This window comes from Cupressus sempervirens, chromosome 6 (genome assembly GCF_028749045.1).
Source record: "Cupressus sempervirens isolate cs-2001-9-10 chromosome 6, ASM2874904v1, whole genome shotgun sequence".
Taxonomy (NCBI): domain Eukaryota; kingdom Viridiplantae; phylum Streptophyta; class Pinopsida; order Cupressales; family Cupressaceae; genus Cupressus; species Cupressus sempervirens.
Window position 1 is genome coordinate 50581399 of NC_143123.1, and position 144179 is coordinate 50725577.

General features: G+C 35.7%; 2 protein-coding genes across 2 annotated transcripts; both read right to left on the bottom strand.

Annotated features, from left to right (window-relative positions):
* Positions 1-22891: 22891 nt before the first annotated feature.
* On the bottom strand, positions 22892-93287 carry LOC149551081 (deSI-like protein At4g17486). The gene is made up of 4 exons (XM_089786668.1): positions 92728-93287; positions 59665-59952; positions 23710-23805; positions 22892-23610 (listed from the first exon to the last, which is right to left on the bottom strand). Exons 1-4 carry the CDS (start codon positions 92870-92872, stop codon positions 23456-23458), a joined length of 684 nt encoding a protein of 227 aa, XP_089642794.1. The 5' UTR covers positions 92873-93287; the 3' UTR covers positions 22892-23455.
* Positions 93288-125873: 32586 nt separating this feature from the next.
* LOC149551082 (uncharacterized) lies at positions 125874-130355 on the bottom strand. Its single transcript, XM_089790048.1, has 2 exons — positions 126782-130355; positions 125874-126013 (listed from the first exon to the last, which is right to left on the bottom strand). The coding sequence occupies exons 1-2, from the start codon at positions 130353-130355 to the stop codon at positions 125874-125876; spliced, it is 3714 nt and encodes a 1237-aa protein (XP_089646174.1).
* Positions 130356-144179: the final 13824 nt, after the last annotated feature.

Sequence of the window (144179 nt, forward strand, 5' to 3'; positions counted from 1 at the left end):
TCTGCCTATCAGAAATTCTCCTTTGATGAATATTATAAATTGTTGGATGATGAAGAAAAGAAGTTGAAATCAATGGGGATTCTCAAATCACCTCAGTTTAAAGCATTGGTGGCCAACAATGAGGGTTCTCAAAATTCAGCTGGATAGTCTTTAAATAAAGGAAAGGGTAGGAAGAAGAAATGGAAGAACAAATCAAAGGATGCAGAAAAGACAACACCACAATCCAATAAACAAGGCAAGTCTTCCTCAAATTCCAAGAAGAAGGGGGACAATAATAAGGAAAATAAAAAGTATGCTTATTGCAAGAAATCAGGTCATGAAGAGCATGAGTGCTATCTCAAAAAGATTGATGAGTTGACCAACATCATGAAGAAACATAATGTTCCATTTCCCAATGCTTATACGGATAAAGGTTCTTCTTCATATTCAAAGGGCAAAGGGCAAGCACTCATGGAAAATTCAAATTCTTCAAAAGAATGGATATTTGACTCAGGTGCCTCTTATCACATGGGTTCTTCAAAAGAGGATTTTTCTTTGATGAAGCAGTCAAAGGTACTGCACATCTTCATGGGAAATGATAGAAAAATGGAAGTTGAAGGGAAAGGAAATGTGGAAATGGAAAATGGAGAGTTTCAAAATGTTCTCTATGTTCCAAACCTAAGTTCAAATCTCCTATCAATCTACCAAATCACTCACCTTGGAGATGGACATAGAGTTGAGTTCCTTCCAGTGTAAAGGTGCACAGTCTTAAAGATGACACATTGGTTGCAGTGGGAAAAGTGAATCATAACAAAAGGTTGTACTCTTTCTCCCATTTTGTACCCAAGTCTCCTTCAAAGGCCTTGTTATCACAATCAAATTCAAACATGAAATTATGGCATCAGCGGTATGGTCATCTTGACTTCCGCTACCTTCAGCAACTTTGCACAAACCGAATGGTCAAAGGTCTACCTCAAATCAAATTTTCTAAGGGTGAATGTTCAACAGATTCAGTGGATATGCATTCAGAGGGGAAGTTATAGAGAGGGAAGTCTTCAAGAGCACCAGGTGTTCTATAGATGGTTCACATGGTATTAGTAGGTCCTTTTGCAGTCAGCTAGGGTCGATACATACTTACCTTCATTGATGACTTTTCAAGGTTCACTTGGGTCTACTTTCTTCATAAGAAGAATGAAGTGTTGGACAAGTTTCTAGCCTTCAAGACTCATGTAGAACAAAAATCTAGGAAAGTCATCAAAGTTCTTTGAATGGACAATGGAAGCATGTATGTGAACAGAAGACTTCAAGACTTTTGTAGACTCGAGGGCATTGATCTTTAGACTCCGTCAGCATTTAGTCCGCATAAGATAGATGTTGAAGCTTTGAGGATTTGAACTCTCAAATCTATGGCAAGTTGCATGATACAAGCCAAGTCTTTAGATCCATCATTAGAAGTCGAAGCAATCTCTAGTGCCACTCACATTCTTAATTGATCTCCTCATCCAGCCTTAGATGGAAAAACTCCTTTTGAGGCATGGTGTGGTAAAAAACCAATTGTGACACACTTCATGGTCTTTGATTTTCCTGCATGGGTAAAGATATCTTCCAGGGATTGCAAGGCACATTCACCTCATCCTTGTACTTTCATTGGTTATGAAGAAAGTGTGAAGGCATACAGACTTCTAGATCCTGAGACACATCAGACTTTTTTGGAGAAGGATGTATACTTTGAGGAGAGTTCACCCAACTTGTCCTCTACTCTTCTCCGCACATCACATTGTGTGGAAACTGATAGTGATACCAGCGATAATGCTTCAACAAATTTAGACATGTGGAGTTCTATCGACAGTTGCAGCGAGAGGTCAGTACATCAGTTCAGTCCGTATGCATACATAGCCACAGTGATAGAGCCAACATAGTAGGGTACATCCAGTCTTCCAAGTACAGGTTCAGTGACAGATTTGGGGGATAGTATTGATGATCTGCCTCTTCTTCAATTGTCACGAGGGTTCCATCCAACTCTCTTGTTCATTCTCTACATGATCGAACCTTATAGGTTGAAGTGATTGTGGATGCTTATGATCAGCAGTTGCAGTAGGGTTCTTCATTAGTTGTAGAGATAGATCATTCTTTGAGATAGGTTCTTCAGCCAGTTGAGAAATTTTTAGAGACATCACTCGTCTTTGAGATTCTTTCCATGCACAACGGAAGTGTCTCATTTGTACCCTTGGCATTATTTCTTTCTAAGGGGTGGAACACCATTCTGCAGTCTTGGATCAACTTCTTCATCAAAGCAGTCACTACTCGACATTCTTCTTTTGGGGGGGGGGAACCTATCCTGTCTCTCTTCCTCTTCTCATATTTCTCTTATGTATATACTAGATGTATGTCGTAATGGGGGGGGTCTTGATTACTCCATTAATCCATGCATCCCTATATATCTCTCTTTTTGGGGGAGGGTTTTTCCCATAAGGTTTTCCCTCTTTCTCTGCTTTATGAGAGATTGCATATCATTATGTATATGGGTACCTAACATGGCCTAATAGTCGGGACCCATCATGCATTCCATCCTAGATTTCGTAAGCTTAAGGGCATTCCCCTAAGTTGCACTTAAGGGGGGGTGTTGGTGTAAATAAGTATTTACTATTTACACTTACTTAAGTTTACTTAGGTTAATGCATTATTTAATTATTTTGCATTATTTTATTATTTATTTAGGTCAGACACTTAAGAATTTGTGTACTCTTACAAAAGTGCGCAACTCTAATTATGCACATGGTGTCTACAACACTGGAGTTTGCATCATTTACTAAGTTTTCATGTTGACAACACAGTTATTTGCACTCCTAATTTAGCACATGTTGTCTACACCATTGATTTGTGTGCTACACCATTGTAGGCTTATCCTCACATCATCGCACTTACTTCCATGCTTAGTGGAGGATAACCCATATCTGGTGGACATGTGTCTGGTTGTATGACTTATCATGATGTTGACTTCTATGCATTCTAGAAGCTCTCTTAAGGCCTTTATATATAGGCACTCCTAGTGTACTTTCATATGGCAGATATGGCATATTGAACGAATATATCGTCATTCTGATCATACTCTCTATTTTGGTCTACTATTGTGCTTGTGTCTGAGTTCCTTGATCTTGGGTGAATTTTGGCCTAAGCCAAATTTTTACAATTTACTTGCCCTGAAACAATCCATTTTCTAGTATTATTGAAGAACAACTCTCAATTGTTTTGTTACATTTTCTATACCCTTTATCCTTGATGGAAAGGGGGGAGAGTAGTATAGAAATGGCTTAGGGGGGAAGTAGTACAAATGAAGAAGAAACATGGAAAAGGAAGAAAATAGTAAGAGTGTTATCATATCTTTGTTGAAAAATATTTTTTTTCAAAAGTATTTTGAAGAGAGTAACACTCTAGAAAATTTCCATCGTGACAAAGGGGAAGATTGTTGGAAGCTTGTCATTGATGATTTTGTCAAAGGAGAATATTGTGCATATTCAATATTGATAGTTATTGATGTCAACATACTTCTTTTGACTTATGTTATTATTTCTCAAAAAAATCTATGTATATGATCAACATTTTTTCGTTCACATTGTTTCCAAAATATAAATATGGGTTTGCAATTTGCAGTATGTTTGTATTCAAGTTTGTATGTGCTATGGATCTTTAAAGAAAAAGGTATTGTTTGGAAATTTTGTCCATTAGTTGCATTGCTTCTCCAAAATAAAATAATTTTATTGGAGTATCTACATCTTATTAGTTGGATATTTTTGGTTCTATGGTTTTGGGATAAGACTAAACATTGTGTGTAATATGTGGATTCCAATTGACACTCACTTGTATTACACCCTAGTCGACCTATGTAGTTGAAATGTATAAACATTTTCAATGGAAGTGCATAAATTATTTTGGAAGTTGACTATTATCTAAAGCATGTTTGGCTAGCTTGAAATATGAGTGTGCGTTGAAGTTGATAAAATATTGACCCCATAGCTCCCAAGAATCATTGCATCCAAACACTTGTCAGAGAAACAGAGAAGCAAAGTTATGGAGGCTCGAATTTAGAAATCCACAAAAGATGAGACATTCTTGATGTGCGAAAAAGAATCGCAAATTGTATTAAATGAATAATATTATAAAGAGAGATCACTTCTTATAAAAGGAGATCAAAACCCTAAAAGGTAAAACCTAGGTTGCATTAATAAAAGAATTAATTATTATATGCCAGAAGTTTAGCTTAAGTAAAATAGAGTTAATTAGAAAATATCCAATTACTCTAACACCCCCCTTAAGATAAACTTAGGGAGTAACTAAAAACCTAAAAATTGCTTCAGAAAGTAGATTTTAGTCTCGACAACAAAGTCTAATGAGGTACCCAAGCACAACCAAATCTCTATAAAGAGGAGAAATAGAGAAATCCTTGTGGGAAAAACCCCACTCCAAGAAGAGATGGAAAAAATGGTGAAAGAACTAGTGAAGGACTGAAGAAGCCTCCAAACTAGAGAATGTTAGAGTAATAAGATATTGCCTTATTAATTAAATCATTTTGATTTAATTATTAAGTCACTTATTATCTCTAGTTTACTTAAGCTAAACTTTGGGCATATAATAACTAATTCTTTTATTAATTATTATCATGCAACCTAGGTTTTACCAGTTAAGGTTTTGATCTCCTTTTATAAGGATTGATCTCTTTGTAATTTATTCATTCACTTTTGATTATAGTAATTTCTCTTTTTGTTCATCAAGAATGTCTCATCTGTGGATTTGGGAATTTTAGCCTCCATAGTTTTTGCTTCTCTCTTTCTGTGACAGGAGTTTGCACGTAGATGATGCTTGGGAGTTGTGGGGTTGATTTTTCATCAACTTCAACATGGTATCGGAGCTCTAGATCTTCATGCCCATGTTTTATTTATGAGAGAGTTGGCTTGACTTTCAAATCTGTGTTTTTTTCTTCAGAGGGTTTCAGTTTTCAGAAAAAAAAATTATTGGATCTAGGGGTCACCATTTTTGGTGCACTTTGAGCCCAAATGAACCTCACTGTTGAGCTCAAAGCACCCAAAAACCCCTATTTTCATATAAAATTTGTCCAATTTGGACATAGTTAGAATTTGAGGCAAACAAATATTGCTCCAAGATTGGGCATGTTTCTTGAGGCAACGATTTAAAGATTTCTCAGTTCATAAATCGATACTTTTGGAACACAAATCAAGATTTTTAGGCACAAAAATTAAGAATTTTGACACATAAATCAAGATTTTTGGCAAGAAAATTGATATTTTTGGTTCATACCTAGATTTTTTTGGCACATAAATCAAGATTTTTTGGTGTGAAATCAGCATTCTTGGCACGTAAATCAAGGCATTTTGATATATAAATTAATGGAGTTCGGCACAAATCTCAAGGTAATTTTTGGTGCTTGTTGGCATGCTTCTCGATGCATTCTGACATGAATCCCAAGGCGTTGATTTTTTTTTCCCTTCCAACACTTTTTTGACCTACCTATGGTTTTTGTCCATAACTTGCTCATTCAGACTCTTTGTTTCACAAATGAGATATCACCAGAAAGCTAGTTTCAAGCCCATTCTAGTAGTGTAGGTTATTTTCAATTTTGGTGCTCTTTTGATGGTTTTTTTGGTTGTCAAAGTCAAGAATTCTATTTTTTACTTTGGGAGACATATCTTGAGATATTCTATTTTCCAGATTCAGTTCCAGGCACATCTCATTTAAGTTTTTTTTTTTTTAATGCATTATGGTGGATATCTTGGTTGTTTTAAGTCTAGAGATCGATTTGGTTGTTTTAGATGATTTTTCATGGTTTGTACTATCTCTTGTATCGGCTTTATGTTTGTTTTGATCTTTGTTGACATCCTTTTGTAGTATTTTTGCAAACGTGCTGAGATAAAGTAACACTCCATTTCATTTTGGGATCCTACACACCTTTGTGTTATGTTTTACTCACACTACATTATAAAGTGCCTTAGGGAGTTTCATGTTGGCCATATTCACCATCTTCCTTTGTCAAGTGAGTGTTCATTTTATGACATTAGCCTCATGATGTATCGATGACATGTGCCATTATAGGTTTTTGTACTTCTTTTGCACTCTCAATGTTCTTGGTTCTTCTTTCTGCAAGGGACATTACATTTAGTTTCAGTGTTCATGTCTTACCTCTCAGCATTATAGGGGGGTTATGTTGGTTCTATTTCTTTCTTGGTTCGATGGAGTGAGCTATGTATTCAGTATTTGATCCTATGTACTAGGCGATTGCATTGGCTTGATACATATGCATTTCGATAAGATTGATCATTTACCATATAAACATTTTTTCATTCCTATTTTTAGAGGCCATGAAGATGCCTTCCATATTCAATTGATCAGCTCTTCAAACTTATTCTTCTCTACCTGATCATGTTCCATATAGTGGAGGTTCTTCAGATCAACAATTAGGCAATGTTTGCAGCTTCATGCTTCAGTGGTATTCTTCATGGTTATCTTTTGTTCCTATCTTTTGGGACATTCCCTAGTTTGGAGGCTTCTTTAGTCCTTCACTAGTTCTTTCGTCATTCTTTTCATCTCTTTTTGGAGTAGGTTTTTTCCCATTTGGTTTTCTCTATTTCTCCTATTTTCAAAGATTTGGTTTTGCTTGGGTATCTCATCAAGCTTTGTTTGTCGAGATCCAAATCTACTTTGAGTAGTAGTTTCTAGGTTTTTAGCTACTCCCTAAGTTTATCTTAAGGGGCGATGTTAGAGTAATAATATATTTCCTTATTAATTAAATCATTTTGATTTAATTATTAAGAAACTTATTATCTCTAGTTTACTTAAGCTAAACTTTGGGCATATAATAAGTAATTCTTTTATTAATTATTATCATGCAACCTAGGTTTTAACAATTAGTGTTTTGATCTCCTTTTATAAGGATTGATCTCTTTGTAATTTATTCATTCACTTTTGATAATAGCAATTTCTCTTTTTTTTCATCAAGAATGTCTCATCTATGGATTTGGAAATTCCAACCACCATAGTTTTTGCATCTCTCTTTTTGTGATAGGTGTTTGCGTGGAGATGATTCTTGGGAGCTGTGGGGTTGATCTTTCATCAACTTCAACAAAGAATGTCCCAAAAGATAAGAACACAAGGATGATCATGAAGAACCTCCCCAAAGCAAGTAGAAGCTACAAAGCTTTGTCGAAAAGTAACTGTTGATCTAAAGAACCTCCACTGGAATAGAATCTGATGAAGTAGAGAAGACTATAATCTAAATGAGTGCTCTCAGAAGACACTACTTGAATAAGGAGGCACAGAAAGGAAAACAAATGAAATCGAAGATACATATGGAATGAAACACCAAAGCTTGAAGAGTTGATCAATCGAACATGGAAGGTTGCACCAAGAGTAGGAATACAAAGAAAAGTGCATATACGGTAGATGACTCATCTCACCAAAATGCGTAGGTACCCAACCACTGCATCCACCTAGTACATAGGAATAAATATTAAATACATAACTCAATCCATCGAACCAAAGAAGCATATAAAGTAAAAAAGGAACCCCCTAATGCAGACAAGGGTGAGGTGACAAGCAACTGGAAAAGTGAGCCAATAGAACTACATTTAAAGGAACCATGATCAAGTTGCACAAAAGAATACATATGTGTGTACTGAGCTAATCAATCTCATACACATCATGAGACTAATTTCACATAAGAGAAACTTACTAGACAAAGGAAGATGACAAAGAAAGGTAAAACATAAACCCCCATGGCACTTTAATCAAAGTAGTGCATGTATAATAAGACACAAGATATAATGAATCCCAATAATACAATAATATCTATGAGTGGCCTCAAATGACACTATTTGAATCATAAGGGCAAAAAAAAAGGCAAAACAACTTAAATGAAAATACATATGTAATATTGCACTTTATCTTGGTGTGTTTGCAAAAAAGCATACAAATTATATCTACAAAGACCAAAAGGAAAGCAAGGCTTATACAACAGATAGTACAAGCCATGAAAAATTATCTAAACAAATGAAATCAATCTTTGGGCATGAAACAACCAAGATATCCACTAGAATGAAAAATGCAATAAATTGAATAGAATATGCTTGGAGAAGAATATGGAAAAATAACCAGCATCACCAAAAAGAGCTCTAAAAGACCTTTCCAACAATATAAATAATTCCCAAATGAGAGATCAGATGTTCAAGATATGTCTCTTGGAGTGTGAAATGGAACCCTTGGCTTTGACTACATAAACAAGAGACCCAACAACATCAAAAGTCCAAATAAATGTACCATCACAACAGGCTCGGAAAAAGCTCTCATGAAGAGAATAGGGGTATGAAATTCTAAAGCTCTAATACCATGTTGAATTTGATGAAATATCAACCCCACAACTCGCAAGAATCAATGCATGCAAGCACCTCTCAAAGAAGGAGAGAAACAAAGCTATGGAGGCTTAAATTCAGAGATCCACAGAAGATGAGACATTCTTAATGTGCGAAAAAGAATTGCACATTATATTAAATGAATAATATTACAAAGAGATATCAATTCTTATAAAATGAGATCAAAACCCTAAAAAGTAAAACCTAGGTTGCATTATAACAATTAATAAAAGAATTAATTATTATATGTCTAAAGTTTAGCTTATGTAAAATAGAGTTAATTAGAAAATGTCTAATTACTCTAACAATGTGTGTGTATGTGTGTGTGTGTAGCAATTGGATATGCAATGATATATGATTGATTAATATGAAAATTTAAAAAGAGCTAATGGTGTGTGTGAAATTTGTCTACAAAGCCTCAAAGGAACTGAATTCATGTATATGTTAGATGTAATTGTAAAATATCATTATTGTCCACTTATTCTCTTTTAGGTGGTGAAACTTCATCTTCGGACATTGAGCCCTTTGAAAATAAGCTTTGGAGTGAGCATTTTGCAACATATTTTAACTAGTTATAATATATTGAGAGTTTACCCTCTTTGTGATTTTTTCCTTAACAAGATTTCCATGATAAAAACATGGAGTTCTCTTGTGTATGTTGCTTAAAATGGTATCTATACTCTAGTTATTTATTTATTAGATGTTTCTTTCTACTGCATGCATATTAAGTGAATATGTGAAGTGTTAGGTGAATTATTTTTCAAATATTTAATGGAGTATTGATTTACACATCCCTCTCTTAGTATTTTGGTTGTTCAACATCTTTTGATCCAAAATGAATCAATAAAAATTAGATTTCCATTTCTTAATCATAAATGCATATTTGGCTCCATTGTCAATTATATTTTTCTAAGAAGATACATGCATGACCATTAATGATGTATTGTCTTTCAACAAAACTAGATGTATTATTGGACATCCCCTTGAAAGGACAAACCAAAAACCACACCCTCGTGCTCATCTGAATGAGTTACCTCATGTAATTCAATTGAAATCATAGTTGCATTGCTTACTTCAATATGCTATTCACAAACTTCATATTCAGAAGAGATGTCATTAAGACTTGAGAAAAACTCCTTGGTTATGTTTGTGAAAATATTTTCATCAAGTCCATTGGTGATTCCCTCATGCAAAATATGTTCAAGTTCATGTCCTCGAAACATAGAAGCATTATTTCCATATTGAGTAATAACTTGTTGCATTTCAATTTTTTCGATAGCTCAAGACATGATTATCCTCATTCCCAACAACTTGGCAAAGTAGCTTTCATAAACCTCTTGTTGTTTATTCTCTTTGGTATCTTACAATCTCAATTTTATGTTCAAATTCTTCTTGTTAATGCATTGATCAGACATGAGAGTCTCCGGTTATGTTGAATTCCTTCGCCTAAAATAGATTAGCATTGCTCAAATTCATCTTGCTCCACTACCATATTTGTTCATGGTGCCTCGAGAGAAAGCATCTTTGGTGGTGAGAGGATCTTGATTTGATTCCTTATAGGATAATCACACCATCATTTATGTATATTCTACTTGGGATGTCTTTGTGAGGATTAGAGAAGGAACCAAAGGCATCTTCTTCTTAAGAGCTAACAATTCATTAGTCATCCTTATCACCATAGGATCTATTTTGTTTGTTGAAGATGACATTAAATATGGACTTCTTATTTCCCTAGCAAGAATCAAATCATCCCCAATCTCAATTGCCAAAGATTGTGTAGCTACAAGATTAATTGGTGTTGCTATTCTTAAATAAAAACTTGCCTTAGGTTATTGAGCATTGTTGAAAAAAACTTCAAATTCTCATTTGTATGTTGAGAAATAGTTGGAATCTGATTGAACTTTTTAAATTTAACAATCCTCCCACATGGGCTCATACAAATTCTTTTTCATTTGAGTGAGTTGAGGCAATAGGGCATAAGCATATTTAGTAGGCTTGAAACTTTCTTCAAACTTAGCTTTGACATTGTTCTAATTTGTCATAGTTCATAGTGCCAAATTGTAAAATGAATTAGACATAATTCCTTGTAAAGTATCTATGAATAATTTCATGGAGATGTCTTTTTTCTCAACTTCTAGAACTCCTACTTGTATGTAGAAAAACTTGGTGCATTCATTGGTATGTTACTTTTCATTATCATAGAACTTGGGAAAGTTGTTTTATAGGTCATGACAAAGAACCTATATGGATGATGTAAAATTTAGAGGACCAAAACAATTTCCCCATGGACCTTGGGTAGTCATTCACACATCCTTATTGAAATCTTGGAAAACTAAAAGAAACAAATCAATGAAAAGGATAGCGGTATAATTCAAATAAAAGTGTGAAGCTTTTGAATGTGTATTGTATCCCTAGTAGAGTTGCCAAAAAGTGTTGGGCAAATAGTTTGCGACATAATTGATTCAACTAAAATATTACAAATAATAGTTTCAAATACATTTTGTGAGACATAATTTCTCCTATTTGTAAGGAGAGGCTCCCCTTATTTATTACTACCGAAAACAACTAACACTGGATAGGATCTAAGGTTATGTATACCTAGCTAATCTATAAGGCATTAATTTTTTCATATTATCCTCTTTCAAAATATGTGTTCCATCCCTCATCATATTCTCTTTCTGCAAACTGGAAGGTAGTGAAATTCAAATACTTTCCCTGCCTCCTTAAAAAGTTTCAAAAACAAAGATGATATATATTGGTAACTCAAAGACTCCAATGTATACTACACCTTAACCACATAAACATGGAAGATAAAAGAAATACAAAGACTGCAATTTATCTGTTAGTTTGAACATATAGTACTATTTCCAAACTCAATAAACATATCAAAGACTACAAGATTAAGTTTGAAAACATAAAATAATCTCTAAACAAAATAAGTATCTCAAAGACTGCAAGATTGAATCTAAATCCCTTTTAGATAACACCACAATACTTAAGATTTAACTATTTTACTTAGAAGAAATGTTATGTGCCTTTATGATCCAAAATATTTAATTGATTTCTTTAAAGTCAAGTGCAAGTGACTTCTTTCTAAAAAATACTCTACTCATAGCACAATTTCCTTCGTAAACTTATATGGATGACAGTCAATGTCACTCATTATAAAAACAATAACTTGTGCTTTATCATTGATTATCCCTAAAATCTACAATTGACATCACTTGTATTATCTTAACCTTAATCACCATATAATAAAGTATTTATAAGATGTGTTGAATATATTAGAGATTATGCTTGATAAGATACGGTTGAGTATCTTGTTGTATGTAATATGTCAATGGGATCTTTATAAGATGCATTGAATATATTAGAGATTCTCCTTAATAAGATAAGATCAAGTATCTTGTTGTCCGTAATATGTCAATGGGATCTTTATAAGATGCATTGAATATATTAGAGATTTTGCTTGATAAGATAAGATTGAGTATCTTGTTGTTTGTAATATGCCAATGGGATTTATATGCAGTATTTTTCTCTAATTATGGAGTTAGCTCTATTGTTCCTAATATGACAATGTAGATTGTGTTGTAGTTTCCTCTTAATCCCTTATATTTTCTTCTGATATGGCAATATGAAATGTGTTGCAAGTCTTCTTTATATTGTTTATAGCGATAATGTAACTATTGTTTCAAATTTACTTTACAAGTATGCTATTGGGACAGCGATGATCTTGATCACTAACTTTAATTATGTGCCCCCAATTATTTGCCAATAAAGTGATTGATCAAAGACCTGATCCTATATTGGATATGTTTATATAAAAGGAATGTCCAAAATGATGCTTTTGAGAATGGAAATTGTTCTCAATATAAAACTTGCAAACCCAACGGTGGCATCCCTTTGATTAAGAGATAAATGTCTTTATTATTATGTCTTCCATTGGTCACCGTATCCTTCTATGAAAAACCTCTAATTAATCCCTTTCATTATGAACATTGGTTGGGGTTCCTAACCAAGTAATCTTCATACTCATTTATTTTTAACAATAGATTGTAAACATTGTCTAGCTACTATATGTTTCCAAGGATATGTGATTTTCTCTCTTTCAAATGATAATATTATAATTTAAAAAACTTAGCACTATTTGTGGCTATTGATAGATGAAGATTAGGCATTTTTAGCAAGTATTTCCCTCTACAACTCATGTTCAAAATATATGATGGCTCCCACGTTGTAGAAATTCCCAGATCATCCCATAATACATGTTGGTCATTATCTGCACTCACTAACTATCAAATGACCAATCATATGATGAATAACAATTTTATAACCAAATATTATATGTTTTCATTCATATGTGTGTGTGTGTGTGTGTATACATATACATATATACATATACATACATACATATATATACATATATATACATATACATATATACATATATATATACATACATATACATATACATATACATGTATACATACATACATATATATACACATGTATACATACATACATACATACATATATATATATATATACACATATATACATATATATATATATATATATGTATGTATGTATACATATATATGTATATGTATACATATACATACATACATATACATATATATGTATACATGCATACATATACATATATATATATATATATATATATATATATGTATATATATATATATGTATATATGTATATATATATATGTATATATATATATATGTGTGTGTGTGTGTGTGTATTATGTATATATACATACATAGATATATATATATATATATATATATATATATATGTATATATACATACATATATACATATATATATATATGTATGTATATGTATGTATATATACATATATATATGTATGTATATATACATATATATATATGTATGTATATACATATATACATGTATATACATATACATATACATATATATATTGTTAATATGTTTTGTAATTGTTGGTAGCTTTAGATTATAAGCTTAAATTTTTAACATCATTTATTGGTTCTAGTTGCATTACGATGAAAGTGTAGATTTTGATGAAATATCTTGTTGGGGTTCCTCTTGAGGTTAGAGTAGATATGATGAGTCTAATTACTACTACCAATGAGCCTCACCCTACAACTAATTCTAGTGCTTAACCTCTCATTTCTACAAATCATATTCATCCATTTTCTCATAAGGCATTTGATCAATGGTTAGCATCTTCTACCAAAAGATCCTCTACTGGTATTACAACAATGATGGACCTTCTAAAGAGGGCATTCCAACAATCCTCACCCCCTCTCTTACATTCAAGGAATTTAAAGATAACACCTTCTAGACACTAGTTTAAAGGCTTTAAAAAAGGAATTTTTTATACCAAATATATCTCCCAATTATGCACCAAAGTAGACGGTGTAAGATTGAGTGAGTTTGAGTTCAACATTATTGAGATTGGATGCTCCCTCCACTGTCAGTTTTTGGCACTTCCTCTGCACACACAAGTTGTCAGGCAAGTGTTTGACAAAATGCCTTTGTAAATTACAATAACCTCAGCATTATCATCATGTTAATTTTTTATTGCAGGTCCACCTTTCTTAGATGTGGGATTTGTAATTGGTGGTCCCTTGTGTATCATGGACCCCCCCTAATTGATTTGGTCACACTCCAGCAACTTGTTGACGGCTTGTCTTTAGTGGAGACCAATAATGCAATCATGCAAGATGCAGCTCTTTCATCATCTGCATTCTCTCTTAAACTCTTTGATCGGTTGAGCAAGGTCAAAGGTAAGAATCAAACTCTCTAGGATACTATGTAGTCCCTAGTCACCATAACTACAAGCCTCAGATCGGATCTAGACTTTGTTATCAGGCAACTCAATGAACTAGAAACTATCAAAGAGAAACAATCGAAGATTGTAGAGAGGCATTCCTCCCTATTGACTGAAACTAGAGACAAGGTGAATACTTGGGCCTCCTTCTGCAACTCGATTGTTTTTGCACCCCTTCTTGGTGTTGAGATGATGGTTCAAGGGAAGATGGATGACGAGCATGCAAGGCGGACTCGTGAATTTAACCTAAGAGTCTATGGTCTCCCCCCCATTGTAGACCCATCAATAGCTAGGTACTCCTTTCTCAGATACCATCTTGGTATCTCAGACATCACACTTAACAGGTCCCTAATGACACTCTCTTTATTTAGTTTATCTCCCTCTCAGATAGGTTGCGGGCTCTTAGGGTTAAGAGGAAGTTATTCCCTCTTTCCACCAAGATCTACTTGATTGACCTCATGAAATCCTAGATGGTTGAGCTGAAGCATTCTAGGGGCCTTGTGGCTGAGGCTAGGTGCAATTGTAAGTGGAAAGTTATTTATACCCTCAAAGCAATTATTCACGATTCTCCTCCTAGTAGCTAGGTTTCGAGACAGGCCCCCAAGTTGCATGAAATTCTCGCTAGTAGTTGGTCAAGCGTGGATCCTACTCTAACTCTCTTCTTGTCAACTATTGGAATAGTAATGGTTCTTTGTGGTCCCTTCTGGGTCTCCTCCGTGATGATGTTGTTTTTGTAGATATCCTAGTCATCATTGAGATGCATGAGAGTCTCATTTGTCCTCTTCCAGATTTTTGTTGGGTATTAGTGGCTATCTACTTGTAGGGAGGAGGTGTGGGCCTCTAGTGGTGTTCAGAGCTCTGGTGGTGTGGTATGTTTGGTTAGAGATTATCACTTCAGTGCTACCTCTTTGGTCCATAGTAAAATTCATGTCAGATTCATGTGGATTTGTATTAGTCCTTCCTATTTATCTTTGTTTGCTACTTCCTGCCTATTTCTTCCCCATATGTCATTCACAGTACGAAGGACGGGGGACCATTCCTTGACTTGTACAAGTGCATCTCCAAGTTTGGGGCTTGGGCGACATCATTTTACTAGGGGATTTAAATGCCCAAATCAGAGATTTACAGACTCCTATGTACAATCGCCACTCTGATTGGACTTGTACTAATGAGACAGATCATGCTAGCCTGGGTCTTCAACGCACGTCAAAGGATTGTCAGGGGCCACTCTATTTACGATCATCACCTCCTCCAACTTGGTGATTCTGAATGGCTTCCCTTGCTTTCACAATTTTGAGTTGTTCACTTGCAAGCCCCACGGTGGGGGTGCTAGTGTTGTGGATTATGCCCTCCCTAGTGCTCCCTTCATCCCCTTCATTCATTGCTTCACCGTCACCCACCTTCCCCTAGCGGACCATGCTCTTCTCAATCTTGCGCTTTTCTTCTCCCTACGTCTTTCGCCTCCTCTCCTCGTCTACCCCCCTCATGTGCCTAACAGGTGCTTATTTGCAACCCTATTTGCTTCCACTTCCTTGAGAGTGATGTAGACATTTTCCTCTTCCATCTTAGATAGCTCCTTCCCCTAGTTGGTTCTCTCTTGTCTTGCGAGGTCTCCTCCATGTTTGACATTTTGGCCATTTCGATCTGGAGTTTGCTCTCCTCTCCATCCCACACTGCCCTCGTTGTCATTCTTTCCATCATAGCACTTGCCCCATGAATTGTTGGTTCGATGATGATTATAAGTCCTTCCATCGTCACGTGCCTTCTTGTCTCACTCTGATGATTTCATTAGTGTTTGTTTCTCATATAGTCGTTTCCTTGGCTATAAGAAGCGTTAGTTCATTTCTTCCCAGTGTTGTTCCCTTTGTGACACTTTATCCCACAAGTCGAAGCTCTACTTGCACACTTCTCTCCCTCGTTGCTCCTCCCCGCCCGCCACCCTCGACCTTTATTCCCTCACTGGCCATGCCTCCACTCTCTATGATATCCCTGATCAGCCTCTTCTCCTCTTTACCTCGCCTTCCAACTGCCACCTCTTTACCTTGTCCATCATTTGTAAGGCCATCAAATTCATGATCTAGTAGAGCTGCGGATGAGGAGGGTTTTCAAGCCAAGCTCCTCAAGCTCAATGTCCCTATGATACTTTTCTTTCTTTCTAGGCTATTCAATAGTGTTGTTTGCACTGGTTTCTCTGACTCATGGTTGAGGCACATCATCTATCCAATTCTCAAGACCATCTTGACTTCGGATCCAAGTGACTACAAAACCATCATGATTGGGCACGCTTTTGCTAAGCTCTACACTGCAACTTTAAACATTATTCTTTCTAGCGAGCTTGACAGGAGAGTGTGCAGAGCTAGGGATTAGGTTGGTCGTTGGGTTGATTACCAGACCATGGACCCTATTTTGACATTGTAGACCATCATCGAGGAGGCTCATCATTGCTTGGAGAAATTCTACTATTTCTTTGTGGACTTTCGTAAGGCCTTTGATATCGTCCCACAGGTTTCCCTTTTCCAAAGATTGAGAGATGTTGGTATTTTAGAGATTATGTTGACTATCATTATGAGATTATATGAGAGTGTTACTGATAGATTCAAGACGTCGCAAGGTTTCTTAGCCCCTATTCAGAGCACTATTGGGGTAAAACAGGGTTGTCCTCTTTCCCCCACCTTATTTGGTATTTATATTGATGAGTTGGAGACCTTCCTCAAAGACTGGACTCACCCCTGGTGGACAGTTGCTACATGCATTAGATCTTGATGTCCATTCTCTTGTTTGTTGATGATGTGATCCTTCTGGCCTCCTCTTTAGTGAGTCTTCAATGACTTCTAAATGGCCTAGCCTCCTTTTGTGACCTTTGTCAGCTCTCAGTGAACCTAAGCAAGACTTGGGTTATGGTCTTCAACTGCCTAAAGACCTCTCATTTGCATGTCTACTTCCAAGGTCATGAGATCAAGATCACCACATCATATGTGTACTTTAGGGTCAAGTTCTTTGGACCTTGCTTCAATTTGAGACCTATCATCCAGCCTAGGGTTAGTAAGGGTATGGGCTCCCTTGCCATGCTCGAGAGATAGTGCTTCAGACATCACTTCCAGGACACTTCATCTAAGTTGTCCCTCTTGGACTCCTTGGTCAAATTGATGATTCTATATGGCTCGGTGGTTTGGGGGCCCTCTCTCCTTAATACTGATTGGGCTTCCATCGAGCGTGTCCAGACTATTTCTCGGCGTATTATCACATGTCGTCGGCTCACCCCCATAGTATTGTTCTGGTCGAGTTTGGGGCCCATCCCTTTATGTTGGGTGTCATTTTCGACCTGATTTGGTTTCTTCATCTTCTTCATGGTTTTGTTGACCCTACGAGCGACTGGTCTAGATACTCTTACTTGACTTATTGCTCCTCTATCATTGTGGTTGATTTCGATCTGACCCCCCAGGCCCGTTGTTGGTTCACACAAGCTTTGTCTTCGTTAAGCTTGATTGGAATTGATATTGGCTACCTCCTTCCCTTCTAGTTCTCTCTCGATGCTCCCCCTCAACTCCTCCCCTCATAGTAGGAGTTGAACCAGCATGTCAAACTTGACATTTATAGATAGTATATCACCACGACTCGATGAAACCCTATAGGCAAGTTACGCCCAAAGATGGCCTTTTATGCCAAGCACTTTTTGGTTATCAAAGATAGTATTGTTGTGCCCCCTAGCTACTTATCTTGGCATTGGTGTCATGCCTTATGTATGTCTCTAGGCCCCTTTAGGTTGGCTCCCACCGGCTTCAAATTTAAATAGATCACACATGGACAAAGAGAACCAAACTTGTCACTTGTGTACCTTGGGCACAACCGAGATGGAAATCCATTTCATTTTTCATTGTCCCGCATACTACAAGATTCATGGGAGATTATATTGCTTATTTAGGGAGTGTAGCTCCCTCACAGCCTTTTTCAGCTACATGGACTAGAGATGCTTTGCACTATACCTCAAAGAGACTATACAGCTCTGTGACCACACTTTACAACTCTTATTCCCATAGAGAGTGACCCCAATTCAGCTTATCACTGCTTTTTTCTCTCCCTCGTCTCCTGCGCGGGGAACAAAGTGGCCTTCCAATGCCACCATTGCCAACCACTCTAGATCTGTGAGACCTCGTAGTTGTTATACTCATCAGTGTCAGTGACATCCTCCTAGCTCTTCTTGGCAGTGGTTTAGGGCATCTGCTTGCCCTAGTTTGTACCCTTCGGTGCTTGGTTTCTCTTTACCAAGGAAGGACCCTTAGTCCTTGCCTCATCTTGTGCTCCTTGCTTCTTCTTGTATCTCTTTTTTTTTCCTCTTTGCTTTCTTTCCTTGGCATTGTTTGGTGCTCTTGCTGCTAGAGGTCTTGTATCTTGTATGCTTTTCAGTCCCATAGACCCTTGTGGTCTCTTGTTGGACATTAATAAATGTATCTTATCTTATCTTCTTATTTTTGTTATTTTATGTTCAACAAATTGGTTGCATTTACATTTGTTATCGTATGGCAACTTAATTGTATTTAAATTGTACTTGTTCTATCTAGAAACTTCTTGTGTGGATTTCATATTGTTCTATCTTTTGTATCTATTTTTTTCCTTCCATTTAGAAACTTTGTATGTTCATTTCGAATAGTTCTATCTTTGTAACCAAGATTTATTGTCCCATTGAAACCAACTGGCCTTAATACAAACAAGGTTGGGGAATCATACGATAAAGGTTTAATCAATTTGGCTTCAAAGAACCAACCTACCTTAAAAAAATCAAGGTTGGAGAATTATAGAATAAATGTTTTAATCAGTTTAGCTCCAAAGAAACAAGTTTTAATATCTCAATTTCAAGGTAACAAAAATAAATATAATTTTTTATTTTTTTGTCTTAATTATAAACAATTTAAATATGCAACCAACCATATTTTTATATAATTGATTTTTTATCTAATTCATCATCCATCACATGTATAAAGTGCTCTACAAAAATAGAGACATAAAATAAAATAAAAATGTTTTCATCTTTCGTAAGTTGAACTACAAAAAATAATTATTAATTAGAAAGCTTGTATAATGATCAATAAAATTGTTAGCAGAGCTTCAAAAGAAAATCCATATTTAAATGTTTTAATTTCATGGCCTATCAGCAAAACACTTCATCGATCATAACAATATATCGCCTTTTTAGGATATATTGAACAACACCCAAGATAATAAGGTAAAGATTGAAAATAGCATCATCAACCTTCTTGTTAAAGTTCACGAGGATCATTTTGGATTTTCTGTCAAACCATTTGTTGTGCTATTTGTAAGATTTTCTAGTCCCAGCCTCCTATTATTTGACTCCATGTATGTATGTCTTCATTTGCTTCTTTTTTCTTGTTGGCATGCTCATGTCCTCTAGTTGTAATCTCTAACTTCATATGTCCCTTGTGGGGTTTCACTACCAACGCTCAGGGAATCATAATTGCAAATATCTATATCCATTGGCTAAATATCTACATGCTTATTAATTAGCATTCAAGATCTTGTATCCAAATTATTCGCTAAGTTGCTTGTGTTTACTTATTGTTGCTCAATTTATAGCTTACACTTTGTGTATGTTTTCCCTTGTATATATAGCTAATATGCTTGGTAATTTTGGTAGCTTTAAATAACTAACAATCACACCTTAGTGTGCAATGGGTACGTCGTACAGATATGGGAGCTCAATTAAGCAAGATTTTGGTCTTACTTTTGCATGCATCTATGCAATACCTTTAGATTTGTAAATCATTGTATTTCTTCCCCCATCTCTCCCTCTATCTCATATCTCTACATCACTCTATATCCTTGTATATCTCATCATCTCTACCTCCTTCAATATCACTTTCTATCTCTATCTTTATCTTTGTATCTCTCCCTCTCTCAATCTTTCTTATTTATATATTTATATCTTCCATCCTCCTTTTCTCTATCTTGTCCTCCCTTTCCTATCATCTCCATACCCCTCCTCTTCTCAATATCCATCTCTAATCCCATGCCTCTCCGCCTCTCAATCATCAACATGCTAGTTTTTGTCAACACCAACTCAATTTTAGCCAAATGTTTCATTTCATGCTGAGGTAGACAGGTTGGTTTTTTTTCTTTTTTCTTTTTTTGTTGCGAGTCTTCAATGATATGTTTCAATTGAATTATGCATGAACTTTGCAATCTAGTTTTCTTATGACATGAACTAAATGGATGGCAATTTGATAAACAGATGGAAGCTATTTTTTCAAATTTACTTACCACGATGTTTGATTATAGATTAAGTTTTGGTGGTTCATTGAGACATGTTCCTTTTAATTGAATGTAAACAATAGCAAATGTAATTTGAGCATACATTGTCCTTTATTCATGTTTGGATTGGATGTGAAATTATACTTACAAATATTGTTGATTGATATTGTACCATAATTGGTGTTTGACTTATATACATTTTATAAACTAAATGATTGTAGTGATGTCGAGGGTAGTAGGGGTGTCTAACTTAAGCCTGCATTTTTTAAACTTTCAAGCAAATGTGATTGGCATGGAAAGCCAAATTATGCCATTTGTGGTCACATCCGGCCTATCTCTAACTACGAATTGCCTAACTAAAATTGAGTCTCATGGGAAATGCACCAATGGATTTGTTGAAAAAGCTTTTCAAAGTTTCTAGAAAATAAAATGAGTAGATGTAAAGCTCAATTCCATGATCTCACCTGCCTGCGCTAGAATTCCAAACCAAGAAAGGTGATTTCCTCTTTCATTTTGAGAATGGTTGGTTTTGTTATTCTTGCATTGGAAAACTTAAAGCATTTAGCTTTTATTTCACAAATCTAATGGGCGTAGTCTTAGGATTTCACGAGAATAACACCAAAAGCCAATTTTGTTTGTGCCCTGTTCTTGGGTGTTTCGGGCTACTAGCAATGCTACATCTTAAAGGGATGTCTTCCCTACCATGCAAGACGGTGTGCACACTAATAATCATGTGGTGTATGCAATAGATACCATACCGAGGGGATTTTCAACACTAGCACATGGTAATGCATGAATGAATGAAAGATTTTAATAAAGTCCAAAGGAAATTTTCAACACCAGTGCATGGTAATGCATGAATGAAATATTTTAATTGTCTGTAAGCCTAAGCACCATGTGTGACCATCTAGAAAAAGCAAACACCCCATACTAGGGTGTCAAAACTATAGGCCTTTTGGAATTGCTTCTCTAAGTTTACTCTTCGACAAAGAATTTTTATCACTAAGTTTGTAGTCTTGTCTAGTTGTGTTACCTCAAAAAAAGTACCTAAATTGGTTGCTTCTAGAATATCACCATAGCTAGAGTAGGGATGTCATTGTATGTTGGGCACTCCATGACAAAATGTTGTTTTTATCTCTACCACTCCCATGTTACAAAATAAACATATCCTCTCCTCCCACTCTCCCTTTGGTATCATCCATCTCCCCGTTTCACAACTCAAGTGATGAGAACTAGTCCTATGCTGCACTATGAGCATTTTAGCTCTTTGTTTAGTATTTGCTCCTATGTATGCTTTCTCCTCATGGTCTCCCATGGGGTTAAATTTCATGACAACCATATAGTAACGAGTTGACCACAAACAATGGGCATTTTGATATTGTTGCACATTGTGTTTGAAAGATGACTTCCTCACACGATACCGAGTAGCATACATGAGACTTAATTTTACTGAGTTGGTTGCTACACAAGATTTCAAGGTCAATACATGAATTCCACAGCTAGATGAATTGCTCACCCCAGGTTTCAGTGCCCTCCCCAACAGGCCCAAGGCGTTGGGAGGGTCTAAACAAAGGTTTGTGGTGGAGAATGGTGGTTTGATTGTTTTGTGTTTGTAGTGTCACTTTCCTCTTACCGTGTTAGGGAAAAGTCCATTTCTGGTGATAGAATTGAGTCCCCTCAATGTATAGCCAGTGAAACATGGCTCATTACTCTAATAAGGCATGTAAGATAAGGCACCATTGGCTTTGCTCACCAATAAATGGAAATATATCAGTCATCCATTCGAGAAATACGACACCCTCAATAAAGTCACCAAAAGTCCCATCGTTGTTGGAAATTTATGGACACATAAGATTCTCCCAGTGGTACTCATTGTATGTTCCATCAGCTGTAATTGTTGGATTCATTAAAATAGGTTGGGGCTTTTCAAATAGAAAATGCCTATGGCATAAAAAGATTAAATTTTTAATTAAAACTTAGTCATTTGTCAGTAGTAATGGTCTTCAAGTCTAGAATGGGGGAATCACAAGAAGTATAGATTTTGATAAAAATATTTTCTCCTCTCCAGGCTGCCCTTGGGGTTAGAGTGGATATGATGAACTCAGTTACTAGTGCAACCCATTTGCTTCCTACCAATGAGTCCCACTTAGGCTTTATATATTCAAAAAGTATTACCCACCTAGTAAAACTGAAAAATAGTATTTTTACACAAGATGAAAGGGAAGAGTAGGGTTCACACACAAATGAAATAGGAAGAAAAATAAAAATACATATAACGTTGGATGAAAAATTTAAGTAATAGTAGTGGTGGATAAAATCATTTACTAGGGCAACAATAATTGGAAAAAAGTTAAAAGAGAACATCTGCAAAAGCGAATGAATCATTGTGAATGAAAGGCCAAAAAATAGATTTTTTTAATTCTAAAAATTGATACTACTCATCCACTCACTCCACAATATGGAAACAAAATTAGCAGACATACTGCAGGCAAATTCTGCCACACAATAAGCAAGCACATCTGTAAATGTAAGGAATGGATAAGATTCACTTCAACAATATGATATGATACCTACACCATTCTGTAGGTACACTTTGTTTTGAGTTTTGACTCCCATATGGCAAATTTCAAATTAACTTTTCAAGTCAGTTGCCATGAGACAAATGTAACAAACTTGGCTATCCATCTATTGGAACTCAGGGTACACCCACAAAGAAGCTCAACTGCTTAAAAAATCCTTAGTACAAATAATCACTTCCTCAAAAATATGTAAGAAGATAAATCACTGTTGATCTTGACCCCAATTAAAAAGCTCCAATGTAAATAGGGCTCCATAGTTCATTAATTTACACTCTTTGGTGTCAACGTGGAACAAATCAAGCAGGCTTCATAGAGAAATATTATCAAACAATGAAATTTACAGTCTTCCATAGTGAATCACAAAGCCACAAATAATTTACAAGACTTCCTTGATATGATTCATGGCTGTTCCCCGTAAACTATCCTTTGTGAACGAGAGGCTCTCTGCAGTGGTAGAAATTAACAGTTGATGATCTTGCTCTCCATCACTCCCTCCAAAACCCTGAGTAGAAGGGCTGTCTGACTCGTCTTCTGCGTAGGCAAGTTTGATGTGGGGAATTACAAATTTGCCATATAAGCCAAAACAGCTGAATGTTTTTCTTTATTGAAGATATCAATTTTAAATCTCACCTGATATGCCTTGATCCGAAAGCTCTTGATACTCTGGCGTATGCTGTACAGCTGTAACCTGAATGCTTTCTGGAAGCAAACAGTTGCAGAACGAACCTGAAATTAATACAATTAAGCCAAGACATGAATTAGAATAAAATCCTGAAGTCAGCAACCAAGGAAATAATTGGTACATAAATAAGCAAGCATTCCTCAACAAGAAGCAGGCAACTTAGTTCTGCTGAAGTGAATGTTATTAAATTTTAACAAAAAAATATCATTTCCCTTAGTGGAAATCTTTGGCAACCTGCATATTTAACATTAGCCAACTACCAAAATTTTCATCTTGCCTGTACTAGCTCAAGCGCAACTAAATGGATATACAATCTTCTTTAGTCATTCTCGTGTATGGTACCAGAAACTGCATGATTTACCCTACCACAATGAATGTAAAATATATCAGAACTGTTTGTTTTCAGGACCAGTCATGCATAAACAAATTATGGAAAGTAAACTTTTAATGGAAGGTATTACAATGTGATACAGAGGATAAAAATATTTGATCCATACAAGATTTGTGGAAGCTCGGATTCAGAAGCAAATCACTAAAGACTAGACAAAATTTAGTACCAGTCTAGACCAGGCTTATTAATAGCACCATGCATATCCATTGTTACAATCAGATAGTAGTCCAAGATAGTGGACTCATCGTCACCAAGTAACATATACTAAATAAAAGTCTTCACAATATGATCACTCATTTGCTTTGATAGTATATACTAGAAAAGAAGACATGTATACACACACACAGAGGTGTGTGCATACACATATATACATATACATACAAGATATTGGATTCACTGTTGCCAAGTACCAAATACTAAATTAAGTCTTCACAAAAATGCAAGACCTCATTATTGGAGTTCATAATGATCACTTGTTAGCTTTGATGGTATATACTAGAAAAGAATATATATGTGTGTGTGTGTGTGTGTCAACTAACCAAGGTAAGTTTAATGGAACTCAAAATTACTATGAGTTAAAATAGAAAATAACTAGGCTAAGAAGGCCCTAGACCTTGATATCAATTATACACAAAAACTGAAAGTGAATTAACAAAGGAAGAGAGGGTAGACCAAAAATAGTTAAAACCCACACCTATGCACAGTCAACCAAGTGAGGTAAGGACCAAGCAAGAGAGCATGAAAAATGTATTCATTGGGACAACAATGCTCAAGTGGCGTTCTCCTGGTTTTTGGATATTTTTGCTTTTCAAGGATAGTTCATAGTTAAAATATATCTAACAAATGACATGAATTTCTCATAGTTAAAAACATTTTTTATTTGGAAAGAAAGAATCAGTCCAAAGAATGTAGAAAAAGGTATCTACCATGTTTGCCATTTCTTTGAAGAGGACAAAACAAGTGAAATACCAAATTCAAAACTGATCCATATTGGAAAGAATAGGCACTACAAGAACTAATTCTAATTGGCAATAATCTTTACTTGCAGTAACACAAAATGGGGGAATAGGAAAAATCATGTGCAAATATGCCTTGATTAGTAAGTAGGAAAATGTTTATAGAAGCTGAGGATTCTGGTAATGAACCAATAAGTAAAATATATAAATTTTCCAAAAAATTCTCTTGTCTACTTATATCTTCTTAAACATTAAATTCTTGGGTGGATGAGTTCATGGAACATCTCTGGATTTCCCAAATATCCATAAAATCTACTTGGAGTAGTATTGTCAAGGTACAGGGAATAAACAAGATACTAGTGCACTAACATAAAGGTAAATAAATTTAACGAAGGTGTCAATTCCTATAGGTTATTGCAGAAGATTAAGCAAGGACATGGGAATAACTAAGTGAAGACAAACCAGACCACGGAAAAATACCGTAACCCAGTTACATTTTGAAGTTTGAATGACTAGCTGAAGACACAGAATTTGCCAAACATAGATACTCAGCAATGCAGTCACAGGTAAAGTAGTTGCCAAAAGGCTTAGCATGATCAGGGCACTCTAGGGCCCACAAGCAGCTGAAGAATCAGTCATACATTACAGGCTTGGTTACAGAAGAACTAATCATCATTCTGTACAAAGCTGAACAGATGTCAATAGAAACATAATTATGCAGGCCGCTTCACAACCAACTGAACCTGTCCCGTGCATAACAAAATAGGCGACTCATACAGCTCCAATGAAAATAAAATATTTCTTGCACTCTTTTCAAGCTCTGGGATCTCTGTTCAAATCACTTGCTCTTGCATTTGTTGAAGTGTCCTTGTGATCACATATGAGAACTATTGGAGTCAGAGAGATGTAGCTTGTATGTACAGCTGATTAGAGTGCTGACATGAGTTGTATGAGAAAGTCTCAGAGCAAAACTAACCATATGAGATCAGTCCCCCCAGTTTTCTTGGAGGACTCATGGAACCAAAGCTTGTAAGTTTTGTATCACAATAGTGGAGACGAGAACGCGGAGAACCAAACTTCTGCCCAACGTTGGATTTCTCCAAGTGAATTTCTTGAGTTTATTTTTAGCTTCGTGTATATCCAATCTTGCTGACTCTTCATATCACACAGTCGTTAGTTCAATTTCAGCACTTCTGCATCACAATTTTAAGGCTAAAAACTGATTTGCTAAGCAAAGTAATTAGAGGACAGTAAAGAAAGTTCATAGGTATTGAAGTTTCTGTTGTTGAGCTGGTAGTAGAACAGCAGTTCTGCTTAAGATCAAAGACCTAATATAAAGATTGTCCATGACGATTACAGTACAGTCAGATTTCTCCAAGTTCTGTAAGATGTTAATATTTGAACACAGTCCGTAGAAAATCTGTGTGGAATCCAAGGCACGAGCTGTGAGTAAGAAACATCGAATAGTTTGTGTAGTTAATTCCAACCACCTACATTTTGTTTAACTTATTATAGTAATATTTTAAGAACTGAAAAAATCAGATTAAGAAAGAAGTTTTTTCTGTGACAGAAACTACCTTTCTCACAGTTTAATCAAGGCAAGAAAATCTTTTGCATGTCAGAACTCTTCATCAATATGAAAATATGAAGTACATCAGCAATCCATCCACAGGGAACATGAAAAAGAATATCCAGAAAACTAACTACTAACAATTTTAGATCTTAATGACACTTTAAGCACATTACTAATGAAATTCTTTGCTCCTTGCATCTCACTCTTTTACAAAATTTTGTAAGCATCAAATGCATTGCTTCACGCTGAAGTCCTTAAATGCAGAGTCTGCAATCCATGAAGGTACCAAGACTAGCAACAAGTCACTGCATGGACATTGAATTTATGCAACCTCGTGGCAAAGTGAAAAAAACCAAAAAAAAAAAAAAAAAATTACACTGCCAGCTAATGGTTCAAAGACACAATAATTTCCTGCATAATAAGCAGATCACTGGCCACGTTAGAGATCTATCCTCAGCTTCCAAATCCTCCCAAAATCAATGCTGCTATATAAAGAACTAAATTTACATTTTGACTAAAATCACCTCTGCCACTTTTGTTACTTCACATGCTATTTAGTATTAATCTGCAATTCCTGCAAACTGCTGATTTATAAGGATCACAAATATTCAAAATTCCTCATAACTTAATCAGAATCAGTTAGCAAGATGGGTAAAAATTGAGTATTTCCGATTTCTTGTATGGTGGCAAACCCACAAGATAATAGTATGCAGCGGATTTGAAACCATTAATTTTCACAAAAAAGGTTGCAAATCACTTGATCAGGCAATGGCATAATTGTTGGTGACAAAACTGACACTTACCAAAGGCAGTGATTGCAAAAATACAGGGATGGGAGCCCAATCATAGATCTACATAAAGCAGCATTTTAGCCTAAGAATTTAAATGGACAAGTAACAAATGATAACCATGGCACTTCATTTCTAGATCATCTGAGAATCCTTATATGCACAAAAAGGCACTCCTAAGCATTTATAAGAGGACACATTGACAATTGAAGGCATGACTGTACATCAGAATACCAAATGACTGGAATGTGGGATTGATCATAAAAGGAATCAAAAAGCAGCGAATGATTGCAGAAGCAAACAACAGTAGATGTGTTATATTCATTCTCTTTGTATCTAATCTTCAATAGTAAGGAAACTAAGGAATCTGTGTAATTGGCCCTTTCAGCTGGCTTTCAAGCCTCAAGGTATCCAGGAGAAAAATTTGAGTGCGCCAAGATTTGTTCTTGTTTCACATTGTTGTTTAATGTTGAAAGTATTGAACATGTTTTCTTTTTACAACAGAGTACTAATCTTATCCTTTGTGCATTCAAACATAAATACTAAATGTTAGCATAAGAATCAAACGACTCACAATAAACTTTGGCTAATCACAACCCGCCATATTTACGATGCCATTTCCCCAGGTTTTCCCTAGTTTTTCAAAAACAATCCAATAATATTTTCTATGCACCATATTTGTTCACAGTTAGAAGCAGAAAAATACAAATAATAGCTAGACTGGACAAATGTTTTTAGCGAAAGAACATTTAGATGCAACTTAAAATTTAAACCGTAATGAGGATGTTTCTTTTAGAATATATCCTACCAAGGAATTCATTTAGAAAGAACAGGACTACCTCTAAAATGGTAGGCGATAATCCAGATCAAAATGTTCTATTTTAAGACGAATAGGTTTTTAATGTCAACTCTCTACAGTGAAAAGGATTGTTCTTATACTCCTAGAAAACAAATTATGGTTAGCATTTTTATAAGGCTTTTACTATTATGTCAAATATTATCTTTACATATTATATTTGACATGAAATAGTAAAATTGTTATTGCTGACTTGTACATGAGAATTTGCTATTTTAGCTCCCAAGTTTTTACAGACTTCTTGCTTTATTAAACCTGGGTAATTTAGTTCCATTTACTCTTTTGGCATGTCATATCTATTGAATGCCACTCTGATTTGAAATAGAACAGAAGCAATGTAATTTTGAGTTTACAGATCATATTCATACCACAGCTTATTTCAACATAACTTAAATGAGTGTTCTAGAGTTATGGTTTGGTTCGTATGGCAGTAAAAGGATCTATCAATGAAAGATAACTGCTACCTTGTAATCCAAGGATTTCAACGAGAAAATGGACTCAACTGGTGAAAAAGATGTCAAAGGACAACAAAAACAGCCCTGCCAAGAGAGTTACTGCATCAAAAAGCAAAAAAGAAATGCAGATTCCATTCTGAGAAACCATTTCCCAACACAAGAGTTCATGCATCCATGGATAAAGTCGCTTATGCACTCACAGAAATCAGTAAGAGAAGAAAAATGTAGCAACTGCCACAGTTGCTACTAGTTTTCTTTTACTTAACATCAACCATTAACTTAATCACGCAACCATATTATGTTTAAATTAGATGTGATTTTAAAACTTCTTCATACACAAAGGTGGTGACAACTCAATATCAAACTATATGCTTACACTTGATAGTGTTTAACTTCCATAGTTAGGGTCATTCCTATACCCAGACATAACCCTCAAGGATTCACTCCTGATGACCCTACCTACGTAATCTCTCGTGGGAAGTTTGAGGCTACGTAGTTCGTACTCAAAAGGAGTTTAATCTCTCCTCTTGATGAGATCTCTGATCTCTCTTTAATCTTGACTATAAATTAAGGAATTCCATGAACTTGGACCCATCACAATTAAAGATATCAAATGCAATCAAGGGTTGGTTCCATACCCATCATCAACCATTGATTGTACCAACTTTAACATATGCATAGGGGTCATATCAAAATCACACCTATGATTCTTCAAGCTAATGTCTCATATACACAAAGGACTAGCTCATACACATCACAAGTACACCAGATGTATAACTTTATTATACATCACATACAAAGTGAGTAGCTCCAACATACATTACAAAGACAATAGTAACCAACTCATAAATATATCACGTAGGCAATAGTTACTGGGTCATGCAAGCATCACAAATAATATAATGACTAGCTCATATAAAATGACTAACAAATCCCCTATCCATAATGCATCCACAAAGAAGAAATGTCAATGCATTCACACTACATCATAGATCTCATTCCTTCCCCTTGTCTCTTGCACCAATAGATAACTAAGAAGAAAATTCGGTGCATCCCATACTACAATGAGTGTTTGCCTTCATCCTAGCAAGGTGAAATATAACACTTCCCATAGTTGAACCGCCCTAGGGGACGAGGTGACAAAGGGGCCTTAGTTTGGGAACAGTAGGGAGACGACGGTGAGGACAAGAGGGGGGGTAAATATATATGCATATGGTACTTAAAATGCTAGTTATGAAAATATTATTGTAATATAAGATATAAAGATGTAAAAGAGTAAATACTTGAACATTGCATTGAATTGGAACATCAAAGATTAAACATAAATAGTTGAATCTGCAAATAGTCAACATCGAGATGTCCCCCATCCTCGGTGGAGGTGGCGCCATTGGGGACAAGGGGACAGAGTCCCCAAGTCCTTGGTGTGTTGAAGTCTCCAAGACATCGGGCAAAAGGGGGGGGGGGGTTGGACGCGTCCATGTGTTACTATGCCACTTCCACATCCAACTATGCCCAAGCTCATACTATGAGGCCTGTGAAATTATTAGTCCATCGATTCTTCATTAGAAATTATCTTCCCTACAATCCATTGCACACCTAAACAATGATGACATCCACTGTCATCATGTACTAGCGGAATTAGTCTAATTCCCTAGATCAGCACAGAGTTCCCCCGGCTGCATGCAATCGACAATATCTATCCACTATCTAAGTAGTGTGTCCGTAGTCTACTGACTAGTATGCTCCTTAACTACTGCCATTCTCAAGAAGATAAGCTTATCTTAAGTGGGTCATCAGATTTATCCTTCAATGATCACCTCAAATAGATAGGACTAGTCTACGTGTTAGAGGAATACAAATCTCTATCTCTAACATACATTACAAAGACACTAGTGACTAACTCATAAATAAATCACAAAGGCAATAGTTACTAGTTGGTACAAGCATCAGAAATAAAATAATGAGTAGCTCATATACAATGACTAACCATACCTTGTCCATAGTGCATAATAAAGAGAAGGAATGTTGATGCATTCGCACTACACCATGGATCTCATTGCTTCCCCTTATCTTTTGCACCAATGGATATCTAAGAAGAGGATTCGGTGCATCCCTACTACAATGAGTATCCGTCTTCATCCTAACAGGGCGAACTATACCACTTCCACATCAACCTATGCCAAAGCTCATATTATGAGGTTGGTCAAATTATTAGTCCACCTATTCTTCATTGGAAATTATCTTCCCTGCAATCCATCACACAACTAAGCAACGAGGATATCCATCGTCAACACGTAGATGGCCCCCAAACCCACATCCTACTAGCGGAATCAGTCCAATTGTTCTGTTAAAGGGAGTAAACAATTGATCTCCATCCAAGGGTGTAATAGTAGGGTGGTTCCACCTCTACACCCAAAGGGGGTGAGGAAGATCGACACAAAGTTCCCTCGCCTACATGCAATCGAAGATATCTACCCATTGTCTAAGTGGTATGTCTAACAGTATATTGACATAGTACACTTTGTAACTACTGTCAATCTCGAGAAAATAAGCTTCTATTAAGTGGGTCATAGGATTTATCCTTCAATGATCACCTCAAATAGACAGGACTAGTCTTTGTGTTAGAGGAATACAAACATCTAGCCCCAACATACATTAAAAAGCCAATAGTGACCAACTCTGTTAAATCCCAAATTTTGCCCTAATTTTAAAATTGTTCATAACTATTGGATTTAACGAAAAAAATTCTTCTTCATGATCATGTGAAATAAGTTAGTTATTTATATACGTTGTACTAACTGTTGATGAAATGGTCGGTAAACTATAACTGTTATTAGATGATTAGCAGTTGTTTGATTTATAATAATGATTAATATATTTTATTATGAATTACTATGGAATTATTATTATGGCGAAAGTGTTTTCATAGGTGATTGCAGGAGAGGATTGAAAAGAGGGAAAGCATTGCTAAACGAGATCATCGAAATGGGATGTTCGCTTGGTTCAGGATCAGGATCGGCAGGTATGACCTTAGACTTCCTTGGAAGGGATACGATGACTTGACCACAGGTTACATTATGGGACCCGCATGAGCTATTAAGAAAACAATATAGGAAAAACATAAAATAATCTAATTTAAAATATAATACATACCTCAAGAGATTTGTTTATTAATTTTCATCATATCATTATAATAAATACTTACATACAGACATATAAATATAAAAATGAAATGGCACCAATAAATTATAGTAACATAATCTAATAATGTCACCTCGCTGATATACTTACATGAACGTATATAAGAATATATTATAATAAATGAAATTATAATCTCTTCAACTCCTCTTTACAATTTTTTCTTTATTTCTTTTCCTTCTTCATTTTCTTTCTTTTTTAAAATTGAATCAATGGTTGGTATTCGAATGGACTTCTTGAAACCGATGGGAGCCGAGAAGCCACGGCTAGTCTTTCAAGAGAAGCCGTGAATCAACCAAGACAGCAGCTCTCATCCTATTTTCTGCTACGTTTTCATTCTTCCAAGTCGAGTCCATACATTCCAAGCCGAATCCATACATTTCGTCTGTTCAAGCCGATTTCATACTGTTCTTCCCTAATTTCCGCCACTACTTGCAACCTCTGAGTCTAGCCATAATCAAGCAGGCGATACAAATAAGCCAAGTAGGAGTTCTGGCCAAAGGACAGGAGGAGCCACATTCCAGTCGTATCCTCAAGCACATACATCTCAGGTTATAAAAGCTTGCCTTCGAAATTCATACTTCTTCTTTTCTTAATATAAGTCCGACTGCAACCGGCTATACAATGTTAGGACTAAGATTACTACACATTGCCTTGTTGTTGGCCTCTTGCAGTTTTCATAGTCTCATTAAGATCTTTTTGTAATATCATTATAATTTGGAACACCAATTAAGAAATCAAATGGTAGCTGTAGGATCTTTTAATAATTGTATGAACCATCATCAATAACCATGTTGTCATAATCCACGACATAAAGAACAGAATACTCTTTCACCGGCAATGAAGCCATGAAACGGTGAGGTGTAAATATAATAGAATGATCATAATCTTTCAACCACCTAGGATTCACCAGTGATGAAGACATGAAATGGTGAAGAAGTGCAAATAAAACATAATGTTCATAATCTTTCAGGCACCTAGAATTCACCAACAAGGAAGCCATGAAATGGTGAAGAGGTGGAGTGAACCTGCAAAGAAACAAGAAGGAAATCAGATATGAATATCTTAATAATGAAATGCTTAATAGCTCATGCACACCCCTATATTGGAATCTTTTGTCAAGTAGAGTGGTGGTGATCGGGTCGATGCACCCATTGGAAATCCTTGGCCAAGGTAGTTTATAAGCATGTGTCACTCTATGATTACTTGATGTCCGTAACGTCAGTTATATAGGTATAACTGATTGGGCACTCAAACCACCCGATAACTCGGATGGTTGGACTGAAGAACATCCCAAGACCGATCCCGAGCTAGGGAGGGTCATTCTAATATGTTAGGATGTGCGGGGATAAGTATAGTCTGAGGTTGGGAGGTTAAGCCTATGTCAATGTTTCTCCTCTCACCAATGCCAATGCTTGCACAACTAGATAAAAGAACCTTCGATAATACCGTATGTTTTCCAATCTTCTTGATCCTTACTTGTTAATCATTTAGCATGGATGATAGATAGTCATTTTTAGTTTAATGTCACCTAAATTTGAATAAGAATATGTATATTTTCAATTAAGCATAATTACAATTAAGAAAGATAGTCGTTGCTCCATTTTCAGCTGAACATGATTACAATTAGATTAGTTAATAGTCGTTTTACCGGATATTATTATAGTTACTTTCTGTTACTGTTAAAAGAAATCATTGTCATGTGAAATGGAATCAGTTACTTTTATAAACGTTAGAAGTTATCAGATCTTAAGATGTCTTTGATTTAGTTATGAAAATTCATTTGTTACATATGGTATCAAAGCGTTGGGTTCAACACTGAACCTAGGGCACACTAACTTCTATGAAAACTTGAAAGTTCTAGATGATTGCACAAGATGCAAGTACGTAAAACACCCTGTAAGAAGGCTCGACATCCCATTTTTCCTTATTTAATTAAAAACATGCCTAAATACGATTACACTTGCTGCTCCATGCCCCAAGACAACGAAACTCTGAACCAGGCATTACAACGAATGAGGAAAGAAAGAGTCAAATGGACTCCTGCTAGTAAAGCGGCATATAGGAGCAAGTTAATTCAAAATTGGAACGCTCGACAGGGCAATTCTCTTTTGCAGTTCCATAGATCCTAGATGGTGCGGGATATGTACCAATCTAATCCAAAACTAAGTCTTGTAAAGCAAGATTAAATATTTTGATGTAAAAAACCTCAATAGAGGAAATTTTTGTAAATAAGGTTGCTCTAAGTGTAGCAACAAAGTATTAAGTTATTTATAAATTTAGTTCATGTGTTTCATGCATTCACAAGCCCTTTTTTTTTGCGGAAATTTTTAAACATGTATAAATTCAATTAATTGACACAAATTTGTAAATTAACTGGTGAAACCAATAAACATAAAATGAAAAACAATGAGAACGTTGCAAATCAAGGCATAATTCGTGAAAATACTCAATCTTCTAATGACTTGTTACTTCAGATCTTGCAAGAAACGCAACTGAAGTTGGAAAACATGGAAAGAAGAATAAATGAGATGGCAGCCCAGATGGAGCATAATCACGAGGAAACTCAATCATCACCTCTTCTTAGAGCAGAGATAGAAGTCTTGGGGCTTAACAAGAGAACCTCCTCACCCAAACAAACAGAAAAACAAAAGAAACAAGAAATAGCAGCTGATCTATCAGCAGATACCAAGAAAATCAAACCACCCAAGTTTTCCGGTTCTAAGTCCGACGAGGAAGCGAAAGCTTGGCTAACTAAAATGGAACAATATTTTGAAATTAGAAACTTCTCTGAAACCTCAAAAGCGGTTTGGGGGATATATCATTTTACTGGAGAAGTTGCAACTTGGTGGGGAAACACCAAAGTTGAGCAGAACATTAAAACCACTGAGATCACTTGGGAAAAGTTTGTGACCATTTTTAGGAACCGCTAACTGCCCCAAACCTTTCATGATCAAAAACTTCTAGACTTACAAAATTTGAAGCAAGGAGATATGTAAGTACATAAATACTAAGAGAAATTCACCCCACTATTAAAGTATGTACCACCGTATCAGCAGGATACTAACCTGAGAGTGAGGAAATTCATTATGGGTTTGAACAACAGAATAGGTGGAGCAGTTGATGTTCTCACTCCTCAAACCATGGAGGAAGCTCTAGAGAAGGTGGTTCGGCAACAGCACAAAATCAAGAACAATGACTCCATTCGAGACAATAAAAGGAAAACAAACTGGAATTCAAAAGGTGCTGATTTTGGACCTCAGAAAAGACAATTTAAGGACTTCAAGTACAGCAAACCAAAGTCAAAGGGAAATGGAGTTAAGGATGCTAAAAGTAATTTTAATGCAAATAAGAATAATGAGAAGAAGGGATCCCTTTTTGGGTGCTTCACTTGTCAAGGAGATCATTTTGCTAATAAATGCCCCAACAAACCAAACACCAATCAGCCACTATGACCACCTCTTCCGCAACAATAGCAAGTTCTTCAATAGAGGATTCATGCAGCCCTGGATAATAGGCAAGCAGAATAGCAAATAGGCCCAATTGAAACTCCGGGTAAGATCTACGAAAATCTCCATTTGAATTGATACTGGAGCTTCTGAACGTTTTATATCACCTAGACTGTTAAGTAGATTTACAAAAAGATCTAGCTTTATGGCAAAACCATGGACAGTCGAATATGCAAACCTGTCAAGGGCTAAGGTAGAGCAGTGTCTGTTTGAGGCTCAGGTTGACTTTCTAAATTTTTCAACGAAATTGAACTTATATGTAGCACCTCTTGGGTCTTACAACATTATCATAGGCATCAATTGGTTCAGTGAACATAAGGCCAAGGTGGATTGTCTTGCCAAAACTGTAAACTGTATGGATGATCGAGGTAGACCAACAAGCATTACAGGGGTTAAACATGAAATTAAATCAAAACAAATATCTGCAATGTAACTTAAGAAATATGGAAGAAAAGGCTGTGAGATTTTTGCAGTCAGGGTTGAGGACATGAGAGAACCTAAAATCACCACTTATGGAGATGACTATATTTATGAGGAAGGGGAAATCAGAGAAAAGTTAAAGGAATCTTTCGAGGAAAAATATCCCTATCTAAAGAATTATCAAGATGTGTTTCCTGAAGAACTCCCTGGGTTACCCCCTTCCCGAGCCTTTGATTTCACCATAGATTTGATACTGGGAGCAAAACCCATATCTTGGGCACCATATAGGATTACTACCACGGAATTAATGGAGTTACAGATCCAACTACAAGACATGTTAGATAAGAAACTAATACAGCGCAGTGTCTCACCATGGGGAGCGCCAATGTTGTTTGTTAGGAAGAAGGACGAAACCATGAGATTATGCATAGATTATAGAATGCTCAATAAAGTTACCATCAAAAACTGGTATCCACTTCCTAGAATAGATGATCTCTTTGATCAAATGAAGGGCACAACAGTGTTTTCAAAAATTGATTTGAGGTCAAGTTACCACCAGCTTCATATAAAGGACGAAGATATACACAAAATTGCATTCAGAACTAGGTATGGACATTACGAATTTACAGTATTGCCATTCGGGTTAACCAATGCCCCAACAGCTTTTGTGAGCTTAATGAATAGCATATTTCAAGACTGCTTGGATAAGTTTGTGCTGGTCTTTATAGATGATATTCTAATCTATTCTAAGAACGAGGAAGAACATCAAAGGCATTTGGAAATAGTTTTGCAAAGATTAAGAGAACATAAATTGTATGGAAAATTGTCTAAGTGTGCCTTTTATCAAAAGGAAATTCAGTATTTAGGGCAAATTATATCAGCTCAGGGCATAGTCAAAGATCCATCAAAAATAAAAGCAATTAAGGAATGGCCTATACCTAGAAATGTGTTAAAAGTTAGAAGCTTTATGAGATTAGCAGGATTTTATAGAAAAATTATCAAAAATTTCTCAAGGATAGCTTATCCAATCACATCACTTAAGAGGAAAGGAATGAAATTCATCTGGACAGAAAAACGTCAATTAGCCTTTGAGTATTTGAAAGAGAAACTAACTACAGCACCCATATTAAAGATACCTGATCCACAAAAGCAGTTCGTAGTTATAACAAATGCATCCAGTGAAGGACTAGGATGTGTGTTAATGCAGGATGAACAAGTTATTGCTTATGAATCTAGGAAATTGAAGAATTATGAACGAAATTACGCACCCCATGATCTTGAATTAGCAACTATTGTACATGCTCTGCAAATGTGGAGACATTATTTAATCGGAAAACCTTTTGAACTTTGATCCAATCATCACGGTTTGAAATATATTTTCACCCAATCAAATCTAAATGCTAGACAAAGAAGATGGCTGGAGTTTTTAGCAGACTACAAGTTCGACATAAGTTATATTAAAGGCAAGGAAAACAAAGTGGCAGATGCCCTAAGTAGGAGAAGGCACATCTCTACAATGGCTACTATAAACTTCAGATTAAAAGACCAGATTCTACAATACTTAGAACATGATGAGTTTTATGCAGAAATCAGCCTAGCTCTTATCAGGGACCCACAAGATTCTAAGTATTTGGAATTTAGTTTAGATGAGGATGGATTACTAAAATATCACGGCAAGATTTATGTACCTAACAACCCTGAACTTCAAAGACTGATTCTGGAAGAATTCCATTCAGCTCCATATTCAGGACACCCTGGAGTAACAAAAATGCTATCAGATATAAAACCCCTATATTTTTGGAGAGGGATGAAGAGGGAGATAATAGAGTTTGTCACAGGTTGTTTAAAATACCAGAGAGTAAAGGCAAAACATCGATACCCAACAATTCTTGTGCACCCTAATGAGGTACCCAAATGGAAATGGCAGATAATTTCCATGGATTTTGTACAAGGATTACCTATGACACGAAATCGACACAATACCATTTTGGTCGTGGTTGATAAATTGACAAAGGTTGCTCATTTTATACCAGGGAATCTAAGAGATGGAGCACCAGAAATTGCTCATAAATTCATAAAAGAAATTTTCAAATTGCATGGAATTCCAAAGAAAATTATTTCTGATAGGGATGCTAGGATAACTTCTAGATTCTGGCAAACATTACTTTCAGCATTGGGCACTAAATTAAACATCAATTCAGCTTATCGTCCTAAGGCAGATGGTCAAACAGAAAAAGTGAATCAAGTATTAGAAGATCTTCTAAGAGTATATTGTATAGACCAACAATACCAGTGGGAAACATACTTACCCTTGGTAGAATTTGCATATAACAATTATTATTAGTCCACCATTAAAATGGCTCCCTTTGAGCCCTTGTATGACCATAAATGTAGAACTCCTGAGTTGGAATCGATTGGAAGACAGAATCATTGTTGGACCTGAAATGCTTAAGAAAATGGAAGAATAGATAACCTTGATTCGTCAAAGATTAAAAGAAGCTAATGACAGACAGAAAAGTTATGCAGATGCAAGAAGAACACCTAGAGAATTCTCAATAGGAGAAAAGGTATTATTAAGAGTTAAACCTCAAAAGAGTACCATCAAGTTTGGTAAGAATGCCAAGTTAGCCCTGAGGTATGTGGGACACTTTCAAATACTGTTAGTTGTGAACCCAGTAGCTTACAGAATTGCTTTACCACCAGCCCTTGCCAGGATGCATGACGTCTTCCATGTGTCATATCTTAAGAAGTACATTACCCACCATGATCATATAATCAATTGGAAATTATTACAGGTGCGAGAACTAGGGGTGGTAGAGGTAGGACCACTCATAATACTCGAGGTGCGTAAGCTACGCTTACGAAATCGGGAGGTGACACAATGCAAGGTCCAGTGGGACCAGTATGCAAAGGATAATGCCACTTGGGAGGATTATCATGAAATTTCCCAAAAATACCCTCATCTTTTCTCTGGAACTGGAAACTGAACATATTGTTTCTTCCTATATAAACTAATTAAATATTGTTTAAAGTTTTGTTGTTATGTTCATTGAGGACGATGAAAAATCTAAGGGGGAGGGTATGTTACATCCCAAATTTTGCCCTAATTTTATTAATTGTTCATAACTATTGGATTTAACGAATTATATTTTATTTTCTTCTTCATGATCATGTGAAATAAGTTAGTTATTTATATGCGTTGTACTAACGGTTGATGAAATGGTCGGTAACCTATAACTGTTATTAGAGGATTAGCAATTGTTTGATTCAAAATAACGATTAATATGTTTTATTATGAATTACTATGGAATTATTATTATGGCGAAAGTGTTTTCATGGGTGATTGCAGGAGAAGATTGAAGAGAGGGGAAGCATTGCTAAATGGGATCATCGGAATGAGATGTTCACTTGGTTCAATCATCAAGATCAGTAGGTATGACCTTAGACTTCCTTGGAAGGGATACGATGACTTGATCATGGGTTACATTATGGGACCCGCATGAACTATTAAGAAAACAATATAGGAATAACATAAAATAATCTAATTTAAAATATAATACATACCTCAAGAGATTTGTTTATTAATTTTCATCATATCATTATAATATATACTTACATACGAACACATAAATATAAAAATGAAATGGCACCAATAAATTATAGTGACATAATCTAATGATGTCACCTCATCGATATACTTAAGTGAACGTATATAAGAATATATTATAATAAATGAAATTATAATCTCTTCAACTCCTCTTTACAATTTTTTCTTTATTTCTTTTCCTTCTTCATTTTCTTTCTTTTTCAAAATCGAATCAATGATTGAAATTCAAATGGACTTCTTGAAACCAATGGGAGCCAAGAAGCCATGGCTACTCTTTTAAGAGAAGTCGTGAATCAACCAAGACGGCAGCTCTCATCCTATTTTCTGCTATGTTTTCATTCTTCCAAGCCGAGTCCATACATTCCAAGCTGAGTCCATACATTCCAAGCCGAATCCATACATTCCATCTGTTCAAGCCCATTTCATACTGTTCTTCTCTAATTTCCCCCAATACTTGCAACCTCCGAGTCTAGCCATAATCAAGCAAGCGATACAAATAAGCCAAGGCGTTCCGGCCAAAGGACGGGAGGAGCCACATTCCAGTCAGATCCTCAAGCACATACATCTCAGGTTATAAATGCTTGCCTTCGAAATTCATACTTCTTCTTTTCTGAATATAAGTTCGACTGCAGCTGGCTATACAATGTTAGGACTAAGATTACTACATTTTGCCTTGTTGTTGGCCTCTTGCAGTTTTCATAGAGTCTCATTAAGATCTTTTTGTAATATCATTGTAATTTGGAACACCAATTAAGAAATCAAATGGTAGTTGTAGGATCTTTTAATGATTGTATAAACCATCATCAATAACCATGCTATCATAATCCACGACATAAAGAACAAAATACTCTTTCACTGGCAATGAAGCCATGAAATGGTGAAGAGGTGTAAATATAACAGAATGATCATAATTTTTCAGGCACCTAGGATTCACCGGCCATGAAGCCATGAAATGGTGAAGAGGTGCAAATAAAACATAATGTTCATAATCTTTCAAGCACCTAGGATTCAACGGCAAGGACGCCATGAAATAGTGAAGAGGTAGAGTGAACCTGCAAGAAAAAAGAAAGAAATGAGATATGAATATCTTAATAATGAAATGCTTAATAGCTCATGCACACCCCTATATTGGAATCTGTTGTCAAGTCGAGTGGTGGTGATCGGGTCCATGCACCCATCGGAAATCCTTGGCCGAGGTAGTTTATAGGCATATGTGCCATTCTATGATCACTTGATGTCCATAACATCATTTATATAGGTATAACTGATTGGGCACTCAAACCCCCCGGTAGCTCGGATGGCTGGACTGAAAAACATTCCAAGCCCAATCCCGAAGTAGGGAGAGTCATTCTAATATTTTAGGATGTGTGGGGATAAGTATGGTCTGAGTTTGGGAGGTTAAGCCTATATCAATGTTTCTCCTCTCACCAATGCCAAAGCTTGCACAACCAAATAAAGGATCCTTTGATAATATTGTATGTTTACCAATCTTCTTGATACTTAATCATTTAGCATGGATGTTAGATAGTCATTTTTAGTTAAATGTCACCTAAATTTGAATAAGAATATGTATATTTTCAGTTAAGCATAATTATAGTTAAGAAAGATAGTCGTTGCTCTATTTTCAGTTGAACATGATTACAGTTAGATTAGTTAATAGTCGCTTTACTGAATATTATTACAGTTACTTTTTGTTATTGTTAAAAGAAGACATTGTCATGTGAAATGGAATCAGTTACTTTTACAAACGTTAGAAGTTATTAGATCTTAAGATGTCTTTGATCTTTGATTTAGTTATGAAAATTTGTTTGTTACAAGCTCTTAGATAAATCACAAAGACAATAGTTAATGGCTAAAACAAGCTTCACAAATAAAGCTCATATACAATGACTAACTATCCCCTGTCCACAATGGATCCCAAAGAGAAGGAATGTTGGTGCATTCAAACTACACCATGGATCTCAGTCCTTCCCCTTGTCTTTTGCACCAATGGATACCTAAGAAGAGGGTTTGGTGCATCCCATATTGCAATGAGTGTTCATCTTCATCCTAACCTGATGAAATATATCACTTCCATATCAAGGTATGCCCAAGTTCACACTATGAGGTTGGTCAAATTATAGTACATTTATTCTTCATTAGAAATTATCTTCGCTACAATCCATCGTACAACTAAGTAATGAGGACATCCATCATCGGCATATAGTTGGCCCACATGCTACTAGTAGAATTAGTCCACTTCCCTAGATCAACATAGAGTTCCCTTACTTGCATGAAATCAACAATATCTAGATGTTATCTAAGTGGTACATCTAATAATCTATTGACATAGTACACTTCGTTTATGCTTCGTAACTACTATTAGTCGTAACTACAATGAGTGTTCATCTTCATCCTAATAGGGTGCAATATACCACTTCCATATCAAGGTACGCCCAAGCTATCACTATGAGGTTGGTCAAATTACAATCCATTTATTGTTCATTAGAAATTATCTTCCCTACAATCCATCGCACAACTAAGCATGAGGACATCCATCGTTGGCATGTAGTAATATCGACATTAAATTGAACTTATATATATATATATATATATATATATATATATATATATATATATATATATATATTTTTTTTTTTTTTTTTTTTTTTTTTTTTCAAATAAAGTAATATATCCACAAAATTGTCAAAAAATAGTTTGACATTGCTAGATAATTAAACTAAATAACTCAATATTATGTTAAAATAAAATAATCTTATTATAAATAACAATATTATATCAAATATCATAAAATTCGGATGAAGTTTGAAAAGGGTAAAATTTCATCGAAATTCAAACTTCATGGATTGAATTCGGCGAATCTTGTAACTTAGCCTATTTCCAAGAGCCAAGAGTCAAACAGAGTATCACATTTGTATTACTTGGGTTAAGATTTGTTTTGAGGCCTTAAGTTTCTCTAGTAATCAAAAGCTTGTGGACTCTATGGAGGCAATGAAGCACAGAAATTTAAACTATTCCTAATGATGAATAATGGATTTGTGTGGTGCTTGTTCAAGTTTCATCGAGCCCATCTTGAGCATGATTAGGTAGGCTAATACCGATTGCCCATGTTTGGGCGAAACTCATGTTGGCATGGACTCCATGGTAGAGAGAATAAGAACAATAATAGAAGCCAAGGAAAATAACCAAATAAAAACATTTTTCAAACTTGTGCAACAACATATGGTTGATCATTGGAACAAAATGACCATTCCCTTACATCTTAGCAATTGCTCTATCGCCAAAGTATTATAGCAAAGAGATACTAGTGTTGCCATGTAGGGTGCCACCATATTGAGATGGAAAGGTTATTGCTGGCTACAAGGTTGCATTTAGAAAGATAAATGCAAACAAAGAAATTTGAAGTATTGTTTTAAGTAAGTTTAGCTAATTCATATCATCAAATGATGTTTCCGCTCTCCGTGACAGATATAGGATATGTGTTGATAAGCGGTGGTATCTGCATTGGTGAAGGCACCATTTTCTTGCAGCCTCTTACAATTTAAATTTTCTCTAGAGTATTTTTTATTTTTATTTTTATGATTTTAGTGCTTTCCATTTGATGTTATCATGCTATATATTAACATATTTTTTAACCATGTTTTGAGTTCTGATTCTTGAATTATAAAACTTCATACTAAATGTTGTATGCAAACTCAATACATTGCAAGTTCTTGTTCAGGTGAGTGGAATTGGAGTACATTCTCTATCCACTTGGTCAACCGCAACCATTTGGTTGAATATAGAGTAGAGGATTTGGCCTTCATATGCTCCAACCTTCATCCATTGTCATATAAGAAACATGAATACAACGAGGGTATGACAGAGAATTGGAATCTATCCCCTACGTGTGCTAATTTAGATGCTACAATAGCACAACTTGCCCAAGTCTCTATAGATGAGGCAGCTCTTGCATACTTGAGGTAAGTGCAGCTAGTGGGAGTAGTAATGTAATAGAATGTGGTTCAAACTGAAGAGCACAAAAGAAATAATGAGAGGAGGGGGTGAATCAGAATTTTAACTTTTGGACACATGAAATCACAAAAATAGAGAATTGAAAAGAGAGAGAATATGCATCAAGGAGAGGACCAAATTTCACGTGGAAAGCCCTTCCAAATAAAAAACCACAGCAAGTCAATAGCTTTCATTCACAAAATGGACACCAAGTGAGATTACAATGTTATGGTAAATCGATGTTGTTGTAGTTATATTAAACAAAAGAGATGCAAGCTCCTTATATAGATTTACAAAGATGATGTTTCTAAAAGAAACAATCGTGAACTAAAGACGGTAATAGAAACTACCTAATAAACTAAAGACTAACTAAGATGACCATTAAAGAAACATTACAGTCTTCTAATACCCTCCCTTAGTGGCCATTGTCTAATTATTGTCTTTTGGTCACAAATTCTAGAAAAATACTCTATTGTTGTTGAGTCGCTCCTTGGATCTGCAAAATCGGCAAACCTTTGCAAATGAGTATGATGCCCCAAAACATACTGCAAAAAGCCACAATTTTTTAGGAGAAATTTTGACGAAAATCCAACACAAATTGAGGTGAAAATTTGATCAAAACACAACATGATTTTTGAGGTAAAAAATTAATCCAAGCCAAAAAACATTTGAAACACGGATAATAGAATACAAAACTTAGTTTTTTGAAAAAAAACAATAAAACCCAATAGAGAAATTTGAGGAAAAATTTATAAACCCACAAAGAAATCCCACACAACTTTGTGAATTACAAAATCAGAATTTTTTTGAGGGAAGATTTTATGAAAACCCATCAAATAATTTTTTAAGGGAAAAAATTATGAAAACCCATCAAAACAATTCAACGGAAAATATTCTAAAAACTCATTAGAAAAATATTCATATAGCAAAACACGAGACTTTGCATGGTAAAACATCACATGCAAGTGCATGCAAATACGCAACCTTCAAAAAAACAAAGAATTTTGCCAAACCAAGAAATCGCACAATCAAAACGCTCAACTAAGCTTGCAATTTCCAACAAAAATCCTCGAAGACGAACCATAAAAGTGTCATAAAATACCTCTAACAATTTTTATTTATAAAAATCGAAAAGCAAATTTGTGGAAAAAAATTCGAGATGAAAAGAGGCTCAAGTTTTTCTTTAAAAATTCGCCAAATTTTATGAAATCTCATTGACTTGCTCTGATACCATATTACGGTAAATCGATGTTGTAGTTATATTAAACAAAAGAGATGAAAGCTCCTTATATAGATTGTGTGCTTTTCATCAAACAAGTCATATGTGGTTATTTCTTGGAGAGAAACACTTTGCTGAGTGAATGTTATTCACTCTTAAAACTGTGTTTTTAGTCCAGCACTATTTTGAGGAAGGTTTGGGCATATTTTCACATGTTTTTGGCTCCCAAAAGTGTGCTCTTATATCCATTGACTTTGGGCATATGCATTTGCTCAAGAAAGTTCTGTTTTTATCAACACAAGGCATTTTTCAAGGCTTTTGAAGAGTGGCAATTTTTGGAGTAAAAGCATGTTCTTCAACACATGCATTTGGTAGAAATCAGCCTATCTAAGGCACATTTTTAGTCAAAAAAATCTACATTTCTTCATAGATTATGGCTTCCAATCATTTCAAGAAGAGCTCTAGGGTATGTATTTCAATTTCCAGCTTGTTCTTCATCATTTCCAAGCTTAAAATGATGCCCTAGACACCATTTTTGAATGCATTTGCATATGGCATTGATTTGGTCAAAGTTTGTTGCAAATTTTGGGCATTTAATCTCTCTATCTCCACATGTCCAAACCTTGACTATCCCCAATGTTGGCATTTTGAAATCTATATGGGTCTTATGATATTAAACAAATCTTAATCCAAAATCTCTTCAATTTATTTTCAGATTTGTCCAAAGATTTGAGAAAGACTTGTTATTATGTGGTTGGTGAAGAGAGGTATGTTTTTCACTTATTCTCCTTAACGCATTTTGCTCTTCTTAAGTTTCTTATTGTAAGTCTTTTAATTTCCATCTTCAAATTTGCATGTTTTTTGTATGTATGTTGTCTCTTCTTTTTCTTTTGTCTTCTTCAAAGTTGCATAAGCAAGGTCTCATTTACTTGCATATGCAAAGATTTGAGAAAGACTTGTTATTATGTGGTTGGTGAAGAGAGGTATGTTTTTCGCTTATTCTCCTTAAATTTTGGTCTTGTTAAGTTTCTTATTGCAAGTCTTTCAATTTCCATTTTCAGATTTGCATGTTTTTTGTATATATGTTGTCTCTTCTTCTTTTTTTGTCTTCTTCAAAGTTGCATATGCAAGGTCTCATTTACTTGCATATGCAGTCGGGGTAAGTTCCCGTTCTTATATGAAGGCAAGTCCCTCTTTTCCAGTATGAGAATACAAGTTCAAATCCCACCAATATGCATTCTCTGGACCTCCATATGGCTGCCCTATGTTTGAAGAAGAATTTACCACATGCTTGCCGGATACATAGCATGACATACACCTATTTAAGCATGACATGTTTCCATTTCATTACATTTCGCTCCTCATTTGCATATTTTTAAGTTTGTTGTTCGCATATGCGGTCTACTCCAAAAAAAACGTTCTTGGCTATTTTACTCATATTTGAGTCATTCTAAGCTTGACCCATTTGTTCATTCACTATCCTTGATCATTCCATCCATTCTCCCTATCCATACCTTGTCCTAAATCCATGTTTATACATCAACTTCCCATGGACCCCTCACATGAAGATATTCTTACACTATGAGATTTTCATGTAACAGTTGTGCATGTGTACCATTTTGCAATGTCAAGAGAACCTACTCCAGCAAAAGGCAAAGATGGAAAGAAAATGAAATGGAAGTATGATCAGTATCATAACTCCATTCCACCTTCACAAGTAACTTCCTATTGTGATGAAGTGTGGCATACCGACATATTTCATATGAACATTGAAGATTTCCTTGCGAGAGTCAATCTTAAGGCTACCGAGAATATGACATGGATCAAGCGAAGCCATATTCATTTACTGTCCACTTTCCCCTTGGCAGCCCATGAGCCGAAATTCACTCTTGCATGTGCAAGACACTTTGATGCACCCTCTCAAACCAACAGAGATCGAGGTGGTAATACTATCATTAGTCTCAATCCTGAGACTATTGATCATATTTTTCATGTTCCTCACACTCCAATTGTCACAAACATCACAAGGGAAAAGGCTTTGGAGCGATGTAACGAGGATACCTCCTATTGCACTAAGTTCATCAATGATAGTTGGTTGATCACTAAGAGGTTGAATCTTGTTAGATGGCCAAACGGCGGGCACTGCTATGACTTCAAAGAAGAAATTAATGACCTCATCACATTGCTCAGTTGCTTGGCAGGGCTCAAGGAATCAAACCCCTTCGAACCTTGGATGTACAAGTACATCTCTCTCATTATAAGGTCAAAGAAGAATATATTTTGGGCTGAACTAGTGAGTGATGCAATTTGTGAATAGTTGGTGAATGTGTTGACTACAGGCGTGTTCAACATGAACTCCTACTTGGTATATTTTATTGCTGCCCTAGGTTCTTTCTCAAGTTTATCATCCAAAAATGATAGGTCTGTGGTCCACGTGTCGGAATACTATGATTAGTTGCCTCTGAAATCAGATACATTTCCGAAAGGTTCAGGATGCCTTCTTTGGGCATTGCGTGTGCTTATTTGACAAAGAACTCCCAAAGAACAAGTTTTTGATGAGGCGTGGAACAAAGTGAACGAGTATGGTTGCATGTTTCTACAGCTTCCCAACTTCACATCTATGCAAGTTGGATGTTTCAAGGTAGAGTCGTACACTTTGCCAAGGTACCCTACAGACAAGATTGTACTCATGGAAATGGCAAGACAACTCATCGAGGTACAAGCTTATCAATCCAACTTGCATCAGCCGAGAGTGGGGATTTCATCACACAATCCTTTAAAGATTGGTGGGTACTCTTTCAATACTGTGCCTAAAGCAAAGAACATGGAGTTTGAACTTCAAAGAATCACATTGAAGAAGTTTACAACCAAAAATTGCTTTGACTCGAGAGAACTGCACAATAAGATGAAGGAATTCCTACACATACATCGCCCAGAAGATCTTTGGATTGATGTACACACCGTGGTGGATATATGATGCATGGATAACACTCGGTTAACTATGAAATAGATTGTGGATTTCAACTTATCAGCAATCCCTGCTAGATTTGAGGATGATGATCAAATATTGAACACTGACTATATTCAGCATAATGTGGAAAAATTACCCATTCTTCCTCCTCCATGATCATGCAAGGGAAACACTTCAATTTGGGATCGTTTTCAATCCATTCTTGCCAATACCAACACCTGGCTAAAAAGAAGAGGTCTCAAGTGCATCAAGGTAAAGCACAGGAAAGACTTTGATCGTGTTGGTCCTATTGGGATGAGATCCGAGATAAAGAGAAGAGGTAGAGATGAGGCATCATCATCAACATTTGAACCTCTTGTTCAAAGTTTGCCCAAACTATCCATCAAAGGAGGGAAGGACTAGAGAGTACTTGAGGTGAAAGGGATTGAAACTCAAGCAATCCTAATTGATTCAAACGATGATGATGCTAGCAGATCAAAGGAGCCCTCACCATCGGTTTCGTGCCCTCTTTAGGTTCTTGCAACAACCTCTCTTCCAAATTCAGCACCTGCATCTAATGAATCCCCAGATTCACCCTTGAACACAGTTGTTGATGCATTTTCAAAAGATCCACTGATTGAAGATCCATGGTGATAACAAAAGCCTTGCCTATGTCATCAACTGCACCTACATTATAAATGAAAGACTATGAGAATGTGTTCGACACATATTCTATGTCCATACCTTCTATTCCACCTCAGTCTTTAACTTTGATTGATGTGACTTCAGCCCAATTTGAACAACTCATGACTGAAGTTACACATAGTACTTCTGTCCCTATAGCCATTCAGACTGAGGGGCTTGCCATAATCACTACAGTTATGCAAGATAATTCAATACAAACCATGGTGACTACTACTGCAACTGGCACATCTTCTTTCAACCTTCCTCCATGGTTGAGCAGCATCACGCACAAGAGGAAGAAAGAAGAAATCCCTTTTGAAGAGTTTGACAGGCAAGTTACCAGGCCAAGGGTTTCAAAGAACAAAAAAGATAAGACAGTTTCTCAGGTTGTGGTGGATGATAACAACATAAAGTATGTAGTTGTTGAACCTCTTGTTGAAAAAACAACAAAAGAAATGCAACCTGTTGATTACAAGTTTTCCAAAATTGAATTTGGCAAGCAAACACGTTTGGGTTGCAGATAAGATGTTCAAGATGCACTTGACTTGTTAGTTTTGAAAAATGACAAGTTGTGGGAAAAGAAAAATATGGTAAAAAGAGAGAATGTGCACCTTTTGAAAACAATTGAAGAGATGAAATCTTCTTTAGGTGTTGAATATGCTTCCTCCGAGTATACAGAAAGAATTAAAAAAAGCGCAAATTGTAGATGAGCAGGCTACCAGTATTGAATCACACGGTGTTCAAATAATTCGAGATACCTACAGGATGTTGAGGAAAGGAAAGGAAGTTGTTGCCAAATTAAGTGATATTCAAGAATCACATAAACGATAATTAGAGTTGTTGGATGGAGACATTGGTGCCTGGAAAAGCATGATGAAATTTGATTTGGATGCCTTGTGCAATTATGAAGTTATCTCATTTGTTGAGATCAATGTTCCACAAGGACGTGTCCCTATGCTTTTAGGCTCGTACCTGTCCTGGGGACGAATCGGGGACACGAGGACGAATTTTTGCTGTCCCCAAAGCTGTCCCCCTTTTGCCAAATTCAAAAACGTCCCTAAAACGACAAAAAAAATCGGGCAAGAAACTTGGGGACGGCCAGCAATACCGGGGACGGCAAGTTATCTCATTTGTCGAAATTAGTGTTCCACGGGGATGAGTCCCCTATGCTTTTAGGCTCGTACCCATCTTTTGGACAAAACAGGGACGCGGGGACGGATTTTGCCATCCCCAAAGCTGTCCCCCTTTTGCCAAATTCGGAAACGTCACCGAAACGGCAAAAAAAATTGGCCAAGAAACTTGGGGACGACTAGTAGTACCGGGGACAGCTTTGTCATCCCCTAGCCGTCCCCTTTTTTCCAGCGAGTTGGGTAAAGGAAAAACAATAAATTTTTCTTTTTGTGCAGGTCCATAGTCGTCTTAAAGACATAATAAAAATGTGCAAACCATATTTGTGCATTAAAACAATAAAACACTAACTCTTCTACTCATTTTAAGATATGATGTACTTGCTAAGAAGAAAAAAAAAAACATAGAGCAACACCAGTAGTAGCAATAAGGAAAGATTGCATTTAGTATTTCTATTTACTACTTACTATTTTAGTTGCATTTCTCTTTATTCCATTCTGATTTCATGCATAATACTTGGAGAGTTTAGGCATTCTGATTTTACTACGTATGTATGTGATATGTTATAATGGAGGTACTTAGTATTTGTCATTTGATAATTTTCCATGTATTGATCTTCTAAAATGTCTATGGTGAATGGTTTATCAATGTTATGATATGCATACTTGAATTTTGTCTCTCTATATAAAAAAATCCCTTATGTTTTTAATCGTCATCCCCTAAGGTCTCGTCCCCTAAATTTTGGCTTTGACCCGTCCCCGTACCGAAAACACATCCCGTCCCGAAAACTCCATGGAGCATAGGTTGAGATGTATCATGATTACAACCACCCGATGACTAACAAAAAACAAGTTTTGCAACAACTCATGAAAGATGTGAAGGCAGCAGTAATAAAGATTAATGAGCAAGAAGACATGATCAGCTAATGCTACGAAAAACAATCATGTGGAGTTATCACTAAGAACAATGAACTCAAGACAGCAGAGGATATTCTTACAGGGTTCACTGAAGCAAATTCACTTACAGCTTGAAGCAGATGATTTCAATATTAATTTGATGAATGCACTTGCAAGTTGGAAGTGTTCACTAGATGAACTACAGAGCAAAAAGGAAGTTTCCATCAAAGAAATTTCGGAAGCAACAAGTACATATCGAAAGATCATAATGGTTGTTGAATACACCGGTGAGTCTGATGTTGAAGTCGTGCGCAACTCACTACAGAAATTTGCAAGAATAGTTGAGAATTAGCGAACATTTCAAATTTTCCATATGTTTTTAGAGTAGGGTGACAAAGATTACATGTAAGGAGTAATTATGTTGTAAGTACAAGATAACATGTCCTTGTACAATCAGCTCATGTAGTCAAGTTGCAATCGCATTAGGCATTCAACTTTGAATAAGTCAAATTAGTTAGTTAGGAGTTTATTAGAGAATAAGTCAAAGTGGTTAAAGAGTTTCTCTTTTCCCTCCACCTTTCTCTCTCCTATTTTCCTATATAAAGGAGTGAGCTTATTGTAAATAATCATCTTTTGCTTTATAGAAGAAGGTTGGGCTTGTAACTTGAAGGCTTTGTATTTCATGTTGCAAATCTCTGAAGTGAATAAAGAAGCAAGTTTTCTCAAACTTTGTGTAATGAGGCTTGGAATCAATCTTTGTTTCTTATGTTGCATTGATTTATTTGTCTTTGTTGCTTCTCTCTTTGAAATCATTCTCAATCTCAAATATCCACCACATTTCTTCCACACTTTTGTGTTTCAGAAAATTTGCAGCTGCCTCACATAACAAATCAAACAGATATGTGACATCAAAAAAATTCACAGCCAACAATCAGCTCATGTAGTCAAGTTGCAATCGCATTAGGCATGTGCAGTCAAAATAAAGTAACTATTATGTTTAGTACTTGTTAAGCTAGTCGGGTTGGGTAGTTAGGTGGTAAGGAAATGCGTCGGTTGGTTTCCAACCAAACAACCCTTCTATAAGTACTTGGATGATTGTCAATGTACTCATGTTGTTTTTCGGGTATTAATAAAGAAATCATTTCCTTGCCTACTGGTATTGTGGTATTACTGGTACATTCTATGTTTTGCGTATGTGTATATCAATTATGTTATTTTGTATCTGTGAACTTGAGTGATATTCCCACTCTACATTTTTGGCGCCGTTGCCTAAGTGCGAACCTGGAGGTCGACAGGATGGAGTAATGGGAAGGGTCGTTGTCCCAAGTAACAAATAGTGACAGGAAGAGGAGGAAATAACCAGGGAAGATTAGTTGACACATGATCTGGTGTCGGCTTGGGAAGTTGCAGTCAATTAGTACATACGAAGGGAATCCCGAGAGAACGGTCCCTAAGGTACGGTACGCGACGAACTTCCAATGCCACTAGCGGTGTACGATCTCCTGGGAGAGATTCCTCACTTGTTAGCAAGCAATTTGTTACGAGTAAAAGAAAAAGACAATAAAATTGATTCATGCCCCTAATTCCAAATATATATCCTAGGCGGGTGCAAGGAGAAGAAATCGAGGAAGAAATTGCCTTGAGGACTACGTCTCCAGCAGTAGCAAGAGAGACATCACAACTTGAAGGGAGGACAAGGGGATTCCACGAGAAACCAAGAAGGGCTGATCGAGCATACAATTGAAGCTATAGCAAAATTAGTCATCTCAGAGACACCGGTAGGAAGAGACTTCCGACAAGAGAATAGTCAAGAAGAAGGGGATACTTTCAGTAGCTCCTCCTCGAGAATGAACTTCCAATTAGGAGGGAGTGTTCCATTTGGAGGGAGTGTTCCATCGAGAAGTAGTGTTCCATCCGGAAGTGGTGTTCCATCGGGAGGGGTTCAAATAATGGCAATAGACAAACAAAAATTACCAAGATTCACAGGGAATGGCTCGGAGGACCCTACTCGCCACTATAAAACATGTATAACAATATGGCAGGCGAATGGACAAAATGACGCAGCGGAATGGCTAAAAGCCTTTCTGGCCACATTAAGGTGTATTGCCATTGATTGATATACTGACTTGGAGGCAGGAAAGAAAAACAAATGGAATAACATCCGCACAGCCTTCGAGGAAGAATTCAGACTCCTGCAAGATGACGATGAAATAGTAACGAAAATCTATAACACAAGACAAGGAAAGAGCGAATCTGTCAAAGCCTATAGCAAAAGAATGAAAGCTGATAGGAAAACTAGATAACAAGTTGGCAGATGGACTCAAGAAACGGTGGTTCATAGAAGGATTAACACCATCCCTCAGGAGAAAAATGAAGATAGTCCCACCATCAACCTTTGCAAATGCATGTACCTGTGCCATGAACATAGAGAGCGACAGTAAAACTTCCAAGGCAAGAAGGCATGGAAGTTCAAGTGAAAGTTCGGAGGAGAGTGAAGAAGAATCTAAAACCATTCAAGCCTTGAGAATAGATTTCAGGCGCTTGATGAAGGATGTCACAGGGAGCAAGGAAGAAAAGAAAGAAGGAAGAGAACTTTGGTGTACGAAGTGTGAAAAAGAAGGCCATACTAAGAGAGTATGCCCAAAGAAAGCATTTTGTGAGATCTGTCAGGTACTGGGGCACGAAATTAAAGATTGCCCCTATAATTTGAAAACAAGGAGCACCCAAGTATTCCTGACCCATGGGGGGCAATCCACACCTCCTTCCACTCTACCGAAGAATTCAAATATAGAAGCCTCACCAAGAGGATACAGAAACAATAGGAGAGGAAGTAACAATAAAAACAATGACAATAGCAATAACAACACACCTCAGCGATCACTTCAGTATGATTCCAAAGGGAGACCAATGGTCCAGTGTAGGAGATGCAATGAATGGGAACACTTTGCACAAGATTGCCAAAGTGGAGGAGGACAACATGGAGGGATGCTCTATAAATGGTGTGGGCCAGGCAATCGTGAAGATGCAAATTGTTCAAGACAAAAGGGAGTAAATATGTTAGACATTGAAGATGTAGAAGACGAAATTCTTGCGATCACCAGGATGCAAGCCAGAAACTTAACCTACCCAAATGCTACTACAGAGACGAAAAGATTTCATGAAGAAAAGAAAGACATTCAAGATAGCACGGGAGAGCGAGGAAACACAACGCCAGAAAAACTTACTTCCAATAGGGGTATAACGAATATTGTGAGGCAAGTACTAGAAATTGCTATCCCAGTAACAATAGGTAATTTATTAGAAACATTACCCCAATTGCAGGTGGCACTAACACAAGGGGCAAAACCGAAGGAGACAACCTATCCTAGTAACAATAGGTAATTTATTAGAAACATTACCCCAATTGCAGGTGGCACTAACATAGGGGGCAAAACCGAAGGAGACAACCTCAAAGAAAGAGAAGGAGAAGTACACACAGAAGACAATACATTGTTCACCATAGGGATGGGGAGAACACCAGCGGTAGTAGAGATGGAGATACTAGGGTGCAAACTCTCAAATACAATTGTAGATGGAGGCTCCAGTGTAAATATCTTATCAAAAGAAACATGGAAGGAATTAGGGAAACCTACACTCTGGCCCCCGACATTTCAACTAGTAGGAGTGGACCAACATGGAATCAAGAGTATAGAAACATTGATGGGACAAAAAGTCATCATTGGTACACAACAATTCTTTATTGATTTTGTGGTTATCCCTTTAGAAAAGAAAGGGTAAGATGCTTTATTAAGGTAAAGGATGGTTGGTCGCAGCCAAAGCTACCCACAACTAGAAACGAAACACACTATCTATTGAGACTGAAGGAAGAAAGTGCATCATAGATCTCAGAAACCAATTAGTAAGTCAGGACTTGGCATTAGACTCTGAAGGAAAAAACTATGAAGGGATGGAACTTGATGAGGAAGGGGTGCTCAGATTAGGCGAATACTCAGACGACGACACAAATTCCCTTAATGGATTATAACATCGGCAGATAGGAGACTATGAAGTTTTCCACACAGAATGTAATATTTTATAAATACAAGACTCTCAGTCAGAAGGAAGGTACCCGGAGTACACTGAGTATAACGAGGATGGGGCAATAAAGTTATCTACTTTGGATAACAAACCTATCAGAGATCTAGTAAATGGGTCTAAGTTAAAAGCATATGAGAAACGGAATAAATTAGCGAGTAGCTATTATATAAATATAAAAGAGGAAACAAAAGAAAAAGGAAAAAAAAAACAAAAAGAGAAAAAACTGAACCAAGCCCTCATAAAGAGACAGTCACAAAACATTTTCCAAAACATTAGCCGAAGTAACAGAGAAGGAATTACCATTACCGGAGAAGGAAGTGACAGACAAAAAAGTGGAGAGGCAGTCGAAGTCGTATGGGCAGTTGTATCTAAGGGAAGAGTGGTACGGACAACCGTAGGAACGGAAAGGGTGGCCATATGGACAACTGTACAGCAGGAGAGGAGGATAGACGAAGCAGTAAGAAACATAGCCATACAGAGGGGGTCAGAACTCGTACCATCATTGCAAGAAAAGAGCTCATATAGATGAGTAGTAAAGAGAAGACCACTGTATGGTAGATCACTGTACAGCAGACTTGTGTACGACAAACCAGGAGGCAAATCACCGTACGAACTAGGTGTACGGCAATTTCAGAACCTATTTGTACAGGCAGTGAATAAGGTTGTACAGCAGGAGTTATTAGAGATCAAATCTGTATGGTAGAGATACAATTTCGTATTGCAGTAGGGAAACCATTCTATACAGCAGCAGCACAAGGGAGGTGATTCCGTACGGCACAGAGTGAGTGAGAAATCCATACGGGAGGAAGGAATTACGCCAGTACCTAACCATGACATTGTACGACAAAGTCGCATAGAAAGCAAGCTCGTGTAGAAGAAGCACACATCCATACGGCGACAATTTTCATGAGAGGAGTCCGTACGGCAACACCAACCCGTACGGCATGAGCTGGAACGGAAATTCGTACGATATGTGCAGTCATTAACATCCGTATAGCAATTGGAGTCATTGACATCCATACGTGAGGAAGAGGAAATATCCATACGACCTATCAATTCTGAGACCGAAAAAGGGTTTTGTTACAAGCAGTCACATCACAGGAACAGTTAGTACAGGGGGCACATACAAGCAGTTCAAGAAGAAGCAATAAGGGAGATGGCACTAAAAGCAAAGGAAGAGATAAGGAAGATGGCAAAGGGCAAGGGTGAGATGGCAAAGGGCAGCGAAAGCATTGGCAAGTTATGGCTGCCACCTCTCATCAATGGGAAGCAGAAAAAGTGGCCATGGAGGAAGCCTGGAAGATAGAAAAAGCAGATCCAAGCACAAGGATGTCCTGCCATTCCTCTTCTTGAAGTCAAAGTTCTTTTTTTTGTTGTTTCATGTTCAGCAATTGTCTTCATCTGGAAGACGACTTCTTTTTTAGGGGGGATAGATGTAGTCGAAATAAAGTAACTATTATGTTTAGTAATTGTTAAGCTAGTCAAGTTGGGTAGTTAGGTGGTAAGGAAATGCGTCGATTGGTTTCCAACCAACCAACCCTTCTATAAGTACTTGGATGATTGTCAATGTACTCACGTTGTTTTTTGGGTATTAATAAAGAAATCATTTCCTTGCCTACTGGTATTGTGATATTACTGGTACATTCTATGTTTTACGTATGTGTATATCAATTATGTTATTTTGTATCTGTAAACTTGAGTGATATTCCCACTCTACAGCATGCAACTTTGAACAAGTCAAATTAGTTAGTTAGGAGTTTGTTAGAGAATAAGTCAAGGTGGTTGAAGAGTTTCTCTTTTCCCTCCACCTTTCTCTCTCCTATTTTCCTATATAAAGGAGTGATCTCTCCAGGCAACGACAATCCTATAGCGGTTCTACACGGCAGTCTAAGACTATGGCTCATCCACGGGTTTACCCATCTATTACTGATTTCTTTGTGACAAAGAAGGACCCTTAGTCCTTACCTTATCTTCTTTCTTGTTTTGTTTTTGGCTTTTGTTTCTTCTCAGTCACCATTTGGTGCTTCTACTTTGGCCGGCTCTTCTATTTGTATGCTCAGTCCCATAAACCTTGTTGGTTTTTCATGGACATTAATATTATCTTATCTTATCTTACCTTATAAGGAAGACGGTTGGGCTTGTAACTTGAAGGCTTTGTATTTCTTGTTGCAAATCTCTGAAATGAATAAAGAAGAAAGTTATCCCAAACTTTGTGTTGGAGAGGCTTGGAATCAATCTTTGTTTCTTATGTTGCATTGATTAATTCGTCTTTGTTACTTCTCTCTTTGTGAAGCATTTGAGCATTTGGTGTTGTTCTTGAAGACTTCGAGCTTTAGGAAACAAGATTACTTTAGTTTAATAGTGGTTGCAAGTGCAAAGAGTTAAAAACTTTGTGTTTTAATTCTTAGTACATCATTTTAAATTGAACAGTTGATAAAAGACTTTGTGCCTTGGTAGCTATTTGTACTTTATTCAAAGAGGATTGATCGTAGGAGACTATGGGCTCTTATTCTCAATTGCACAAATCAAGTTGTAAAAGTTGTCTTAGAAGTTGTTCTTACATCAATTTCTAAGCCCTCGGTATTATCGTAGCAATAGATACCTTTTGTTGATTCTTAAATAGTTGCTAGTAGAGCATAATCATTCCTAAAGAAAGAGGAATTGATTTAGATAACTACCCATTTGTCAAATCCAATTAGGTCTCTGTTGTAGCCACCTACAATAAGAAGGGAACCTCCCCTATTGCTAAGAGGAGAGATTTATCTCACTGCACCGTTGCCTAAAATTCTCATTTTGTAAGTTGCAGTTTTAGTGACTAACAAAAATTTTAGCCAACAAAAAGAAACAATCATGAACTAAAGACAGTAATAGAAACTACCTAATACACTAAAAAATAACTAAGATGACCATTAAAGAAACATTACAATCTTCTAATATACATAAGCGAGAGCACCAACTCGCTAAGAGAACCAACTCTCCTCGAAGCACCAACTCAATTACAAAACTCAATAAAAAAATTAGAATTAAAACAACACTCTCTCAATTACTCCATGTACAGCGATAATGAACAATGATTGTGAATCAATGATAGATGTGGAATGGGGCTGTTTTCTCAAAAATATATCCTTTGATGGCTCAGGTCATTAACTGAAAATCGAACTCCCAATATGATCTCCAAAATTTCATGCAGAGATTGGCAGTATTCAATCAAGAACAGGAAACCATAGCCTTATAACACTTATACCCCAAAATTCTTTGACCATCAAAACACCTCTTTTTTAAAGCCAACGAGAATGACCCCAAAGTCTCTTGAAAATGAGCAACAAGCACTGGCAACGGTTATGCATTAATTTCAGTAAACCACGCTAGCAACGCCAACAAAGTTATACTCAGCTTCAAGTTATTAGAGTATTGTTGTCAAGAAGAATATCATGGACTAAGCAAACAGATCAAGTATCTATAGCTGATTCTCCCCACTTTCTTTCCTGCATACAGAAATATTCAACTCTTTGAATCTTAATCCACGCCGTCATGATCAAAACCCAAAAATTCATATCAACTCACAAAAAAATCATAAAGTTGCTTCAAAGTTATGATTCTAGATTTAATTGTTTTGGCAAAACCACAGTAGACAAATGAATGTGTAAAATGCAAAGCCCGTAAATATTGGTGCGATCAGATTTGAATAATAGTCAGCTAAAAGAATCTTAGCTCAAGCACATAACCAAGCAGCTCAAGCAAATTATAAATATAACATTATTAGGCATTTAAAAAATTAATTTACTGGCAACTATAGATATACCATTTATCGGTATCACTTTTCTTATAGTTATAAATTTATAATTTATAGTTTTGAAGTTTGAATATATATATATATATAAGGTATTTAAAAATAATAATTTATTGCCAATTATGGATATATCAGTTAAGTATCACCCTTCTTGTAGTTATAATTTATAATTTTTAAATTATATATATATATATATATATATACCCAAGGAAAAATAGTTGTCAAACTGCTGTACCCGAACCCATATCCCATACCCACTCCCAAATCAGAAAGCTAAATATATCATAACCAAAATACAAAATGTAAAAAAATATTTTATAGATATAAATTTCCATTGTCCTTATGCCCCTTATGCTTCACTGTCCATCTCTGTCTGGATACAGACAGATTTTGTTGTTTTTTGACTAGACATAGCAGATGATGTCTTCATTTATGTCTTGATGATTCTTAAACTATTTTCTGAAAAGGAAGAGGCAAGTCATCTCTGCCCCTTTGACTTGCAGAACCAATAGATAAAGACAACTCTAAACTAAATAAAATCAATTGCACATGGCATGAAAACGGAGAGTTGAAAATCTACTCCAGATCAAGATCACCACCCTAGGAACAAAGACCGATATGACTTGCTAGGCTAACTCTTCCTTGCAACACAGAAGCTCTAGTCAAAGGTAAGATCATGCACAACCAAGTTGCCTATTATATATCTCTATTTCCTCTACTATTACAAATTTGACATTTGTCATTTACATTGATCAACATATGGCATTAAGGCTTAGATAAATTATTGGATAAACTAGCGTCTCTTTTATTGACTTACACTTATTGCATTGCATGTGTCTTTCATTTACGTTGCAGCATTCATTATCATCTATAGATTTTGCCCACCTTTTGCCCACTTAATACCTTTCTTGATTCTTTTGAAGTGTACACTAAAAAAGCATTCTGTTATGTGATGTTTAATCAGGATTCAACTTAGTGGTTTAAGCCAATCAGTTCTAAGTCCATATTCATGCTCATCAGATATGGGTTCTTGTGAACTACTAATGAAATATGGTTTCAAAGTGAAAGCACAACCTAAATGTAAAAGGCCATCAGTTTCTATTCTATTCAGAAGTTTGAATCAACTGCATAGTTTTGAGTCAATGAGTTTTTAAGTTTGCTCTTCAGATATCGGTTCTTGTGAGCCATACTCTGAAAAATGGGCTGATAAAGATTGACTGAAATTACACAATCAAATCCCAAAAGAATATTATATATTTAATACATCTTGAAAACACCAGGTAAATGAAAGGCCTTTGATCTTTTTCTATTTAGAGGTTTATTTAGTAGATTCCATTTCTTATGCATACAAATGCATCTCGGCATATCCAAGCAATAAAATAAAAATCAACAAATTACAATGTTTTAACATACCTATTCTTGCAAGTCGGTTCACCCACCCAGGTATACACTTTCCTGTCAGCCGCATGCAAACATCATTTGTAAAATGATTACAATTCTTTGCAATAAGATGATAAGAGTCGCCATTGTAACATCCAGCCATATGTTCTATGAATAGTCGAAATTCAGAAGAGGACATATTGGTGGTGCCCAATGAAATAGAGCGCCGGAAAAGAAAGCCTGGACAACTCTTGGGTTCAACCTCAAATACTCCACTTGAAGGGTAATCATGTGCTCCAAAGGCATATTCAACACCATAAGCTGTTCATCATGGTAAACATCACTATTAGTTTACTAATAGGCAATTTACCAAACTTATATTTCCAATGGATGAAAAAAAAAAGTAAAAGAAATCCAAAACAAGATCAGTTGTCCAAACTTCCAAAGCAATCTCTACATATTAGAGATTTAGAAGGCATTATGATGCCAAAAAATAGCAATCTATATCATCTATAAAAATAATAATAGATTTACAAGAACTCAAAAACATAGTGAGTAGTTGATGGAAAAGAAGATGGCTACAATTGCACAACGATGGGGGACAATAAAGGGAGTCATTAATAAAGAGACTATATATAACCATTGTTAGCTTTTGCCGAATAATGTCTATAGCGGCCTATTAAACTGACTCATACTTTACTAACACATTTCTTAAATTGTGGAGCCAAATGAAAGTAATGTGTTAGATACTAATATTCTTGAATTTTAGAGCCAAATGAAAGTAATGTGTTAGATACTAATATTCTTGAATTTTGGAGCCAAATGAAGATAATGTGTTACATGGCAATGCATTGTATAATAACTAATAAGGGGTACTTAGTGATATGCAAATCAATCTATCAGTATGATTGATAATAATTTAAACAGTAATTAAACTATAACAGTTGAACTAGCTTTATTTACAGCCATTTAAAGACGTAAAAAAATACATCAAATTCAATTAATGAAGTTTTTCATTAAAGATATAAAAGAAGCATGCCTCTTGTAAACTTAATTGGTCAGAGAGGGAACAGAATTCTACTTTGAGGAATATACAATATAAACAACTTATGTGCCGTCCAAGGTCATTTAGAACTTGTCTGTAAGTATTAAGTTAAGAAATTAAAGAATTTAGAAACTTATTTATCTTGAATAGTTATTATGTTATTATTTATAGATTAACATCTATGTTGCCAGTTTAGCCCCATGGAGGTGCAGGTTTGGGTCTGATCTGGCCAGATGCAGATCCAAGTTTAGTTCAATAGAGCATCCAGCCAAGGTTCCTCAAAAGGCCTGTGGGTTTATCCAGGGCAAAGCCAGGCCAAACTGTCCCAAATTTTGCCTCTTTCCACTCCCACCACAATGAACCTGTCAATTTTTTTGTCTTTCTATTTTGGATTTGATTCATCATTCTTGTTATTTTAAGCTTATTTACAGCTAAAAGAATGAGATGTCTTCTCATGGGATGCCTTATTTCAAGCTAACAGAAAGCATAGGTATCCTCACCAGGATTGATACTATTTTATCAAATGCAATGAACATGTATCTAAACCAATCAATTAACTTCTGCCATCATACTCCAGCCTACCCCAACATGAGAGTCTTGGATCATGGACTAACCATCTACCAAATCATAATGGAAAGGGATTTTAAAATCAGATATTGTAGTTGGAAAAGCCCTGGTAGATATGTATGTGAAATGTTTAAAGCACACACAAAGCATGTGAACAAACTGATAGACAAAATGCCTCAAAACAAATGTATTACCATAGAATACAAAAATTGCAGGATATATATAAGATGATGTTCTTGATGAATGCAAGACTTTTTAGGAAATTCAACAGATGCAGGAAAAGAATATAGTATTTTTATTTTACAATAAAAAAACATAGCTTTTGCCCTAACTATTAAAAATGTTTTGTGACATTAAAGTTTGCATGGTTTTAAAAGCCTTCATTTGGGCTTGGTGGCTACCCACAAAATCCCACAAGGGATGCTGTAACCAAACCACTGAAAGAGGAATGTCCCTTAACCAATTGGGGACATTGTCCCCAAAGCCCTGGAAGAGGTGTTCTCCTCAACCCTAATAGGGACACTATCCCCAAAACCCTCACCAAACTCATTAAAAACACTTTGTTTATGTAGTTTGCATTTTTAAGAAAATAAGAAATTAATTGTACTTTCATTTTGAGTTGCCAAGTATGCAAACTATGGTATGAATATCCATCAAAGAAAACTTGACAACAGAATTTTATCAGGTGTTAGAACTTTGCCAATGCCCTAATAGATATGTACACCAATTGTGACAAGGCACATGAATTTGACAAAATGCCTCAGTAACGTCTCTTGGAACACCATGCTTGTAGGATATGCACAAAAGAAAATATTTAAGAAAATACAATTGGCTGATTTAAAGCCAGAGATCTCATTTTGGAAATTTTATTATCATTATTAGTTATCAACGTTGACTTATTTTTATATCACAATATAACATTAACTTCATTATTATTGTAGAAAGCTTTGAAACTAAGTTACACGAGTAGCTCCCCCACCCCCCTCCACACCCAAGAAAGTTCGAACCGGTTCGAAGTTCGGGTCCGATTCAAACTTGGTTCAACCAAGGTGCAATTTTTGCACTACTAGTTTGATCGGGTCCAAACTGGGTTTGAACCCAAACGAACCACCTTTAGATTTTCGAACCCCGTTCGAACCCGCAACGAACTGGGCCCTGCAGACAATTGGAAAAGTGTTTTATGAGCAAGTTTTACTTGTTTTTTTGTGTCCATAAAACCTAAAAGTTGCTATGAATTGTTTTTGCACCCTCTCATTGTCATTTTATGTTTCTAAATAGGTTATTTTGTCTTAAGGGAGAGCACATAAGTTTTTGAGCAAGCATCCGGTTGTGCAAGGAGTTTGAAGATTGATTTGTTGGTGTTCTTCAAGTGTTTGTGCATCATCGATACACATTTGCAAGCTTGCAATTGTTGGAAAAGGTAAGATCTTATTGCATTTGCTATTGTTTTTGTTCTAATTTTTTAATTTTTCCATTTCTCTTTCAATATTCATACGTTCTTTTGAATCTTTTCCATTTTTCCAAAATTTGTCATTTTCTTGCATATAAATTATGAACATGTATCTAATTTCTCGCTATAGGGAAAGGAATGTCATCTATCTCTTCATCAATAGGCAACACCAAACAAAGAATGGAACCCAACCCTGATTCTCCTCTATGGAAGTATGTAGAAATTTTAAAACCCCTTCAACGAGGTGGTGCATTCCGATGGAGATGTCGGGGATGTGGTGTAGAAAGAAAATAGTTCTTATTATCGTGTGGTAGGTCATTTATGTGGTTACACTGGAAGAGGAGTCAAGAAATGCCCTGGCAAAAAAGGTGCCCCTATACCAAATCAAACTTTGTTAAAATATATTGAAGAGCGTGAGGCAGCATAAGAGAGAGGACACAGGGCAACAGAACTCAATAGCAATGCCAATAAAAGTAAAAGAGCAAAGGGAATGCAAACCCCCCCAGATGTTATAGTACAAGACCACCCCTTCTTTAGTACCGCAACGAACACTGACACTGAAACTGTCCCTATTGTACACAAAAGAAAAGGGCAAGTAGAAACTGCTTTTCAAAATAAGGGTCAGGAATTTGCTGACATAAAGGTGGGAAGATGCCTGTATGCAAATGGGTTGTCCTTTAATGTTGTTTGCTCTCCATTTTGGAAGAACATGTTGAGGGGTGCCAATGAAGCTCCAAAAGGGTATTGTGGCCCCGGACATGAGAAAGTGTGCACCACCTTGAATAATGACGAGGTCCAATGGATTGAAAATCAATTGAAGCCCATAAGGGACTCATGGGTTGAGACAAAGTTGACAATTGTTTCAAATGGCTAGAAGGATTCAAGGAACCGTCCCTTGACCAATGTCCTTGCGGTGTCCCCTAAAGGAGCAATGTTCCTGAAAGTGGTGGATTGTGAGGGCAAAGTAAAAGATAGACCATTTATTGTTGATATCCTAATTGGGGCCATTAAACAAGTGGGTGCAAGAAACGTTGTCCAAGTCATAACGGACAACGCAAAGAATTGTAGAGCGGCAGATTTGTTGGTTGAATCATGAAATCAACATATCTTTTGAACACCTTGTGCAGTTCATTCACTCAATATTATGATACAAAAGATTGGGAACCAAATCGAGTGGATCAAAACAATGTATGAAGAGGCTGAGGACATACAAATGTTTGTCAGAAACCACCACATGACTCAACCTCTTTTCAGGAACTACTCAAAATTGGAGCTATTGAGGTAAATGAACTTGAACTCAAGTTAGTAATTTAATTTTTAATATTTGGCAATTTCTGTTTTTTCATATTTTACTTGCGCCATGTGTATACTTTTCTAAAATATGTATCTAATATTTGTTGTTTTTTGCTCTAATTTATGTCACAAGTTGCTAAGACCCATTTTGCATCACATATAATCATCTTAAGACGACTTGTGCAAGTGAAAGATGCACTTCAAGGTATGGTAATCAGCCACAATTGGGGTGTATGGAAGCAAAAGAACACTGAAAGGGCAAACAAAATAAAGGATAGGCTATTGGCTGAGTCATGGTGGGATCGTGTGGAATCTCCTCTTAAGATCACCGAGCCCATTATGAGCATGCTTAGGTACACTGACATGGATAGGCCTTGCCATGGAGTGCCTTGGAGAGATCTATGATGGCATTGACTCAATGATTGAGAAGATCAGGCAAGTTATAAATGAGGAGCAAGATCCGCAAGAGACCTTTTTCAAACAAGTGCAAAAAATTATTAATGAAAGATGGAACAAAATGACCACTCCATTACTTCTGTTTGTGTATGCCTTGACCCCCAAATACTATAGCTCACAATATTGTGATCTACCAGGAAGGTTGCCACCATATAGAGATATGAGAGATGTAATCATGGATGAGTTCATAAAGTTTGTCAATGCTAGAGGTCTAAGTAATAATGCTCTGTCATTGGTCCAAGAAGGATGCTCATGGTTGGTGATACCTCCATGGCCAAAAATTCCAATCATTGCAGCGCCTTGCAATCAAAGTTATATCACAAGTAAGTTTTATTTTTAAAAAATTAGCTCACTTTATCTTCAAAAGAATCATGACCAGAAAGTGATTTTAAATTTTTTATAAGATTGAATTAATTATTTTTTAATTGCTTACCCTATGTTCTCTTTATAGGTTGTTAGTTCTTCTGCATCAAAAAGAAATTGGAGCACATATTCTTTTATCCACTCAATGAAGCACAATAGGTTGCAATCAAAAAAAGCAGAGAACCTGATATTTGTGCATAACAACTTGCGGCTTCTTTCGCACAAGAGTCAAGAATACAAAGAAGTGGGATGTAGGTGCAAAGATTGTGGACTTGGATGCTTTCACTGCTTGGCTTACAGTTGATGACTTTGATGTCAATACCATTGTTGATTCTACTGCTGATCCCATTGGCCTTAGCGCAAGTAATACTAGAGAAGAAGAAGATGAAGAAGAAGAAGTTGAATATGAAGAAGAAGATGAAGATTGAAGAACTTAGAACTAAGAATATTAATAGATTTTCATTCCATTAGTTAAACAATGAACGTGAAACAATGATACTTAAAATTGATATTTTAAATGTTTTAAATCTTTGATGTTCAAGTTGATTGAACTATTTTACTATATGCCGGTATGATTACAAGTTTAACTGTTTATGGTGTTTTAAAGTTTTTGTTGTTTAAATGTGTTTACGCTACTATGCTACATTCTAATTTTAACTCATGTTTCATAAAAATGTATATATATATATATATATAATTTTTACATGTTTTTGTACTAACGAACCCAAACCCCTTTCCAAAATTTAGTTGAACTTGCGAACCAGGTCTTGAACTTCGAACTTGGAACCGAACCCAAACCGGCAACTTAGCTTAGAAATATTGGTGTACACTAAAATATTAGATGCCTCTAATATTTCTGATTTTAGGCTACAAATATCATATGTTTATGATTTTATACATTTAATAGTGAAAAAACCCAAATAAACCCATCATCAAAAAAAGACTTTTGAACAACTCAGCAAACCAAAACCCTCAATCCCAAACCTAAACCAATACTAGGATTGGTGACTTATCTTAAATCCAAATATATTAAAAATACATATCATGTTTAACACTCAGGTTTAAATATCAGGTTTCCAAGGAACAATAACATTTATTTATATATGATTTTACATACTAAAGGAGAAATCTTGAAGAGCTGTATTTTGCAAAAAATTTGCACAAATTGAAATTTTAAAATCCCACTATTAATAGGCAACTGTGCATATAAGACCTCCACCTCACTTTATGTATTGCAATCCAGACATTAAAAATTACTATACTTATTGTTTAGTTCTCATCCAAAAGAAACAAAATAGTGATTGGAAATTTTGAATTATATTGATTATAGGAAAAGGCCCTATAAAATACACAACTATGGATTTCTCATACTGCACCAATATTTCTTTTGGCTTGCATTTAACTGTTGTTTTTCTGAGGATCGCTACAAACATACTAAGCACTGTCATACTGTTATGTGTTTTCCAAATAGTAGTGACATCTTATTTATTGAAATTATATTAAGAGGAGACATGTCCCATGATGGGACATGTCTATTCATTAATATGATAACAACATAATTATATATATAATATCTCATATATATAACTTATTATTTAATTAACTACACACACAAATATATATATATATATATATAACTTCAGTTTAGTCTCATGAGTTTATCCAACTAAAGCTACCAAACATCAACGCTCCCTCTTAGCTAGGGAGGATAAACACAAGACATATATTACACCATTGGTAATATTAGGAATGGCGAATTTTAAGGCTATCTTTGATCAAAAGATATATCCACCATTTTGATATCACATTTGATATCATGAGTATTAGCCTCCAAAATATTAACATATAATATTCACCAAATACTATGAGTAATGCTCTACAAAATATCAACACGTGATATTCAGCATTTTGAAATCACATGAGTATTGGCCCCCAGAATATCACAAAATCATATTCACCAAATACTTTGAGTAATGGCCTGCAAAATATCAACATATGATATTCACCATGTACTCAATAAAGTTTAACATCACATCTGATATCATGAGCATTGGTCTCCAGAATATCAACATACGATATTCACCAAATACTCTTTGAGTAATGGCCTTCAAAATGTCGAGAAGCAAGATATTCACCAAGTACTATGAGTAATGGCCTCATGAACATCAATTCGCATGATATTCAACCAAGTACTCAAAAATGTTTATAAGGTATGTGCACACACATTCTCATAATGCGTACCAGATAAACATCCACCATGAAAAGTATAATCTATCATGATCTGCATAGACATCATAAGGTATCCATCATAATAGAAAATTAAGTTATTGTAAGATCATCACTTTTCAATACCTTTTGCAAATACAACCGATAATTATTTACAAGTCGTAACTTCCTCATGATGTACACAAGGGGCAGGCCCATTAAATCATGCAGTCATATGCATGATACCAAATGTTTACATAAAGTCAAAACTCCAACCGATTCAAGTATTATCATGATCTTCAAGGATCAACTGAAACATATCCTCTATTTGCTCCTTCAAAGAAATGTGTCAGACTTCCTTTAAACATCAATCTTCTGAGCTTCATATCCAAACTTGCCTTTAACAAAGTGTCAAACTCCCTCTGACTCTGATATTAATCATTTTTCCTGCAATAACACTCGAGGAGGAAAAGATCAAGACAAGTAATTCTTATAGTACATATTGAAATAATAAGAGGGAGACTAATATAATACTCAACAATATAGATAAATGTCTAATTTAAATATATATATCAATCTATATTTTGACATATAATTTTGTCATTAATGCCAATTTTCCAACCTCTTATATTCACTAATAGAATATCAAGGTTGCATGGGTACGTGGGTACGGGAACGGGAACGGGTACGGGAGCGGGTACGGGTACGCATATTTTTCAAAATAGGGGACGGGGGTACGTGTGTATGCTTAATTTTTTCTATATAATTAATATTTTATAGAAAATATAAAAATCAAAATATTTGTCATGAGTCATGACATTGAGCATTCAAAACAAGATATTTGAAAATATATGCCATAAGTCAAATATATATATATATGCTATTGCTGAATGTTTAAAGTATTTTTCATAATAGGGGAGGGAGGTACTTGGGTATGTCAAACTTATTTTAAAATTACACTTTTATATTTATAAAAAATCTGATTTTATGAGTCATGAAATTGGTTTTTTAAAACAAGAACAGTGATAAAGTTTGCAAATGTAACGTACTGTTTTCAGTTTCAGATTTCCTATATGTTTGAAATAATAATACATGATAAATGCTTAGATGTATAACAAAGAAGGCAGACTTTAAACATGAACAAGAAGATCCTAAACCATATGACATATTGCAAATGATAAACTTTTGACTTGAACAGTGATAAAGTTTATTGTTAATGAGTATCAAAGTTTCAAACTGATTTGGTATTGAATTAAGTTTGATAAACAACAAGCTAATACAAAAACAAAAAACCAAAAAAAAAAAAATCAGAATCTTAATCAATGTCCTTAGCTATGATGCTCTCCACCGAGTACCCGGTACGTGGGATACGTGTACCCGGTACTTGGGTACGTGGGTACGAGTACCAGGGGTGTGGGTACGAGTACCCATGCAACCTTGTAGAATATCTATTATTTCATACATAATCTTATCTTGGCTATGTAATATGTTATGCCTATATTCCAAAGTTAAATAATGAATAAGGTAGCATCACCAACATACCTCTAGAGGATTTACATACCTCCACATCGATATTCATGTGGATGTCCCTGGTAACTTGGATTATGTCCATGTAGTACAGTACGCATTCCATGATGCTTGATCAATCTTATTTAACGGACATAATCCCCAAGTGGGACCCGCAATCCTTTCTTTGTTGTCACTGTCAAGAGGTATTGTCTTCCTTATTTAATCAAGCCTTGCTATTTCTCATCTTCTATAATCCACTATGAATTAAGTTGACTGAATAATCACATTAGGGGATATATTTTATTTTAGAAGATGGAGTTTTAAATATTGAAGGTGCCTTTACACATTTAAAGGGCTTCTCATAATTCTATTGGCCTCTTTGGGTATCGAGCCTTCCTCCTTTTATTTACTTTAATAACCTTGGCAAGTACGATGATCATAGCGAAGTATGTGGACTTATCCCTTCTATAACACAAGTCCTATTGTGTGGGGCCCAATCTTCATGCAGTCGCTGCTATCTTTTTTTTATTTCAATTCCATAGTAGTTTTGCTCATTCCAACGTCTCTCATATGTGGGATCTGATGTTGCTCAATCTACGTCACCGCTATCACGGATTTGCGTTCCTTCTTACTACATCGTGGTTCGATCCACTTCTTATTAAAGGATTATAATTCCTTCTTGTGGCTTGATGACGCTTTTCAAATATTTTTATATATTCCATTGGTGTCAATGATATGTTCTTTTACCATGTCAATTATGCGTTGACTGATCAGACCAATGAAGGGTCTCTCATAGCAATTGCTTCTCTTTTTATAATGTTAATATATTCAAATGCAGAGAAGTTTTCCCTATTCTCCCTGTGATCATTTGTGTGGAGTTAACAGTGCTCGCTATCCCCTCCCCCAAAAATTAATGAGGCCGCAAGGAAATGATTGTCGTGCATTTGTTATTGATCCGCAGAGTTGAGCAAATACGTAGTTGCAAAACTTGAGGACCAGACAAGGCTCAAGTGTGACCAGAGGGTGATTCTTCATTAGTATAGAGACCTAATATACTTACATTATCATACGATGATCATAATTTTATTTAAATTTTGCCACCTCTATTTTGCCATGTAAGCTGACACGCCTTCTCCCATCTCGTGGTAATTGAGGAGTTGGAGGTTTCCCATTACCTCAATTTGCCATGATATTAATCCAATAACTGAGAAAGGGAGCACATGAGATGCTTGTTGGGTTCGTGCCCTCAAGGCAAATAAAAATGGGCCTCCTCAAACCAAATAAGTGAGACAATGCTCACCGACATGTAGCGCTCCAAGGTTTTCTCAAATTCTTCACAAACCTTGTCCATGCCATGACATCCAGGTCTATGTGTAAGCCAATTGTTGAGTAACATTGATTACAATTGACTCAACAAGGTTTGCATAGGGAAATTGGAGTCCATGTTGACATTTGAACATACATAGTTCGAAGAACACTAGACCAATCACAAGATATATTGTATCTACAAGAAAGCTACGACACCAAATTCGGTACATCTATTGATAAGGGTATACTTATATAACTATCAGGTTAAACAGAGAAATGCTTTGGCTTATATATTGTTCACTTCATTTATGTCAGCGCTAACTGTTAATTATTCAATGGTAGACTCTATTCCGTCCATATTGAATGGACTTGGGGACTGCCCCAAAACGTTCTTTGACTTATGTATATGAATTCTTTTCTGTTTGCTTATTCATTATATCTTGTCGCCACATAATTCACGCTTCTGGTACGATGTCTTTCACTTTAAATCTGCAAAGTGTATCTCTTTCCCTTCTTTTTATTTGCAGCCTAGCTCTGATACCATGTTGATTTTCTGAGGATCGCTGCAAATGTACTAAGCACTGCCATATTGGTATGTGTTTTCCAAATAGCAGCAACCCTTTATTTATTGAGATTATATTAAGAGGAGACATGTTCCTTCATGGGACATGTCTATTCATTAAAATGATAATAATTATATATATAATTTATTATTTAATTAACTACACACATAAATATATATATCACATATATGTAACTTCAGTTTAGTCTCATGAGTTTATCCAACTGAAGCTACCAAACATCAACATTATCAGGCGAAGAACTTAATAACAGATATGTTTCATGACGTGCTGCCTGGCTGTAACAGCTTTGAGACTTTGATGCCAGATATTCTTTCGTTTATCATTTTTGTTAGCCATATTGATTGGTGTCTCGGAAAAATTAAACAGATATTTAAATTTCATATAGGTACACACACAGGCCTGCATTAAGCAAACAATGAAACTCTGCTCATCATTCGTGAGATGAGCTTTACCTGGTATGTTCATATCAGTTTCATCAATATGTAACATGATAAAGTCGAAGATTAGCACAATGGGAAGTATCTGCACTCATTTAAGACAGACAATATAGAAATAAGAGTCCCTTTGGTATGTGTTGTCCCTTAAGAGATGCATTACTGCTAAAGGTATTAGCAGAAGTCATTAATTTCCAATTCCCCCAGCTTGATTCATTCCAATCTCTCAGCTTCTATATTATAAGCCCCATAACAACAGGCTCCCTAATGTGGCTAGCAACTTAAGCAGAAGTCATTAGGTTACATACCCTCCACAACCTCCAGTTCAATTCAACACAAGCTTTTAGGTTCTGGATTATGAGCTCCATAGCAATAGCCTCCCTACTGTAGCTAGAAAGAAAGAACTCAAGCTCCAGGTACCTCAGCCACTTAATTAGAACACTTTCTAGACCTGTCGCATACATGGCCACTATTCCATTGCTATAGTTGCATAAAGTGCCTCATTCCGATCCTCACATTATATTGTGATGATCAGTTAAAGCTATCTCTAGGCTTCAAAACGGAGGCATCTGCCAGCATCACAGCAAGTCGCACAATGTGGTAGCATCCTGAAATTAAAAGCAATCTGCAACACTAGTAATGTTTAAGCTTCACATAGAGAGGTCACAACCTCACACTTGACCAGTTGATTGTCTAAATATGTTCATCATAGTTACCTTTGAACACAGTCTATCTAAAACTAAATGCATTGCATGACTTAAGTTTAAAGCTACTGGACAGAATATTTGGCTTGCTACTTCGAAAAGTATTGATAACTCTTTGGGAAAATGCACCTTGATATCCATTGAGATACAAAAACTAGAGCTTGATTTTTCCAACGGACTTCTTGAAGACGTAGGAATAAAAGTTGGAAATGAGTTGTTGAAACAGCTGTTGGCTGACTTTTGCGCTGTGACCAAGTAGAACAATTTTCAAGTAAAGCCTCTTGGTAAAAAAATGCAAGGCATGCCAGCAATTAATAAGGAGTTCAATCGTTGTACACAACAGTCAAGAACAGAGAAAGCAAGAAGTAAGTGTCGAGAAGAAAGTAGATGTGTTTGAATAGAAGCTCCCTACAGGAAATTTAGGACTTCAGAGGTTGGAGGTTAGCCGATCTCAAAGAAAGCTGCCCTTATGAAAATGAGGACCAGTTTAAAAATTAAAATGGATACTGCAAAATTAGAAGAGGCGGCTCTGCAACCTAGGATGCATCTCTCGAGAAGACCTTCCTTCCTATGGAAGATCCCTCGCATTTAATGCTCTCAGCCTTCCAGTCTGTTCACTCTGTTTTATGGACTCTATTAAACAGAGCAGTGGCTCTCATAAGACAAAGACACATCCTGCACAGCACAAATCATTCTGAGACGTGGTGGAGAACAATACAACAGTCCCAGATGGAGTGTGCTTCTTCCAGCGACCGCAAACGGAATCCGGACACCCTCATCAGCCGACTCTGGAGGGGTAAGATTTCTAACACCAGATCGATTGTTATCAAACCTACTGTTTCTATGGCCATCGCTATAGAATTGGAGAAGACAAACTTAAGGATTCTGTAATCTTTTTGGTCGCTCAAGATGTTAACACTCTTCCTTCTAGAAAATATATGAATGATTGGACCATAAATGTATGGAATAAAAAATTTGGGTACCAGTTTTCATACTTTAGATTGATTCAAAAAGGCTTGTTTATAGTTTTCCTGTAACCCTAGGCATCAAAAAGATGTGTAAAGTTGTAAACAATATTGGAGAATTTGCCAAAGTGTCTTTCATGCTCTACATTGGACACCGAACACATTGCTTGATGAAATTGTGGCCTTATAGTGCCCTAGGTGGGTAATGCATGCGTTAAATATGGGCCTCCGAATTAACCACACACTTCAACATGATCATTGTTTGTCAAGTACATCCAGGAATGAACATGAGATTATTCATCCTGAATGTTTGCACAAGGCAATCTGTTACCTTCTATCTAGACAGGGTTTTACTATGCGCTATCAGAATCAAGAGTTCAATAACCAGACCAACTAGAGCGAAGGATTTAATCTAGATGAATGCAAGATTAAGCTAAGATGTATGCAAATTAATCTAAGAACAAGATAAGTAAATTAATCTAAATGGATGCATTGTAATCTATATGAGAAAGCATATGAAAGCAATGAAATCTTGAATGCGAAATCTTTGAGTGCTTAAACAGAAAGCAATTCAATTCTCATCAATCTCATCCTCTAAAGGCTAAAATAAGAGGCAGAGGGTCTTTTATATAGAATCTCAAAACCAATCAATGGTCAAGATCAAACTAGATGAACGGTTCAGATTAGAGGAGAGTTGAATAAGAATAGCAAGTTTCCATTATTGAAGGAGTTGAATGAGATGAATTAGGAAGGAATATTGGAGAGGATATTTGATTTATTCAATTAAATATGACCTTATAATCGAATATTCTAATTAATTGAATAATTAAATAATTTAATTCAACAATTAGGATGAAGCTATTTAATTCCATTTTCATGTGTATTGGCTAAAGGGGGTGAATTTCATTTAATTAAAGTGCTAGGACTTTGTAATTATATTAATTCGATAGAAGGTTAATTTACCCAATTTAAGTCAATATTTAGGAATTAAATAAAGTGTGCGATTAATGCAGATTAGGGGTTTTCTGCATTTGACACTTAGGTCAAGTAAAGACAGTCAAAATCATAAATGCCTAGTACAATAGGACCTAATTGATCAAGGAATTGATGTTGTAAGATTGATGCCCCAAAATTGGTTCAGAATGCCAATGTGACAATTTTGGGGTTTTACAAGTAACAATAGGAAAAATCCCTCCATTTCTCTGGAGTTTTATACCTCAAGCCCTGGCTCCCATCGGCAATGTTATCGAAGTTGATCAAACCAATAATGTCCTGTAGCATAATGATGCCCGTGTTCTTATAGCCATCAACCCGGGCATGGAAATCCCTGATGAATTAACATTTGATATTGAAGGCCAATTTTATTTTTGCCCTATTACCTTCCTTGGAGGGTTTAATGTTTGTTTCTTGTGCAAGAAAGGACACAGAAGAAAAGATTGTCCTCTTGTGAAACCCAAGAGTAAATCTAACCACCCTAGAAATAACCTCAAAGCTGATCATACCAAGCTTCCAAATTGCCTCTCATTAACTTCCAACCAACTAGTACAGGAGGAGCTTGACACTCTTAAAGCTAAATTTGTAGCTATTAAAAAAGAGAGAGCATTTATTCATAACCCTAAACCCTCGATAATTTGTAGTCTCCCAGATGTTAATACTTTAAAATTTGGCCTTGATGATCCCTCATCCAAGCCAAAACACAAGACATTGAATGCCCAACAGCTAACCCTTCAAAGAACTAGAAGTCTATCTTCCTCCAAGAGCAAACCAAAGTCTATTATCTCAAGTAGCAGTAGGATAGATGAAGGAACAGCCTGTGCAGTGGGTGTGGAGAGTAGCGGGGTAGGTATTGAATATGCATCGATGGAAGCACCCCTAGAGAAAGAAGATGCTACAAACATAGCTAAAGATGGTAACTCCAGTAATAACACTGGTAATAGTCTAATGGAATTACAAGATATATACAAAGGCTTTAATAGATTATTTGACTTTGAATTGGTAATCTTTCCTACCAAATCTGACATGCAGCCTTGGGAAGTGCTCCCACCGATGGATAACAGTGCCTCCCCCTCAACCAGTGTGGAGTAAATAGTGAACCCATTTGCAAAAAATAAGAAGGAAATTGAAGGAATGAATATAGATGCAATCTCTCTCAAGGAAGGTGAAGAATTTGTCTTCAAAGCACAGAGAAAGAAGAGAAGAACTAAGAAGGAGAGCTTCTCAAATAGAGGGGAGACTAAACAGGAAGATGGTGATAATCAAGAGAAAACTCCTAAAAAAAGAGGAAGGCCCCTAGGATCCACTAATACACCCAAGAAAACTAAAAAGTAGAAAAAACAATTGCCAAGTTGTTTTAAGAGTTTCAAGTCCCCAGAAGAAAATAACAACTCTGCTTCATAATGGAGTTAAACCTAGCATCTTGGAATATTAGGGGACTTGAATCCCCAGATAGAAAATACATTATTAAAAGATTTATGATGGAAAACAGAAGGATTGACATACTTGTGATGCAAGAAGTCAAGGTTGTCGGGTTTGGATTAGACATTGCCCTTAAATGCGTCTGGAGAGATGCAAAATAATTCTCAACATCCCATGATAAAGGTAAGGGTGGGGCGTCCATCCTAGTAGGCCCAAATTGGAAGAGTAACATTCTGGAGAGGGGAACCTCACCGTGTAACAGGGCAGTGTGGATCAAATTTCAAGATAATGACAAAGAGTTTGGCATTTGTAATGTCTATGCTCCAAGTGACTATAAAGATAGAATTGAATTATGGAACTGGATCAGCGAATTACCCAACTTACCTTGGATCTTGGGTGGAGACTTCAACATGGTGGTGGCAACATGTGATAAAATGGAAGGAAATAATTTTGAATGGAAGGGGAATGAAAACTTCTACTGGTACAAAATGATCAATAAGCTGAGAATATGTGACCCTTTAGAGGGCCAAAGATAATCACAAAGGAATTTGGTTTACCTGGTCCAATCTGCAGAGTGGTGGAAAAAAGATCTTTAATAGACTTGATAGAGTTTATGCTAATAAGGACTTCGTTAAATTTGAGTTGGGACCCCATGATGCACCGATCACAGTGGTCCCCTCCACCAGGTTCTAGCCTGTATATCTAATGTTGGGAAAGTTGAAAAACTCAGGGCATAAGAGATAGTTTTTGCCTCAACACCTCCCCGCTGGAAGATGAGGATGTGGGAGCTAAGGTTTAAATCATTAAGTGATTCGACAACAATATAGGAACTGAAAGATCTACAATAGACTTATGGAACCAGAAAGTGAAATCTTGGAAAGCCTTGTTCCAAACAGTGAGCAAGAATAAAGCTATGGATATGAGGAAAACAGAATTAGATTTACAAAATGAACTCCTACAAGCAGAAAGAAAATGCCAATTGAATCCAGAATGTGACAACCTTCAAGAAAGGGTGACTATTGCCAGGGATGCCTTGAGGAGAGTACAACATAATACAATTCAAGGAGCAAGGCTGAATTGGATTAGTATGGGAGATAGAGGGTCCGTATACTTCTTCATCATGCTCAAAGAAATAGAAGCTAGGGTAAGGATAGACTGCATCAAGGAAGGTTCAGAGGACCTTCATAAGCAAGAGGATATTCTGCAAGCATTCACAAGCTACTATAAAAACCTCTTTACATCAGAAGATATAGGTTCCAATATGAAAGATGCTAGAAAGAAAGTTGATGAACTCATCCCTAAGAAGCTTGACCTGCCAGACTTCCTGAGTTGGACATAGCTTTATGACAAGGTCCCTGGTCCTGATGAACTGCCCATAGAATTCTATAAGCAGAACAGGCAGTGGATAGGGAGGAGCTTCTGAGTATATAAAATGAAGCATTCTCAAAAGGGTCACTAGGAGAGAATATTTATGCTCATGTCATTAAGTTAATCCCAAAAGATGGAGATAGAAGGCAAATCAAAAACTGGAAGCCCATAACCCTCCTCGATGTCTCTTATAAAATCTTAGCCAAAATTCTAGCAGCCAGAATGGAACATATACTACCAAAAATTATCAGCAAAACCCAAATGGGGTTTGTAAAGGGTAGATAGATTCTAAAAAATCTAGTCACTTGTTGGGAAGCTCTAGACTGGGAAAAGAATGTTACCAGCAAGCCAGTATGCTACCATTAGACTATGAAAAGGCCTACAACATAATTGAGTGGGGATTTATAAAGATGATGATGAGAGACAGCTAAGATTTTCAGAATTTTATTGCAATATGATCCAAACTTTGTTCAAAGATGCAAATGCTTGTGTTGAAATTAATGGAAGAAGATCTAAACCCTTCACACTGACCAGAACCATTCGGTAAGGGTTCCCATTAGCACCTGCCCCATTTGTAATTTTGCAGATGCTTTGGGATACATTCTTAGAGATAACAACCTCTCACCATGTGCAAAAGGTATTACTCTACCTAGTGGAGGGGAAATTTCTAATATACAATTTGCAGATGACACAACTATAAACATAATTATGGAGGAAAGAAACATTCAGAATTTAATGATGACGTTGGACCTTTTTTGTACAACCTCTAGCAATAAAATATCACTCCCAAAATCTATTATGTTAGGATGTCAAGAACCTCCAAACTGGTACAATCAATATGGCTTTACATGGGGAGGGCCAATTCACATTGTGAAGTACTTAGGAATTCCCTTCTCTGTATGTCCAAACCTGAAAGAGATGTGGAGATGGGTGAAAACAAGCTTGATAAAAGATTCAGCAAATGGAATGTTAGATTCCTCTCGTTGGCAAGGAGAATACAGGTTTGTCAGAAGATCCTTTCCTCCTATACCATATACTATGCATCAACCTAGATGTTCAGCCAATACCAGATTTACTACTTCCAAAAACTCATAAGAGACTCCTATGGTCAAATGGAAAAGGAAATAGGAAAGCACAGGTTGTTAGATGGCAATGGTGCACAATGAGTAAAGCGTAGGGGGGCTTGGAACTTACAGATCTCAGAATGCAAGGGTTTCCTTAGCAATAAAATGGATTGCGAAGGCCACTGAAGGTAATGAACCTTTGAAAGCTCTAATTAGGAACAACATCTCTAAAGGGCATCCTTCTAAAGCCTCTTATTGGAAGAACCTAACTTGTGTACCTCTTGTCAGGCAATTTCTCAATTAAGGTCAAAGGATCTAATGTGTTTAGATCAATATGGAAATGTTCGGAGTTAGTGAGACCAAACATTACTGCCAATGGAGCAATCAGCACAATAACAAAATGTGGAGAAAAATCCATATGGTGGAATCTAAAACATGGGGAAAAGCCCCAAGCCTAGTACAAGGTTGTTCAGCAAAAAGGTGGGATACTTTGGGCATCAGTTCACTCAAAGATATTCTAGAGGAAGGAAAGCTTATGAGCTGGGCGTTCTTATACTCTAAATACAACTTGCCTGTAACTCAAAGGAGAACATATAGTATGATTGAGAATGCTTGCAAACCCCTGCTTCTATCTAAAAGCATTGCTACCAAAGTTGATAGATGCTCGGAACTATCTTGGAAAGATGGAACCCCTCTCCCTTTCACCAAAGCCAAACTCATGTACAAGTTTCTTTCTGCTAGTCTTGCTATATACGATCACCTTAATCTGTCCTAGAACCTTTCACTTAATCCTAAAGATTGGAAGGCTATTCTCTTGGACCTTTGGCATAAACCTTTAGAACCTAAGAAGTTTTGCTTCTTCTGGCGCTTTCTTTAGCACAAGTTACCAACCACTAAACCAGATGGGGATTGAAACTTTTGCTCCTTGTAGAGGGTAATTTCGTAATTAATTAATTAAGTAGTTATCAGGAAAATTTTGTACCAAACGTCATGTTGATTGGTATTAGTAACCAATCCGAGCGCTATATGTAGCACTAAGTGGGAATAGAAATGGTGTGGTGATATTGATGAGCATCGGTACTGGTATATAACTCAATCGGTACAATTAATAAAGATATATTTTTCCGTTTGTGTCTTGTTCCATTTATTGAAATGAATGTGATGATAATATTGTAAATTATATATTAGTATAGTCTAGCAATATTCTTTGCCATATTGGCATCAACATTTCTAGCATCATTGCCTAAGTACGAATCCAAAGTCGGGAAAGCAGGAGAAAGATGTCAACATGATGGGTCGAACCTTCGACCAGCAAACTGTTATAACCGATAGCAACATTGAGGAAGAAGATGTAATGAGAGAGGATCGATTGACACAAGGCCCCGTACAAGCAAGGGATGTGACGGTTGACGAGTACATCCGGCGGGAGGAAGAACCGAGGGCTATTCCCCCTAATACGATACATGACTCACGGTGAACGAGTTTGTGTATAATCTCCTCAAGAATCTTCCAAGGCTGCTCGCACGGAGGGTGGCAACACTAGAGGAACACAGAGAAGCCGAGTTGAGGGAACAAAGAAGGCAACAAACATTGCAATGATTCCATTAAAGGACTCACAGAGAAGAGGAACTCAGGGATACAAGCAACTATAGAACAAACCCCAGTGGAGGAACCGAGAAACACAAGAATCACAGAATGAACCATTAATTGATGCCCCTGCTTCCCAATAATGATAGGAGATGCAAGAAAGAAACCCGATTGGAAGACACGGAGGAGAAAAGGGCGGCAGGTATTATTGGCACAACAACAAGCGAAAAGGGGGCAAAGGCCACACAATCTCAACCAAAAAGTACACCAAGGATCAGAACGTAGTAAGCAAACCCATGCAGAGACGAGGAAAGAAGCCTAAACGGGGAAGTAGCAGACTTGTTGGAAAGTATGGTAAGGGGAATAGAAAGATTAGCCATCTCGAACAAACCAACCATAGGGCAGGCAGAACCAAAAACTCCCGGTAGTTGGGAATCCCATTACCACCAAAACGGTGGACGGGGAAAGCGTGAGAGAAGGGAAGTGTTACAACCCAACTGAAGTATACTAGGAGGACAAGGAGGAGAGAATTTGCAGCAAACTAATCAAAGAAAGATGCCAAATACACCAGAAAAACAAAAGCTTCCCAAATTTAAAGGTGAGGACTTTAAGAGGACATTTATAGAGCAAGGTTGGCCTATTGAGGAGATGGAAGTACAGTCTCAACAGTTGCAAGCGTCACGAATAGTACACTCATACATGCCATTGGCACCTATTTTATCTGAAATGAAAGGAACTTTTCGGGCCTTTTTTTTTGAGTTGCAGAAAGTTAGTTGGGAGTTGGCAAAAACCAAGGGTGATCGGGTAATCCTGACAGAGAAAATAGAGAAATTGGAAGCAAAGCTTAGAGAACAGACTAAACATACAGAGCAGCTGGCAACGGCAGACAAGGACAGAATGAATGCACGAAGGCTCCTACAAGGTGCGTGTACTAAACAACTTGCAACAGAATGACATGTGCAGCTACTCAAGCAACAATTGGCCTTTCAATATTTATACTTCTGGGTGAGATTGTGTGTAAGTTTGACAGCATCAATGTTTCTCAGAAGTATAAATATCGAATAGCATGGATTGTGGAAATCTGTTACAATTAAACAATTGGCCTGTCTCACAGCCTCGGCCACTCCAGTTGCAGCTTCAGCTCCAGGGACGTCCTCTCATCCCTCTTCCTGAGCTTGTTAGTCATGTGGAAAGGACTGTTTGTTTGTTTTTTTTTGTTTTGTTTGTTTTTTGTTGGGGGGAGGGGGGCCGTGGGGGGGATAATGTAGAGGGTAATTTCGTAATTAATTAATTTAGTAGTTATTAGGAAAGTTTTGTACCAAACATCACATTGGTTGGTATTAGTAGCCAATCCGAGCGCTATATGTAGCCCTCGGTGGGAATAGAAATGGTATGGTAATATTGATGAGCATCAGTACTAGCACGTAACTCAATTGGTACAACCAATAAAGATATATTTTGCCATTTGTATCTTGTTCCATTTATTGGAATGAATGTGATGATCATACTGTAAATTATATATTAGTATATTGTCTAGCAATATTCTCTACCATATTGGCATCAACACTCCTGCTGTAGAATGCCTGAAAATCTCTACCACGTCTTTTTTGATTGCCTATTTGCTAAAGGATTTTGGGCCTTATTTAGTTTTGTCATTGATCAGAACTTCAATATTCGGAATGTCATAACAGGGAAGATCTTGAGCATCAAAAACAGTTGTAATATTTTCTGGTTTGTTCTTTCTGTTGAAATTCTATGGCTTTTATGGAAAAAAGGAAATGATAACATATTCTCTGGTGTTTCTAGAAATCTTACTGATTCTATCCGGACACTCATTTATTATAACATTTCATTGCAGGTTATGCTGATCTTGAAAATTGAGGAAAGGAAGTTCAAAGATTTGCTGCAAAATGGTGCTGCAACCATGCTTAAAAAAGGAAGACCAATACAGTTACATGACAGAGGTAAAGAACTCAGATTCGGCTACTTTTGAGAAGGCAATGGAGGTAACCAGGAAAGGTATGCAGGAGAACGGAAGGCCGCCAGTAGCTGCTACTCCAGTAACTATTATACCACTGGTGATGGTTACAGTAGCTCACCCAGGCCCTCAGGAGTAGACCACAGTTGTATCTAGGGCAGCAATAATGGATTAGCTTATGCTGTTTATATTTTGTAATATGGAAAATGTATACAAACAGTTTATTTTGTCAATTTTGTAGGCCTTAGAAAGAGAGTCACATATAACCTTGCGACCATTAGATGGTTATAGTATTTGAGATGTGATACATATACTGTAGAAGGTTGCAGAGATGTATTTTTTTGATACTTAATAGAAAAAAATTTGAAGAGGCCAATCTCCTTAATTCTTTGCTAAGTTCTTTTCTCCAAACAATGTACACTGCTATTGAATTGCAATGTTTGGACCACACTTGTGTCTAGGGTAGCAATAATGGATTAGCTTATGCTGTATATTTTGTCATTTGGAAATTGTGTACAAACAGTTTATTTTGTCAATTTTGTAGGCCTTAGAAAGAGAGACATATATAAACTTGCGAGCATTAGATGTTTATAGTATTCGAGACGTGATACATATACTGTAGAAGGTTGCAGAGATGTCTTTTTTTGATACTTAATAGAAAAAAATTTGAAGAGGCCCATCTCCTTAATTCTTTGCTAACTTTTCTCCAAACAATGTAGACTGCTACTGAATTGCAATGTTTGGATGAGGTGGACTCCCTTCTCTTCAAAGGAGAAATTCCCTTTGATGCAAGAGCATCCCAGGGTCTAAGAGCAATCATGTATTGCCCAAAAATACTTTCTTTCACTTGTTTGTTTGTGTGTTTGCAAAATTTTATTCGTATACCAATCATAACACTAATCATAGATCCTACCATATTTCTGCATTTTAATTCATATTTTCAACTTATGTTCTCTTTGTACATTTTAATTCAATATAAATGCATAACTTGGGTTTTGGTCTACTACCAAGCTAAAAAAAGGTCACACTGAATTTCACAGTTCATGGCTTGTGACAACTTTCCGAAGTTTGCAGTAACAATGGACCGCATATCAAGGCATATTGAACCTAGGAGTACTAATGGTATGCCTCAAGATTCATCAATGTATTATCACCACATTTAATTTGGGAGATTTGCCTACAAATTTGTCCAGCTACATGTTTCATTAGGCATTACACTTTGAACCACCTTGCAGCCTACTCAGATCATTCCTAAGGCATGAAGCTGCTATTTAAACATTAATCATAACTATTTGAAGTTAGTTCAGTTGAGAAACAATGTAAGGAATCGTATCAGAGCATTACAATGTAATATAATTTAAATTCTAAAAATTGCATGTATATAGTCAAATGGATGAGACTAGCATGTTGAAAGCCCATTGCAGCAGATTGTAATTCATTTAAATTATTTACCAAGAACAAATAAAGTTCATATAGTTCTTTTATTGTTTTATTAAAATTCTGCTATCTAATTGTGTGTTGTTTCGCTTGCTACATTGTTGGACAATCCTTCAACGATTCTTCTACCCATGACTGCATCAAGTGGTATCTGGGGAGAGAGTGAGCTGATATCCTAAAGTTATGCCTGGGAACAAGGACTTTATATATATATATATATATATATATATATATATTGAATTCCTGTGAACAAGTTGTCAAATTGAAGCAATCTGCAAGAAACTTCATGACAGAGGAAAAAGTTGTAAGGAGTGATTATAGAAAGATTGCCAACTTGAGGAAATTTGCATCAGACCCAAGGGAGAGGCACCACCAAAAAGAATTCAATGTGTTGTTAATATGGCTGGAAAGAAGGTAAAGATGTTAGAAGTGATGAAGGCAAAGAAGTTCCAAGTAGATGCTTTTGAAGAAGACCGTAGAAGAAACCCTAAAGTAATGAAGAACAAGAAGTGAACCCTACCAAGAAAAGTAGAAGCGAGGAAGAAGACAAGGAAGGACATTGAAAGCTATATCAAGCAGGGAAAGAAAAATGACTATTAAAGGCTATATAGAAGATGATATATATTGAGAATGTGATCAACAGGGAGCAAAGAAAGTGGCGAGATTCATTAATAGGTTGAGATGACCAATTTGAGGAGATCTAAACATGTGGCATGTCTGAAGTCAAACAATGGAGGAAGCATAAAAGTGGCCTTAACTGCAAAAAAGAAACTGAATAGAAGGCTTGAGGATAAGCAAACCGACAAATAGGAAAAGAGGAAAAATTCTAGAGGGATGAGTCAAAGTGCAACAACAGACCATATGTAGAGGACTCTAAGGATGGTCTACCATACCACAAGCAAGAAGGAAGCTATAATTCTTACTGCAATGACAATGATGACAGCAATCCATACTAGAATAATAGAGAAGACAGCAGTTTTTGCCACAAAGAGAAGAATGACAGATATTAATAAAACAACTATAGGACTCCGACTAACGGATATCAAAGAGGCAATGGAAGACATGATGGAAGATCTTTTAAAGGAACTTCTTTTATTGTGAGGAAGAAAGACACTGAGCATTTGACTGTCAACAAAGCCCTAGCAAAAGGCCGTAAGGAAGTGCAAGGGTTACACAAGCTCATGTACATATTATGTACTAATGGAGCAAACCATTCTAATAATGAACTGAAGAAAGGAGAGTCACCTTTCATAAGGAAAGCTTTGTCAAGATGGAAGGATAGAGAAGAGCCAATACGAAGTAAAAACTTGTTCAGAATATGCAAAACAAGAGGTAAGTGTCACAAAGTTGTTGACAGTGGTAGTACTGATGATCAATATCTGATGAAATGGTTACTATACTGAAGCTAAATAAAATAAAACAGCCGAAAAAACTTAGGATGGGTAGGTTGAAGAAGGGATATAAGGTATTGGTGGAAGAAAAATGTTCTCGGTGAAATTCAACATGGGATCATATCATGATGAAGTCTTATGCAATGTTGTGCCAGCGGATGTTTGCCACCTATTATTGGGACGACCATAGCAATTTATAAGAACATTGTATTATTGGGAGAGCTAGTATATATACTATAATGAAGAATAGGCAAAAAACACAAGTTATTCCCATTCAAAGAAACAGAAGGACAATTTTGCAGAAATGTCCAGATTTGTTTAGGGTATGAATGTTTTGCAGTGACCCCAAGGATGTGTAGTACTGGTACCACAAGTTTAACAAACACCACTTCAAATGTAAAGGCAATATCCTAAAAATGAAATTAGAGGATCATTCACAGAATACAAGAACAAAGATTGTTAAAGAGACCTTATTTCTAGGATGAGCATCACAAATGAAGGGACTCATTGAGGATAGAAAAGAAGTAATGCAGAAATAGAAGAATTTGAAGAACATGTAAACGAAGTGTGTGCCACAATTAAAAAGTCAATTGAAGATAAATGATAGTTGTAGGAAGGCTTTGATTAGAAAGGACACATGGCGATAGCAATTGCAAATGTTGTAGGAGGATGTAACTGAAAATTACATTGAAAGGATCAAACATAACAAACATAAAAGTTAGAGACTAAAGAGATAGTAGATAAAGTAAGATAAGATAAGATTATTAATGTCCAAAAAAAGACCACAAAAGGTCTATGGGACTGAGAGTTTACAACCAAACAACTGACAACAGCAAGAGCACCAAACGGTGTCCGAGAAAAGCAAACAACAACAAGAAATAACAAGAAACAAGAAGAGAGAGGACAAGGAGAAGACTAGGAATCTTTCCTTGGCAAAAAGAAATCAGTCACAGAAGGATAAGACTGTATGTGAATAGGAGCCCTGAACTGTCTCTGTGAACTTGTGGAGGAGTGTCGTTGACGTAAGTAGCCACTGCGAGATCAGACGGATCTGGAATGACCAGCAGAACTGGTAGAAATAGTCAGCCTTTTCAAACCCCGTAAAGGAGATAAGGGTGCAAAAAAGGCAATAATAAGCTCATCAGAGCAATGTCAGTGAGGAAGTAGTGACCGAAGAGTACTATCACAGAGCATAGTGGCTTCCTAAAGATAGAGCGCAAGACACCGTTGGTCACAATAACTAAAGAAAGTAGAAAGAGAAAAGCAACCCCGGAACAGATAATAAAATCTCCCTCTGATGTCATGAAAGATAGGGCATCAGAAAATAAAGTGAGTCTTTGTCTCGACCTCGGCTAAAGTACACAGCTTACAAATCCATTCTCCTCTGTCAATATGATGATCTGTCTAAGCACGAAGATGGTGAGAACCAACTCTAAAAGACCCTAGAGAGATATGAAGGGCATGACTCCACCATCGAGAAAGGTAACTAGGACGGACAATAATCCAATCACTAATCTCTAGAAAGTGCTTCGGATAGAAGGCCATTCTCGAACGTAAGTCACCATGAGAGTTAGTCCAAGTAGTAATAATATATTGTCTATAAATATCAAGTCTGACATGCTCATTTAACTCCTGTCTAGATGGAAGGAGATGAGCAAGGGTATTCAAAGAGAACTGATAAGGAGGGAGATGATCAATATCAATCCCAATCGAGCTCAACAAAAAAGATGCATGTGCATACCAACAACGAACCCGAAAGCTAGTATCGGAACATGCAATAGCAACTGAAGAGCAATATACCAAGTAGGAATATCTATCACACTCACCAACCGAATCCACAAAACCATGCAGAAGATGAAGGAACCAAACCAAATCAAATATAGCTGCAAGACTAAAGGGATGAGCACCAAACTCAACAAGAATGATACTATGAGGAGTGAATCTGTGACATCTAATGATGCGTTGTAGAAGCAGTGTCTGAACCTGCTCGACAAAGCCCAATCAGAACTAAGGAGAGAAGGCCCCCAAACCACTGAGCCATAAAGAACAATTGACTGAACAAGGGAGTCCATGAGCGATAACTTGGACAAGTTATCCTGAAAATGGTGTTTGAAGCACTATTTCTCAAGCATAGCAAGAGAACCCTTGCTAACTATGGACTATATCATTGGTCTCATACTAAAACGAGGCCCAAAAAACTTGAACCCCAAATACATATAAGAAGTGATCTCGATCTCCTATCCCTAAAAAAAGAAATGAAGATGAGAAGTTTTAAGGCAATTAAAGATCATAACCCGAATCTTACCCAAGTTAACCGCTAGTTGTCTCTGAACACAAAAGGAAGCCAAACCATCTAGAAGCCTCTATAAACTCTCTGGAGAAGAAGCAAGAAGAATCACATCGTCCGTGAAAAGAAGAATGGAGATCAAAACCTGGTGTAAGTAACACGAAGACTTCAAAAGGAAGTCCTCAAGCTCATCAATATACAAACCGAACAAAGTGAGAGAGAGAGAACAGCCTTGTTTAACCCCAATGGAGCTATGGATCGGGACTGAGAAACCATTAGGAGTCCTGAATCTCCCCACAACAGTTTCGCAGAGTCTCATGATAGTCGTTAGTAACATCTCTGAAATCCCAATCTCCTGAAGCCTCTAAAATAAAGCCATCCTAGGAGCAGAATCAAAAGCCTTGTGAAAATCAACAAAGCAGTAGTAAACTTTCTCCTATCTGTGTCTAGCCTCCTCAATAATAGCTCATAAAGTGAAAATATGATCCATAGTCTGGTAGTCAGCCCGAAAACCAGCCTGACCTCTAGCTATACAACCCTTCCTGTCAAGCTCTCTAGATAATATAGCATTGAGTGTTGTAGCATATAATTTGGCAAATGTGTGCCCGATCATAATAGTCCTATAATTCCCAGGATAAGATGTAGGACCGGTCTTATGGATTAGATAAATCAGATGTCTGGACCAAGAAATCGGAAACCCAATACAAATCACCTTCTTAAATAGTATGAAGAGATAGTGGCCCAAAATGGAGGCACCAAACTTGAAGAGTTCAGCCTGGAACCCCTCATCATTCGCCGCTCTGCTGCATCTCATGGATTTGATGGCCTCATAAATGTGAGAGGGGGTGAAAAGGTGACAGAAAGGAGGTAGAATGGGATGAATGGAAGGCTGCCCAGGAATGTCATAAAAAGCCATGGTGTGAGTGGTTAGGGAGCGAAAGTCAAGGATGGAAGATTATCCCAGGGTGAAAGAGCAGACTTGCATCACCCTAATATATTTCCTTTCACATGTTCATTTGTCTACATATTTGCATTCGATATATCAGTCATGTTACCATAGATCCTACTATATTTCACCATAGTTGCACAGTTTACTTCCTAGTTGGGAAAATAGGTTCAACACTAATACATCATCATCATATTCAATTTATTATTTATAGTGTTCACTGCAAAGGCATAATTTCATTTCGAAACTACTACTTGGCTTAGTAGGCTTACACACAATTACAATGTTTGCAACAACTTTTCATGGTTAGCAGCAAAGTAACATATATCAAGGTGCATTGGATCAAGATGCACTTATGGTTCCTGAAAGTTATGCTTGTGAATAGACAATCAAAGGCAAAGGAGTGATAGTACATCAATCACTGGCTTGAGGCAATTTCCTCAAAAATCCTAGGGAGAGATGCCACCACCAAGAACTCAAGAATGTGTTGATACGGCCAAAAGATGGAAGTGATGTTAGAGATGATGAAAGCAATGAAGATCAAAAAGGATGCTTTTGAAGAATACTATAATAGCAACCCTAACCTTGAAGTTGATGAGAGTGAATAGAGTGAAAGAAATGAGAGTCAAGTTGGAGTAGTATATTGTCATATAATTCTAATTTTATAACTTGCATTTTGTGATCAAACAACTGAGGCCTGGCATGTCAAAATGAATGAAAAAATTTAATAACGTTTGCGGCACCAAAGCAGCCTATGGGACCCACAAGCACACCCCCAAAAAAGGGTGCATGAGCATTGAGCCTTTTGTTGCTGCTTCTTTAAGACTGCAACAATGAATGTTGATCACTAAATCTGTTGTCTTTGTCTTATCTAGTTGTGTTTCCACAAAAAGAGTACCTAAATTGCCCATTTTTACAATATCCCCATAATTGGAGCGGATGTCATTATATGCTAAGCATTCCATGAGAAAGTGTCACTCGGTCTCCACTACTCCCATGTTGCAAAATATTCTCTCCTCCCACCCTTCCTTGGGTATCATCCATCTACCCATTTCACACATCAAATGGTGAGAGCTCGTCCTAAGTTGTGCTATGAGCATTCCATTTGATATTTGCTCCTATGTATGTTTTCTCCTCATGGTCTTGCGTTGGGTTAAATTCTTTGATATAATAGTCTTTTTGCGCCCTTTTGTTTTGACCATATGCAACTTTTGAATTTTTCCTTCACGAGCTTTTTAATCCAGCATTGTTATTCAGAAATTCATTCATGCTAATATTTCATTTTTCCTAAGTTACCAGTTTGAATTCGGTTCCAAGTTCGAAATTCAAGAACTGGTTCGGAAGTTCATCAAAATTTTGGAAAGGGGTTTGGGTTCGTTTGGGAACGTTAGTACAAAAACATGTAAAAACTATATATATAAAGCATGCGTTAAAATTAGAATGTAGCATAGTAGCATAAACACATTTAAACAACAAAAACACCATAAACTTGTAATCATAGTGATCATACCATCATATAGTTCAACATCAAAGATTCAAAACATTAAAAATAATTTATAAATCATAGCATCAAGTTCAAGTATCATTGTTTCACGTTCATTGTTCAACTAATGGAATAAAAATCTATTAATATTCTAAGTTCTTCAATCTTCATCTTCTTCTTCATATTCATCTTCTTCTTCTTCTTCTTCATCTTCTTCTTCTCAAGCATTAGTTGACTTAGCAATAGAGCTAAGGGCAATGGGATCAGCAACAGCAACAATGGTATTCACATCAAATTCTTCAAAAAATGACAATGACAATGAGAGGCCACCAAAAGCATTTCATAACAACCTTTTAGGATTGTGGACGCCAAAAACTTACTAAATTTTGCATAAAAGCACTTTATTGCCGTCCCCGGGGCCCAGAAAGCACGTGGTTCGAACTTGGTTTGACTTTTTTGGCCTGGTTTGCCCGTGTTCGATCGTATTTCAAACCAAATTGAACCAGCAGCCAAAAATTGGAACCCTGCCTGAACCGGACTCAAACTTCGAACCAGTTCAAACTTCAGCAAGGTCAGGGGGTCCAGGGACGAACCATGGTGACTTAGCATTTTTTCATCCATTTAATATTTTGCTTCATTCACATGTTCTTTCTTCTGTCCAGCCTTTCTTCCATGATCAACTTTGGCCAACAATGATTTTCCATACTTTGGGCTTTCTTTAAATGGCATAATATCAATAACCAAATAATTGCTGAGGCCTCTAAAGGGAACATGCCCGTTTCTATCAATAGCATCTTGTAGGGGACGGCTGTTTTAATATTGAGCCTGCTGATGGTTAAATGCTTTTTAATTGAGAATCAATAAGGTTCATGTTGTTATTTTCCTGTTTAATTGAGATCCTGCTATATGAATGTGCTTTTTCATTTTAGTACATGGTTCGACAATCCTTCATTAAATCCTTTGCCCGTGACTACTCTCCCTTCTGACACTATAAGAGGCAGTATTGAAGATAGGATCATCATTTAGACAATCCACTTCAAAAGGTGTGGACTACAGTGAGAAGCTGCAAAAGAAAAAAGATGAGAAAGCATCATTAAAAATAACTTTGGGGTCTCATGTTAAGAATAGAGAGGTGGCTTTGGCTTTAGCTTTTTGCTAGCAAAGCTCCTTTATTTCTCAATTTGCTTCCATACTTTGTGAGGTTTTTCTGGCCTTCTAGCAATTTGCAAGAAACTCTATGCTTTGCAGGTTGGGCCCCAATAGATACACAAGCTAATTTATCCAAAAAAAATCAAATACTTTGCATAATTAATAAATATATCATCAATATTATGATAATAATATGATAGAAATAGCTTTCTTGAGAAAGGGCCGTGTATATGGGATATGACCTCTCTTTCCTCAAATCACTGTATCTGAGTTTTAACCCAATCACAGAAAATTTTCAGATCTTCAATTTATTTGTCCAATTTGCTGCTTCACTTCTAGCAAATTTCTGCTTTAAAGAGTATTACAACTCTCTGGAAAAATGCATCTTGGTATCCCCTTAGATATAAAAGCATGTGTTATATCCACAGCAGGTATTCTGGTAGAACTTGATTGTTCCCTCAGTCTTCCTAAAGACCGGTTGAAAAATCAGGAATGAGATGTGGAAATAGTTGTCAGATTATGCAAGTCTGAATTTCATTATGCCATTGAATATGTTTTCAAGTGAAGCACTTATGATACTTGTCACAAAGTAAACAAACTTACAGTTAAGGCTTCTTGGTGGGCAAAAGCTAAGGCATACCACCAATCAATAGGGAGTTCAATATCCAAACAGAACAGTCTGGCGCAGAGTAGGAAAGAAGTGGGTGTGGAGGAAAATATCAACGTATAGGAAGAGAAGCTTCCTGCAGGAAATGTAGGACAATAGGGGGTGGGCAATCTCAAAGAGAACAGCTGTTGAAAATAGAATGTGCAGATTTAGATAAGGCAAATCTCCTTGAATTGTCAGCTATCTGAATCATTTCTACAAATAATCAATTTTGCTCTGAACCACACTGTTTCACTGAGATGGACAGGGAGGATTTTCCTTCTGACACTAGTGGAAGCAGTAAAGAAGATTTCGCTAATGATTTAGAATTTTAGACTATCAGCTTCAAGAGTTGTGGACTAAAGTGAGGAGCTGCACAGGACAAAGGCTGAAAATAGTAAAATATCCTCCTTCAAACTAGCTTTGAGATCACATGTTAAAGAATAGATGAACTAGCTAGCTATCTATTACCTAGACTTTTTAATTTCTCAGTTCGCTTCCATAGTTTGTGAGAATTTTTTTATCGTCTCATTAAACACTACTAATTGATTATGTAGTTGTTGACAACTCTTATAAATCCCATTTTCTGTTGCATTATCATTGTTCCAATTTCACATTTCTCGGGTACCATAAACAAAGAGTAAAGCCCCTCTAATCAGCCTTGGGAAGAGGTAAAGAGAATGGGTGTTGGCTCAATGAATGGTGCTAGAATGGTGTGATGATTAAACATGCCAATCTAGCACAACAGATAGGACTGATGTTCCAGAAGAACGGACAATCTCCAATTTTAAAAGGTGGATCAATCATACGCAAGCTAATTGCATGTGTAGGGTATATACTATATTCAAAGGAGTCACAGAATGGAGATAAATAAATGATATTAGTTTAGAACGAATCTATCAATAATTCAGTAACAACAGAAACCCATTATAGTCTAAAGGATTGCGATTCATTTATATAAGGAAGTGATCCCAAGATGAATTTGTCACACTGCAATGAGGCAGCACATTTCGCTAAGGCTCATAAGATGTCATAAATTTTTGGAATATAGGTAATTAGGCTTACTGAGAATTGATATAAGGTGAACACTAAATGTCTAAATGAGGTCATGGGGCATTGAAATATATAGGTCACTAATGTTATGTAGCACTGATATATGTGGAACAATAAATGGGTAAGTGAGGCAATGGAGCACTGAAATATAGGTCACCAATGTTATGTAATACTGACATATAGTGAACAATAAATACGTGAGTGAAGCAATGGAGCATTGAAATATATGCAGTACCGACATATGTGGGGAACAATAAATGGGTACGAATATAAAGCACTGAAATATGGGTTTCAAAAAAACAGGTTAGTTCAGTTATGTAGCATCGAAATATGGGGATCAAAAAAAGGGTAAGGGAGGTTATGAAGCATTGAATTGACATATGGGAAGATTCGCAAGTGTATTCCCCAAGTCCAAAATGTCACCTGAACAGGCAATCCACAATCTCGTAGGAACACTTACACCGATACCCATATTACAGTGTGGCAAGCCCGCAGTATCTGTCTGAGAAAAAACAAAAATAATAATAACGAACACCCGATGAAGAACAATAGGCTGGCCCAGGTTTAAATTGTCACATCGCAGTAAGGCAGCCCATATCCCCAAGGGTCATTAGAGGTAGTAAATTTCTAAAGTATAGATAAGAGAGTTTATGGATTCCCGATATGAGGTAAACACTAACTGGGTAAGTGAGGTAATGGAGCATTGAAATATAAGTCACTGATATTATGTAGCACTGATATGTGGGGAACAATAAATGGGCAAAGATTACACAGCACTGAAATATGGGTTTACAAAAAATGGGAAGGATAAATTATGTAGCATTAAATATGGAAAATAAAAAATGGGTCGGTGAGGTTAAGAAGTATTGATATCTGGGGAAGATTTGCAAATGTACTATCCAAATTCAAGTCTTCACCTTAGCAGGCAGTCCACAATCTCATACCCACAGCTACAATCAGACCCAGATCACAATATGGCAAGCCCACTGTCTCTGTTCCCACACAGAGGAAAAATTAAAATTAATAATAAGGGACGCCCGATGAAAAGTTGTTGCGGTACATTTAACTCGTGGCACTACAGAAAAATGTAGACTAAATCTGTGTCAGTTGTTATGAGATCTTTAAAATTCGCAAGATAAACATTAGCACGTATACCTATCTATCTGTAGAAAACTTTGTTACATCCACTTCCTTTCCGAGAGGCTTCTGCCCCATGCATCCCTTCAATATGCCTTGCCATTTCTTATAGAACATCTAATTCCAGTATAATTCATATACGTAGCTTCAATTTATATGGACGCGCTATTCTTTATCAGTTATCATATTCCCTTTGATCATAGAGATGTATTCCTACTCAAGTGGATCTATGCTAACACAAAACAAAGGACAGACAAAGAAAGGAGTAATACCTTCAATCCCAGAATGATAAATTCCCACTCCAAACCAGTACATGTAATTGTTCAAAGGGGTGAGGTCATAAACATTCAGATAAAGATGGGTTCGACTGCTACCATTACTGTGATCCGAACTTGAACTGGATATAATTGATCTCATTTTCACCCTTGAAGACAAACCGCACTTCCTCCTTTTCTTGCTTCTCAATATAGATTAATTATAACTTCAAAACCGTCTGCCTCTGCGTCCATTCTTAAAAAATCCTAGTCTTTTGAAACCCAAAAAATTAAAAAGTACAAAATACATTTAAAAAATTGTTTGTTCAAACTGTATGCAGGTTAAGAATCCCTAGTAAGAAATTCTATACTGATGCTGTTAACAATCAGTCCCGTGCGAAGATATGAGTGTTGACCTGCTTCTGTAGATGAAAGATTGTACCATTTGGGTGTTTTTTAAAAAGTAAATTTATTTGTCAGGGCAAAATAAGTAAGAAGACAAGACAGGGAGGCCAAATAAGAGGTGACTGGACAAGTAGGTGTATTCAATTAGATATGCAATTGATAAAATCCCATTTGGTAGGTGAAGGATGAGATGTCCTCCACATTTATCCCCGTACGATTACGGCCTGCTTTTTATGGCCCTTTCCCCAAATTTGGATGGAAATTATATATTTTGTAATTGTGGAATTAGCATGACCTTTTTCATTTTTTAGTTTGAGTTATATTTATTGGAGAAATGTGTTAATATATGTATATGCTGACAAATGGATAGTTCTTTTTTAAGTGTAATTTTAATTTTTGGATTTGATTGTGTAGAATTTTTAGTTTATTTTATTAGATTCTTTATTGTTGTTTATTGTTGTAAGATGTCTTTTATTTTTATTTAGTCTTTTTTATTCAAAGTTAAGTTTTTTTAATGAAATAAATGAACTAAATTATATTAAATTAAAAGTAGTATAAATTACATTAAAAGATTAGGGAGGAAAGGGAATATTTCAACTCTCAATCACAAAGGCCAAGTCAGATTGGTACCGTCCACAAAAATCAAAATACTATGTAAACAAATATATATGCAACAAGTTGACAATAAAAAGGGTCAAGTCTAGAAAAAGCAAAACATTGCAAACAAAAATATAAGCAACAAGTTAACAATAAATAGGGTCAAGTCCAAAACGAGGAACATCCTCATCTCTCTTATATCCCCAACCAGGTTCCTAAGTGGGCTTTGGATCTAAAAGTGTTTAACCAACAGTATTTTCCTCATTCTCCTCTTCTTCTCTTTGTGGAGAGATTGTTAGTGCCAGTCAAGGGAAACATTTGGGTGAAGAAGGCCAACCAGACATTTCGCCAATTAACCAACCAATATTGGGGGCTAGTGGCTACATGGATCAATTGGCACTCCCCAACCTAAGAGTGATCCTCTTAGGCAAGAAAGCACATGATAACCTTGAAGTTACTGACAATAGGAGGGATATCGATGGTGTGGGGTTGAGAATGCATGTTCCTCCGCTTGCTGAAGCAACTCTAGCCTTGATGTCAACTACGATGAGTGGCAAGGGTGATAAAGGTGGAGGCATCTAGAGGAATTCTAGCCATAGTGCAAGGAGCATTACCCCGGTGCTAAAGGATATCCTGCAAATGAAATGCTTTAAGTGCAATTTTATCTAGTTGCACCTAAATTTGTAACATAGCATTGTTACAATTGCAACCTTTAGCAAACAAAGGTACATTAGTATCAATGAGAATATTAGGAGAAAAAAAAAAAAACTTTTTTTTTTCTTTTCATATAGCAAATACAATCTCCATTATGAAAGTGTGCCATAATTACATTAACAAAAAAGGAAATCTAGGATTGTCTTCGAGAAGGATCATTGGCCAGGTAAACATGGTTGGAGAAAAAGAGGAGAGAAAAATATGAATGCAAACCCAATAATTTTGTGCCCTATGACAAAACCAAAAAAGATGAAGGAAATATTTAAGTTGTGGCAAAAAGGGCAGCAGGGATCTAGAATACCAAAATGTTGGATGCGTAGACCAAATGGTAATAAAATGTAATTTCAAGTGAAAATGAGAGGATTGCACATCCCATCTCTAGTAAATGTCCACCATTGGAACGTGGGAATAAAGGCATTGGTAACCTTGTCATGGTTAATAGTGCGCAAAAGTTATATTTGGGTTTCATCTCCAATCTTTCCACTAGGGGGTACGGCTAGTCATTCCAATTTTATGCAAAAGTTATAGTGGCAAAGGGGAGACGAGGAAGTCAAATGTGTCTCGGTTCAAACTAGTAAGCCTAAAATGAGACTGAGCATCCTCCCATGTGCAAAGAGACAATGCACCTCTATTAAAAATATCATGTGGATTGCATAGCCCATGTTTGGGAAAACGTTGAGAATGAATACCAAGAACTATTGTCAAACGGAGTCATTGCACCCTAATTAAGGGTAACCGCTAGAGTTTGTGTTGATTAAATGAAAGGCCATCTCAAAAATTATAATCGTGCCATCTAAGCCAAGGTTTGGTAGACTCCCAAGTACACCATATGCTCTTAGCAACAAAAGACCCCTAAACGCGTATTGGCTCGCAAATCAAAAGCAAAGTTTGGAAGCCTAAATCTTGAGGTTGATCAATGGAATAGGTAGCCAGAAGAGATGTAGAAGCCTAAATCTTCTAAGTTGATCGATGGAGTAGGTAGCCAGAAGAGATGTAGTGTTGTACAAGAATTTTTCATGCCTCGTCCCCAGTGATGTTCTAAACTACCCATTTAACACAAAGATCCTTACCTTCCCTATGAGTGGAAATGATGCCAAGCCCACCAAAATGCCAAGGGAGATAGAAATATTCCTAGGAAACTTGGAGAAAACCATGCCTTTAGGTGTTTGATGTTGAGAGGAAGTCTCTTAGAAAATGTTCTAACTTGGCATAAGTAGTTTTCGAAGGCAACCAACACAAGGAATGATTAACATGTGTGATAGCCAAAATCTTTAAACAAACTAAAAATTTAGCAGCCAAAGAAAGCGGCTTGGTAATTTAATATGCCAAGATATCTTTAATCTTTGAGAAGACCACATTCAAGAGCTCTATTGCAAATTCATGAAAGACAAACGAAATTCATAAATCATAGAAAAATTAGTCATGTCAAATCCATTTCCAATATTCAAATTACAAAATACACTAGGCTAGTAGAAGAAAAGATAAGCAATAGCAGAGGATCTTATGCCATTGAATGACAAAGTTAGTTGGCAAATAGAAAGTTTCAAGGCAATGAAGAGATTTTTGTTGAAGTTGATGAAAGATCAACTCCACAGCTCCCAAGAATCACTTGAATGCAAACGCATGTTATGGAAGAGAGAAGCAAAAAGCTATGGAGGCAGTATTTGCCAAATCCATAGATGAGACATTCTTGATGAGCAAAAAAGTAGATTGCTATAATCAACAAATGAATTAATCTCAATTCTCAATGAATTGTTTATAATGAGAGATCATCTTTATAAAGGAGATCGAAACCTAAAAAGGTCTAGCCTAGGTTGCATAATAATAATTAATAAAAGAATTAATTATTATATGCCTAAAGTTTAGCTTAAGCAAACTAGAGTTAATTAGGAAATATCTAATTACTCTAACACCCCCCCTTAAGATAAACTTAGGGAGTAGCTAAAAACCTAGGAACTACTACTGAAAGTAGATCTGGGTCCCGACAAACAAGGCCTAACGAGGTACCCAAGCACAACCAAATCTCTAAAAAGAGGAGAAATAGAGAAAACCACATGGGAAAAACCCTACTCCAAAAATAGATGAAAAAGATGCTCAAAAGAACTAGTGAAGGACTGAAGAAGTCTCTAAACTAAGAAATGTCCTAGAAGTTAGGAGTAAAAGATGATCATAAAGAACATCACTAAAACATGTAGAAGCTACAAAGCTCTGTCGAAAAGTAATTGTTGATATGAAGAACCTCCACTGAAATAGAACCTAGCCAGTTAGAGAAGATTGTAATCTGCATCGAATCAGGAGGCACACAAAGGCAAACAGCTAAACTCAAAGATACAGATGGCATGAAAGAACAAAGCCTGAAGAGCTAGTCAATCAAACTAAGGAAGCATGAGAAACAATAGAAGAACCCCAGTCAATGCAAACAAGGGTGAGGTGATAGGAAACTAGAAAAGTGGGCCAAAAGAACTGCATGTCAAGGAACCACGATTAAGATGCACAAAAGATTACATATGTGTGTACTGAGGTGATCAATCTCAGACACGTCATGAGGCTAATGTCACAGAAGGGACACTCACTGGACAAAGGAAGATGGCAAACAAAGGAAAAACATCAAACCCCATGGCACTTTAATCATGAGTAGTGCATGTACAATAAGGCACAAGATATGATGAATCTCAAGAATACAATAATCTGCACGAGTGTCCTAAGATGACACCGGTCAAATCAAAAGGCAAAACAAGGCAAACAACTAAAACAAAAATACAGATGTAGAATGGCACTTTATCTCAGTACATTTGCAACAATGCATACAAATGATGTCTAAATAGACTAGAAGAGATATGATACTAATACATAGATAGTACAAGTCATGACATATCATTTGAATCAATGAAATCAATCCCCAAACCTGAAACAACCAAGATATCCACCATAATGTAAAAATGCAAAAGACTGAATAGAATGTGTCTTGAGCAGAGTCTAGAAAAACAACCAGCATCATTAAAAAGAGCCAAAAAATATCTTTCCAATGATATAAAGATTTCCCAAATCGAAGATCAAATGCTCAAGATATGTCTTGTGGAGTGAAAAAAGGAACTCTTGACTTTGATAATAGAAAAAGGCATCAAAAAAGAATCCAAATGAAAAATAACATGTACCACTATGGCGAGCTTGAAACCAACTTTCTGAAAATATCAATTTTTTGGAAAACGGAGTCTGTATGCCCAAGATATGAGCAAAACTGTGAAGGTGTGTCCAAACAAAGGTTGAGAAGGTGACAAAACATGTTGATGCAGTTGTGATGTGGCACTGATGTCAACAAGTGATGAGCCCAAATTTGACTGTCAAAAGGTCGTCAAGGTAAAAAAATCCTTTAAAATGACCCAATTGAAAAAAAATAGTTCATTGAAAAATCATTTTTTCCAGAAACACATTGCCAATGGATTTTGAGCCAGAGCTGGAAAAAGAAATCCAATGGCCATTAATCACATGTCGTGAATATGCTTAAAAATACAATAGCAATTTATATTGCAGAAACAACCAAGCAAATATTGTCTGTTCTAAAAGATGGGAAAACTACAATGATAATGGAATACTGTCGAATGTAATATGAAACTAAAAAACACCAAATCCACAAGCCTAAAACCATCAATTTCCAATAAGGTCGCAGTCAGAAAGCTAAAACATTCACCCAAGAATGTCATAAAATGTTGAACTCCCACATGGGTCGTGCCTTCAAGGGCATGGGCCTACACACACAAAAAAAAGGGTTTAATGGAGAGTTGAAGTTCTCCAAAAAAGGTGCTTCAAATGCTAACATGACTAGCATAGATCTCTTCCTCGACAAATGCACCAACTACAAAGTTTATCTATTTTGATCAGCAAAAGCAAAATCAAAGAGGCGGCCCACACATGAATAAGGCCATGTTTTATGAGGAGGAGCCTGCTTTCAAGGCATTGGAGCAAATGTTTAAGACCAAAACCAAAAAATGGCCAAAAAACTGCCATTTGTGAATCCCAAATGCATGATCACCCAAAACTCCAATTGCCAAGGTAGGAAGACTCTTCGCGCTTCCACTCCACCAAATTGGCACAAAAAAATTGCAATCAAAATCCAATGTGCTTCATGCGCTTTTGCCAATAAGGAGTCACTAATGTAGGTAAGGGGCCTCTCCATAAACACCAAAAAGGGTGCCTATCAGATCATGAGCATGATGAGGGAAAAAAGAGCCATGTAACAAGAGGTATTGTAGGTGGCACCGAAAATCACACCATACAAGTGGACATTCACCCACATATGTCAAAGTCGACTTGTTGTCTGCCTTCTCCAATACAAATCATGTCCACCAAGAATTGAAACTAGCGACCAAGAAGGATGACCGACAATGGGGCCATAAACAAAGGCGCCTCCCTCCAAAATTCATAGGCCAATCCAATGCATAGATGTAGGCATGACACAAGGAGCTATAGTTGAATGAGCCATGTGGCCCATGGGCATCTCCACACACCAAGCACATCTCCCAAATAAAATTGCATGCCCATTCCAATGAGCGTAGGAAGCCAAAAGCATTTGAAAACATGGTAAAGGAGTTGTGATTGGTGGGTGAATGCATTAAAAATTCGCAGGAAGAGGATGAATACAAGCATGGAGAAACCAAGCGGGGCCAAAAAATGATCTTCAAAGGCACATTACCCCCTCCAAGGTGCAATTTGTGAGTGTGAATGGCCCAAATTTTTTTTTTAAAACCCTCTCCTCTAATAAAAGAATAAGACGCTCCCTCCAAAAACAAGGTGCTCAACCTCACAGGCCTAGTAAAAAAAAGTGTCATTTTTTTGAAAGAAAAACCAATGCTCCTCCAAGCTAAAAATCGTGTGATTTGAAACATTACAAAGTCACTAACCTAGCCATCATACCTTTGACTATTGTATGTACAAGGTACAAAAAGAGGTATGAAGTGCATGGGGAAGATGTCTCATTTTTGGAAAAAGATGAACCACAAATAATTTGCTACTCGGGAAAAAAACACAGGCACGGGTGCCAAAAAAGGTAAATGATCCTATTAGCCTTGGATGTATGCCCCCCCCCCCCACCCCCCCCCCCCAACAAAATAAAGGGTCCTTCTAAGACAATAAAACAATAAAAAAAATTGACTTGATTTGCATGCCAAGGTCAAAACGACCTAGATATTAAAAAAAATTGTCTCGAATTTCAACAATGTCCAAACTAGACATATTTTATTTGGAAATGGGGGTTTTTGAGTGCTCTAAGCTCAATAGTGATGTCTAGTTTTGCTCAAAGTGCCTCAAAAATTAGTGACCCCCCAAATTTAATAAAAAAACGTTGAAAGCTCAAATCTGGAAACCAATGCCAAATCTCTTAAGAACAGAATAGGGACATGAAGATCTGGAGCTTTGATACCATGTTTAAGTTGATGAAAGATCATCCCCACAGCTCCCAAGAGTCACCTGCATGCAAACACCTATTATAGAAGAGAGAAGCAAAAAGCTATGGAGGCAGAACTTGCTAGATCCATAGATGAGACATTCTTGATGAGCAAAAAGTAGATTGTTATAATCAACAAATAAATTAATCTCAATTCTCAATGAATTGTTTACAATGAGAGATTGTCCTTATAAAGAAGATCAAAACCCTAAAAAGGTCTAACCTAGGTTGCATAATAATAATTAATAAAATAATTAATTATTATATGCCTAAAGTTTATCTTAAGCAAACTAGAGTTAATTAGGAAATATCTAATTACTCTAACAATTTTTGCACATTATCTTCATCCTTTATAATTGTAAGAAATGAATCACCAACAAATGGCCATTAACAACTGTGAAGAGGAATTGGGAAAATAATTCTCTTGAACACATCTAGTTGAAATAGCATATGCAAGCAACCAAAACCCTCAATGGGTAAGACATACAAGGCAAGGGCTAAATAAAAACCTTGTCATATTGATCTATGTAAACCAAAGGTGGTAGAGTGATGGTCATTAATGGTAATACAAGCATTAGCATCTACAAAAAGTATTTGAACCGAAGCAATAAAATAAGGACCAAATCTAGAGCAAACAACATAGCAAAGATAAATGATCATTCAATATAACCACAAGTTTTGGTAAAATCAAATTTTGAAAAAAAAAAAATGGTTCTCTGGATTAACAAGCCCAGTCCATACCCTCCAAAATATAAATGATATTACCAAGAATGAATTGGGATTGAATAAATTTTGTTTGTTCCATTTTGATAATTTGGGGGAGTGAATGGCAAATTTCCAAAGCCAATGCCTAGGGAACAATTTTGTAGGAAATATTGAGCAAGGTGATGAGACACCAGTTACAAATATCCTCAAGATGGACAATTTTAGGTATGAATTTAATATTTCCTTTATTTATTCTTGTCCCTAGTGTTCCAATATGAAGAGCTTCTAAATAAATATTGTGAAGGTCAGATTCTACACAATCCCAAAGTGCTTTATAAGATTCACAAGAAAACCATCATATCCTTAGGTTTTATCATCAACCATAAAAAAAACTACCTCCCTAAGATCATTAAGTGGAAAATCTGACCACATAAACTATTTGGGTGTTTGAATGAGGATTAGGGATAGAGACCAAATACTCCGTGAGGGCCTTTTGAGAGGCTAGGGGGTGGGGATCTAAGTAGTGAAGACATGTTTGTAATGGGAAACAAAAGCTTGTAGAATATGTAGAAGATCTATGAGCATTGAATTTCCTTATTTGGTCCTTTTAATTCTAGAGTTGAAATTTGTAGGGTGTGGGGAAGTAAAGAAATATTTATTATCATGATCTCCCACCTTCAACCAATGCAAGTATGCCTTCAACTGTGCTCCTCTAGTAGAAAAGTGTCAGCAATTTTTTTTGCATGATAAATTCTTTCCACCTTTAACTGTAATTCTACTGAGAAATTATGTGTTTCCAAGTTGCGGACTGACACATGTAAATCCTTGGTGTTTCTAGCATAGGATTGACTATGGAAAATGGGTAGTTATTTTCCATAATGGTGTAGAAAATGAGTGTCATTCAGCACAATAATGCCATAGAATCATGAGGAGCCATTGAAGGGACTATAAGTGGTTGGTATTTTATGGATCCTAGAGAAATTCCATGAGATAAATTGCTTGTTCCTTAAAAGAAGGCATAATTTTCGCCTGGCTCTTATGAAGCGACATTGGCAGATTTAGCTAGAGGTGGTAGAATTGCAGAAGCTTGCTTAGGTTGAGAAGCAATACATTGATTCCCCTTACAAACCACAATATTCCAAGTGACATCATCATTTTGATGGTTTCACAGGTCATGGAAGAACTGCCTCCATAAAAGGAGCCCTAGGCTTACTCATGTTCAAAGGGAAATCTCCAATCTTATGATTCACAGAGTGGTATTGAAAGCATATATTGTGTAAGTTTAGGTACATTACTTTTTGGGTGAAACAAAACCCACCAATATCAATTTTAATTATGTCCTTAAGTCCTGATAAAGGTTAATCTCAACATAAATTCTCTTTTGAGGATGAGCATAATAAAAATGATCTAGCTCCAAGCATACCACCCTAGCCAAGGTTTGAGAAATATTTTGCAGGAAAGGCCAACAAGGCAAAGGCATATTAGGAAATTCAATCCAAATGAGTACTTTGACATTTGTCCATTAGAGATAGAAAAAAAATTAACCAAGGCTAAAAAAATGAGAAGGTAAGTACAAAAAAATAGGTACCATGATTGAGGACACCCTCAATATGGGAAGGGTTCACAAAATGGAATAGGGAAAAGCCTTGGGTAAGGTTTTGGATGCCATCTAAGTACACCCCATGAGAGATCAAGGATATGGTGACCCAAACCTTAAGCACACTTTCATAAGGCACTCTACCCATAAAAGAAATAATTAAGGTGAATGTTTCTAATGATTTTTAAGACCTGTCGATTTTGACAAAGGTAAAACTACATTTGGGGTAGTAGAAGACTTACCTCGCAAAAGAGTTTGGAGATTTATTTCTTGGGGTGCTTTCTCTGGAGATTCATTAATGCTAGCAACAAACACTTCAACACCACCAACAAGTATTGAGCCAAAAGTGGTTGAAGCCATTAAAAAGAGCAAAAAATTCTCATAGTAAATGTGGTATATAAAAAAGATAGGGAGAATTGTACAACTACCCTAAAGGAAACCCTAGAAAACCTATATGGATGCAGGAGGGGGCTTGAGTTATGGAGTCAACTACCAAGTCACGTGGAAAAATCTTCTCCTTCAATTTAATTTGATTTGAAGACAAGTTTATAAATCTAGAGGTAACCTCATAACTTTTTCTTTTTTTAATTCTTTTTTGGCTATATAAGATGTTGGAGGGACCAAAAGGGGGCCTTCTCCTTCTTTGACATATTCAACTTAGAAGTTGCATTAGCTAATTAATCATCTCAAGTCAACATAGAAGCCACACATATGTTACTTTGGGGGGTTCAAACATAGATCTCTAGTGTAAAACCTTATGGCCTTTCCATTTAAGCAAGACCCCATTAACCTCATTGTGAGTTTGTCTCAACCCAATTTATAATAAAAAAATTCAAACATGGTATATTGGCTCTCCTTACTCTCTTTTTCTAGCATATTAATAAATTTGTGAACTTGTCTCTAGCTAATCTAAAATTCAAAACTCAAATTTGGTTGATTGGATCCCTTTAGTCTTCTACATCGAATTGATTAGACAAGTTGTGAACTTGTATTTATCTAATATAAAACTAAGACTTGAGGGGATTATATCCCTTTACTCTTCTACTTTGAGTTGATTAGACAAGTTGCAAACTTGTCTCTATCTATCTAAAATTCAAAACTTAATATTCGTTGATTGGCTTCCTTTATTTTCCACTTTGAGTTTATAAATGCCTTGTTGGTGTGATATGATGTTTTTTATTAAGTTCAACAACATAACAAAGGTGTTGACCCTTTGTGATGACACTTCAAATAGGTCAAATTAAATTAATCTTTGAAAACAAGTGAGATCATCTAGAATTCATTACTTGGTAGATTTAATCATATTTGAAGTTAACTTGTAAATATCATCACTAAATACTATTAGTAATTATGGATAATACTAGTATTCATTATGTATCAATTCAGATAATGGATAGTAGATTTATATTTTCTCAAGTTTGGACACGATTTGCGTGGGTCCCATATTGCCCCAATGTGATGATTTACTCCTCCCCATGTGTACACTCCATATGTACTACATAACTAATACAATGGCTCCTATTGACATGTCCATCATTTCCTAATAGTGTTAGTTATTATATTAAATTCCTTACGATATAAAATTTTATAACCACGTTCAAAGATAATCATATTATCGATACATATTTAGACTCGATTCTTTTTTAGAATTGTATTTTGTAACAATATTATAATTTATCATAACATTTGAGATAAGTTATTTCCCTCTTAAGAGACCCTATTAGTCTAATGTTTGAACTTACATGAATTATCATCACATTTATTAAAGTAATAATATCTACATATAAATTAAGTAACAAGGGAGAGTAAAGTATACCTCTTATGTTGTCCTTTGACTTAACTTAATCTCAGTCGATGTCTCCCGTCACACATATATTCATAGAAAAATATCATCACTTCCTTGTGGTTATGATTTAGGCACTTTCTACAATGTCAATCTCATATAGATACAAGACCTCTTTTATGTGCTTTTATGTCATGTCCTTTGGCATTACATTTCCTTTTCTAGATTCTCTACCCAAGTCCATTCACGTCACCATCCTCATGCTTGGGCTTTAATATTGCCATGACAACAAATGTTTTCCTTGATATTGTTAGAGATGATTATTGTGATTGTACTTGGAAGATTTAAATATGTGACCATGATAAATTACACTTGGCCAATGAATTGAATCTATTTCTTGTTGTTTGATTAGTGGCTATTTCCTATTAGACACTAATTACTCGTATCAGTTATTGCTTGATTACTTTTCTTATAGTCATTGATCCTCTGACTTTCGTTGTTGGTTGGTTCACATTGATCTGATTGCAAACCAAATAAATTTTGGAATGCCTTTGGTAATGTATAACTAAATATTTGTTGTTCCATGCCTAAACAAATGCCCACATTATTTCCTAGCACATCTTTTGATGCGAAATTTCCAATGATGTATGATATATACCTTTGATGTGTGCCACGACACACATGTCCCCTATAAATAGGGTGCCTTGGTCATTGGGACCTGTCCATTCATACTCACATGCCATGTAATCGCTCTAGTATTGTGTCAACCAATAAGGGTCATGTGATTATATTTAATCCTTGTCATCTTGTTATTAACCATTTTAATTAATAGTTCATAGGGATTATGTCACCATACTATTATTATATTTATTTGATTTTTTATTTATTTAGATGATGTTTAATAAATATTCTAATCTATTTTATTCACCATCTAATTTGTATCAAAAGTGATTAAAAGGTGATATGTGTATGTAGGTTTTTATTGTGAACAATATTATTCCAACTATAGAAACCACAGTTAATAATATAGAATCAAATATGAAATTAGTTGATATTTAACAATACCAAATTATGATATAAATCCCATCAAACACATTCATTATCGAGGGCTTGATAATATCAAATTATAATATAAATGCTTATCATAAGTAGAGTTTATATATATATATATATATATATATATATATATATATATATATATATATATATATATATATATATATATATATATATATATATATATATATATATATGACAACATTATTTTACTATCTATTATTTAGGCTCGTGACACCCTTGTACAACCACATCTTAAAGGTGTGAGTAGATCAACAACACATTGACAAAGGTGTTGGCTATACAAGTCAACATCACTAAACAAAACACAAGTTATAGAGTTTGTATCCTTCTACAAAAAGCCTTCTTTGAGAACAAGAGACCTAAAATGAACACTTATAGGATAGAGGCAAAAAAGGGTCACCAATAACACATAGTCAGAAAACCACAAAGTAGGGGTAACTTACAAGAACAATTTGAAAGGATCCTCAAGCCTCCACATTAGGTAGCAAAGGGGCACCCAAAACCATCCAGTAGAAAAAAATGGCATCGACCTAACAAAAGATTCATCCCCTTCTAAAAAACTCATTTCTACCTCAACCAAAAAGAATCCTACCTCTAGAAGAGAAAAAGAAGACACCATTACGATTCCATCTCGTGTCCAAGTAGTAATAGAGAAAAAATAACCACAGAAAGTTACAAACATTCTCTTTCACAAAGAAAGTCACCACCTCCATAGGGATGCTTCTACCTCAATAGGAACTACAAACAAAAAAAAGGAAAAAACAAGAATAATGTGTTAAACCCTTGCCATGGTCGTAAAAAAATACACCTCGATAGGGATGAGTATAGCCTCAAAAAGTGCATCAATCCTCAATCAAAAACAACTATAGACTAGTATGAGCCCTTGAAAACTATCAACAAATGACCAGCCAATAGGAAAAAGATCATTTCCCTTAACAACTAAAATGGATTATCTAATTGAAAAAATAAAACTAATCCCAATATTGTTTGCAACTTCCATCGCAACCACATCAAAATTTGAAAAAGGCATTATCAAAAAGGAGAGTACCAAAAAAACTCCTACAAATTGAGAGATGAGTGTACACTTAGGTTGTAAGCTTCTAGTATCTTGCGTCAATATCATTCCTTAATGCTTAGCAAGGGAAAGGGGGTAATGCCCACAGACAAGGCAAAAGTAGAAAAACATAGTGCATACCCCTCAAAGATTTGGAGTATCATATCCCACATGAGTAGAATAATCTTGGGAACATAAAAAAGCAAAACCAATCTCTTTGAAAAAAGAAATCCCAACCAAACCAGAAATAAGAGACACCAAAAACCAATTAAAAGAACAAAACCATGAATCATCATTATTAGCAATAGGAAGAATGACCCAAGATGCAGGCAATAACAAAACATCTTGTACACCAAAAGTCCCTTACATCCCAACTAGTTGCTACTAGAGGAAACACATATGACAACCCTTTGCCACAACCACTTCAATAACACAACTCACAACCACAACAAGAGCATATAAGGAAAACTACATACAAACCATATCATAAACCATGACATTAAAAAAAATACAACATTAGCAAGAGACAACTAAGTCCAGGACTACACAACACCATGAGTGTTCCTTTGTTGTACAAAATGTCCCTCATAATCCACGAGAAAACTGGATGGCATGATACTCAACACCAAAAAAATGATCAAATCAAGGACAAGACTAGGAGACTTGTACCAAACCAAAGAAGGACAAAAAAACCCCAAGTGGAAGGGGTGTCTAGAGATTCAAGAAACCACTAAGAAGTTCAAAAAGTAGGAATTAGGCCCTTGAAGATGAAGCATGGTTCAAAGGACTATCACTCAAGCAAGAGAAAAATAAAGGTTTGAGCTCACAAAACCACACATCCCTATCAATGAAATGAATGCCTCTCTACTTTAATGCACAACAACATAGAGAAATCATTGGCTAGTACAAACCAAGGCATAGGAAGAATCATGTTTGCAAACACCATATTCAACCTATCTATTATAACCATCTACAAACATGCCCAACCCAAAAAGGGGAAACAACTATACACAACATATTTTTGGAGTAGACCATAAACAACCATGGAAGAAGATATTTATCTCATAAATTTGTACACCACTAGATATGGACGTGAAAAGATCACTAAACACAAATAAATCCACCAAAAGCGAATAAGGAAGGCATTGCTAGTGTAACACAAGGCCACAAGATACTCACTAATATTGCATAAGAGCGGGAATACATTATAAAACAAACACGAATAATATGAACCAAACTCTAATATTCATTATTTGGTTTCATCCTCATCTAAAAATCCAACCTATATAATTCCCATAACCCTCAAAACCCTTGACCCTCTACTTTCATTCTTGTTCTTCCTCATTTGAAATTTGTGTTGTAATGTTTAAAGTTAGTATTTAAAAAAATTTATAAACATAAAATGAAAAGTATATTTTATCCAATGATCCTTTGAAGTCTACAACTATGTTATGGGTTTATAAGAATTTTAACAAATATTCAATTATATTTCTCATATTATGATTTACGCCAAGACCTAACAACAATCCTAATCCTCCATTGACAAGGCATGCTCTCTTAAAATAGAACATTATTGTGCAATCCAATAATGATATATTTAGTGTTTAGGTCAACATATGTAACTAGAAAGGCTATGATCATGATACACATGTGTCTTGATGAAATATTTATCTAACAAGGTAATTTTTGATAGACGTAGTATGATGATAAAAATCTCTCAATCAATTGGTAAATAATTTTTACATGACATTGGTGGGATGACCTCATACCACAAGAAAGTCACAAGATCTTAGATCCTTAGAAAGTATTTTTTATTAGTTATTTTATGTCTATTCCAATCCCACCTATTTCATTGTTATTACCATCATAAATGCAAATGCTACCTCAACTAATTTCATCATCCACACCTCCTTCACTTAGACTTGCAACTTTGATACGAGCTATCTAAAGGTTATACTCTGCATTTCATCAATTGTCCACTACTACTTACATCCATTTTAGAATTATACTTATTTCCTCTTCTATCACTTCTACACTGACTACTAATATACACTCCAACCATGTTGCCTATACCATCTCCTAAGACCCAATTGTGAATAGTAGTTCCTACACCATATCTAACTCATTTACATCTTTCTCTAGGTCTATTAGTTATGAACCCCCTGATGCTTCCTCTATTGTTTCTCACACTTATAATACCAGACTTCTTTTGATGATTATGTTGGTTATAATTGTGCAAGATATAGAAAATCTAAAGAGAGACTTAAGGAACAAGTATAATGTTCTTGCATACAACTCATCCCATATAATGGATTTATCTTTTGAGTTGTTTTAGAGGTGTTACATGTATGAATTTCTCATAATGTAATTTTTCTTTACGAATCCAACATATAAGTATAATATGTAAATGTTTGAATGATTTTTTTAAAAACTCATATTAGTCACTATCAGTATGCAAACTCTAAAATTGCATTGAAGATGGTAATGGAACAATAATTAATGCATTAGTATATATTTCTATGTAGATAAGAGTTAGACCCAGGAAACTACAAGTTCTATGTGACGTAAAACAATTAGAATAGAGTTGGTGTATCTATTATAAGGTCATGAAATGATAAATGTAGATTAATCCATTTTGTTTTACATCAACACGTAAAAATCTAGATAAAAGAAAAGTTGTAAAGATTAGAAAGTTGTATTACAAGTCAATCTAGTGCTATTCATTTTTAAATTATTCATGTGTATGAGAACACAATAAGATGTAACTTGTGATAGACAAAATACTACACATAATTCTTACAAGTACATTTTCTTATGAATTGCAAAGAATTCAAAAGATGCAAATGAGACAAGGGTACTTCCATGCTTGATAAACATCAAATTTGACAACCTGCAATTGATAGGCATACGAGTCTCAATATACACATGTCTTCCACGAAGATTAAAATACTCATCTACCAAGCAAGAAATATTGCACTGAGAAGAACAAAAGAAAGGTACAAAAGAAACAAAACTAATATAAATCCCCAATTCTCTTTAAAATCAAAATTAATTATATTAATTCAAAATAAATAAACAATACAATTCATCTAAATTATTCCTCAAACATTAATTTTAAAATATTATTTGTATTATTTTCATATAAATTGAATTATTCAAAATTTCTAATTATTTTTGCATCATTGAAATCAAACATTATTATCTTTCTTGATAAAAGAACAATAAATTCATTTTACATCGATGATTTTAAGATATGTATGATCATTTGTAACATTAATCTAAAAATATGAAAAAATGGCTTCTTAGAAAATTGGAAAAATACATCCTTAGACATTATAGCCTTTGCTAGTAGAGCAAATGTTATTCCATTGGGAGGTGTGAAAGCTAGAAATAATTTTTTTATCGTGGATAATGCTCAAAACTAGTTGTAGATAAATAAGAGGACATATTTTGAAAGGACTAGGAAGATTTAGAACATGGGGAGGGCCAACAAGTAAGTAGGCAATGGGAGAAAGCCCTCGAAGCAACTCAAACACAAATATTTTATAATTTTAACAAAAGCCTTTCTTTAGCAATAGACTGACTTAATCGTCATGCTCTTTTTGTTAAATGGTGGGTTAACTAACTTAATGAGTCATGAATTAGTGGGCTAGCAACTTAGAAGAAAGGGTAAGTATCATACCACCCCTAAAAAAATTCCTCTAAGTTGAATACATAGATTGAACTTTGACAATAACTAATGCATGGTTTGTCCCTCTTTTATTTTTAGTTATTGCGATGCATAATTAACACCCAAATTCAATCTTATAAATTAATTCATTATGAAATATCCAATGTGAATTAATTTAGTTGCCCTGTCTTCTAAATATTAGAATATAGAAGCTTTGAGAAAAATTGGAGATGCTATGGGGTTCTTATTGTGGGTTGATAAATATTTTTGTAATTTAAGATTGAGATTGATGGAAAAATTGGATGTTGATATCGATTAGGATATTCGGATCATAAAGAGTTAGAGATTAACACTTAAATGAGAAGATGGTTCCAAAGGGTTGAAGTATCCGAAGGAAGAGTGAGGTATGTAGTTCCTTGGAGGGATCAAAGGGGTCTGAGACCTTGAGGATAATAGTAACTCTTCTCATAGCCACAATAAGTCCTCAACAGGACTTAGAGACCAATATGGAGATTAGGGTTGACAGGGGACTTAAAAGGAGAAAGGAAAAAATGTTGAAAACTACAATTGGAGCAATTGTTATGTTGTCATTGTGTCAAACCTGTTGGTAAGACATGGTGTCAAACCTACTGGAGATACATTTACTAACAATATAGAGTGCCATGTCATTTGATTGATGAAGAGGATTTGAAAAGAAGAGATCATGGGATGACCTAGTGAAAGGTTGAGTTGAGATGTGTTAAGCATCATGGAAATACAATGGGCACTTGATAAATTAGTCCTTGATAAGATAATTTGTTGTTTAATCAATACATGACGTAAAGAAGATAGTTGGATGAAGCTTAGAGTTGAAACAAGTCAAAAGGATAAGGTTGATCGAGTTTCAGTGTTGGTCAGTCAATAAAGGAGTTGAATCAGAAGATTAAGGAACTCAAATAGAAGCCAAACAAAATAGTTCAAGCTGAGTGTTAGTTATTGTCGAGCAAATATACGAAGAAGTGTTAGTAGCAACCGAGCATAATAATGGCCAAGCAAGCATTTTGATGCCAAGTGAGATAGTACAGTGTGTGTCGAGCTATAGACTGATGACCAAGCAAAAGAACATAGTGATTGTCAAATAACAACAAAAGTTATAGTTTGAGAAAGAATTGAATTTAAGGCCGACACAGTTGAAATTTTGAATTAGTCAAAGCACATGGAAGATAAGGATTTACGAGTTGGATTATTTAATGCATGGGGAGAGTTTTTTATGTGGTAAAAGGCAAGGATTTGATCATAAGTTTCTAGAAGAAGAAGGAGAACAAAAAGATAAAATGATTTGATGAATATGACCTAGCCCTATGATCAATGGTGATGTTTAAGCAAAAAAATATCAAAATTGCCTATTTAAGGGGCCATAAGAGATGCTTTGATGAAGGGTGCTCCCCTTAATACCATAAACACATAACAAAAACAAAGAAACAACAACAATTGTGAGAATAAAATATGGGCTTCTTATTATTGCCGTAAATACAGAATCATATAATTCAGAATTACAATATGCTAACCTACATGGGCACCTTCATTATAGTAATTTGCAAGATAGAGCTGCAAACTATCACCCAGAGTTGTCCTAGACAATGTTTAGGCCTTTATTAAATAGGCAATTTTATGCTACCCGGGAAGGTTCTAGACACTCAATCTTAATTAATACCTAGGGCCGATAGACCCTAACAATACATATAGAGTTAGTCAAATACACTTGTAACATTTATTTTAGAAATTTTGGGTAGCCCAAATTTGAAAGACCATAACTCTCAAACCATTGATTTGATTGGCTATTATAACCACTTTTCGAAAACCTCAGCTCCTGATCTATAGGGCCAAATCCACACAAGTGCCCATTTCTCAAGTTTTTGGGCCTCATCCAGGACCTCTAAGCACTTCAAAACTAAGCCTGGAGTTTTTATACCAAAATTACACACCAAAAATCTGTAATGACTTGACAAATACATATAATCTAACCATGAAACTCCACTGACAAACTGATATAAGTAAAATGAACCTTCACCATTGAAACTAGAACATTCTAAGATTGTATGACTGACTTACTAAGTAGTAAGCCTCCATAGACAACAACTTTGCATTAAGACAACCCTTATTGAAACAACTAAAAGGAAATATTTTTGGGTGATGCAAGATTGCTCTTACACCTAGGATGCTCCTACATAAGACACCCGGGGTAATTTGAGAAGTGATCCCATCATGTCTCAAGTATTAAGAGGAAAACCAAGATGGTTAACCTCCTCCTTTATTAGCCATGATTAATCTTCTACTGGCCTCTCTTACCATTTGACCAAGTATTCTTCATAAGTTATGTTCCTTGTACTTTTTCCAACATGACTATCCAATATCTCCTCAATCTCTTTTGTAGTTGAACTAGCTACTGGAATACTACACTACACTTTTGCAACTTCATCCCCATCACCTCCTTCATTGTACTCTGTCAAATCTAAAATATTAAATACTGGTGAAATATTCAATTCAACAAACAACTCTACTTCGTAGGTCATTTCTAGAATCATGCCTTTTCACTATCTTGCATGGTCCAAACTTCTTCATTTTAAGCTTATTATATGTACCCACTAGAAAATGCTCCTTTCACAAATGAACCATGACATCATCTCCAATATCAAATTCCTTATACCTCCTTTTCATGTCTGCCTTAGCCTTATATTGTGTATTCATCTTGATAATGTGTTTCCTCACCTCCTCATGGATATTCTTCAAATGTTTAGCAAATTTTTCTTCTTCAACACTACTTATCTCTCCTTTATCCAACTGCCTCAACTCATAACCATTTTTGGGACTACTCCTGTATACAATTTGGAATGGTGATTTACCAGTACTCATGTTGATAGAATTATTATATGCAAATTTCGCTTGTGGTAAAATCAGATCCCAACCTTTTGGCTTGTCTCCAACCAAACATCTTAACAAATTTCCCAAACTTTAATTCACAACTTATGTCTGACCATCAATCTATGGATGATGTGATGAACTAAACTTCAAAATTGTCTTTAATTTCTTCCACAACGTACACCAGAAATACCCAACAAACTTGGTGTCTCGATCTGAAACTATACTCTTTGGCAAACCATGTAGTCTCACCACTTCTTTAAAAAACAAATCCGCCACATGAACAACATCACTAGTCTTCTTACAAAGAATGAAATGTGTCATCTTTGAAAACCTATCAATCACAACAAAAATAGACTCATGCCCTCACCAAGTCCTTGGTAATCCAAGAATAAAATCCATGCTGACATCCTCCCATGACTTCTCTAGTATAGGTAATGGTCAATACAACCTTGTATTCTGCTTCACTCCTTTCACCATCTGATATACTTTGTAACTCTGTACAAACTTCTTCACATCTTGTTGCAGCTATAGCGAATAATAATTCTTAGCAACGAAAGTAATGGTCTTATCTCTCCCAAAGTGTCCAATCAATCCTCCACTTTGCTTCTTGATGCAGAAGCATCACCTCCACCTATGAATTCGACATTTCCATAGTTTAGTAACTTATTTGTGAAAAGAATCTAAATGTTCCTTGAGAGGTTTAGTTGCTTCAAATTATAATGTATGAGGAATCAACTTTTAGGTTACATTAGTAATTTAATAGAAATCGAAAGGGAATACAAAGGGACATGGAGAAGTTAAACAGTTTTGTAACCATCAAAATTGTCTTTAAATAGACTGCATTATGTAATTGAAGGACAGAGAGATATAGGTTATGAGAGGCAAGATTAGAAGAGTCAAAATGGCTCTCTGGCAGTAGCCAGGGAGCCATGCTTTGTAATGGCAGCCATGAGTGTTTATTGGCTTTGGTTATTAATGGAGTGTATTTTTATTGAGTTATTTATGTTTCCTACTATCGATTCTCATTGCCTAGTTGATCTTGAAAGTTTAGAGAATCAATTATTGTTGGAGTTTATTTATATTCCTACTATTAGTTTTGATAAAAATAAAGTAGATTGCCTCATCGAGTTCGAAATGTTTCTAGTTTAAGGGTTTTAATAACTGATTAAAGGCATACTCTAGTCTAATTTGTATTGCCTTTAATGACAATATCATTATATGGTTTTGATTTTATTTCAATAAAGAAAGATAATAGATTTTCATGGGCAATAGGAGTAATATGCAGATTTCAAAGGTTTATCATCGATACTGTCTGCATCACTTCTCCTTGATGATATTCTCCCTCATTGAACTTCTAAAAATACACAACTAGCTTCCTTTGAATAACATACCATTGCCAATAGTGGCATGTTGTGATGGTTAAGTTGTTGTGTTGTTATCCTTGCCATCAAGGTTCAAATCTCATGGGGATGAGGTCCCCCGTTTGTGGCCTCGCTGGTTCATAGCTCCAGGTCAAAGCGTTTACCCCTCTTTAAAAAAAAAAAAAAAAAACATACCATCTTGGATTATGAAATTCAACCACTTCATCCTATCAAGTGTAACAGGTTCTATACACCCCTTCCATGCTTTGCCAAAAGTAGGATCCTCTGGATACAAATTCTTGAGTTCCTTGAACCTAACCACCTTAATATGCATCTCTAGTAGCAAAATTTGTCATCTACTAAGAGTACCTACAACTCTATTAGACATCCCACTCCTATGTTTCAAAACAAATGTATAATCTACAAAAACTTAACCCACTTCAAATGCCTTTGGGTCAATTTTCCTTGAGTATTCAAATATTACAAAGCTTGATGACCAGTATACAAAACAAACTCTTTAGGAAGAAGATAGTGTCTCCACCTCTTCAATGCCTTAATTGTAGCATAAAATCCCTGATCATAAACATAATATTTTCTTTTGGCATCATTCAACTTCTCACTGAAATAAGCAATAGGTCTACCTTCTTGGCTCAAAATAGCTCCTATTGCAATACCACTAGCATCACAATCTACTCGAAACACCTTGTTAAAATTTGGAAGTGCTAAAACAGGTTGCTCTATTACTTTCTATTTCAATAGATTAAAATTCTTATTTGCTTCTATAATCCACTTAAATTATTTCATATCCCCTCTCATTGTTTTAGTCAAGGGTCCACAAATACTAAAATCTTTTATGGTCTTTCTGTAAAAACTAGCCAGTCCATGAAAAGATCTTACCTTTGTATCACTCTTTGGATTAGTTCATTCAAGGATAGCCTTCACTTTCTCTGGGTCCATTTTCAAACCTTTTGCTGAAACTACAAATCCAAGGTACACCAGCTCCTTTTTCACAAGACTACACTTCTTTAGGTTTATTAGCAACTTTTCTTCCCTCAACTTATCAAACACCTTTTGAATATGCATCAAATGCTCCTCCAATGTCTTACTAAAGATCAAAATATCATCTAGGTGAACAATAACAAACATACCCAAAAACTCCTTTAGTACTTCATTCATGAGCCACATGAAAGTGCTTGGTGCATTGGTTAGCCCAAAAGGCATGACTAACCATTCATACAATCCTTCCCTTGGCTTGAAGCTAGTCTTCCACTCATCACCTTCTCTACTGCAAATCTGATGGTTTCCACTCTTCAGATCTATCTTTGTGAAATACTCAGCTCCACTAAAACAATTCATAATATCATCTATCCTTGGCAATGGAAATCTATACTTGATTGTGATCTTATTGATTGTGTGAGAATGTGCGCACATCCTCCATTCACAATTATTCTTTGGTGTTAATATTGTTGTTACAACAAATGGACTCAAACTCTCCTAAATCAATCCCTTCTACAACAACTCATGAACTTGTATATTCAATTCTTCACTTTATGTTGGTGTCATTCTATGCGCTACCTTGTTTGGAAATATGGCTCCTAGAATCAAATCCATCTAGTGATTGATCTTCCTCACTAGGGGTAATCCATAAAGTACATTATCTGACACAATATCAAAAAACTCTCCCAATATATCTACAACTTTTGCAGGTACCTCCTCTACTTCTTCTTTAGCATCTTTTGGAATTGTAGCAAAATAAATATGCTCATGCTTCATGCCTTGGAGAAACTCCCTTCCATCACCGAAACATATTATGGAAACACTACATACCTTTTATTCTTTCTCCTTCAATGACTTTGGCTTATTTTTTTCTCTATCCTTTGTTAGGGGGTAGATATTTTCTCACCATCATCTACAACATGCCTGTCAAACTACCACAACCTACCCAACAACATATGACATATGTCCATCGATAAGATATTGCAAAGCACCTCATCCTAGTAGCTTTCAATCTTGAACTTCATTGAGCATTGGTCACTAACCATGACCTTGTGATCATCTTGCACCCAAGCAATTCGATATGGATGTAAGTATTTTTGTCTCTTCAACTTGAACTTTGTGACCATCATTTTTTACACTAGATTTTTAGTACTTCCACCATCAATTATCACATCACAACACTTATCTTCACTTCTACACCTTGTGTGAAACAAGCTCCTTCCTTGATCAGGTCCATTCTCACCACTCAACAGGACTCTTCTATTAACTAGGACTTCTCCTCTTTCAACATCTTCAGAATATGATGATCTAACATCTTCATCACTATGTGCAACTCTAGCCTAACCTTCTACTCTTTGATCTATCCTTCCTTTGTGTTGGGAACATTCAAATTCTCTATGCACTTCTTCATAGTGAAAACATGTCCCACAGAAGCCTCCTCTTCTAGATCCTTATCCTTTACCTCTTCCTCTTTGATCTCTATTATCTTGATCATGGAAAAGAGTGGAATTATTTCCCCTCTGGTTATGATTGCTACTTCTAGCCTCATCCTTTTTCTTCTAATCATCATTTCGACCTCCATAAGATTGTCTGCCAAATCTTCCACCATGACCTCTACCACCATTTTTGTTATCAAACTTTTTGCTTAACTTCTCCTCAAATCTCAGGGAAAATTGGTATGCCTCCTCAATAATAGTCCCTTGAACAAGAATCAACTCATCCTGAATGCTTGGCCTTAACCCATTAAGATAATAGGCTACTTTCTCCTTATCAGCTTCTACATGACCGATTCTAATGAGAACTTGGTAGAACTCTTTGATATACTCTTGAATAGATTTTTCCACTTGCTTCAACCCTTGAATTTTCTTCAATAGATCAAGCTCATAATCGACGAGAGTGAATTGTTGCTTCATTTTAGCAACCATCTAATCTCATCTAGTGATTTTGTCTTTTCCTATTTTATTTCGATCCAATTGGATCTCCTACCACCAGATCTTACATGACCATTCAGTTTGGCCTTCACAAACTTGACCCTATCCAGATCTTCAATATCTTCATATTCAAAGTATTCATTAATCCAGCTGATTAATTCCTTTGGGTTGAGATTTCCCAAAAACTATGGGAACATCAAACTTAGGTCTTTTACAATACTGGAAATGGCCTTAAAAAGCTTCGCCTCCTCTAGGTTAAGAACTTTGTCTTCCACGAGTTGGACCACATTTCCTTCTTCCTCTCTTTCATCCTTGCTTTCATCTTCTCTTATGTAAAGATTCATTCCTTTATGCATTTTTTCTTGCAATGCTTGCATTTGCCTCTAGAGGGTTCTAAAATCCTCAGGTGTAACACCTTCGACTCTTCCACCATGCTCTCTTTGTGTAGTCATTTTTGTGCTTCTACTGAAACCCTAGTGAAAACTACCTCTTAGTCAATGATTTGTCTACACGCACAACCTAAATGACAATCTTAGTGTGAACTGCCTCACAATCGGTGATCTATCCACACATTTAAGAACTCTAGCTCTGATACCACTTGATGAAGGGTGCTCCCCTTAATGTCATAAACACATAACAAAAACAAAGAAACAACAACAATTGCTAGAATAGGATATGGGCTTCTTATTATTGCCACAAATGTGGAATTACATTATTGAGAATTACAATATGCTAACCCACATGGACACCTTCATTACAATAATCTGCAAGACAAAGCTGTGCACTATCACCCATAGTTGCCCTAGACAATGTTCGAGCCTTTCTTAAATAGGCAATTTTATGTCACCTGAGAAGGTTCTTGACACTCAAACTTAATACCTAGGGCCGAGAGACCCTAACAATAAATATAGAGTCAGCCAAATACACTTTGAAATTTATTTTAGAAATTTTGGGTAACCCAACTTCAGAAGACCATAACTCTCGAATCGTTGATTCAACTGGCTATTATAACCACTTTTTGGAAACCTTGACGCCTGATCTATAGGCTCGGATCTACACAAGCATCTATCTATCAATATTTTGGGCCTCATTTAGGGCCTCTAAGGCCTTCAAAATTGAGCCTAACATTTTTATACCAAAATTACACATCGAAAATCTATAATAACTTCACAAATACATATAATCTAGCCATGAAAGTCCACTGACAAATTGATATAACTAAAATGAAACTTCACCATTGAAATTAGAACATTCCAAGCTTGTACAACTGACTTACTAAGTAGCAAGCCTCCATAGACAACAACTCTACATTAAGACAACCCTATTGAAACAATTAAAAGGAATTTTTTTGGGGTGATGCAAGATTGTTCTTACACCCAAGATGCTCTTGCAAAATGTTTTCTAAGGTTGGTTCGTTGTTCATTGGTGATCATAAGGAGAAGAAAAACAAAGATGAAGTGTGAAGAGTTTGGTGAAGAAGTGATTGCTTGAAGAGATGCCAAGCATACCAGTGATGGAGATACCAATGGAGGCTCGTCAGTGAATCAATAAATGAGTTAATGGATATCTGAATTAGCAAAGTGAGTTATACTTTATAGATCAAACCTACTATTATATTCTAACCATTGTATTAGTCAAAATCCTTTAATCAAGATGGCATTCTAATGGAATGCAAAGTCATCTAACAAGGTCACTCCTAACAAGGTGATTGAATCCTTTAACAAGGTCACATTTAACAATATTTTGTATAACCTTTAACAGGGTTGGCTCTTAACTAAGCTCACTTTCAAAGAGTGAAAATTTGGTAGCATGTTACTTGGTAGTTTTTCCCAAATAGGGTTTACACATTAAATCCTGGTGTCAAAGTAGCATTTTCATGTGTGGATGTTATTGTTATTCATGTTATATTTTACAATAGTTTATTTACTATTGGTCCACACATATAGAGATATAGAATTAAGAAATTACATGAAATTATAATTTGTTGAATGATATGCTATATAGACCGAGTGGGTATCTGAGATTGATTAATTTGTTTGAAGTTAGTAAAAGTTATATTGGTGCATTTGGACCTAAGGATAACTTATTCACCCCCCACCCACTTAGTTATTATAAATAATTATAACAAGTGGTATCAGAGCTTTGGTCCTTGTAAGAAAAAATTATAGGGACTCAAGCCAAAGATCAAGATGTACAAGAGAGAGATACCTAAGCTGAACAAGGAGAACTTCCCAACATGAAAAAGATTGATGAGATTGCATCTATCTGGTATTGGAGATTCCACATCTTACTATTTGGACAATGAATACATTGAGGTTCCTAGACCTATGACAATTGAACAAATGAAAGAGAAGTAGGAGCATAGCCAAATAATGATTGAACTTGCAAAAACCCTAAGTTATACAGAACTTGTTGATGTGGAAGAATGAACTACTTCTAAGAAAATGTGAGACAAATTGAAAAAAATCATGGAGAAGACAAAATGTTGTGAGAGACAAGGAAAAAATATTGAGAGGAAAATTTCATGACATGAGAATGAAAGAAGGCAAAATTGTTGCACAATATTATGACCGAAACAAAGAAGTGGTGAATGCTTTCAGAGAAGATGGAGGAGACATATCTGATGAGAGTGTGATAAGTAAGGTATTGAGGAATTTACTTCTTATCCATGCAATTAGAGTATCTAAAATTCAAGAACTGAGGTGCACACTTCGTAATGATTTGACCTTGGATAGTCTAATTGGTAGACATATTGCGTATGAATTATTCAATTTTGATAAATATTCCCTTGCTAGTGTTGACTTTGCATTTAAAAAACAACTAACCCTTGATGGATCTAAGGAAAAGAAAAAGAGAAAGTATGTAGAAAATGACAATGAATATGATGATGACCTTGATTAGCTTGAAGCATTGTTGGCTAGAAGACTTCCTATAGGAAAAGGCAAATACAAAGGTAAACTTCCTATTATCTCTTTTACATGTAACAAAGTTGGTCACATTGTTACTAGATATCCTGAGAGAGATGACAAGGATGAAAGGAAAGACTTCGAGTATAAAGGAAGGAGAGATGATAGAGACAATAGAGGCAATGGAGATAGAATAGACTACAAGTAAAAAGGTAAGCAATGTTTCTATATTGTTGAAGAAGATGGTTCTAACAGTAATTCTGATGAACACAATGAAGAATTTGTTTATGTTTTAATGAAAGATGATTATGGTGAAGACGAGAAAGTTGTATTGATCTCACATGTGAGTAAGAATGATAGATGGATAATTGATAGTGGTTTCTCACATAATATGACTAATGATACAAGTAAGTTTGAGAAGCTAGTTCATTATAATGGAAGTAGTGTTAAGTTTGGCAATGATGCACCATTTTATGTGAATTGTAAAGGATCAATTAAACTGAATGATAAGATCAACTATGACAAGACATATTGTGTTGGTGGTTTGAAATCTAACTTGTTGAGTGTGGCACAATTGATAAGTTTAGGCTATAAAGTTAATTTCCAGAACAAGAAGTCAAAGATCTATGATGCTATTGGTGAACTAGTTGGAAGTGGAGAGAAAACAAGAGGTAACTTATTCTAACTTGACCTATCTAAATGTACTTGTCTAATTGCACAATGTGAAGATGTTTGGTTATGGCATAAGAGGATATGTCATGTGAACTTTGATAATGTGGTAAGCATATGTAAGATGAAAAGTGTTAAAGGTTTACCAAGACTAAGAAAACTTGATAAAATGATGTGCAAACAATGTCAAATGGTTAAAATGACAAAGTCTAGTTTCAAGAGCAAGACCTATTCTTTTGATGATATTTTGGAGTTGGTTAATATGACTTATGTGGTCATATTGGAGTGCAAAGCTATTATGGTGATAAATATTTTTTTTTTTTTATTGATAACTTTTCTAGAATGATGACTGTGATGTTTTTGATTAAGTAAAATAGGTTTTATAGGGATCCTAAAACCCAAAAGTTTTTACATAATATCTAAAATAGAAATAAAAAGTAATGTCCAGCTGCTATGCATCCGCTTATAAAAAGCCAAAACCAAAAGACAGGCCTGCGGCCAAGAAACAAAAGCCAACTACCCTAGATAAGGATGAGACAAAAAGTGAAAACAAAAACTATTAGTTCTCCCTATCTAGAACCTGTAGAGTCTTTGTAGCTTCATTGACCCTCTTATTGTTCACACCCACTTGGTCCTGGTTTTGATCATCAGCCACTCCCTTGGACTCTTTCATTTCTTCCTCGACTTGCCCAAAGTCCATACTAGCCTTATCATGATGTTTCTTAATGAAAAGTATGATGCATTTAAAATGTTTAGGTGGTATCTAGCTAGAGTTGAGAAAGAGACTAGAAAGAGTGAAATTATTGAGATCATATAGAGGTGGTGAATACATTTCAAATGAGTTCAACATATTTTTCAGTGACAAAGGAATCAAGAGACAAATGAGTGCACCAAGGACTACACCATAGAATGGTATAACTGAGAGAAGAAATAGATCAATTATGGATTATGCAAGAACACTAATGATGGAGAAGGATGTTTCATATAAGTACTGGAGAGAGGCCATAAGTATTGCAGTCTATACTTTGAACCAAGTGCAAGTGAAGAAAGGTACAAACAAAATAACTTTTGAAATCTGGTATAGATATGCACCAAATGTAAATTATTTTAAAGTTTTTGGAAGTGAGTGTTACATTCTAAAAGATGTAAGAAAATATAGACTTATGCAAAAAGTGATGAAGGCACATTTCTAGGTTATTCAACTAAGAATGAAGCTTATAAGTATTTTAATTCTAACACTAACAAAACCATGGAAAGTGCAAATGTTAGAGTTAATGAATTTGTAGACAAAAAAGAAGAAGAATGTAAGAAAGAACCTGAAGACTATAATTTTTTTGTCTATATCTATGAAGGTGAACCTAGCACCTTATCTAAACTAGAAAAGGTGGTTGTCAAGCATCGACAGCGATGCACTACCAAGGTTCTATAATAGAGTTTTATCGAGCATCAATAGAATGCCAAGCATCATGCTATAGAAGCTGAGTCGTAGACAGAGACTGTCGACCAACAGACAAAGGAAGCCTAGTTGCAAGTAGAGAAAAGAAGAAGTTGAACATGTTGAATATAGTGGACAACAACAAGAAGAACCAATACCTAAACCTATATTAGCAAATTATGTGAGGAAACATCATGCACCATATCAAAATTATTGGAGACAAAGATTTAAGAGTCATGAAAAGAATAAGCTTGAAGAATGATACATGCTTATCATGTGATTTTGAGCCTAAAATTTTCAATTATGTCTTGGAGAATGAAGATTGGATCAAGGGAATGAATTAAGAAATTGAGAAAATTGAGAAGCAAAAGACTTGGACATTGGTTCCAAGACCAAAATATAAACATGTGATTGGAACTAAGTGGGTTTTCAAAAACAAGTTGAATGAGAAAGGTGAAGTCAGAAGGAACAAAACAAGACTAGTTTATAAAGGATATGCACAAGAGGAAGAATTTGACTATGGTGAAACTTTTGCCCCAATTGCAAGGTTAGGAGGAGTGAGAAATTTGCTTGCATATGTTGCTTATAAAGGATTTTGAGTGTACCAAATGAATGTAAAATCTATATTTATGAATGGAATTCTTGAGGAAGAAGTCTACATTGAACAACTTGAAGGATTTGTTGACCCAATTAAAAATAATATGGTATGTAAGCTACACAAAGCTTTATATGGTTTGAAGCAAGCCCCTAGAGCATGGTATGAAAGGTTACACAATTATTTGGTGAAAATTAGTTTTGCAAGAACTAATTACAATAGAAATTTGTATATGAAAAGTGAATATGAAAATAAGATATTGCTAGCTGAATTTTTTGTTGATGACATCATGTTTGGAGGAAAATATTCATTGAAAAAGTCACTTGCTAATCAAATGAAAAAGGAGCTTGAAATGTCATTGTTTGTAGAGATTAAATTCTTTGTTGGACTACAAATGTATTAGATGAACAAAGGTATTTCATTACTCAGTCCAAGTATATCAAAGAAACTTTGAAGACTTTTAGAACGGAAAACTCGAGACTAGTTGGAACACCTATGGTGACTGTACACAAATTATCTAAGAATGATGATTCTACCGAGATGAATCAAATATTATACAAGTCAATGATTGGAAAACTACAATATGTTGTACATAGAAGACTTGTCATTACATTAGCTCTTGGAAATGTTGCTAGATTCTTTGCTAATTCTAGAGATAACCATATGATGACACTAAAGAGAATATTGAGATACCTGAAAGGAGCTGAAGACTATGAACTATGGTACAAAAGAAGTGACAAATTTTAGTTGAAGGTACACACATATGTTGATTGGGTAGGAAATATTGATGATAGAAAAAGCACAAGTGGAGGAGCTTTCTTTTTAGGAAGAAGATTGATTTCTTGGACAAGCAAGAAGCATAACTATATCTCATAGTCTACAATAGAGGCTAAATATGTTGTTGCAATGGTGAATTGTTCAAACATTAAACAGATCAAACAATTGTTGAAAGAAATGAAGGAAGAGATCACTAAACTGTTGTGGTATATTGTGATAACACAAGTACTATAAACATATAAAAGAACCCTGTGATGCATACAAAGACTAAGCATATTGAGATCAAGTATCATTACTTGTGAGAGATGCTACAGGACAAAGAAATGAGATTAGAATACGTGAACCCAAAAGAACAATTAGCTGATATATTCATAAAGGAACTACTGAAGGATGCTTATGAGTATCTAAGAGGTAAATTAGGGGCCATTCCCCTACCTAAAGCAAACTAAGAAGAGATGTCACATTGCATCGAATGTTTACATCAGAATATCATAAACATTGATGTAGGAGGTCACACTTTAGGAGCTTCCTAAAGGTGAAAAGGGAGACACTGAACTAAGAGTAGATGAAGCTATAAGGAGTTGATGTTGAGATGGAGTTGTTATATCAATCAGAGTAGTGACATGAAGATGTGTGTATGGTTGATGTCTTTGGCATTGCTGTCAAAGAGGGAGAGTATTACCAAGTTACCATACATCATTGATCAGTTAAAGAGGGGGTGTAAGATTTGGTTACCGTACAAGGATAGATATAAAGAGGGAGATGCATGACAGTTACCATTCGTAAATTAAAGGAGAGAAGTTATGCAAAGACATATGTTGTTGAACTTGTGAGGTGTTCTTGTAGAGGAAGAGTATGTATTGAACCGATAAAGGGAGCATCCTGAGACTGCATCGATGAGAATTAGAATGAAACTAAGGAAGAGAGAACAAACATAGAGGGAGATGACATTACACATATTGAAGATTTTGTATTGCATGGTAACTAATAAATCGTGCAAGGTGTTGCCATTAATTCCAAAGAGGGAGACTGTTGGAAACTACAATTGGAGAAATTATTATGTTGTCATTGATGTCAAACCTATTAGTAAGACAGAGTGTCAAACCTTCTAGAGAGACATTTAATAATAGTTTAGAGTGTCATATCATTTGATTGATGAAAAGGATTTGAAAATAAGAGACCATGAGATGACCTAGTGAAAGGTTGAGTTGAGATTTGTTAAGTACTATGAAAATACAGTAGGCACTTGATAAGTTAGTCCTTGACAAGATAATTTGTTGTTCTATCAATACATGAAGTAAAGAAGACAACTAGATGAAGCTTAGAGTTGAAACAAGTCAAAAGGATAAGCTTGACCAAGTTTCAATGTTGGTCGATCAATGAAGGAGTTGAAGCAAAAGATTAAGGAACTTAAGTAGAAGCCGAACAAAATAGTTCAAACTAAGTGTTAGTTATTGTTGAGAAAATGTATGAAGAAGTGTTAGTAATGACAGAGCATAGTAATGGTTGAGCGAGCATGTTGATGCCAAGTGAGATAGTATAGTGTGCGTTGAGTTACACAGTGAGGATCGAGCAAAAGAACAAAATGATTGTTGAGTGACAACAAAAGTTATAGCTTGAGAAATAATTGAATTTGATGATAACATAGTTGGAATTTTGAATTAGTCAAAGTGCATGGAAGATAACAATTGATGAGTTGGAATATTTAATGCACAAGGAGATTTTTTCATGAGATCAAAGGCAAGGATTTGATCATAAGTTTCTAGAAGAAGAAGGAGAAAAAAATGATGGAAGGATTTGATGAATCTAACCCAACCTTTAGATCAACAGTGATATTTAAGTGACAAATACCTATTTAAGGAGGTATAAGAGATATTTTCTAAGGTTGGTTTGTTGTTGATTGGTGATCTCAAGGAGAAGAACAATATGAAATAACCCTGACAGGTTATTGCTTTCTCCAGCACCAAAAATCTTTATACTTCAGTTGTTTGACATTTCGTCAAACACTTTGCAAGCAAGCTTCTGATACCCCTGAAATGGCCCTTACTATAAACTGCTGAGATAACTAATACCGAACTATGACAGTTTGTCAGATATTTGGCATACACACGGTAAATGAATAAAATGTAATGCTTCAAGCAATTTACCCAATGAGTTAGCTGTAACAATGCAGTTGGACAATAATAATACCAATTGTATTCAGGAAGAAAATTTATTATTTTTTTAAGGACATATCTGTTACCATATAATGAGTTCTTCTCATAATAATCCCATTGAAAAAAAATAACAACCGAGCAATATTAAAAACCTGGGATTAATGCCTCCATCATCTGCTGTTTGAATGTGATAGCTAAATGGTGATTGGTTTAGACTCTTCCTTAACCCGCTCTCCACAACCTGAGACTATAGTTGCTGCCGCACTGCGGATTTTACCCGTCTGCCACAATACTGATGCGATTTATAATTTTATTCGCACCCCTGTCTAGTCTGAGTTTGCTTGCATGAAATATGGATCGGTCACTAGTTATTTCCCTATCTTCAATGGAGGTCACGAATTCTCTCGCCGTCTGCAACAATCAACTCGAAAATCTCTGTGGTGGGCAAACCCTAGACTGCTCCTGTTATACTTCGCAACCTTCAGTCCCGACTCCAATGGATGAGACGATTTAAGCCGTAGCTGCTTCCAGTCTTGACGCGAAAATTTGCAACTCACCCTGGCTCGCGACTTTAATTAAATAACCCTCACGACTCCTCACCCATGATGAAGATGGCTCACAATATGTTCGTTGATGCTGGTATTAGCTCCATAATTGTTGTCAATGATGAACACTGCTCCAGAAGAGGTTAACCTGCGAGAATTGGTCTGACTAGTAAGAATTTCGAAACCGCTGTAAACCTTATATTTGGAAATGCTCCTCTAGTTGTAACAATTCCCTCACTTTCCTTGCTAATTTCAAATCCTTCAAAAATCGATGTCTCAAATCCACATGAAATGGCTGAATACCATCTCCAATGAGCAACCCTTCAGAAGATATCTCACTTCCTCAGTTATGCAGATCCAAGGGAGTTTTCGTTCCCAAAGACCTAATGGAAATTTGCAGACCGAAGACCACAAATTGTTCCAATATGATAAATAGTAGAATCCACAAAATCGCTTTTCCCTCAAAAAGGAGCCTTATGTCCTCTATTTATCTCCTTGCCGAGAAGTTTCTGGAAATTATCCGGAATCATCTTGCACTACAAATATTAACTTTATAAAATTAAATAATTAACTTTATAAAGTTAGAATACAACCTTTATTAAATATGAGTAGGCCCCGCTTACTTAATTGGAAGACAAAATCGACCCTCTTCCCATAATTATTTGCCTACGAGGGTCAATGATAGGCAAATCCCCTGTTATAATTATGTTGCTAAAAGAGGGACATGACAGTCCGCCCTTCCAGATATTGCTTGCCCTCAAGCAATCTCAAAGCTGGATGCTGCAAAATGGTCTCATTCTCCCAAGTAGCATCTTCGACTGCAGTTATAAGCCTCTTTGCATATATGAATATTTTCTTATGGCCCTCCACAGTTATAATTTTTGTGTAGCAGTTTGGCTCACATGAATGATTTATAAATCTTGCTAACCCACCACGTTTAGTTGCATCAACCACATACTCATTATCTATTCGGAACAGGTAGCTACTGCCAATACCCATTTTCTCATAGTTTTTCTCTCGAATATCAGATACCTTAGGTCGAATCAGCTCCCCAACATATTCTATCACAAAGTCATCTGCCTCAATAGGCTCCAAAGCAACCAAGCCCCAGTCATGTATCTTGCTTTGCTGAAACTTCAGCCATTTTTTTCGAGCCTTCAATTGGGTGATTTTGAGTAGCTCAGCACCCTCTGCAGCAGCAGCTAGATTCCGAAGCTTTGCTCGATTTGTACGGGCTGACTGACTCTTATTTACCAATTTTGAAGGCTTGTCTCGTGAACCACCAGTCTGATCAATAGCAAGAGCTCGAAAACCTCTCACCAGCGCTCTCTCTGCAGGAGAAGCATTGTGTGACCATTTGTGCCATGCCCAGCCACTGATAGAAGAACGGGCACAACCATCTGACAAAGGATTATTATACTTCACAAAGGCCTTCAGAGATTCAGATTTCTCTTTCCTTTTTCTCAACTGCTTAGGCAAATCCTCACTTATACCAGCCAGGAAGGGTACATTCCAATTGTCATCGCAGTTAATAGATTTCTCTGCCAATTCTGCTACATATTTCTTTTTCAAACTTCTTCTTTTAAAGCTAGGCACTTGTAAAGATGAACTTCCAGTGGCTACATCCTGTGTCTTAGCCTTATTAGAATACGTTACACCAGGACTGCAACAGGAAATATTTCCACTACCATTTATACCATCACCTCCCAAATTTTCCAGAGAGCCATATTGTGCCTTGGATAATAAGAGATCCATAGAAACAGTGCGAGACTTGTGAGGATTCAAAACCTTTTTAAGTGGTTTCTCAAAAGAACATTTCACATTATCCCTACAATGCACAGATTTTTTGGCATCCTTTATCTGTTCCTCAATATTAACACTGTGCACTTTTTGTGTAAAACCATCTGAAGAGCTGCAGCCCACAGAGCTTCCAGTACAACTCAAATTTGTAGAGACACTGGCCTGCAAATGATGCATAGATGGTTTTAATTTGTCTTGCTTTTTCGGTTTCACTGGGCACTGATTTAATAGTGTACTTCTCTTTTTAACCAGAGAAGACTTCCTGTCGACTGATACACCCCATGATCGCTTTTGAGTTGTTTTATCACTTACTATAATTGATTTCGTACTAACTACTGCATGACATTTAGATGGAATTCTCGACTGCAGGCATTTCTCTGATTTTTCTTGATACAACATTGTATCCTTCTTCAAACAAGCATGTGCTTGTTCCATCTTGATAATAGAGCTTGAATCTTGACTGCTGGATTCCTGAGAAACCCTGCCAATCTCAATACCAGATGTGGCATTCAGCAGCTGAACAGAATTTTGTTTATTGGGTGCAAGCCACGCTCCTAAATATTCATGGATAGCATCATCAAGAATAGCTGCGCGGGATGCTTTGACCACAGCCTTATGCCACTCCTGTCGGAAAAGTGTCCGAGCAACATACTCGTCCATTTTCGACAAGTCTCTAGATGGCTTTACCTGGTGACATCCATCTCTATGACGATACTCAACTGGCTTCAGCACCTCTTCAAGTCCAGGTGGAGGTGGCTCCTCATAATTTTTGTTTTCCCATAAATGAGATCTTTCAGAAGTGTGCTTGCAAATATTTGTTCCCTTTGAATGTTTTGAACTTCTCTCCAGTCTACAGTGATAAGTGTTATCTATATCCTGCTTACAAGTACCACGTGTCTTTGAATTTCCTACTGCATCCGTGAGACTGCATATAGCAGGTTCAACTGTGCAAGTTCTGCCTGTTCCCAAATCAGCTGCTGTAACAGATGCGTTAGACTCTTTGGAAGACAATATGCAAACTTCAGAAGCTTTCAAGCCATTGTCAACCTTCTCTTCATGTTTCGAGCCATTGCCAACCTCTAATAATCCTGAAACATAGCCCATGCAGTGCCAATTCAAAAGTTCTGAAAAAGTAAATGGACCGTTCAATTTGCCATCCATGTCTTTAACTTCCCAACATCGCTCATCAAAAGAATGAACCTCAATAAAACTAGTTTTTTCTTCGTTCGTTACATCTTGCATATTCTGCTGCTTGTCTTGCATGAGGGTTGCCAATGAAAAGTTGTGAATAGATTCTACATCAGAACCTTGCTGTGGATTGGTATGATATTTGTGACTACCACAAGCAGTAGTATTTGCCTGTAATTTGATTTTCGAGGGAGGAGTTTGACAAAAATGATTACTCCGCATTTCATCACTGACCAACTTGGTAGACTTTACAGTTTCACTCCATGAAGCAGTTGACAATTCGTGGGAGGCAAAAGAAGTTGTATCTGTCTGTGACTTAATTTCTGATGGAACCATCTGAGAAAAATGACTACCATGCAATACATTCCCCGCCAACTTGGTGGACTTTATGGCTTCACTACATGAAGCAGTTGACATCATAGATGAATGGCTGCCCTGAACAGCATCTGTGCTCCATCCTATTGTTTTTCCAATTTCAAAATCTGTATTAGAATGAAATAGGGACTTCAATTGTACACTTTCACCAAGTACTCCATCCAAAACCACATAGACAGGAAGTTCTGCTGGAAGATAATTAGTTGAAAGGCCTTCATAAAGCTGCTCTTTCATATATGGTCCACACATCTGTCCTCGATCATTAACATACATCCAGCCCCTTGAAGTCACCAATTGTGTGTCTTTTCTATTACTACCTTCTTCATTAAAATAAGCTTCTCGTATGGCACATCCAGCATTTTGAAATGTATTTTTTGAATCCTGAAAGGAGTTCAAATCTGTTGTTCCAGATGTATCATGTTTGAATGGAACCCACTGTGCACCTCTGAGATATTGCTGAGATAACTTGCTTTCATGGTGACTATTTGCATATGTAATACCATCTCCCACACCTGCTGTGTGAATAAATGGTTGGGTAGAATACTGACCCTGACCATTTAACATTTTCTGTTCCTTTCTGGCCTCAAATGAATCTCCATAACATTCTATATCAGCTGGTCTTCTGTTAATATTAGCTTTCTGTTCCATAGAACCTTCTTTAGCTGCATATACCACTCTTGAGCCTCTGTTTGCAATCTGATAAGTGAACTGATTGTGCTGTAAAGTAACCATTCCATGTGACCACCAGTCATGAGCTGCGCCTTCCAAATGCAAGGTAGCATATCTGATGGCATCTATTTCAGACATAGGCCTTAATGCTAGAAAGGTGTCCAACTTATGAATCCAAACTTGTGCCGTCATCTGACCACTCCCATCGAAAAAAGGCAAAGTAAGTTTACTGACAGCTCGTTGTAACTCACTTTCATGACCTCCTCTAGGTCTCCTATTCTGGCGGCTATTCCTCATATGTTCTCTTCTTTGGTTTAGATATCGATCAAAGTTCAATAATTCACGCACATGCGGGGGTAATGCTTGCCATTCTGCCGTAGCAGCCCTAAGATCATCCTGGAAATCTTCTGGTGCATCGTCTTCTCCCATCTCCTGAGCCTCTTCCCTTAGGAAGGTGGGACGAGTAGGCCTATTTGCTGTCCATGATCTGCGCCTAGGAGCACCTTGTGGTCCGGCCACACTCCTATCATCGTGATCAGAGGTGCCTCTTCCTTGATCCTGAATCTTGGGCTGAATAACTTTTTCCATTATGGTAGTCAAAGCTTGTAGTGTCTGAGTTATTTTTTTTTGTCCGGTAGTCATGGTTCTGTAAAATTCTCTGGTTTCATCCTCGTTAACTCTGGGAAATCTTGGTGGACTCTGTCTTTCACCCATATCCCTGTTCTCGAATATGGTTCTCGAGTACAACTCTGGAAATTAAAGTACTTTTACCCAATCAGGATGGCAGGCAACCTGGCTCTGATACCACTGAAATAACCCTGACAGGTTATTGCTTTCTCCAGCACCAAAAATCTTTATACTTCAGTTGTTTGACATTTCGTCAAACACTTTGCAAGCAAGCTTCTGATACCCCTGAAATGGCCCTTACTATAAACTGCTGAGATAACTAATACCGAACTATGACAGTTTGTCAGATATTTGGCATACACACGGTAAATGAATAAAATGTAATGCTTCAAGCAATTTACCCAATGAGTTAGCTGTAACAATGCAGTTGGACAATAATAATACCAATTGTATTCAGGAAGAAAATTTATTATTTTTTTAAGGACATATCTGTTACCATATAATGAGTTCTTCTCATAATAATCCCATTGAAAAAAAATAACAACCGAGCAATATTAAAAACCTGGGATTAATGCCTCCATCATCTGCTGTTTGAATGTGATAGCTGAATGGTGATCGGTTTAGACTCTTCCTTAACCCGCTCTCCACAACTTGAGACTATAGTTGCTGCCGCACTGCGGATTTTACCCATCTGCCACAATACTGATGCGATTTATAATTTCATTCGCACCCCTGTCTAGTCTGAGTTTGCTTGCATGAAATATGGATCGGTCACTAGTTATTTCCCTATCTTCAATGGAGGTCACAAATTCTCTCGCCGTCTGCAACAATCAACTCGAAAATCTCTGTGGTGGGCAAACCCTAGACTGCTCTTGTTATACTTCGCAACCTTCAGTCCCGACTCCAATGGATGAGACGATTTAAGCCGTAGCTGCTTCCAGTCTTGACGCGAAAATTTGCAACTCACCCTGGCTCGCGACTTTAATTAAATAACCCTCACGACTCCTCACCCATGATGAAGATGGCTCACAATATGTTCGTTGATGCTGGTATTAGCTCCATAATTGTTGTCAATGATGAACACTGCTCCAGAAGAGGTTAACCTGCGAGAATTGGTCTGACTAGTAAGAATTTTGAAACCGCTGTAAACCTTATATTTGGAAATGCTCCTCTGGTTGTAACAATTCCCTCACTTTCCTTGCTAATTTCAAATCCTTCAAAAATCGATGTCTCAAATCATCCACATGAAATGGCTGAATACCATCTCCAATGAGCAACCCTTCAGAAGATATCTCACTTCCTCAGTTATGCAGATCCAAGGGAGTTTTCGTTCCCAAAGACCTAATGGAAATTTGCAGACCGAAGACCACAAATTGTTCCAATATGATAAATAGTAGAATCCACAAAATCGCTTTTCCCTCAAAAAGGAGCCTTATGTCCTCTATTTATCTCCTTGCCGAGAAGTTTCTGGAAATTATCCGGAATCATCTTGCACTACAAATATTAACTTTATAAAATTAAATAATTAACTTTATAAAGTTAGAATACAACCTTTATTAAATATGAGTAGGCCCCGCTTACTTAATTGGAAGACAAAATCGACCCTCTTCCCATAATTATTTGCCTACGAGGGTCAATGATAGGCAAATCCCCTGTTATAATTATGTTGCTAAAAGAGGGACATGACACAATAGAGCTGAAGTGTGAAGAGTTTGGTGAAGAAGTGATTGCTTGAAGAGATGCCAAGCATATTAGTGATGGAGATGACAATGGAGGCCGATCAATGAACCAATAGATGAGTGAATGAAGATCTAAATTTGCAAAGTGAGTTGTACTTTATACATCAAACCTACTATTACATTCTAAACATTGTATTAGTCAAAATCCTTTAATCAAGGTTGACGTAATAGTTATTTTGTAAATCCTTTAATCAAGGTGACATTCTAATAGAATGATCCAAAGTCCTCTAACAAGACCACTCCTAATAGGGTGATTAAATCCTTTAATAGGGTCACATTTAATAGTGTATTGTATAACCTTTAACATGGTTGGCTCTTAACCAAGCTCACTTCATAAGAGTGAAAAATTGGTAGCATGTTACTTGGTGGTTTTTCCCAAAATGGGTTTCCACATTAAATCTAGGTGTCAAAGTGTTATTTTCATGTGTGGATATTATTGTTATACATGCTATATTTTACAATAGTTTATTTATTGATAGTCAACACATATAGAAACAAAGAGTTAAGAAATTGCATGAAATGTTGGATTGTTGATGATATGCTATATAGACCGAGTGGATATCTTAGGTTGATTAATTTGTTTGAAGCTAGAAAAAGTTGAATTGGTACATCTAGACCTAAGGATAACGGATTCACCCCCCTCTTAGTTATTATAAATCATTATAAAAAACCCCTTTATGGAAGTAGATATTAATAAGAAGCAAATAATTTCTTCCAGTACAAAAATCTAGAGGCAATTTTAAGAAAACATGTCGAGGATTAAAGGGATAAGACTCCTCATGAGAATGGATCCCTAAATGATCTCTTCCCTATCACTATTAATTAGTATGTATTATAATAAATTGTGTAGAAGGCCAAGTATAAATTCATCCCCCATCCATGATATCAACAATGAGCTATTGAAGTAGCATGTGAATCAATCAATTAGACTTATAACATTATGCCTAGTTCTAAGGATGGGGAATAGTAGGAGTTAAGGTCACGAGTTTTTTTCTTTCCATGTTATACAAATAAATTATAAATGATAGAATGTTATTTGGGATTGCCAAAATGAAAGAGGATTTCTACTTAAGAACCATTTTGAAACTATTTTTTCATGCATTAGGTTTAAAGGTTAGTAAAGATAAATTTGGAATCTTCTCCTTCCATACTCTTCCCCAAAAGGAATACAAAATCATGATAATCTTGGAGATCATGAAATGAAACCCAACTTGAACTTAGGGGATTCTTTGGATAAGAGATTTAGACCCTATAAACATTGGTAACCCCTAAAGATATAGATGTATCTGAACTCTCTCTACTTATTGTCATGCTCTGGCCTACCTATTCCTATTATTTTTTAACTAAATTAGATAATGGAGAATAATTTTTGGAAAGGTAATAGAAATAAATAGAAGGTTTATCTTCTCTTATGGGAAAATATAAGTGAATAAAAAGAAGTGAACAAGGTTATAATAAGGGTTCTTCTCCTCTAGAACAAAGCCCTTAGGTATAAACTCATATGGCATATTTTCAAAGAGTCCTATAAGAAATGGGAAAAAATTATATGGAGAAAATATTTTACTTATTATCATCCCTCAACATTCTTGAACATTTAAAGTCATCCTCAAAGCTCTAGAGCATGGAATCTAAAAAGACATTGTAAATATATTGTAACAAATTATCTACCTTGGGATGTCTATGATGGTAGCAAGGCTAAATTTTTGGAAGACATTTGTATTGAACACCCAATTTTAGACAACATTTTGAATATGAAGCTATTTTCAAATACCCTAAAGCAATTATGATGTGATTTGATAAAAAATTATGCTTCTCTTTATTGAGAATCAACCATTTTGATAGAAATGGAAGATCTTTTCTCCACTAGGCTTATGTCTTATTGATTTTGGACTTCTCACTACAATCCTTGACTAGAGAAGTATTGTATTTATGTGTGGTATGGCTCCAAAATGAGTTTGTATAACATAGGAAGCATGAATTTTTGAGACTTTCCAAGGATAAAGAGAAAACAATAATAAACACTACCATGTAGCTCTATTGGAGTAAATTTTTCTTTCAAAAGCAATAATCTTCACTTAGACAATCGTGCAAAATAATTTTAATAGCAAAGAAGTTCATAAGGATTGGTTTTTTTGGCCCCTTATGGTGCGTTCTTCATAAAGAACAATAAAAGTTGGTGGATCAACTACTCCTAGGTTGTTCTTTATCCCAAGAATATTGACACATTTTTTGTACCAAGATAGGATCTATTGTACACTACCAAGTGATATTCTTAGTTTAATCAAAAGTAAGTGATTTTCAGTTATCTTATGGTAACTTGCCTCAACACAATTTTAACAGTGAAAGTGGTAGTGATTAAGGTAGTCAATAGTACTATTTTACATTTGAGCCCAAATAATACCCTCTTCACAAATCAGGATGCACTAATGAGGCATAATTAGCAAGGGTTAAGGTTCCTCCCATGATGTGGGCATGGGATCTCCATTTCAATCTTGTTAAGAGACCAAGTAATTTGGACTCTACCTTAGGTGGGATGGTATAAGTTCAAATTTAATGGGGTTTCAAGAGATAATTTGGATGCTTTGGTGTTGGTTGTATAATAAGGGATTAAAGGGGTTCATGATTCATTCACCATCATAATCTCTTCAACAAGGAATGAATATTAATGAGACATAATTTTTAGCACTGGTTCATGGTCTCCATACTTGCAAGGATCTTGCTATTAAAATAATTGAAATTAAAGGTATTCCTACCATTGTGGTAGATGCAATTTGATTAGGAATAGAAGCTAAAGGCCCTTTTGGAATAAGCTTTGGAGTTACCCTAACTTTTTTTAACATATACCATCAATAACATATTCAAAGAAGCAAATAGTGAGGCCAAAAGATTGACCAATATAGATGTCAATGGTATTAGCTACTCTATATGAGGGAATCTTCAAACCAAAATCATTGCATTTGGTGTGCTAGGTTGTACAAAGGGATCCCTTCATTAGATATTTCCATTTATTACTTTAACAACAGAGAAGAGATTTTCCATATTACTTGGATTGATATCATTTCAAATCATATGGTCTCTTTTAGCAATGGATGGTGTGGAACCCTAACTTTTTTTGAAGGAATCTAATATTTTTGGCATTTTTTTTCCCTTCCTTGGAAACTCATGTAAGGTGATGATGACCTCTTCTATATTTATATGTTACTGTACACTTTTCATTTGATTGAACAACATGGAGATGTCCCTCAAATTGAGGAGTGATAAGAGGTAAACATATATTTCCTGGGTCTTATCACAAAACAATGAGTCACAATGGTATGCAATGAGCCTAGTTTGTTAGCAATAGAGACCATATACATGGTTCACGATTAGGATTTCATAAAGTTTGTGGATATTTATAGAGTTAATTTAGATATTTATTCTTACTTGATAGACTCTTTGTTGGATTTTGTTGCTTTTATCAATATTTAAACTATAGTTTCTATTGGATGATATTGATATCATGGTTCTAGTTGAATTATGCATGGGTATTCCTTGGCCACACATTTCGATGTTGTTTTGTCTAGGAGCTTTGGTGCAATTACAATCATTTTTGCTAAATTTTGGCATGAAAGAGTTAGTCATAATCACCATTGGGCCATAATTGAAAGAGGCTTTTCTCAAAAACTATGCTAGGTATAAATAGCGACTTTTTTTTTCTTCTGTGGATTGGTGGTTCTTTTGTGTATTTTATTTTTAATAAACTCTGCTTGAAAGTAGACTAAATAATTTCTAGATTCTTGAAAGTTTTTTATGTTTTTGATGGGTCTTCTTGGCTCCTTGCAAACGATGAGAGAACATCGACCATTGACTAATCCAAAACTTATCCTGACGGCCTTTCAATTATAGCTAGATGGATTTATTTTGATTTATTCATGTTCCTTTTCTTCTCACCCTTTGGTGCTTTTCTGATGAGTTTACATTTGGTATGGTATTTTCGTTTTGCACAAATTGGTTGGTCTTGTTTTCTTGGGCCTTGTGGTGGAAATTTTTTTTGAATAATTTTTTTATTTGTTGGTTGTTTGGATGAAGGCTTTTAAAAAAAAAATGTTGGAAACCATGGGTTGCTTCACCCCAACAATAGTTAAACTTGTATCGTAATCACTTTTTGTAAATTTTATAATATTAATTCAATTGTCTAACAACTTTATTTATAGTTTATTGATTTAAAATAAATCTAAAGACAATGAGGCATTGATATTTATTCATTTATTTCAATGTTATTTTATTTAACTAAGATTATTTTTTATTTATTTAGGAGGTGTTTTATTTGTATAGTTTTTGAAAAATATGTATAATTAGTTGTGGGTGGATATTTAACACAAAATTACATTTCAATTTTTATTATGCTTTAATGCGAGTAAAAAAATATTGATATTCTGCTTTTAAATGTTGTAATATAAATTAACCATCATTATTGTGCATTTGTAGGTTCTTTCATATCCATTGAAAGAGAATATTATCTTAATAGTTAAAACTATAGGAATAATGGATCAAAATTAATTTCAAGGGGGCATCTAAAGGAAATCCAACACCTTTAGGGGTAGGGTGTATGGCTTGTCAGCATTATGTCTCTAGGAACTTAGAAACTTGAAGATGGAAAAAATAATATAGGAGAGGAAGAGGTGACTCTTCTTGTCATAAATTTGGAGAGCAAATTGAAAATTTATTAGTGACACATAGAAGGGGTTTCATAGATTGTTTTCAATGCTATTATTAATGAAGGAGCAAGATATTGGAACTTAAAAAGTATAGTAAATGATTAGAAATGAATTAACTATCTTTAAATGGTTTAAAATCCCTCATACTTCACATGTAGCCAATATGATGGAAGACACAATATCCAAATGGGTAGTCTCTTTAAAGCAAGGATGATGAAAGTGTTTGAGAAGATTTTTGAGGTGTACATTGGGAAGCCCAGTGATGTGACAAGTGGGAGAAAGATCACGTGAATCCAAATCCTTGAGTACAATAGGGTGTTTAAGAATATTAAAGTGTGCAAAGAGTTATAAAAGGAACATAGACGCATGCAACTCTTATTAATGTATTTGGCTTGGCAGTCGGTGCTAGAGAAGAGGAGAGGAAATTATTTCCATGTCCTTCTGTTGTTAGTGGTGTTGTAGAGGAAACCAACCTAATAATGGAAGCCAATTTCAGATTGAGGAAAAAAACTTGCCTTTGGGGGAAATATTTCATATGACTTTTAAAGATTTATTTGATTATTATTAACGACTCAATGTTCTTTCAACTAACGAAAATTCTAGTTGAGATGAATACATGATTGCCAAGTACATATATAGAACAAATGTAGACATGGCCTCATTATTTTTGGCACTGTGCTTGGAGTTGGGCGAGAAGGATACTTGATGGGTAATGAACTCATGTATAAAGAAATAATTGTACCATGGACTAGGAGCTTTGATTGCCATATCCAACTCGAGTGAGGGATTAAAGGCCAAGGAAGTTACTAGTAGTACATATTGTAGAGCTCACCTTGTTCATGCACCCATTTTTGTATGGAGCACTTCGCTAGACAAAGAAGAAAGAATAACTCAAGTTCAATGAGGGTGGCAATTCATCAAGGTATCCTTGCAAGAATGGGAGGAGGAATGACAAGCCAAGGCTACCAATGAGCAAATCAAAAAACAAAACAAAAATTAAAACTTGAATGACAGTAAACAAAATCAAATTATGTCTAATATGTGTTTTAAATTAAATTTGATATATATAGTTTATATTGTAATGTTAACAAAAGCCTAATCAAAAAATATAGTGAATGCATATTTTGTATGTAGAATGACTATAATATTATTGGCAACATATTGGACTTTGTATAAAAGGGATTACAAGGATTGAATCACTGATGTTTATACTAGTCGTTAAGTCACTCTCCAAAAATTGAACTTTTTTAGAATCAATATATACATATACCATTTTATCAATTGAAAATTGCAATATAAACTGACTTATCTATTTATAAAAAATCTATCCAAAATATGTCAACGATATCTTTGACTAGATGTCTATTGTATAAATTTGCATAATTTTTAAAATTTCATCCACATTTTTCCCTATAATATATTTGATTATATATACATTTCTATACATACAATATTTTAATGTAAGACATAATAATAATAAACCTTATCCAACCATTGTTTTCTATTTATTTGTAAATAAATTGTAATGAATAATAAAGTATTTTATAATATTAAACGTAACTTCAAAGTTAAAAACAAATAATACCAAAATTGAAAAAATGGTCAATGTTTTTTAAAGCACAAGTTAAGCTCATAAAATCTAAACAAACTCGTCAATCCCAATAATTCAATAAAATTTTAAGGATGACTTGTAAATTTTTCCAACACTCATGATGTAAATAGCAATTATTCGATATATTCCATATGATTAGATTTTAATGTGGTCACATCAGATTTGAATCTTATTTATTTGATACGGGAGAGTTGCTTACACGAAAGTTTTTGTTTGTTTTATGTGGGCCATTCCAAATGGCATACAAATCATATAGAGAGCCTCTAAGCACTACAAATGGAACATTCACATCATATGATGTATCAATTAGGATGACTTCATAATTTCAGTGATTATACATCACTATCAAGAATTGTGTTTGCAGCTTCCCAATTTAAAATTGTAATGGTAGAATTACGTTTCCATTTAATTTTGGGTTTTTAATTTCCATAAAGATAATTAAAAATGTAGATTTATAATTATAAGAAATGTGATATAAAATTATATTTTAAAGTATAAAATTGATGGATAATCTGTAATTTTGATAAATGTTATAGACTTTTGTATTTAATTTGAGTTCTTTTTAATTTTTGTTTAGTTAAATTTGTTTGTACTTTTATATATTTATGTTGGAAGTGTTTATTATTTGAAATGATCTAACTCTTGATCAACATCAATGGTTGAGAGTCTACCACACCATTGTAAGATGATTGACACACACTTAGTTGTTGATTTACACATGACAAATTGAGTAAAATTAAAACTATATTATAAAACTTGTGGATGTCACATTGCGCATCAATCTGAACCTCCCTATGAAACTACAACTAAAATGTACATTGATCTTCTTGAAGTTTATCTATTATTGAGTTACTTGTATGTTTTGTCCTAATTTGGAGATATTGATTGTAATTTGTGTATCTTGAAACAATCAAAACATTAATTTCTTTTCTAAATTTATATTAAATTTCTAGTCATATCTCATCAACATTAAAAGATAACAAAAAGAGAAAGAGCTCTACAACTCTGGTTCACATAAATTCAAATTTTAAATCATGCACATAGTCGCTAACATAGGAGGGGGCTTTTCCCTCCCTCAGCCTGATTGTCCTGCAAACATGGGACCCCTACTATGAATTCTAATGCTCTAAATGGGAATTTTATTGAATCTTCAACATCCCCAAATAGACTTATTAGGGATTCTTTAAAGAATCACAAGGGTGAGAAGGAGGAAGGAGAACACTAAAAAAATAATTGGAAATTTGTGTTGATCAAGGTGGCCCACGAGAATGAAGGGAGTAACATTATGTTGAAATATTTTAGAACAAAGGAAGAAATGCAAATCAAAATTCTAGACACAGTTATGAATTAGATAGTTTCCTCAATGGGCAATTCCTTGGTCAGTAACTTTTTTTCCAAACCAAAGATTGATATGGCCAGAAGATGGGTAGTTGTGAGGTGGAATTTGAAAGGAAGTGTCTTTAGTTGTGTTGTGCTTGGAGGTTTCTTCTTGTTTATGTAGATGGAGAATAATTTTTGACTTAGTGACTAATCTCAATAGAATGACACCAATGTGGGTTTGTATGCCTAGCCTCCTACTTGAATTCTAGGATGAGCAAATATTTAAATGGGTGGTTAACACCTTTGGGTTTTATGTGATCCTTCTAATTTTGTACACAAGTGAGAAATAGGTTATTCTTTTCTCATTTTTGTGTTAATGTTGCAATCATTAAGAATATCCCCAACTTCATCACTCTACAATCTAAATAAGGTAAGTAGATTCAATTATTGATGTACGAGAATGCCAAAGTGTACTATTGTCAATGGTGTTCTAATCTAGGCCATGACATTACTGATTGTAAATATACTTTGCCCAAGGAGCCTAAGTTACAGAGCACAATTCTATTAAACATGAATGCTTGATGCAATTATATGGGGAGTTTTCCAGTATGTCCCAAATATGATTGAATACTTATGCATTGCATTCATAGTAGTGTTTGTCATTGATGTCAACATATCATTTTTCTTGATAGTTCAACCAGAGTTACAAAAGAAGTTTTATTTGGCAAGGTTCGTGGTCAGTGAGTTACATTATGTACACTTGCAGGTATATTCATAAACCTGTCCTGATGCCATGTCTATATTCATGGAAAGAGTTATGATGATTTGCGCAAGTTACAAAAAGTTTTGTGGAGATTGTTCTTAACGAGAGTTTCTGGTTGAAAATTTATGGTATTTTCATTGTATCATTTTGGTGAGGCCAAGGATCATTCAACACACTTGAATTATGGTTGAAGACATGCTCATGATGCTATGATTAACATGCAGAATCAAATGTTCATTCTATGAGGATTTGTGAAGATAGTTCAACATATTGTTCCCTGGAAGTCGATTATTGATAAAATCATCATGGGAAGTGTTATTTGTAATGTAACGTATATTATAATATCTTAATGAGGTCATGTATTATTCATTGTAGATTGAGAAAGCCTCAAGGCCGATTGAATACTTGTTTTAGGACTTGGTATAAAGGAAAGGTCATATCCTTGGTTGTAATTGTGGCATTGGATCAATGAGATCATTTTGTTGGTTATGTGAGCTTTGGGTGCGAATTATTTTTTATCAAAGTAGAGATCGATGTTGAGAATTTGTTGTGAGCTTTAAAGGAAATGTATTGGCAAAGTAGTTTGTGTTTAGTCAGTTTAAAACTTGGATATGATAGCCTAAAGATTGTTTAGTGAAGACAGTCTAAAGCTATTTGAATAGGGGGTTCAGTTGTCCTCCTTTCAACTCCGAATAGGGTTAGCACAATTCCTAGGAATAAAATTGGAATCTCCTAATAGGGGTTCAAAGTCTCTTAAAAGGGACTCATATGTAATGATAGTATTTCATTGGCTTTGAATAGAGTTCACCCTTTCACAAGGAACTTTTATATTAGCACATCATCTTGTGAGCATGATTCCCACTGGGGTTTTCCTTTTGATCAAGGGTTTCCCTAGTTAACATATATGGTATTATTGTGTATGCTTATCTTTCTATGGTAGTTGTCTCTATTGTTTACATGTTTCAAAATTAATAAAGATATTGAGAGTTGTTTTAAATGCATAAATGATTCACCCCCCCACCCTAGTTATCTTGCTGGACTTTACTTTCTAACAATTGGTATTAGAGCATCAGGTCTTGCAAGGGAAATTTTGACATCTTGAAGAGATCCATGACTTCTTATTTCAGGAAAGAAACTCTGAAGTTTGATGAAATAAATTATGATAGCTAGAAGGAGAAGATGAAGACTCACTTATTGTGCATTGGTTTGGAATTTCGATTGGTTACATTGAAGAAGAAGAATATAGCATATGAAGATAAGCTTGTCTCTTGTGAACATACCAAAAAAGATCTATTCAAATATGCTTAGTAAAGAAGCATCGTTGTCAACTCTTCGTAAATTAGAATATGGAGAGGTAAAATCCTTAAAGCTTGGACATGAAATTTGGATTACTTTACAAAAGATATTTGAAGGTTATGAACATGCTAAGAAGTCTAGATTGCAAAGTTGGATATGTATGTTTCAAGATGCTAAAATGTGGGAAGATGAAACTATAAGAGGATACTTTAGTAGGATATATGAGATTGTTTTCAGAATTAGAAGTTGTGGTGGAACTAAGACAGAAGATGAGATTGTATGGAAGATTTTGAAGACCTTGGTACCTACTTACCATCAGAGGGCACAAATGATTGAAAAATTTATGTCTTCTTTACAAAAGAGATTCTTATAGGAAATTTGTAGGCATCTGAATTATGGATGAAACATAATGAAGGATTACCTAGATTGGAGATTGCTTTCAACATACAAAGAGGAAGACCTACATTGACAAGAAGTGAGTGTACAAGTAGAGATTATGCTAGAGAACAAGCAACAAAGTGAGATAAGAAGATTGATGAGGGACTTGCCTTACTTATTAAGAGAGAACCTAAAGGTAACATTTTTTTTTGTTGGACATGTAAAGGACTTGGTCATTATTCATCTTAATTTCCTATGTGAGAAAAGATGTTTAAGCCTAGAAATCCTTACAAGTCAAGAATACCTAAAGATTTCTTCTTTGTTAATGAGGATGATGAGCTTGATTTTAAGATAGTGAATTTCCTAGATGATAGTGATGATGAGGATGATGAGATAGGATTTGTTGTTTTGAAAGAAGAAAATCCTTTAAAGAAAAGGCAAGAGAAGAAAAAGCTTTAGTATCACATATTAAGAAGATTTTAAAAAATTCAAGATATTAAGAGTAGTGTTGAGAATGAATTTGGTTTGAAGATTAAATGTTTGAGATCAGATAGAGATGGAGAATTTATTGCAAATAAATTTAACAAATTTTGTGAGGATAATGTTCTAAAGAGACAACTTTCAGCCCCTAAGAGTCTACAATAGAATGAGATAGAAGAAAGAAGAAACATATCAGTGACTGAAGCAACTAGAGAAATGATGTTTGAGAATAATGTATCACATATCTTTTGGAGAGAAGCAGTGAACACCACAAGATACACTATGAATAGAGTGAAAATTAGACAAGGCACCAGTAAGACACCTTATGAAATTTGGTTTGGACATACACCTACTATGAAATACTTTAGAATCTTTGGAAGCAAATGTTATATTAGGAGAGAAGATGATGATGAAGGAATGTTTCTTGGATATTAATTGAAGCGTAAAGCATATAGATGTTTTAATCAGGGATTGAAGACTATTGTTGAGAGTGATAATGTAAGAGTTGATGAAAATTTTAGAATTCAAGAAAGAATACTTGATTATGATTCTAATGGAAAAGAATCGAAATCATAATCGACACCTAACATAAATGTGGCAAAGAATCACACTGTGGAAAAATCATTGGAAGTGTGAACAAAGGAGTTATGAAAAGAAACAATGTTAGTGAAGAATTATGTTTTATATCTGAATTTGAACTTTGAAATGTTGATGAAGCTTGTAAAGATGACTTTTGGAAAAATAAATATTTAGAAGAGGAATCATAGTAGATTGAAAATAACAAAACTTTGGAATTGGTTCCTAGACCTAAAGATAAGAATGTTATTTGAACTAAGTGAGTATTTAGAAACAAAATGAGGTTGTGAGAAACAAGATAATACTAGTTTGTAAAGGATATTCATAGCAAGAAGGAATTGATTTTGAGGAAGCTTTTACTCATGTTGCTAGATTAGAGATAGTAAGAATGTTTTTGGCATATGTAGGTAACAAGAACTTCAAAGTTTATTAAATGGATGTTCAGTCAACTTTCTGAATGGAGAACTTGAAGAGGAGGTATACATTGAACAACCCAATGGCTTTCCGTTGACAGAAGAAAAGGATATGGTTTGCAGATTGAAGAAATTATTATATGGATTGAAACAAACACCTAGAGATTGGTATATAAGATTGGACAAACATTTGACTAATTTGGGGTTTGAGAAAGGAAAT

Coding starts and splice junctions, on each gene's coding strand:
- LOC149551081 (XM_089786668.1), bottom strand. CDS start 92,872: ATGAGATCAATTATATCCAGTTCAAGTTCGGATCACAGTAATGGTAGC. Junction 59,953..92,727: donor TTATCATTCTGGGATTGAAG/GTATTACTCCTT, acceptor CATGATGAACAG/CTTATGGTGTTGAATATGCC. Junction 23,806..59,664: donor GAACCGACTTGCAAGAATAG/GTATGTTAAAAC, acceptor TATTAATTTCAG/GTTCGTTCTGCAACTGTTTG.
- LOC149551082 (XM_089790048.1), bottom strand. CDS start 130,355: ATGAGGAATAGCCGCCAGAATAGGAGACCTAGAGGAGGTCATGAAAGT. Junction 126,014..126,781: donor AGCTTTGAGATTGCTTGAGG/GCAAGCAATATC, acceptor TTTCGCGTCAAG/ACTGGAAGCAGCTACGGCTT.